General features: G+C 26.8%; 7 protein-coding genes and 1 pseudogene across 8 annotated transcripts; 3 read left to right on the forward strand and 5 right to left on the reverse strand.

Annotated features, from left to right (window-relative positions):
- Window positions 1–420: 420 nt before the first annotated feature.
- On the reverse strand, window positions 421–4,273 carry LOC132925149 (uncharacterized). Its single transcript, XM_060989570.1, is given in 5 exon segments — window positions 421–954; window positions 956–1,313; window positions 3,901–3,973; window positions 4,124–4,199; window positions 4,265–4,273. Coding segments are annotated over 5 exon segments (1,050 nt in total).
- Window positions 4,274–5,435: 1,162 nt separating this feature from the next.
- Window positions 5,436–5,930, forward strand: LOC132925150 (uncharacterized). Its single transcript, XM_060989571.1, has one exon. It carries the CDS (start codon window positions 5,436–5,438, stop codon window positions 5,928–5,930), a length of 495 nt encoding a protein of 164 aa, XP_060845554.1.
- Window positions 5,931–6,229: 299 nt separating this feature from the next.
- LOC132923969 (putative nuclease HARBI1) lies at window positions 6,230–7,940 on the forward strand (annotated as a pseudogene).
- Window positions 7,941–11,124: 3,184 nt separating this feature from the next.
- On the reverse strand, window positions 11,125–38,167 carry LOC132926752 (uncharacterized). The gene is made up of 9 exons (XM_060991142.1): window positions 37,982–38,167; window positions 31,550–31,736; window positions 16,121–16,328; window positions 15,315–15,492; window positions 15,122–15,200; window positions 14,722–14,785; window positions 14,532–14,645; window positions 14,337–14,468; window positions 11,125–13,595 (listed from the first exon to the last, which is right to left on the reverse strand). The coding sequence occupies exons 3-9, from the start codon at window positions 16,250–16,252 to the stop codon at window positions 13,515–13,517; spliced, it is 780 nt and encodes a 259-aa protein (XP_060847125.1). The 5' UTR covers window positions 16,253–16,328; window positions 31,550–31,736; window positions 37,982–38,167; the 3' UTR covers window positions 11,125–13,514.
- A 19,542-nt stretch (window positions 38,168–57,709) lies between these two features.
- On the reverse strand, window positions 57,710–62,728 carry LOC132925152 (myosin-11-like). Its single transcript, XM_060989572.1, has 4 exons — window positions 62,270–62,728; window positions 60,600–60,779; window positions 59,413–59,727; window positions 57,710–57,964 (listed from the first exon to the last, which is right to left on the reverse strand). The coding sequence occupies exons 1-4, from the start codon at window positions 62,726–62,728 to the stop codon at window positions 57,710–57,712; spliced, it is 1,209 nt and encodes a 402-aa protein (XP_060845555.1).
- Window positions 62,729–65,349: 2,621 nt separating this feature from the next.
- LOC132925153 (uncharacterized) lies at window positions 65,350–65,860 on the reverse strand. Its single transcript, XM_060989573.1, has 2 exons — window positions 65,657–65,860; window positions 65,350–65,478 (listed from the first exon to the last, which is right to left on the reverse strand). Exons 1-2 carry the CDS (start codon window positions 65,858–65,860, stop codon window positions 65,350–65,352), a joined length of 333 nt encoding a protein of 110 aa, XP_060845556.1.
- A 16,654-nt stretch (window positions 65,861–82,514) lies between these two features.
- Window positions 82,515–91,838, forward strand: LOC132923805 (uncharacterized). The gene is made up of 6 exons (XM_060987778.1): window positions 82,515–82,982; window positions 84,702–84,802; window positions 84,895–84,998; window positions 86,757–87,671; window positions 90,817–91,051; window positions 91,563–91,838. The coding sequence occupies exons 2-6, from the start codon at window positions 84,743–84,745 to the stop codon at window positions 91,635–91,637; spliced, it is 1,389 nt and encodes a 462-aa protein (XP_060843761.1). The 5' UTR covers window positions 82,515–82,982; window positions 84,702–84,742; the 3' UTR covers window positions 91,638–91,838.
- A 3,925-nt stretch (window positions 91,839–95,763) lies between these two features.
- Window positions 95,764–115,161, reverse strand: LOC132923804 (rho-associated protein kinase 2). 2 transcript variants are annotated; one of them, XM_060987776.1, is made up of 28 exons: window positions 114,521–115,161; window positions 113,982–114,091; window positions 106,388–106,469; window positions 105,528–105,628; window positions 104,273–104,332; window positions 104,007–104,142; window positions 103,809–103,926; window positions 103,659–103,743; window positions 103,291–103,589; window positions 103,128–103,219; window positions 102,906–103,065; window positions 102,772–102,817; window positions 101,570–101,761; window positions 101,298–101,456; window positions 101,001–101,238; window positions 99,846–100,082; window positions 99,365–99,388; window positions 99,130–99,290; window positions 98,811–99,065; window positions 98,470–98,739; window positions 98,320–98,413; window positions 98,007–98,212; window positions 97,040–97,262; window positions 96,795–96,954; window positions 96,646–96,724; window positions 96,250–96,475; window positions 95,961–96,177; window positions 95,764–95,877 (listed from the first exon to the last, which is right to left on the reverse strand). In XM_060987776.1, the coding sequence occupies exons 2-28, from the start codon at window positions 114,087–114,089 to the stop codon at window positions 95,790–95,792; spliced, it is 4,116 nt and encodes a 1,371-aa protein (XP_060843759.1). In that variant the 5' UTR covers window positions 114,090–114,091; window positions 114,521–115,161; the 3' UTR covers window positions 95,764–95,789. The 2 variants fall into 2 exon arrangements, with proteins under 2 accessions (XP_060843759.1, XP_060843760.1); XM_060987777.1 differs by lacking the exon at window positions 99,365–99,388 and having other exon boundaries at window positions 114,521–115,160.
- Between the last annotated feature and the right edge of the window lie 27,793 nt (window positions 115,162–142,954).

Here is a 142,954-nt window from a genome sequence, read left to right on the forward strand (position 1 = left end):
AAGTTTATTTTAGTATTTTACATAGATGTTCCACAAATTATTACCAACCTGCGTATTGCATGCGTTCTTGCCTTATTTATTAATGCGTATTTTATTACTATATTTAACTACAACAACTAAAATAAAAAATAATTTACATGAATAAATTATTTATATTTATAATATTTTACATCGTATGGCACTTATTATAATGATAAATAATTAAAATATATTGGACATTTAATTAATTATATATACCCAATACATAACGAATATTGAGTAGGTAATTCAAATATTTAGTAATAATAATAAATTAGTACTTACTACTTAAGTATTCAAAATTGTAAATTATACGTAAAAATAAATAATAAAAGTAATAATGAACAACCAACATTAAAATAAATTGTATGTAAATAAAAATACCAACTATATTGTACTACATTAAAGAACACGATTTTGAAATGGTACGGCACCTTCATTTACAAAATATTCTGCAAAGGCTTCTCTTACTTCAATTCCATTGGTCCGAGAACCCGTTCCTATTACCTCGATGTCATCTAAGTGGCATTCACTTTCCATATCTTCATAATTATATCCATCTCTTTTTCGGACAAAGTTATGTAAAACACAGCAGGATTTAATTATATCGTCGACAAATTCGGGACTTACTAAAATAGTAGTATGAAATATTCGCCATTTGTTAGCAAGTACTCCAAAAGCACATTCTACCGTACGTCTAGCTCTGGACAAACGATAATTAAATATTGTTCGTTTGTCGTTAAGCCCTCGTTGTGGATACGGTCTTAATAGATTTGCGTGAAGAGCAAATGCCTCATCACCAACAAAAACATAAGGTTGTGGTGAACCTTGAGAACTAGGAAAACTTTTACGATCAGGAATATTTAAGGCATTCGAATACAACTTTTTCCCAAAAGAACTTTGCTTGAAAATATTAGAATCTGATTCTTTGCCGTAACAAACCGTAACGTGATCCTACATCGATGTAAACAAAACTCAAATTGGCATCAACTACTGCCATTAAAATTATCGAAAAATATTTTTTGTAGTTAAAAAACAGTGAATCTGTGTTTTTTGGATTTTGAATACGAATGTGTTTCCCATCTACAGCACCAAGACAGTTGGGAAAGTTGGTTTTTGAATAAAATTTATTTGATATTTCCAACCAATGTTCAGTAGTGGGTTCAGGCATTTCTTCGTTTCGCAACACGTTCCATATTACTACACAAGTTTCACGTACTATTTCACCGACGGTACTTTTGCCTATTTTAAATTCAAAATGTAACGCAGTAAACGTCATACCAGTTGATAGATACCTAGTATAAAAACAATTAAATTACATATAGTTATTAGTTTATTACAATTATATAATATAATAGATTTATTATTATAGTATTGTATTATATTAAATAATTTAACAAATAACATAATAAAATGGCTAGTTAATTCATTGTTGAAATATCTAATTTCGTCCAAATTTGAACCTGAAATACCTATCTATGAAAAATCCAATTTCGAAAAAATGTTATCCCAAAACGCTCATAAAAAATAAATGTATGACTTTATAGTTTAAAATAGAAAAACTTATAAGGAATACTAATTTAATCTTAATATTAGATATAGAATAAATTTTATGAATTTCTAATCATAGTTTTCAAAATGTTGGTAAATTTCGAAAAAATATTTCGTTTGGGCGTCGTTCATAACCGCACACTTTATTTATACTTAAATCCCGCATATTTTCCCCAAAATCACTCCGTTCAATACCGCACACACAAGGGCGCCCACAGGGGGGGGGGCAAAGGGGCCATTGCCGCTACTGGGAATTTTTTAAAACTATTGTTAATTTAATGCCACACATATTAATCATAACATAATATTATTGAGATTCATTTATGAAGTATGACAAAATGTTGTTTTTTTCTATGTAGGTTATGCTATTTTAGTATGAAGACACTAGAAATATTTTAAAATTTAAAATAACCTTTTTAATTTGGTTTTAGAATTTTTATCTTGCCCTGGGTGGGATTTTATCCTACGCTCGCGCTTGCGCACACATTGATATATTAATATCGTCCCTATATACATTTATCTAAAATAACATTATCGTTTAGTACCGTACACCATATCAATCAAAATCATGAAAATAAAACTTTCGGGACTATACAAAAAAATCAGTTTTATTCCATTACCAAAAAATAATTACAATAATAAAAATTTACAATCTGGATTATAGTTAATATTTTTTTTTCGGTTTGCCTTATTTACTATCACATTTGAATCCTAAGGCGTTTTTGTGATTTTTAACTATACTTGTCCAGATGAATACAATTTTATGATTTTGCTGTTTAATTTTTAACTGTGAATCAAATTATTTTGTATTTAAACAAATATGATATTTTTTCAAAGTTTGCCTTGTTTCTTATTTCAAATGTTCACTCATAAATAAGATACATAGATAAAATATTATAATACTGAAAAACAAATAAAACTTGCATGTTTTGATATCTTTAATCACAACCATTTAACAGTAATTGTTATAATTTTGTCACTTGTTCATAACAGCCCGATCACGGACGTAGAACTTAGAACAATATGAATAATGACCGCCAATAAACATTTCCGTACCCAATACAAGTATTAAACGAGTTTGTTCTCAAAAACAAACTAACAAAATAAAAAACAACAAAAATCGGCAGAGCGCTATAGTAGCGAATTTCTTCACTCGTTTTCAGTTTAAAATAGGGAAAACAGAATCATATCGATATTCAATGTTGGATATAAATATATAATAGTATTTTATTGATTCATTTGATTCCCGAATTGAACTGTGGTAAATACGTTCAGTGATCATACAAATTATATCAATGAATAGGTTTTGAATAATGTCATGGTTACATTTAAGATTTAGAAATAAATTAGTTATTACTAACTACGTATTATATTAGCTATAATGTAATAACTAGAGCACGGAATTTAAAACAATAAAAGTAAACTAAAGAAAAGCACTAAAAAAATGCAATAAAGAAGTCTAAATCTTTCAAAAAAGCATTAAAAATTAAAAAAGGGTTTTAAAAAAATATTTATCACAAAAAAGTATTAAAATTATTTATTAGTTCATTAAATTATTTGAAAAAAAGGTATTATAATACAATAAATTTATAACAACTTTGTTAATAACAAGCCTGCTTTCTCGAGTTTTAAATATTTTCCCAGGGTTGTTTACTTATAATGTACGAATAATAACATTGGCTACATATTGCCCCTCAACGCCAGTAGTCTCATCTATTGAGTATTGACACCCATACATTTTTGTTTCTGACGTAATCTCTAATTTTAATAATCGTATTTGTATAGCATTGATCGATATAGTTTTTTCGAAGAGTAGATTTGTCAGGAATAATTTGTTCTATATGTCTATGCAGAAAATCGCGAAATATTGGTATATTTAATTTAGCGAGAAGGATATTTGCGGACAAAAAAACATTACGTAATTCTTCGTTGAATGATGACTTCATTGACATACCTGTGACTATAGAAGCTGAGATTTTAGTTTTTCTTGTCGATTTTTAAGATTAAGCTGCTGGATATGACGGATATGTTTACCTCTAGCGATATGTTGTTGACCATTATATTTTTCCGGTAGAAACTTAAACACCACATTCTTTGCAAAAAATTACAACATTGTCACAAGAAAAAATGTCTTCACTCTTCACCAAATTATTTTACAAAATTGCGAAGACGAGCACTACAATTAATAATTTTCAGAATTTTGTAAGTGACAATTGGTAAGAATAACGAACTATACAACGAAAACTTAACTGTAATTCTGAGTAGATAATTTCTAGAGCAAGACCATATTTTTGTGTTTCGCGATTTTGCCATACGCTTATACAAACCTACCTCTGACGTATAATCTGTTCTTTATATTTTTGAGCTGTACACATGTACCCATAAACGTCATAAACAGAAATTACTAATTTATGCAAATACGTACATTATAAAATCATACCAAAAATGGCCGAGTATACCTACTGTCAATTATTAAAATTCACGCAGTAAAGGTTTTCGTAAAAGTATGAGACGGCCCTATTCTTGGAAGTTGATAATGAATCTTGTATCTTACTTGGTAACGAAAAATCTGGATCAACGTCTGTATCATCTTGATTAGAAAATTCAGAAGAATCTTCTAAAAGATTCTTCTAAATATTTGCGCACTTATTCGATATTATTACGTGACATCTCGCACACGATACCAACAACATACGATGTTCATAATCGAACTGAATATTTGTATGGAGAACAATGCGTATCTATTATGGACTATGATTCAAATTTCAAATACATGGCGTAGACATGATATACAATTATGTATATAATGTTGTAATATTATTAAGTAATAATGATATAGCCAAATTATAAGTAATAATAATGATATCGAATTAGGGTTCATGAAAATACCCAAGAAAAAAGAACCACAAATAAAGCTAAAAATTTTTTAGTAAAAATAACATAAATACAGTATGCCCAATGTTCTGAAGTGTTGCAGTGGGACATTAAAACATGCTCTTTTATACGAAACCAATGAAATTATTACTTCTATTGCAGTCTTGTGTTTATTTTAACGGTTTATATTCTGCTGTTATAGCAGTACTGCAGTAGTAATATAATATGTACATCAAATTTAGTGGGATAATTGACACTGAATTTCTGTACACGGTTTATTCAAATCTGGCGTGTAGTCTGTAGTTTTCAGCTTCAAACAAGCATCAATGCTTCTAAGTTTATTTTTCATATTTGAAAATGTTCGCTCAATGTAAGTAGATCCAAAAATGGTCAAAATTCTATAACCGATCATTTTTAATTGGTTTCTATTATTTAAAACTTTCGGGAGTGTAAAATAAATACATTCATCACTACACTAATCTAATACAAAATCAAGTACAATCTTATGAAAATATAATACCTTCAAATTACACAAATTCCTATGTATTTATTTAAAATATTTTTATTTTATCACGATTTGTGTCGATAACACATATATTTACCTTATACAATTATATATAGCCAAATAATATTATTGCCAATATCGATAAGTGGCGAATTGCCGTGAGACCAAATTACAGCAAAGAAATTACGGTACACACATATGGCTATAATATTATTATATGATATTATCCTGTAAAGATTATGCATTGAAAGAGTAAATTTAAGAATAATTGTGATATTGTTTTTAGAGACAAAAAAATAATAAATTTATGAAAAATATTGTTGTTTAAAAAGAAAAATAATATTTATGTAGTTGGCTGTTCGCCGTTCCAAATGGCGCTATAACAACCGCGTAATGATAATGAATAATAATAAATAAGTTTTAAATACAATACACACCCTAGGTCGAACAAATATTAAATTATTAAATAAATTTTTAACAATAAACGATGAACAAATTATCTAACAAATTATCTAATGAGAAACTGGTTTTGAGTGACAAGAAGAAGTCTAAAAACGGAAAAGGAACCGCTCCTAAGAAAGTCTATCGAAAAATCGTCAAAAAACAAACAGAAGTGGTTGGCGAATTGTCGACGACTGTTGAAAACGTCCATCCAGTGCAAGTGAAACCAAAAGTGCAACATAAAGAATTGAGTGCTACTAAAGGGACCGTTAAAAAATCAATTAGACAATCGGCTGTGAAGAAATCGTTAGCACAAAAAGTGTTGGCTTTGACCACCGAACAAACACCAATCAATCATCCAAAATCTCGGCCTATCAAAATACGCCCAAAAGAACCGAATTCCTCGACCATCAATAAGACAGAGCCAAAGAGGTCAAAACTGGTGAAACGCATTCTGAAAGCGACTCCTACGACATCAAAAACAACAACGACTATCGTGATGCCGATAGTCTCAGCGGGGGCATCACACAAACTAGGATAAGGTAGCTTAACGACAATTTTCGATTCGTTAAGCTTACGAAAAGCGATTCTGTACTACAAAATTCGTTAGCTTAACAACTATTTTCGTTTAAACTGTCGATAATGAAAATAAAATATCGTTAATCTGATACACCCATCAAGACCCTTCAATAATACTATTACCGGAGATGGATAAGAGGAAAAACGTCATATTTCGTGTTATCGTTGATTTATTATCGTAACTACCAATTTACTATTTTCAAATTTTCAACTTTGATCTTGTGAAGTATTTATTACTAAGTACGATTTCCTCAGATAGACATGGCCTCAAAATTTTTAAGGTGGGAACTTATGCTATTGAAATAAAAAGTTGGACTACTAAAGGCGTATTGAAGAAGGATTTTGACTTTTGAGAGATTAACAAAATCCTTTTTATCTCCCTTTCGAAGAATTTATATTCATGTTCCGCATAAATCCTAAACTAGTATTCGATGTAATAAATATTATTATACTTTTATTGTAAGATCAACGTTCTTCAGGGTTATCTCCAAAAGTGCAAGTATGTTAATTTATTTGCAATGATTTGAGTTGATTAAATTGGGGAATTTGATTTAATCTAATATTTTATTTCAGTTCCTAGTTACTGTTCATTTCTACGCTCAAGGTAATTATCCTTATAAGTTTGGGTGGTAATTCTATCCTCAACATAAGTCAGCCATCTGAAGTCGATCTATTAGTAGCATCACAAATGCTGTGTTGTCTCTTTAGACAGTTGAAAAAATTTCCAATTACAGCTGTTGAAAGACAAAAAATTTGAAGCAGCACCATGACCTTTTGAACGAATTTTAGGATCAATTGACTGCACTCACATCAATATTCTTGCTCCAGCTGTCCAGAAAGAGTCATATGTCAATCACCATGGTAATCATTCGCTTAATGTTCAATCAGTAAGTATTAAAATTATCTACACCCCGTTGTGTCTAAAATAAATATTGTTTATTATTTATGAAATAGAAAAACTCATATTATAAATTTTAATTATTAAATTATATTTATAAGATGGTTGATCCAGATTTGAAAATTTTGAATATGAATGCAAGGTATCCAGGATCTCGCAATGATGCATATAAATATATAATACGTATATTAAGTATATATATACGTATCTGCTGTTCGACGGGTCCACTTTAACCATGGTGAACGTTGTACATGGTTAGCTGGTATTTTGGTAAGTCATTCAGTTTCTTATATAAACAACCAAATAAAATTATAAATAACAATTAAAATTTTATCTTCATAAAATTTTGTCTAATCACTTGTTAAATAGTTTTAAAATTCTCCAAGTAGTTTAATACCATACATTTTTTTAAATGAATTATTAATAATGTATATTCAAAACAAAAATTTAAAAAAATGATGTTACATCTATAATTTATAAGAGACTAGATATATGATATGCTATAACTATATATTATATATTAATTATTTATGATCTACTATTTTATGTAATTGGGCTTCACTGTATTTATAAAAAAATAAATAATATACATATTGTTTTTCAATTTAAATTTCCCAGACTTAAATGTTTATCTAAGTAATTGTTTTTTCAGGGGGATGCTGGATACCCATTAGAACCATGACATATGACACCATTACCACAATATTCGGAGAAGGCACGCCAATAATTTAAATACACCAAAAATCTATGAAAGGCAATAAATGTGGTGGAAAGTGTTTTTAGTGTATTTAAAAGTGTTTGGAGATGTCTTTCATATTAAAGAGTATTAATGTATGTTCCCGATAAAGGTGGTAGAATAGTAAATACTTGTCACACTTTACAACATATGAATTCATTATAAATTACACAATCATGAAGATTTAGGTGTTGAACAAATTGGTCAAAATATGGATGAGAATCTAGAAATACCTTGCATTGATCAGCAAGGTGGTCCAAGAGCAGTAGCTAAGCGTACCTATACAAAAATAAATTCTAAATAAGTTTGGTCATTTAAGCGATGGAGAAGATGATTAAAACAATTAAAGAACACACATAACACCAAAACATGCACAATGTGCACAATATTATGTTGCGAATAAAATAAATATTAATTAACAAACTCAGTCTTTTAATTTTAAAACTTAACATTTCTTGAAAGATTAAAAAAAATATTTTTATTAATATTTATATGATAACGGTCATAGTAACTTGAGCTATTTTTTTTCAAGTATTATTTCATACATTATTAACATCTTTCTTTCATTCTCTGTTCTTTTTATATCATTATAATTGTTCATTATTTTTCCCAAGATCCTCAAAGCGCATCTCTTGTATTCATTTTCATAAATTTTCCAGATGCTACATTTGGGTGTTGAACTATTGAATCCAATAATCCACTAGATACTCTATTTGATTGTATAATTTGTAAGAATTAAATAGGACCTATAAACATTTAACTGATACGTGATAATTGTATTAATTTTAAATATGTACAGTGTACACAGTTTGTACTGTGCGTCTGTGCTAGTTGTATGTTTAATTGGTTAACGGTATTTTTCCCGAATCGAAATTTCCGAATGATTAATTTTTGATATTCCTAATATGTTTTTCCATTAGCTGGCAATTTAGAACACACGTAAATAAAACCACCATTAATTAATTTTGTTTCACTTAAAATTTTAATTTCAGCCATGATGGTAAAGTAAAATAAATTAAAATAGTTTTGCAATGTTCTATGTATATAATTTACCTACAATAAAATGCACTAATATTAAAAATATTTGAAAATGGAAGTATAACGACGACCAATAACACTCGAATAACGAGACTCTACGATTACAACGATTACAGCGATTTACGTATATACAGCGATAATAATATCAAAAATATCGGTGTAAAATTCAAATCCAGTTAAATGTTTATTATGTAGCGAAGATAGTAATAACTAATAGTACATTTATTGTTTTATTTTTATTTAACGCCTGCATCTCTTTGAATAATTAATGATTAAATGTGAGACCCACACCCTATTATAAATAATAGACGTATTTTAGTCAATTTTTTCACACACTGACACATATTTGTTACACTATTAAAGTATTAAGTGTGATCAATATTGAAACAGATTACATATTTAAGTATTTCATAAGTTTAAGAAATCGTGTTTAAGTATTCATATTAACAAATTAGTTAAAAATAGTCGCTTTTGTGTGAATAACCTTATAAAATATAAGTGCTATTCTTTAAAAAATTATATTAATATAGGTACTAATTGTTTATAACACTCGTAAATCGTAATATTTAAATTTATTAGCTACGAGTAATATTACCTATAGGCTATATGTATATTATTTATGTTTAACATGATTGACCAATTTAGCTTGCAGAGTTTTGATTCATGCCAGCGGTTAATATCTAGTTTAATTAAATAATAAATCATAATATAGGTATTTACTATCTTGATATATTTATTGCATTATTAAATGTAACAATTTTTAAACAAATTAATAGAAAATAATGATAAGCCAGATAAGCTCATAAGTCATAATGGTAGCTTTTGTATGAATAACCTTATAAAATATAACTGCAAAATTTTAAGAAGTTACCTATACATTTTATAATTTTATTAACACAAACTAACAAAAAACACATACATTATATTTATAATAATATTTAAAAAATAAAAAAAATATAGGTGCAGAATATTGCTAAATTGTATCACTTTTCATTAAAATAAAAATGTATCATCAAACATAACAAAATCAATAAGGACAATAAAATTTAATGAAAAAAATTATGTTACATTTGCAGTTTTAGGTACCCTATAATGACTTTTAAAGTAATTAAACATTTGCTTTATTTTAATTAGTTATCATATAATCCAAAAAGCTTTTAACTTAAACTGATTAAAAATGAAAATGAATCATATATTCATATCCAATAACAGTTTTAATTTAAATCAATGGGCTAAAAAAATTAAATAAATGTAGAATACATATTAAATTTGAAGTTTTAGATAGGTACAAATGTACAATGACTTTTATACATATATAAAATACCTTTTAAGTGTAAATAGATAAACGTATTACGTATCATATTATAGAAATTACGTCTTCTGATGACAGTACAAATACAAACATTCCCAAACGATAACAACCAGTTGACAAAAATTCAAATACACAAATTACAACGACTTAAAAAATATGTTGAACTCTTTAAAAATGGTCTATATCGAATGTTACAAAACTGCTGCGAGGACGCTACGCCCGCTATTTAAGGGCAACTATAATGGTATTTTTAAGATTAATTACTATTTTTAATATTTTAAATATTTAAATACTAATCTAAAGTAATTTAAAAGTGGTCACATAACAGCCAATAATTGCTGTTAGTTTACAATGAACAAAAATAAATATATATTATTCTTCATTCATATTATATGGATAATTTGTATATTATTCTTGTTAATAACATGTTGTTTAAGAACTAAAGATTAAACAACAAAAGCATATTTTTTGACAAATTTTCGAGTGCAGAAAGAAAAAAATTTTGAAATACATTTAAAGAAAATATGGCATATACTTAAAACATTATTTACCAATATACACCTCAACATTTAGATTTCTTGAAATTGTCACAAATGAAGGTTCAGTGGTAAGTAGACTAAAATGGAAGGTTAGATGGTTATTGAAAAACTTATAAAACATAGTAAAGTTTTAATAATCTTTAGAGGACGTCTCACCCGCATGTGTTGTCTCCGTCTTAAACACGTACGGCATGGTAAATTTTCGTTCACCAGTTTCAATAGTGTGCTTTTAGTTTTAAAATTAGAGTGAATTGACCTATTATGAAATTTACAGTTAAGAACATTATCTAGGGCATCTCACGAACGTTTTATTATATTTTTATTTTAAAGCGAGTTATGAGTTTTTTAGGCTGTATAAACAATTTACAATTTTAAAATCAAATATTGTCAATTATATTGACGAGTTAGATTGACACCCGCGTCAATGTACTTCAATTAGCTCGTCAAACACAGCCATCAATACTCATTCGAAATTAATATTTTTTAGCTACTTTACCTAGACAGTTGATTCTTTACTTCTTCTACAACAGTACAACATGTATATATGTTACTGTCGCCTGTCAATGTTATAAGTTTAGACATAATATCATATTAAATATCTACGAAATAGATACATATAAAAATAAGTACATATTCTTTTTAGCTTGTATTGGATGATTTAAATATGTTTTTATTTATTATTAATAATACAAATATACATCTTTGGCAAATAACATTGATATACTAAGACTAATGTATATATATTTTTAGAGTATAGCCATAGCGCAATATACATAATATTGCTTACAGTTTTAAGAATATTATAGTAAACAAAAAAAAAATACACTTTACCCTTTCAAGTTTAGAGGGTGTAAATTTTAAAAACTACTTAAAAGGTAGCTGACAAGTATTTTACTTTTTAATTATTAACATAAATACTAACTATTACATTTAATGCTAAAAAAAGTTAAATTTCCAGTCAATAAAAATTGTTTTCAATTACAAAAAACCAAATACATCATATCAAATATACATTTTCAAGATCAATTTATAATTTGTTTTAATTTAATGTTATTTAATTGTGTAAAATGTAAATATGTGTGTTAAGTCCTCTTGAAGTGATAAACTTAAACTTAAATTATGTGTTGTAAACAAAAACATCTAATATTGTGAACTACAGAATCATATGTAACATAATTCATAATCGTAAGAAAATACAATGTCCAAAACCTATTACAAAAATGTATTTTTAAATCATAATTCTTAAATGACAATATTGACAAAACGCATATTTCTTCTATCTCATTAGTTTTAAAACATAATTTAAAGTAATTTAAACAGAATTACAAAAGTTATAGTTATGATAAGTGAATTTCATTGATATATATATATATAAATATTTAACACTGATTCACATTTTACTGCTATAAATTGTAGGTACATTACTTTTATAATTTTGAGAATAAGCATTAGAAAAAAATGAAAAATTACTATAATGTACAAACTAAAAAAAAAACACACACATTTAATACACTACTAAGCCTAGTACATTTTAATGAGCACCTACAAGGTCTCCATCAAACAACCAATGTCAGATAATAATATCTTAAATAATATACTTTTTGAATTTGTTAATATTCTATTAATAACATTGTTTTACACAATCTACTGACAGTGTAATTATAATTTCAAGTCAATAATATATATTTGTTTTGTAAGTTTGTAACACAATAGTTATATTAATATCAATCAAAGTATCACCATTAGTTTAATGTTATATAACATAGTATAAAAACTAACAAAACGTTATAGGCAAATTCATTTTGTATTAAAATATTATTTTCTGGTATGAATTGTCTGACTTAACATTATACCTCACATGAACTCTAATTATTGAATTCATTAATTACATTCAAACGAAAAATCAAATCTTACCCAAGTGTTAAATATATGCTATTCATATAATTTAGGCACCCAAACTAACAGCTAGACAAGTGACTATTATTCCACAGTATTATATGACAAATTTAATTGGCATACATTGACAATTAATTACATACATAATTTGCTTATCAATTAACTTACATATAAACAAAACAAAAAGATTTAAGACTAGTAAAAGCTCAACAAAAAAGTAGGAGTTTTTTTCAAAAGAAGTTTAATATATAAATATGGGCAGAGATTTCTTTGATTTAAAAATATTACATTTCATATTATGATTTCATCAATGAATTTTAACAATTAAAATTACATATAATGTTTTTGTTCTCAATGTTTAAATAAGATATAAATCTAATAGAAAAAAAAATTACATCCATAAAATAATTCTCAAAACAATAACTTATAATAATTTGACATTGTACAAAAAAAATCAATGTTGGTATTTAAAAAAAAACTGTATAATATAACGACAATAAAAAATTAAAAAAGAAGAATGCTCAATTTTAGTTGAGCGCATTGATCAACGACTAAAATTATGTACCTTTCGAGTGATATTTAACAATAAAATCAGATTTTTTTTTTGTGACAGTAAAATAGACATAGTTTTGTTTATTAATACAAAATCATTATGTAATTAGGCTTATACTATTAGCATTAATAAAATCATTTATTGATGCATTAGTTTCTGTTGTTGTAAGTATACATATAGGTATATTATACATTATTTTAGCCGCAATTCAAACGTATACCTGAATTTTTTTCGAAATTTACTAAAATCAAGAGCATTTTCAACTATTCATAAATTTGAGACCCATTTACAAAACAACAAACTTCTACGCACTACTATTGTGCAGTAGCTCCATATATATTACACTACATTAAAACCTACCACATAGATATTTATTTTATAAGTAAAAAAAATAATAGATATTTTGTACATACATCTGCACTTAAAAACTTATGTTGTAAAAGCTCGTGAAAAAGATTTATAACCGTTATTGTCGGTAAAAACAGTCGCTTAATAGTAATATTATAATATAACAAGGTCACAGTGACAATTACGGTGTATATATACATGATGAATTTGATACCATCAATACTTATTATATGTAAATAAAATTTTCGTATTCGTTCGTTGAAGCTTCTTCTTCTTGATGGTGGTGTTCGGTCCAAATCGTTTGCACCTAAAAACAAAGAAAAAACCATTAGTTTAGCTATAGAAAAATTAAAATCGTTAAATATTTTTCACTGGAATGACAACCGTGAGCACTGAGCAGTCAATGCAAAAGCAAAATATGGTTCGTTGCCCGTTGGCTTAGGTAGCGTTTATTTATTTATTTTTATTTAAAGGGATGCAACACTGACAATGTTTTCTACAAAAATAGACCTATCTTATTATGCCAATTATACTGACTATCCTAGTTTATCCGATTAATATGTTAATTAATACAATTGGTGAAATATTGATAGGCACTATAATAAATAATAATAATATTCTATGAGTTCATTATTGAAATGTGTGTGCGGAAGCACTAATATTTCTTTTAGTCATATTCGGGTAGTGGTAAGCTCTTCCTATAGTCGATTATATGGTCAAAAGTTGGGTTATTTATCTAAGTACTTATTGTACTATATTAATCAAATTTTTCAACAAAATTAGGAATTTAAAATTGTAATCTACTGGAACTGATAGTGAATTTTATATAGTTGACATTTTTAAAATTTTTATATAATTAATAATAATACTAATTATCTAATTATTAATAATATACAAACGAAGTTATTACAGACCAGGAAAACCCGACACTGATCAGCTATGCGAGTAAATAGTACGATTATATACCGATTAGTTATCCATTATTATACCTAATACGATATTCAATACAAGCATAATACACAATAACCAAATTCATATCTAAACTCACTTGTTTCGACTTATAATTTGGATTCCTTTTGATGATGAAAATGTAATCACTATTGAGCGGCCAACAACATTGCACGTTCAATGGTATATCATCGTGGTGGAGTTTGCGTTGGTATTCTTCGGATTTCGATAACTAGTTAAAAATAATGAAGTTTAATATTTGTCGTTAAATCTTAATGTCGTAATTACTATTTACCTCGTACAAAGAAAACTGTTCGACTTGCTCTTTGCTATTATAACAGTTGAGCAATATTCTGATCAACTCGTCGACGGTCGTACGTTCAGAAATCAATAGGCTTTTATACTTAGACTAATAGAAATATATACATATTATTAATAGGGATAAGGTAAAAGTTTCGATGCAATAAAATAACTGCCAAACTTACCCCAGGCATCAATTCACCGTCATAGACCTTCACAAGGCCACCTTTTTTGGATTGCAAGCAAAACCTGAAACGAATAATAAAACGTTCACGTTAAATTGAGTTAATGATAAATAAAAATAAATTTAACAAAAAATAATGTGTGGAATTACTAAACCAATATTAATAACAATAATGATAGATTGAGTTTGAAATGTTAAGAAGTTAATAGATGTTAATGTGCAAACAGAATGCAGCACATATTTTAACGAAAATGTCGAATAAAAAAAACTGTGTAGATTTCGTGCGATAATAAAACAGTTTTATGAAGAGGCGTAACAGTTATCAAGGCATATCGAGAATATCAAAACTAGAATAATGATGATACATATATAAATTAATTAATAATAATATCATAACACACCTCGATTCTCCTCTGGGGTGGCATGACTGCAACACAGCAGGACATGATTCGTTATCCAGGACGAATACAGTTCTGAGTCCTGAATAAAAATAATAAAAATACGATCATTGCATATGATATTGTACGTAAATAATTTAATAATTCAAACGTGAATCGTAATTTTCAGTCACAATTTACGGTCGTATTAACGTACCGATTTTCCTTAGATTTATTTCCATAGTCATGAAAAACAAATTTGGGTCTCTGTGACGCATTCGGTATTTATTGAGCAGAATGGATATCACTTCACTGCAAGTCGTCGTATAAGCCAGTCCAAGTGTTTTGTACTCGAGGTCGGAACGCAAACACTTTGTGTACACTTTGATTGTGTCCTGTAAGTATGATATTGTATTATTATCGTATTAATATAACTCCATAAATAAGCGTTATGAAAAAACAATTTAGCCCGAGTAAATATATTATTAATTAGTTACCTAACTATATTATTTATCTTTTATCGGTTTACGCGAGACTAATCATTTTCATGTTTAAAAAAAAAATATTGAATAAAAATACAAGACAGACATTGTGATGAATGCGTATAAAACATGACTATTATAGGATTTAAAATTGTCTTTAAAAAAGAGTGAAATTTTAAGAATATAAAATGAAACATAAATAAATAAATAATAAGTAATAACAATATATTATATAATAATGATTAATCGATCATGCTTGTCTCAATTTTTTTTTTTTTTGATAATGAATTTATTCAAATACTAGTTTTGAGAACTTTTAAGTACACTTAAAAATCATTATCTATTTAAATAGTTTTTATTAAATATTGTTAAAATGATTTCCTTTTGAAAACGTTGATGTGAATACATTGAAATTCGAACAAATAGTTTCTGAATAATTAAACTTAAATTTTATAATTGTATTTAACGTTGAATTTAAATTTTCAAATATAGCAATCATAAGTATATTTTTTCAAATTTAAAAAAACGTCCAACAACTTACAACTGGATTTGAAATGTTCAACGACGATACACTTGAACATCTACTAGACATTGGCTCATGGTTAAAAGAACTTGCTGTAGACACAATGCTAAGTGTGTCGGCACATTTTGCTCGGTGCACGTGTTTCAACATGACTGTTTTTTTTGGATCCTTTTATCTTTTCTCACCGTCCGACATAAACCAACTCGAATGACAAATCGTTTAAAACCTGAAAAAACAAAATTCTCAATTTATAACCGACAATTAATTAACTAAAATTATTTTCATAAAGTTTTACGGTACAAAATAGAAAAACTATATTATAAATCAAACCGGTATATACACATCGCATCCGCAGTTACAATTTATGATTAAATTGTAAACAAATAAGTCCAAGTTAAAAATTCTAATTAAAACTAAGAATACACACCGATGAATTTATGATAGTAATGGATTTTTTTTTCAACAAATGTCCTGTTTTATAAATTATATTGATTATTTGGTTTAGAATATTAAAAGTAATGTCATATCAATAATAATAATATGTATTATGTACCAACAAGGCAAAAATTATTAATAAACAGTCACAATTAGGTGATTTTATAACAATTTCAAGACATGTTGGTTTTCGAATGTGCAAAATTACTTTTATTAAACAAAAACAAAAACGCTTAGAATTTACATTTAGAGCAGCGCATTCTGTATACCATCATAATTTTGTTTGTCTGAGTCGTTTAAGGAGTTTTACATATGCAATAAAATATCATACATTTAGCTGCCTATACCGTATGTGTCTTCGCATCATCTTCATTTACCATTAGATTAGATAACGATTTTTATAAAAAAAAATATATATATATATATATATATATATATTAAATAATAACAATATTCATTAACGAAGAACCACAAAATGTAACAAAATATAATTATATAGTACCTATTTCCGTAATCCCGTGATGTTACCGCTTTTGATTGATGCGTTATTATCGGATAATGCGTGGGTAAATATGTAGTCGTAAATATTATAGTTACGAAACAAAATATTTAAATGAGATAGATGAAACATTTTTCTGGGCGATCAGCGTGCTACTTTTTTTGTCACCAACGCATTGCATATTAACACTAATTTAATCGATTTGATGACATTATGTGATTTCGCATAAAAAAAATAATGTTTCTATTGCACATATAGACAACAAATTTCGTTACTTCACCACCTACAACAATTTAACTTATTTTTACGGTGAAATTAACTCTCATCTAAAGTTACTTTTCAATCTATTTTCGCACACGATATTTATTATTAGGGTTCGACTTTTGCATTTGTATATTTTTTTTTATAGTGGTTGTAATTAATAACTATTCTAGGTAATACATACATTTTTTATGTGAAATTCTGAAATCAAATACAAAATTTGACCGCATATTTTCGCATAATTCGTTATATTTTATGAAAAGTGCATAATAGAAAATTTGTAACATAATAGTGAATTTTTATATTATATAATACATGTAATATTATCGGCCAATATCGTGCTTAGATAACGTTTTGGGAAAAATAATTCCTAAAATAAATTATCTTTACTAAAGAAGTCTCTTTGACGATCAATAAATCACATTGCTATCGACAAACATACAATTACAAACTTAATGATGTCTAGATTCTATTACGACTGAAGAATTTAAAAATCAGTACGTGGTCGGCATCGTATAATTAGAAACAATGAACTACCAGCTATTCATCAACATACATTTTTCTTTACTTCGTTGTTTTATTATATTTTGACTAAATTTTCAAATAATAGTCGTATTAATCCATACATATTCGAGTTAGGTTATTTTAAACAATTATTAATAATTTATAAATTATCATTCAATATACATTTATTTTTAAATATTTTTTTTTATATTATGTGTTACCTATGTTTTTTTCAAATAAATACCATTTTATTTGCATATTTTAAAATTTTTTAGTGCATTAAGTTCTGAACTTAATATATTATATATTTATACACCTACCAATAAATAATTATGATGAAACATTAATGTAAAAAAAGAACCTGTTTGCGCACATAATATTTTAGTCACTCGTCAAAGGATTTTTGTTCGTTTCTCTAAAAAAAACGTGCGTTACTGTGTTAGTCATCAGCCTTCGAAAATCGAAATTTACTATATTTAATATTTATTGTTCTCATTCAAAAGCCTCGGTTTACCTCAACGCATTTCAAAAACATTTGATATATCAACACAATAGATTATTATACTGATAATTGCACTTTTGTTTATGCTATTTTCGAAACGAATTGAATTGATTTATCTACAGGACAAGTCTTGGTTTGAGAATTTGAGATATGAATACGTTGTCGTCAGTTCGTTAAATGTGTTGTATGGCCGACAGACGATACGCATTTTTTGATAGTGATATACATAATAGTATAATACAGATAACATTTAACGATGACAAACGACAATAAACAACGACCTGTGTACACATAAGTGGGTACTCATTGGCAACGTGTAATGGGAAATTAGTATTTTGTGCAAATGAGTAATAAAAACGAAGAGTAAGTATTTTCATAATATATATATATATATATTCGATATATGAGTAAGAGATTAGTCAAGTAAAAAATGTGAAATGTGCGCGAAGGAGAATTGAGCCACCATGTGGTTGATTAGCCTATAAAAAGATAACGAACAAAAAACCTATTAATTTACTAATATTTATAAAATTTGAGTGTTTTTGACAGGCTATTTACTATTTAGGTACGCAGAAAATACAATATTATTGAATTATTTGTTTACGCTAGCAAAATTATAGATAATGATGTGAAATAAAAAAATAAAATTATTTCATGAGTAGTCACTCTAATTGAAAAAAAAAACAGCACATCATTATTTATTCTCAAGTATGACGATGTAAAAATAATAATATATTTATTTAATTTGTTTAGATTCTCAATACAGTATTCATATCTTTCAATTAATATAATAATGTACATTATGTCATTATATTTTATATAATATTAATAATTCTCTATTGAATATCAAAACAAATTTAATTTATTTGATACTCCCGAAGTGAAATTATTAGTGATTTTATACATTTTAAAATGTATCAACAATTTACATAAAATCATACCTGATGTATTTTACGTGAAAAAGACGAATGTATAACCGTGACATTTGTTTCGAAAATAATGATTATCTAAAAACTGAAACTTTCTCGGACCATAATATTATACTAACATATTATCTAAACAACCGACAAGGTCACAAGTATATTACAATACTATGTGAGAATGTGGACTATACGAGCACTGTTCATCGATGTTTTATAAAGAAACAATTATAACAAAATTGTACGAATGATTCAAATAAAAAAAATTAAAATATATTTAATACCCATTCTAAGTAGTCAACTAATGGTCCCACGACGTCCCTACTGTTCTGCGTAAGCACATAATTATACTTACGAATTTATAGAGAATAAAATGCATACATATATTGTTACAGAACAGTAGTTGCTGCATCTAAAGTGGGATTTTAGAGCTTAATCACTTTATATTAAAATGAAAGATAAAAATATTTTTCATGGCATTTTTATTGCATTTCCTAATACAAATTCGTATATATATTTTTTTTAAACAAATAAAACTTTTTCTATAAATAATATTTCAAAATAAAGAAAATATGAGGCGTTTGCAAATAGTGTTATCTTTAAAATTATCATAACAAGTGTCTTATTTATATAATTTCTCCCAGTAGTAGAATAACTATGGGGATGATAGATATAGGGGTCACTTATGCCCGGTATATATTTTTAAAAATAAGAAAAATTAAACAGCATTAAACATTTTATATTATTATACGTACCTAACTGGTATGAGTCAAAAATATTTATTTTTTATTAGAATAATATATGAATTTACTGGGAATATAATAGTATTGCGTATCATATAAAATAATATTTGGGAAAATACCTGGACTTAGGGCACGGATATCTTAAGATACGTATGTTACAAGTAGCGCGGAAAATAGAAAATTTCCGTTTTAGTAGTTCCAATTTTGTATTGTAAGCTTTAATACCTATTAGGCTAATAATAATACAATATTTTAATTTTTAGATTAAGACTAACATGACTTATAAGCATTTTTAAATATAAATATTTTACAAACTCAGTCGTTATACTATTGATTATAGAATAGTCTATTCTAATTCTATAACCAATGGTTATACGGAGACAACATGTGTGGGTACGTCGTTCTGCCTAGATTTCTTCGAAAGCAATATTAGTGTAGTTGATTTGATTTTCTTGGTGATTTTAGGTATCGAAAATTGACGGCGAGACGTCCCGTCCTCGTCCTAACATTCTGAGAATCGCTATATTAGTACCCATGACTCCGGGAGTAGTGCGGTGGATACATAAATATTATAATATAATGATCGTATTGGACCCCAACTAGTGACTACTGATTTTTAATTTATTGAAATGTTTACCAGAAATCAGAATATGCGAAGAATGGCGATCGATGGAGTGTAATAAAATGGTGCGAGGGGCAGGACACGCGGACGTCGTATTACCACAATATCGCACACACCGGCTGCAGCTGCTCCCTTTCGTGAGCGACCATAATGGCAATATGCATTGCAGATGAACGCGACGTGTTGTTTTGGAGAAAAAAGAAATCCGTGTGCGCGACCATATTATAACCACACCGCGGTGCAAGGATCAGCGCAGGACCTCTAAACAGTCTTAAACGCTGCAGGTGTGTGAGCGGTGTCTGTAAGCCGTCCAAGTCTATATTTATACACGTTCACGTGTCGTACATGATGAATGGTATACTTCCGATACAAATGCATTGGTTAAGTCGTTTCATATATTTTTATTTACGTCCACCACAAGAAAAAAAATAAACGAACGAAATAATAATAATAATAATAATAATAATAGCATGAAAAACGAAAACAATTAATGCAGAATACTCGGGTAATATCATTATACCTACACTATTATTATACAGGTATGTAAAAAACATGCACGCGTGGCAATCGTGAATAATAACGAAATGCAATAAAATGCTATAGCAATTTTTTATTTTTCATTTTTCTTGTAATGCGATTTTTTTAAATAGTTTTTAAAACACTAAGCCATCTAAAAACAAATTATTATTATTAAAACACATACGAGCGAATGTATATATAAATACACAATTTACGCATAAATAGATATTTCCGGCGTTTAAAAGAAAAGTCCAAACAAATATATTAGTAATTACGCGTATCATTATAATATTGTTATTATTATTATTATCATCATCATTTATTAAAACCATACATGTGCGTGTAACGTGTGTACAAATACTACAGTATAAACGTAACTACAGTATTTTATATTGTAAGAAACGTGTGGTCAGGATTAATATTTTTTTTATAAACATTACATATTATTTTAATATCTCAGTTCGATAAACTAATTCGTTTTTATTTTATATAATTACACAAAGATGATTAAGGGTTATTCACGGTAGGAAAAAAAAGAATTAAAAATAAATTCCGACGCTGGCTACTAATGTGTTCCTCTTCTTTCTATACACCGTCACGAGGTAAATACAAAAAATAACTCTCACGCGCTATAATAATAACAATAATGTCAGTATAATGGTCGAGAAATAACTCATTACCTACGAGCGGTAGTCGTACGAAAAGGGTCGGATGAAAAGGTGACGCGCGGACGGGAAGATCGTGATTTACCGACCAGGAGAAGCGTCGGAGGCTGATGGGATAACGCAGATTTCGACAGTTTATAGGTACACATAATAAAATACACACAATGTTACAGCTAGAATATATTATTCTCTTATCGTTTTTGAGTGTATAATTTATTATAGTCTTCATGTGACACACAATATCTTGCACAAGAAGGGTTGTATACGCGGCGCTCGAGGATTTATATACAGAGTGATTCAAGTACCTATGCCTACAAATATTTTTTCCTTTAAAATTAATTTATTAATAGTTTGACTTCTAGAATTTTTAAATATACCAAAGGTCTTAATTTTCATTTCTTGAGATTTTTGTAGGTACCACTTAATAAAGATGAGTGTCTGTCCGCGGGGGTCAAAATAAAAATTCGAACGAGTTATTTTTGAGTTATTTAATGCTTTGTGACAATAGGTCCACATGATAATGAATTTAGAAGATATGTGTTTTGAATAATTCAGTAATTAATATCATTATAATGTGTAAAAATGGCCCTAATATAAATACTAAATCGTTTAAATTCAATATTATATTAGCTATTTGATATATCTGTAAAATCATTTTAAATTTTCATTCGAATTTTGAATTAAGTACAATTGAGTACAATTATCCACTAAATAATTTACAGTTAAGGGGAAAGGATTCTTGTATGAAAATTAAATAGAAATTTTTATCACCAACCAAATTTTAGTATTACAAGAAATCTCAAGCATTTTTAAATATGATCTTTAGTTATATTAATAATTCAAAAATCAGAATTTGAATAAATTCATTATTAGAAGAAAAATGAAGGCGAGAATGTTAGATGAATCATTCTGTATACATTACTATAAAATGACTCTCTCCACGGCTCTATACCCTTTGGCTGGCTGTATGTAAATAATACATGGAGTGGTAGTGTTTCAGGTATTACTATAGAAGTCGATGTAAAGATACGCGATACACCCCCCGACTACTAAATACGTACAAACACTTTATTATTTTTTTCATATTATTAAATTAAACGTCGACAAGACAAACGCAAGCAGCAATCAGTATATTATACAGTATTCCGGACCAGTGTTTTTTTCGACTCGTCCCGAAAACTGTTCACGACGTTTTTTTTGACACACACACATACACGCGAGCGCGCACACACTTATTATATTACGATGATAATAATTATAATATTATGTGCGGCGTATAAAAAAACAGTGGACGTCGGAGAAATGCGATTTTGTCGTATAGGCGTATTTTTTTTCAACAATAAGATGACCACCATTGTCCTGTCCTAGCTATATTAAAATAACGCATATTTATTTCGCTGTCATTTCAATATTCATCATTAATACGATGATCGGATTCTAACAATATTCTGTTGTAACGGCCAAACAAACAACACAATTCGATTATACGAATCTTAAAACCACAATCCAATACGCAATAAACAAAATAAAATACGTACGAAAACGTAGTATGTATACTATGATATAATATATTTATTTTATTGTGTGCGGGATGCATCCTCATATTATATTATGGTCATCGATGCCTATAGCTGTTCGTTTTGAAACGTGTGCGTACGATTAAAAGTAAAATCACGTTATACTAGAATCTGTTTGATAATTCAATACACCGTTGATCATGTATTGTACACAGTCTTGTACTGTACATGTATTCTGGTTATAAAACGCAAAATTTTAAGATATTTGGCCAATTAGAAATGACATAAACATAACGCACATGATAATTAATAATACATCATAATAGAAATACGACCAGTTACTGACTACTGTTTTATATTTAAAAAAAATACAATATTTTCAAATTATCTAAGCACATTTTTTTTTAATAACAATTTCTAAATTAAATATAATGTTTACATTTTAATCGTTTTTGTATGTTTTTTTATTACCTACGTATTTATGCACGAAAATCAAAATATTATTTCAACAATATTTTCACCGTCATGGTCTGATTTAAATGTATTTATATAAATGTAATACTTTTTAGTTTTTATTTATAGTATTCTCTTTATTCATAAATGTCTATACATAGAAAATACATAACATTAGAAAATATTTTACAGTTTATTATCAGTATACATTAGCATTTCTCTAATGGACGAGTTTTATCTACATAAATCCACATACTTTGGACTTGGATTAGGAATTCGTTCTCTTGTCTACACTGTCACACAGACGATTACATTACACAGAATATTGGTCATATTCTGTTTATCGAATAGAGGATTACTTTATCAGAGCGTGACACATCAACGTTATGTCGTATAGGAATGAAGTGGGCTTATGTTATTCATCCGTTGCGATAGAATAATATTCTCGAAAACGATTTCAAGCTACGAATCGGAAATATAATATAAGAAGTGCAACATTTTAATGGAGCTGATATATGCATTTTATATATAAGACGTATTGAACGTTCGTAAGTCGTAAGTACGTTATCGACAATCGACAAACCATTTATAGAAATATGTATCTATATTCTATTTAGTTATATAGTATATACCAATACGAATAGATTATAATGAACGCTAATCTGTTTGCTTTCAACGTTTTAATTAAGCTTTGTCGTTTCGAAATCTTTTTTGTCACGTGTCATCAACGTTTGTGTTATATTTTTCATCGCACGTTTATAAGTATTGTACTATTCGAGTTTTTTCTTCATATTTAAAAAAAATATTATGCATGTTCATCTGTATGTTACGAGGCATAAGTGCATTTATTTGTTTACAGGCATGATGACATGTAAATAACTTTGATGAAAAATCCTGTATCTAAAAGGTCATGACTTTTAAGTTTGAGAGCTAAGAAATTCTTGGATGAATGTGTACTCCGATAACTCACAATGTGTACTACCAGGAATGACTGAAGTACAACAATTTAATTTAATTAGCAGCATAGTATTTAAAATATCTAAATTGGTTTTTTTAAACATAAAATTAAAATAATGTTAAAACAATAAAATATGCTTCAATCGACCACTAATTGATCTATAAATTTTCTAATTGAAATATTTTTCAACGCATATATTTACATATTTATATTTGTATATACTATATATACTACGTGAAATAGTTTCACAATTCTATCCCCATAATAAATATACATAGCGCCACTACGGGATAATACAATTTATTGGTCGCACCTATGTATAATGTATACGGGGTGTTTTAAGAATGTTTGAAACTGATACATCAGACGGTTCCAGATTTTTTGAAAATCTTGAGTATACACATTGCGGTCTACCACGCCGTCGTCGGCCGACCTTCACATACTCTCTACAGATAGATTCCTGCAGCCCCGGCTGAGCAACGGTATCACACACAGTGTTATTATTATTATTATTATTCAAGAAAATATTTTAACGCAATAATAACGCATATATATATATTAGTATATCCAAACCTTGAGATAGTTTATACACATGTCTTGTCGCGACTGTCCGGCACACAACAATATAATTTTATGTTATAATATAGGTATCTGGTATACGCACCTCGATGCTGTTGCGGTTTTGGGCGGGTATATAATATTATACGTATACACACATTATGCGGTGTACACACGCTATTCCTATTACGCCAACGCCATCCCAGTGGCCAACATTATACATTTATACATAGGTATACGCATTACGAGCCATATAATATGTATAATAATAATTACTATTATTTGTCGTTATACATTATTATTATGATCACACGATCATCATATCCATCCATCGTCGCGGCGACTCGTACAAAATTCTACACCCAACCGCAAATATGTCTTTGCGTGTAACGCAGTACCCGTGTAAGTACAACAATAATAATAATAACAACGCATCGATGAATGGAAATACACTAGCCGTAGCCCATATAGGTAAAAAAAAAAATCGGATAAAGGAACTTGTTACGTATTGAAAACCGATGCTCCTGAGATATTTCGTCACACTCACCGAATTCTTTTTCCGTCTATTTATTAATATAGTATATAGGCACAAATATAACAGCGACAATGCACAACACAACATAACATAATGTAATAATAATATCACATCCTTTCGTTTTTCTCGGTCGACACGGCCGCGCCTAAACGTATATAATAATAGTATGTATTGGTACAGCGTGTATACTTATAGCGTACTTTGAGTCGAATTGCCGCTAGCGGGCGGAAAGCCGACGCGCTTTATCACACGACAACGACGACCGCGACGCCGACGATAATGTAATATTATCATTTTATTTTCCCACCGATGACGGAGGAGTCGTTTAGTTATTTCTATTGTTTTGGTAAAAAAAAAATATAACTCCGCTCACGCGTGTACAAAATGCTATTATTATAGGCGTGTTATATTGCACGTGGTATTTCAGACTTTTTACAAACTTTGAGAATAATGTTTTCGTGAAAGCAAGAGGAAAACCAAAAAACCAGCTATATTGTTTTTATCAAAAAAAGGACTATGAAGGAAAGACTTATACGATTTCAGCCAATATATCTTTAGTTATAAATTCATTGTAAATTATTGCAAAATAACATCAGTAACGCAAATACAAGAAACCCTCAGTTATACATATATTATGTGCCTGAAAATTAATCTCATGACTGAATTATGAAAGAAAACAAAACATTAAAATAAAATAAACAATTATTTTGTTATAAGACGTATAGAACCTAAATAGTCTTAAAAGTACAACAAACGGAAAATAAGTTTTCTTTTTCACTTCACCGACATAAGATCACATAATAATATAATATTATACTAAAATGTGTATACTTATAGGGAAAACATTAAAATTACCTATTTAAATACATTACAAATCAAAATATTATCATTAAAAAGTTTCGATTTCGAACTTGGACTACGTGAATGTCCTTCGCGAGTAGACGAGTAGTAAAACGCATATTTACACGACATATTTACGTATAACATATTATGATATTGGTACTTGTTTCGATTTTCGTTTTAAACTGGTTTTGCTGCAGTCGACAATGTTGATATACTATAAATTATAATACATACATGTTTATATACGTATATACGTATATAAGTATTTACTGAAACGTAACATTGCACGTACCTATTTATGCCAACAAAACGGGGTTATTATTTTATAACTATACCTATTCTCAGTATACCAACGTCTATGCAATCGAGTTAAGGCGAATATTTTTACGTCACATGGCCATGCGCTGACAAATAATCATATTTCCTTTCCGTGAACGCGATCATTAGCTACCTATATGCATATTATATTCCTTAATCGAAATACCTACTGCATTACGCACGATCATCATTTCTAAGCTAATTGATGCCTAATAACCGCGTTATTATTGAAATAATAAGTATAATGTATACATTACATTTAAATATTATTGCTAATACCTAATACTCCACCAAACACGTCTTGCAAGTGTTAGCTGAACCGGAGAAAATAGTTTGACGAGACAATAGATTTATAGGTGAGTTCTGGTTTTTTTTTTTTTTTGTATAGGGGCAAGCATTAGTAAAGTGATGGCCCTATCCAAAGCCATTGCACATCGGGGAAAGTGTAAACTGGGGTTGAGGAAAAATACTGTTTAATAGTTGTTCTACGTATTGTATATACTCGGCCCCAATTTTTTTCAGATTGATATGTTAACTCTCCTTGAAAAAAAAGGCCCTGATATTCTCATATCGAATTTAATATTAACTTATAATATTTTTGAGATTCATAATCATTTGTCCATTTAACATTACCCAGAGGACTCCCAAGATGGACATTTTCATTATCCTTCATGAATTATCTTATAAAATTAACAATAGGTAAACGTGACAGTTAAGTAAACAAAAAATATAATTATTTTTAAATATAAGTTTACATAATAAATTAATAACCAATATGTATATAATTTATGTAAGACATGAAAAGTTTAAGTATATATTATTAAAACGAAATGTAGTCATATAAAGTATAATTTAGGCTGTAAAATAATATCATCATTATACACTTAAAACATTTTAAAATATTATTTTAAAGTTAAGAAATAAGGGATGGAACAGTTGAGGGGAGGTAATAGTATTTCAAGGAGCTAAAGCATTCGCACAAATGTCCATAATGACACTATATAGTGCTTATTATACTTACGTAATATTGTTATTGTATAATATATATATATATATTACAACAGGCATAGTGGTATTAATTCTAGTTAATAAATTTAAGCCAAGTTCAGAATTATCCCACGTGATATTCAAGTATAATTGGTTTATAATATTATTCACATTTGTAGGTGTGTAACACACTCAAAGTAATCCTATTATAATAGGTAAAAACGCCAAAAACGTTTAAAATTGTTGTTTAGAAACGTAGAATATATATACTTGTATTATAATTCGACCACCGAAACTTTGCAAGGAAAAGTGTATCACATATTATTATTGTTAATATTCTACTGCTGCGCGGCTAATGTTTTGTTTCGTGTGAAATGTGAATAGCACACAGATTTCATTTTTAAGACGTTTTTGAATTAAATATTTAGATCGTACGTTTTTCTTTTGGAGGAAGGACGAACCGGATGTTGCACTTATATTTGCATGTACTTTGCACGCGTAAGTACCTACTAATATTTAATACCTATGTCAAATCGACAAACATATATTGTATTATATTATTTCATATAATATAGTGTAAACTGTAAAGTGTTACGAAACGCCAAATTGTCATTGCATACATTTTTTTCCTTACGATATTCACGCCTTAAATGCAAATTTCACTATTGTGCGGTTTCTAAATAGTACAATATGTAAGTACAACATTTTTACTAATTCCTAAAGACTGATATCCAATAATCGAATGTACAGAAAACTTATGTGGTTGCGTAATTATTGTATTGTACGGCTTTTTTTGTGTCTGACTAACATCGAGTTTAAACAAAGAAATTAATAATGAAATTGTACAATTATTAATAAACTATAACAAATATATATAGACTATTTAACACAATTCGATTTAAAGGTACAAAAATTTTGTCTGAAATAAACAGAAAATTGGTTATTTCCCTAAATTGAATTACATCAATATTATGATTTATGTGAATGTAATTTTATTAAGCATATGTTCTAATAGCATAAAAACGTTATAAAAACGAATGAAACGTAAAAACAATAATATATGTTAAATTAATACAAATATACATTTTCTTTAGTTTTATCAAATAATTAAATATTGACATTTGTAGGTTCAATAAATATTTATCATATTTGATATTATGCACATAATATAAAAAAAAATGGATTTGATTATATTATCACGATGGCGTCGGCATATTATTGTAGGTTGCAAATTTAATGGTATACATTTGACATTTGACCATAAGTTTTAACACATAATATTATTGGACTAGTCAGTCATACAACATATTTTTTATTTGGCTGATTTCGCGTTTATTTTAATATAAAATAGGTATTTAAGTATTAATATTAATAAAATGTGCCTCAGAGTTGTTTAATTAGTCAAAATAAATTATAATAACTAAGTTTGACAACAAATCAGATAAGCTCAGGCGTGAAAATAATTTCCATTTATAAAACATTAATACGAATACTTAATTAATGAATTAATTACAATACAAAAAACAAATATAGGTATATCTATATAGTTATATATAACAATATTGATATATTATTTATATCGTGCCCATAAAGCATACGATATCTGTATAGTTTTTATAAATAACAATATTATACGATGAATACAATTTACACCAAATGGACATAGGTATCAAAGTATAAACAAATATCAATAAGACATTATATTATTTATAAATTATAAAACGTTTCAATATTTTAACAAAAGACGACAATTTCGAGTAATGTTTTATATGTTTATATTATACATAATTTACCAATAAAATATGATGTAGACGTATAGTAGATGGCAGATGTGCCAAAAATCAATAGTAAAAAGTGCTGCTCGTGAATAAAATAAAATAACAATTCTTCAATTAAGTACTAGTGTCACTACCTATGCCAAGAAAAACAAATTTTAATTTGTAATTTCTAGTCGGATGATTTTAATTGATAGTTTATCTTTATAATATCATTATATATAAAAATATTTGTAGTTTTTAAAGATAGTTATAGTTAGTTTATTCATATTTCGTATTTTGTTATTTCTCTAAAAAGGATCGGTGATCGATATTCAATTTATAATTTTACATAGCAACTAGTAACCATCGAATACGAATATTCGTAATACCAAGGTCGTTATACAACTATACCAGAGGTGATTACTACATTACAATTTACAATATTTGTATAAATTATATTTGTACATAACTATATACTTGGAATTTTTCAGTGATTCAGAGAAAATTTTAAAAGCTAATAATATGCATAATTTAATATATAATATATTTACTAAAACTTAACATACTTGTACTACTTAATAGAGTCGTTTTAAACTATTAAGGGTTAAAATTTAAAAAACTTTCTTGATTGAAAATTGGTCATACCTATAAGATTGTAAATAAATTAAGTAGTTTGTTACACTAACCATTAAACAAATATGGTAATATATTATACAATACACCTATTATTATACGTGTAGTAGCAGATAGCTGTCATAAGACAAAACACGGCATAATGAGTAACAAAAATATATTTTGATATATAATAACCTAATTGTAATTCATAAACATTAAGCTAATGATATCATAAAATATATTAGGTTTAATGTACTGTATAATGTTACAAGTAAATTATTCTAATGAAAAAAATGTAGTTATGTCATAAAATTGTACAGAAAAAATTACACATACGCTAAATATTATATAACAACGCATATAGATATATGAAAATAATAATTGATATAAAATTATATTTTAATAATATGAAATTTTAATACAAACAAATGTCAAATGACGTCAACAATTTTGTATCAAATTCGTGAGTACCTACAAATTATGAGTAGATTGCACAGAAATATATATAAATATATATATAATATGGCATATAATATATTAGCCAAACCTAACCTATTTTTTTTAAACTACGCAAACGTAACTTCATTAAATTGTCTAAGTATCTACATCATAGTTAATTGTATCCGCTGAAATAACAAATAAACAATCATATAAAATTATACCGTTTACCTGCTATAATCATACATTATTTGGATTGCTATTGCATCAATATATATAATATACTATATTAGAAGAAAATAAATATAATTCGATATAGCTGCAACCAACCCACAAACACTAAATACATTCTATATCTATCTATACATTCTAAAATAAAACACAACTTTTTAGAACTTTTCAAATAAATGATAAAACAGTCTCAGTCCCTAACTATGATGTACCTCAAAGTTTGATGTGTTAAATATTTGATGAAACTTCTGACTCTGTTTATTGTAACTATCCTCTGAAGGATACACTATACCATATACCACAATATATGATACCAGTGATACAGTTTTCTATTTACTATATAGGTACGTATACTGTATAGTGTATAATATATAATTACAGTAAATAGTAAATACTGATCATTTAAATAATATAATACTATTAAATTTATGCGAATGGAATGCGTTTAAATAAAAATTGTATATTATTATTATTATTAGCACTATAGTTATATTGACTATTGAGTATTAATATTTGTCTAAAGATTAATACAATATCATTTTGCAAACAGTAACTTATTAGTTTTACCTGTATGAAGACGGAGTCTTGATCATCACGATTTTACGACTGTAACAGTAGGAACACAGTCTAGGCGCAAGTGTATAAGTGTATTGTTCTGGCGTTCAGCAATCCAAATTCATGGGCATGACCTCAACCTCACAATACAAATGGAGATTATTGCACGCACCAGTGTACACAGCGATACCAAAATACACTACAAAACACAAAAAATAATTATTTTTTTTAAAACTACCTATTTGTCAACAAATTGTGCGCAAAACACAATGGGCGTTATAAGTACTTAAATGACTAAATTTTACTTTTGAAAATACAATGCAACTTTCGTTTTATATTTTTGCAACAATGACTTTACGGGGAAAACGCCGGCTAGGCTGTACTGCAGGAGTGCTGAACATGTATTATTTTTTTTCCTAAGTATATAATATTCGTCGAGTGATTTTTTTTGGTGACGAATTTTAGACGCATGTAACAAACAAGCCTTCGAACAGTTATTTTATTCACCCGGACGTTATTTATTACCCCAGTATTGTGTGCAAATGTTTATAAATCAATAATATTGTTCTTTGTTGAATACTAATACGCATGGTGCATATATTATTATCAAGTTGTTATCAAAAACTATAAAATCGCGTCGACAACAATATGTGATAATATCACGTACCCAATATACTTACAGTTTTATTACAAGTGAAAACATTTGTACGTTTATACCGATACATAATATATTATTATGCCGAACGCAATAAATCTAGTGGTACTTACTTGACAGTTTCGATCCGTGTTGAACAATTATAATATATGCAGTATACTAGCTATATCATTACTCGTACAAGGTGAAGTAAAACGAGAGTTCAAAGACATGGTTTTTACCAGCCAATATTAAAAATATGTTGTTTTACTTTCTATTAAGAATAAAATAGGGAATTAGCTGAAATGTAATGCCGCAAAAAAAAAAGGAGGAAACGATATTGTCATATCATATAATATAAAATCCTTTAGGGTTGGCCGAATACATAATGTAATTTAACGGGTGTAGATTAAACATTTCCGCCTTGCCCATAAATTTCCAGGTCTCCAGGACATCTGATAGACATTTTTTCATCACTGTTGACAATTAATATGAATAGTTAAACAGTTGTAAGTACCACCGGTAGGTATCACATACTATACACTATAGTATATACATTGTATATAGGAGTAATAGGTAAAATAATAATAATACTGTTATATATGCCACCCGCGATACACCAAGGACAGCCTCTGTACTGAACCGGATCACGCAATCATTTTAAAACATTGCTCTTGTCCTTTTGTGTGTTTATAAATATAAAATAAAAACAAGGGATACATATATATATAGATGCACGAGTACTGCAACATTATATTGTATATTATATATACATACGCCCATTACGATATCCGGTATTTTATAATTTTAGTTTCGAGTTGTGCACACATTTTTTACACACTAATGGGTGCACGGTGCACTTCCCCTTTACGGACACGCACCACTGATTAAACCGAATCGGAAGTAATGTAGGGGTTTCAAAACACAAACGCTCTTAATTGGTCATATTATACCCGTGTTAAATGACGTGCGGACATTAGATACGGATTTATACTAAATACGGACAACTATCAATAACAAATCCAACCACAGCTGGTGGTGGTTTCACGGTCATGTGCGAAAATATTAAACACTGCACGTATCCTGCATACATTATATAATTTTATATTGATATACCTGTAAAAGATATATTGAACAAACGTTTCAATAAAAAAATAATTGATATTGTTAAAATAAATAAATATACATATCAAAATCGTGATAAACGTGAATTATAATTATTTAGCTACTACAAATGCAAAGCCAGAAAATAAAGTTTTATAGGTACTTATTTTTGATAAATAAATATTTATCAAAGTTCACAATGCAGTTATTAGCATTTTTTAAGTATTATTTTTAACATAGAAGCAGTCAAATTAAAAAGAATCAATACATTCATGTAATTCGTAAATCATAAAATATCGACATTAAAGAGGTCATTTTTTTAAACCCCCGAAAGGAATACATACTAATGTTATTTAACCATAATATACCTAACTATTAGGTAATTTTTATTATAATATCAATAATAAATTACAATAAAAATAGAAACATTATACTTCAAACTGTATAATACTAATACATTTTATAAGAACTTGAGATTGTCAAATTCGCTTAAATCTTGTCAATACTATTAATATGCATTTTTGTAATTGGTCATATTAAAAACAGAAATTATTTAAATTGATTCGATTGATAATGAATAAAAAAAATAGCCACATTTATTTTCGTAAAGTAATAGATATTATTACTTACCTATTATTCTATGATTGCAATTTAAAACTGTTAAATATTATTTTTATAATGAACTCATGTAAATAAAAAAAATCTATATTTATGTATAAAACTTCTACTAATATCACACGTCTTTAATATTTTTTATCTAAATATTTTATACGTTACAAAGTGCAGCGTGTAAACATTCATTGGTATGTAAATATTAAAAGATATTATGTACCTATTTAGGTATGTAAACTAGATGAATAAAATGTTTAAAACGTTGTTAACTCTTGTCAGTGTTGAATGTTGATATTATCATTATAAGTTATAAAAAAATAAAAAATATATATATTATTAATATTAGTGTACATATTATTAAAAGATCAAAGAAAATACATCAAAGCTAAAACATACAAAATATTATGATATCATTATTGAATACAATGGTTTGAATGTTTGATTATCACATTTATCTGAGTAATAATTCACGTTTTAGGTTAGGACAGTTAGGTTAGGCTTGCAGTTGTATGTAGAACACACAGAAACAATTAAAATATAAATATAGTAGTAATATAGTAGTCAAATATAGTCGTAATCGTTGACCCTTGTCATGATAGAACATATTTTTTTTATTATTACAACATGATTAGCCAAATACCGTCTTTAATGGATAATTCAATATTAAAAAATTAATATGCAGTTAAGCATGAAAAATACCAGACAAGTTGTTTTCATTTAAATTTTAATAACGAGAACACGTGTGGATATAAAAAAAATCTCGTACTTAAACCTTAAACACACTTTACACTCGACAGTTGAGATGTTTGACAAGCGTTTACCGAAAACAACAAACAAATATGTACCCATCTAAATACGTTTTTTTCCAGAAACACTAAAAACAAAAAAAAAAATAAAAGTTATTTCTAAACAATCAACAATCGTGCACCTAGTTTAAATAAATGACAACCAGCGGGGAGTAATAAGGATTTTCCGGTTACACAGACCAGCAGCCGGAACACAACGCCCTTGTGTTTCAGCTTCAATAAAGATCCCGGTACCAAAACACCAGCTGCTGCAGCGGCTTCAATTAATACAACCAGCGATCTAACATCGTACTTGTATACAGGGTGTCCAACAAATATTTATAAATTAATAACGGTGATGGGATGATGAAACTGTAAAATACCATCAAGCGTAGGTACCAGATTCTATAGTGAATCACTGTAGGACATCCTGTACATACACCCCATGTTAAATCTAACGGTTTAATGCTATTAAAATATTATAGATAATAATAACTCAAGACGTTTAATGTGTATATTATATAAAAATTACTCTACATCATGAATTATGAATTATACTACCTACAGTATGATGTTTTAAATTTGAAAATTAAATAAAAGAAAAACAGGCCGGTTGTAAATATTGTTATCGTTTATTATTCACGAGATTATTTATTTACAGTTTTATTGTAACAATAATATTATTAAATAAATTGTAACCTAACATATACTATAATTTATGTATTATATAATATTATATATACATAAGATTATTATTTATAAATGCAAATATTTATAGTATAATATTATATACCTTTTAAAGCGTAACGTTTGTTAATGTTTAAATATATACATGATACATCACAAGCGTATTAGACGAGGTATTAGACTATAATAATTCGGAACAAAATGTGCGAACATCATACATGTGATTTTACACATTTTGAACTCGCCGACTTTAACGAGATCAGTTCTAATAAAATATTCCAATTTAATATAATTAAAAAAAACTTCTTAATCAACACTTATTATAATATACATGAGAAATAGGTTAAGACAAATAACAATTATAATAGCTCACTTTCATACTAATTTAAATGTTGTTTTCGCAAACTAATTGATTATGGAACCATTTTTAAACCAAAACTAAATTGTTTATATAAAATAATTTTTAAGGAACTATTACTACGAAATTTTAAAATAAACGCTGCTATAGCTATATACTATATACATGTTATTGAAATATAATTGTACGACCTAATATTTCTGAAATAGTTACATAATTGATTAAAATACCTAATTATTGCGAACAGTTTTATTACGATTATTACATTAGTATTTTGACAAGAAAATATATATCAATACTGGAGAAAAGTGGGTGTATTAATAATCAGGTATTACATCCCACGAACTAGAAGCCAATAGGCTCGCCAATAGGTAAACGTGGGCAGCAAATGTCTATAAAACGTATGTGTATTGGATATTTGGCCCCAATAAACAAATATTTTTAATGACTTAAGGATACAGACAATAATTATTATGATAGAAATTATTTTTTATGTTAAGTAATTTTTTATAAGCCTAAGAAAATGTATGGAGCAACAATAACGTTAAAATGTTAACGATATTACAAAATTATATCGTCAAGAAATATTTATATACTCGTGTATATATTTATTTAAAAATGAAAAATACAAAATAAATATTGTTTCAATTATGAATACTTCTTAGTTCTTATAAAGTAAATGTAAAAATTAATTTAGTTAGAATGATAAATAAATTACATTTTCTTATTTAAATTCCAGAAATATTATTATTTTTTAAATTAGGTACATTAACTAAACGAAGAATATTTTTTGTAAAAAATAATATGACATGTTACCTATAAAATGCATAGATTTTCCAAATTGTTAGTACAATAGTACCTACTTGATAATTGAATTTTAGAAAAAAAATAACATAATGTAATAATCGCACTGTTTTGTTACGTATAATAATTATATTATATTAATAGAGTAAATATTATACTCTTAAAGCTATTGGTAATTGAACATGTGTAAGCAAATGTAAAAATTGTAAAAAAAATAAATAATAATATAATAAAATTAACACAGTTTCGACTGAAATTATGACGTAATGGATATTTGAAATCATTTTTAATGAACAACAAAGATATCCTGGTTTGAGAGCAACAGATGTTTCGTTAATTTCTAGTTAATTAAAACCACGAGCACAGTGAAGTACATAATATTAATATGACGTACTGCCCACACAACAATCAAACGTGCGTAGTTATTCATCGAACCAATTCGTAAAAGCAATGAAGCATAATATTATATTATATTGCGGTACAATTTTCAGCGACTGCCGACTGGTAATGATAATAGACAATATTAATACCTATAAATGTCTATAAATAAATATCTATTATATCGTATTATTAACTTTCATCATAATAATAGAATGATATAATATAATAATTATTATATACTCCACGTGTATATATATATTGTATATAATAGTACGATGTGTACCCGTGTAGATGGAATGAAAATACTCCAAACACAATTGCTCACATTCTTCACAAGGCCGAAGGTATACAGCACTAATACGAAAAAAATTACCCAGGAATCCGACGTAAAAAACTAGCTGACCATATGGGGGGTTTTCACGGCCCGGTGATCCCGAAAAGATTTTTCACTGTTATTTAGTGTAACAACGTTTATTTATTTTTTTTTTGACGTGTCATACACTCGACATGGAATGTGGGAAAATAGATTTTTTGATTTTTTTTTTTTTTATCACACCGGAATATGTACTGACGCAAACGCGGCAGCGGTGAAATTTATACTTGATGAATCTTTTGTCGAAATACTCATTTTTTCCAGCATTTTTAAAATGGAAACATACATTTTTAATTTCCCATAGCAAGCAGAACATTTTCTAGAATACATCAGAGTATAAGAATTTTGAACGAGTTGTTTATGAATGATAAGTATTTTAAATTACAGCCTACAGATCCCTTACTAATCTATAATTAACTACTCGTCCGAATTTTAATTTGTTTACATCGTAATATACCAAATAGTATTCTGTTTCGGACAAATGAAAAATAATGGCCAAATTTTATTTGATAAAAAAAAAATAAATGTTTTGAAAAAATGAGTGTTCGATAAAAGTATCGGTCTTTTACAATTATTAAATAATAATATAATATGTACAGTAAGGTGCTGCAGTATAGACGTTCGAAAAAAAATGCATTTACGTCTCATTATGCGAGAATATCTTCTGAAAATGAAATCCACAACAATGACAATATCGGTAGGTTACCTGCAGGGCTGGTGACGGATTTCGGTCGTACACTATGAGATGTTGCTGCTGTCGAAACGTGTAAGTACTCAGTAAGCGCCGGGGGCGGTGACGGCGGAGACAGCGGCGGCGGAGACGACGAAACCGCAACGACGACGACGACGACGATCGCGGACGGACGACGGACGGGTAATGAATCACTGAAATATCCACGCGCACGCACACCATCCGGTTTCGAGCAAACGCACATGTCGACCGGAGAGGAGCCGCCGCCAGCGCCGCCCCAGTGCGGCCACGCCGAACGCCCGAAACACGACATATTTTCGTATTGTCATGATGTTGACTCGTTTTTGTTTTTCGTCAATTTCGTGTTTGCAATATTTCGCTTTATTATGTCTGGTCCAGAAAAACATTGAGCGGTTTTTAGCGGCAAACTAAAAATTCGATAAATATTTTTGTACGTTTTCTATAGATATTGTAACGTGTTTATGTAATTCAGTTTGTTTCAATGTAACAAAATCAACTGGCGATACTTGTCAACATTTGAGCAACTACTTTTTACTTAGGTGTGTGGTCCAAGCTTTATATTTAAAAAATGCAATTTTAAAACGCGTTCTTGAAATTTCCATTAGGAAAACACGAAAAAAATCTGTTTTAACATTCGAGTACGACACGCCGAATATATCAGACACCGGGATGACGGGAATTTGTTATTTGTCGTATTTGGTGCTCTGATAAAAATAGCGAACTATATAAACTGTTGTAGACAAAACACGTCGATCCGATCGGTGAAAAATAATTGTTGTTGTAACTCAAATAACCAAGACGTAAACCCGTAATTCAATCTTATCGGTTAGATATCAATAAATATTAGTATAACAAAAATAAAGAAAGAATAACGTTTGCTCTCTAATGACTATTATTGTAAAATACTAAAATACACTAATATCCGTGTTTACTGTTTTGGTTTAATAATAATTGTAATTTATAACATAAGTCATAAGCAATAACTATTTAACATTATAATACTTAGGGACTAAGGTGTCAGATGGTAAATGAAAGATGAAAATGAAATAAATAAATAATAAAATTACAAAATTCGACAACAATTTTAATTAAAAAACGATTAGATACAAACGTTAAGTAAAATGGTAAAATATGCATTTAAAAACCTTAAATCACAAGATTGTTATGTAAAATATAATGTATTCATACATACATACGGATATTATTTATTATTCTACCAAACAAAAATTGTTATTTATAGTAAGTATTTCATGGTAACTAATAAAAATATGTGCTTAATTTATTTATAATATTATATTTTAAACCCACTATAATAAAGTCTAAAATACTATTTATTATTATAATTTATAAGAGAGTACTTATGTCGTTGTACACTAACAGTTTTTAATTTATCGGGTTGCGATAAGGCACTCCGTTGAGCGTGTTTAGTGTCTGGCGTCTGCTGACTGCTGCAAAGGCAACGATTCAAATTGGTTGCACTCTGACGACTGATTTTATTATACTTTATAGTTTATACCTATATTATACATCATACATAAAACATACAACACGTTGTACTGCAGTCTGCAGGACCCACAGCTGCTGTATAATATTATAAAATATTATAGTTCCGCCCGCTACTAATGATTTTATTGTGATTTCGTAAAATCGTTGAATCGATCGACATAATGATTCATTGCAGGCAATTTGCAACCCGTAAATGTATAGCAAACTTAATACACAAAACACGCATGCAACGCACATTGCATACTTGCATACAGTCCAATAATCTGCTGCATAGTACTACAGTAGTAAATAAACTTTCGTATTGTGATTCATGGCAAACGGACCATTTATATTGAGAATTGAGATCAATATAATGTAGAGATCGTTTTCAGTGTTGAGGAGGTGACATTTGCAGTACGTTAATTTATTGAAAAAATAAAACATAATATATATAATGTAAACAACTTTACATTATATTACTATATTTTGTAAATTAAAATAATATACATTTATAACTTACTATTAATATTATAGTAGTGTGATAGTATAAGAAAACGAAACACTTAAACTTACTCATTAAATAATATTTTATAAAAATTATATGACATGTTGACATTACCTTGAATATAATATAAATATATTTTATTATAATCTTAAAAGTTTAAAGGTTATTTAAGTGTTTAAATACTTAATAACGATAATAAATAACTCCAATATTGAACTATATGCTACAATTTAGATTTTGCAAGGAAGAATTATTCTATTATGCCAAATTAGATAGACGAAGTCACGAAGACAACTGACAAGTGACTCGTTCTTATCAATCTTATCATGCTTGATTCGAAAAGCAAAAATATTCAAGTTTTTATAATTATGTGTATATACACTGTAGTGTATAGTAACTCCTCTTAAATATAAAATGAATATTATATGTAGACTTCTTTACTTATTTATAATATCTATACCTTTGCTTACACGTTGCAATGAATTTATTATTATATTTTTAATAATATTATTATATAGGCAGTCGAGGACAGGTACACCTTATTCATAAATGTAACTTCGATCGTGCGTGTACATAACGTACACATTTAAAATTAAAATTAGAATTGATCGTGCTATTCTATTTTCTATAATATACTTCATTTATGTGAATCGTCCAGTCATGTCATCAACGGTTATTTGTGTATTATGAAAGAAAAAATAAACGACAATTTGTGGAAAAATGTTTAAAACGAAGATAGCCGGTAGGCATCGGTATACCAACTGAAATTATTATTAGGTAGTAATAAATAATAATTGCATACTCGCGTTGCCGCCGCTGATTATAATATAATATCATTTATTAACACTTGATAATAATTGACAATGTATCATTATGAGTGTCTACTGAGTTAATAATAGATACGGTTACCGAATGTTGCACTGGACGCCTGTGATTAGTCACCACACAATAAAATATTATAATTTATCATTTTTTCTAACCATATATATCAATTTATCTCCATACCTATAAAGGTACTAGATACTAACTATCTTAAAAAAAATAAACTTCTAGTATGATAAAGTAATTAACTAATATCTAACAATATTATTGAAAATTATCTAGAGTCTAGAACTCATCAGATGTGGCTGCTTAGTGCTTACAAATTGTTCGTTAAAACTTACAGCAGAAACATAAAAACTAAAAAGTATATAGCATAGACGCATAGTAATATAATAAATATCATCATCCACCACAAAACATATTGCGTTGCGGACGTAACACATATGGACATTAGGTCGAGATTTTACAACATCCATGTGTTGGGTATTATTTGGACGTCAAAGAAAAACGGTGTGATTTTTCGGGTGTTTTTGTTGAATTGGTTGTTAAGCGGGTCTGTCGTTAACATTACCAAATTGAATTTACTATACTACCATATTGTTCACATCACACGTGGCTACACAATAAACTGCGGTGTTTTCAATATATTTGTCGTCATTATTCGGAATATAATTTATAACTCAAATACCATAAAAACATGTGGTCAAGTTCTATATAATAATATATATGTCATATACTCCTATAACACATAGGGTAGGCGTTCATTTACTTTTAACAAATAAGCGAAATTACATGTAGTTAAACATAGTATACATGTATAATATACTATTAATACTATAATTTATATATAATTATTATTTACTATGTTGAAGTATTCACTATAAATTCTGAAACTTTAAATTCTTACAAAAAAAAAATTAACAATTTTTACGTGGATAAATACTACGCAATGATCTTTAATAAAAAAGAATTAATAGAAATACAGTAATAATTAATGAAATAAAAGTGTAATTCATAATTAATTATGATAATATTTTAACAATTATTATGACTTATATTATAAAATAAAATACAAATTAACGATACATGTAATTTACATGATCGTAGTGGTCAATGTAATTCTCGAATAATCTAATTAGAACATTTTTATAAATATGAATAAAAGTACATATAATTTATTTTACTATATCAATAAACTAAATTAACTTTTATATATAAAATACAATTCAACAATAGTATATTTTTCTAATTTATAATATCAAAATATGCTAGGCGCTAGCTCCTTTTCAATGTTTCTATTAAAAAATAGTGCTCAGAGAAAAGAAACATAATAATATACAATTTTAAAACATATCTATTTACATGTTTATACTATAAAAAAATGTATAAACACATTCGTGATGTTGTTTGCTCGTTAACGGGTTAACGTGTAACACAAACCAGAAGGCTGATTAACAACCGTTTGTATTTTGTTAGTATTTTTATTTTATTTGTAAAATGAAAGTCAGCAAAAAGTCATGATTTTAAATTGTGTATAAAAATAAATAAAATGTTGACATATATTTGACAGTTAGATATAACTCGATTAAAATATTAAGTAATGTTAATAAGAGAAATTGTTATGCATTTTTAGTTTTTACTTATTATTATACTTAAATGAGTAGGTGACATGTGTAATATTTTGAGTGCCATAAGTGTTGATTTGTCCGAAACTATACCAGTTTCGAATATAGCGTCCCTGCAGTTTCCTAATTAAGTATTTTTAGGCAACCAATTGTTCCAGAATTAAACTTCAATAATTATTATTGACTATTATACTAACATTTTGTCTTTTATTAAGCATTTCTAGTAGAAAAACAATATTGTTTATAAAATAATCTGGAAAAACAGTATTTGTGATTCGTCGTGGAGAAATAGGTACATTTTTCCCATAAAAATATACAGAAAAATGTTTGTCCCGATTGAAGTAAAATAAAATATGGTCATTCTGCATCAACCCTCTAAAATAGGGATGAGTTTCAAACATTCCCAGAGGTATTAAAATTCTAAATACAGCTCTGTGTGAACTAGGTAAGTACTAATTATGAACGATGATATAGTAACATTAGTTACTAACTAATTACTAGTACATAATGCCTAAACAGTACAGCCAGTACATTGTACATGAGTACATGACTAATTTCTAATATGATACTTTAGCAATTTAATATGTTAACAAGTTAAAGTAGTATATTAGTATGAGTAGTATGACATAAGCTATTTAACTGCAATGTTATGACATTGACATATATTTAAAATATAGTATATATAATATATATACTATTTTATATTTTGTATTTGTATCAGTATTCTATACCTAGAATCTAGGTACTTAAGATTCAAATATTTTACTATGTTAGTTTAAAAAAAATTCACTAAATGTGAATTTTTCAGTGGTCAGGTGGATAATACCCATTACCTATTTTTTACTAAACCGATATTTTTATTTTATTAAACTATGATTTATCAAAAAATTATAACGATTATTATCTACTAATCATATTTTAATTATTAATTTTGGTTGACAATTATTTCATATAGTAAGTATAAAATTATATTCGAAAATTGATATAAAAAGGATTGTATTTTAAAGTATGTAGGTATTATTTGTTTTACTTAAATTAAATAACTCTTTATTTTTAATATATTAAATATTTATGAAGAAAATAGTCTGTTTTGTTAAATTTCTGTAATTTCTTGATATCTGTAAATAGATACTTTCTAAAAAATGTACACCTACCCGCATCGAGGTACTTTTTAAGGTAAATAAGTATCTCACTCTATCTGTGTCTGTATCTAGATACTAATTGATAGTATCTAATTACAGCACTGAATAAGATTATATTAGTTTCATTAACTAACTTTTAAAATAATAATATTAAACTTACATACTTAATACTTACCTATTTATAGAAAAAAAATATATATTATGAATACATGATATACCTATATAATTTGGTATTCATAATTAAACGTTCAACTTTAATTTGTCTTACTCAGGGTAAGATTTTAAATTTCCTCTATACATAAAATTTAAAAAATGTGGGGCCTAAACGGCTCAAACGTACATTTTGAAGCTAATTTATTATTATGTAATCTCTCTATTTGTTACAAAGTACAAACTACAACCGGAATTATATTTATTAAAATGTTGTACAAATTTCAAAGGGAATAGTTTTCAAATATAAAAATAAATAATAATACCTAACATTAGTACATCATTAATCATTGTCACTCTTTCGTTCATCCTATAAGTGTACATAATATATTAATATATATACCTAACTTATAGATAGATATAATCATATAATACTAGATAGTCCACCATGTTAGTGAATTGCTGTTAACTTTAAAGCTGGACCGGATTGGACCGACGAGCTACTAAATAAATCTCGGAGGACCACTCATAATATGCGCCGGTTATGAGTGTCTTGTAATTTTATTTTTTTATAATAATAAATTATTACAAACATTAGTAGAAAATATAATTGAATCGAATTATTAATCTGTACAATAGCTGTAGCTTCAAGCGTTAGAAATCCTAAAACTCGGTAAGCCGATACCTTACCTATCCGGCGTGGCTTTTAACTTTTAAGTAGCTTTTTTTTACCTCTATAAATAAAATATAATATATACATTATACATTATGTATTTATGTACATAATATTATATTGTTTTTCCAGTGTTATCTTAGCAGTGTCGTCCTGCTGGTTGATTCGATAATACTGAGTATAGACTATAGATACTAGTTATATAACAGGTATATTATATTGATGTGTAAAGTGTACTTATACAAAGGCTGCCCGTGTAGAATTGACATAATAATGTATTATCGCTTACTACAGTAGTACAGTCGACTCGGTACTAATGAACTGGAACTGAGGTGGGAAGGGTGTGTAGTGCACAATAAATTTGGAATTTGTATAGGACCACTGAATCGCCATAATAACTAAAAACTAAAACTAAAATCAGCAAATTCAACAAATTATTATTATTTGGTTATTTGGTGACATTGGATTATTTACCGAAATATTTTTATAATCTTGTGAACTATTGTGACATGGCTTATAAACAGTAGGTGCAGGGATATTCCTAACTCAATGCCACAGTATACACACCTGTAGCCGTTGGTCTACTAAATGGCACGCGTATTATATGTTGAATAAATAATATTAATTATCGATCTGTTTTTGTGTGAAATATTTGTAAAAAATAAAAATATATTTTTTTATTGGTATATTTGGATAATTTTGCAAAAAGTTTAAAGTGGGTATTTTAAAAGAAATAGGTAAAGCAGTTAGTAGAGGCAGACTTCATTCGCATGTATACATGCAAGAAAAGTCACTCTTTAATTGTAAAATAATATACACAACATTTTCTAAAATACAATAATTTTGGTTTAAATTTTTTTTAAAACCCAACAAAAATGTTAACAAATATTGTAGACTAGAGTATATTCATACAATTACTAATGTAAAATTAAAAATACGTGAAAAATAACTAAAGAACCCGCAGAATAAAATCTCGCTCGAGACCTTGCATATTATGCCAAATGACCGAAGACTGAAACTATAATAAATCAGATTTACTAAAATGCGTCTGGTACTCTGGTGAAAGTTTTGTCTTATTGGTATAATGACATAGGTACCTACCGTATACATAAACGAGTAAAAGTTTTTAATTTTAATAATTAGTATAATAATAACAAATAATTATTGTAAATAAAAAATGTATCTATTCATTACTATATTTACAAGTCTATAAATGTAGTATTCTATTACACTTAACTTAAATTCTACAATGTATATTTATTTATATTTTTACAATATAATAAAACTAACGATGTACATAATATTATAACTAATATATTAAATAAATAATAGTTAGTAATATGCTTTAATAGAGATAAATTAATATACTCTAGTAAGTTGTAACTATACTATTATGTAATAGCATCATAACAATTAGGCTCGTTTACTACAAACTACACGGACTGCACTAACAATTACTACATTCTAAATTACCTATTCCAAATACAGTTAATACACGAATAATAATTTTACAAGACAGAACAAGCTAAGTACAATTTAATGTTTTTAACTAAAAGTTTAATGTTGATTGTACCTATAACTATGTAGGATTAGCATGCGTGTACAATAAAATATATAACCACACTTACAAATATATAGGTGTACATAATATAACATTATAATTATACATATTATATAAATGCATCGTATTCGTATGTAAGTTTTATGCATGTTTTGATTGATGTCATGTACACGGTTTTACCAAGCACTGATTCACTTATACGACATAAGGTAGACGGTAGACAGTAAACATCAGTAGGGCTAATGATTAATGAATCAGGTTATGTAATAATGAAAAACTACAATTATGTTAACAAGAGAACACAATTTAATATATAATTAGAATAATTTGATAATTTTACGATGTAAGTATATGAACAATATCACATTAGCATGTCGAATTAACTGAATATAAGTGCATATAAGTAAATATTATCATAATATTAAACCTTAACGTCCAGAAAAACATTAAATAAAAATTCTTGTACCTACATATTGACTTTTGAGTTTTGACTAATTTAAAGACAATGTAAAATATTATAATATGTTTAAATTTGTATGTAAAAAATATACATTTTTAGATAAGTGTTGAGTATAGGCTCCGATTAGTGTACTAAGTGTATTTGGTGCATTAATTGATCGCTCGATGATTTATAGCAAATAATTGAATCAATTTAAATAACTGGTTAGGTTTAAAAAACAATGATTTATCTTTTAATTTAGATATATCTTTAATAAGTAGTGAACAGCTTTCAAAATATTTATAGCCTTTCTACTCAAATATGAAATTACGCCTATGCCCTATGGTTGCGGCAATATTATCGTTAAGGAAAGGTGTACACGTACAGTATGAAAAAAATATTATAATTTATACAATACTGTGTATTGAACGTATTAGACTTATTAATAATATAATAAGTTATTGTATAAAAATTATTTGTCTAAATTGGTTTAATTTTCGAAAATTTATGGATGCTTTGGTGAATCTGTAAACAAAAATTTGGATGTGTGGATTAGGAAAATTTAGAAAGTAGTAAAATACTGGAAAAATAATATATGAATTTTACAATGGTTGTGTTTTAGATTATGAGCGGAGTGATAAATGTATTGATTTTACAATGACATACGAAGTATGGTTTTGAACTTTGGTAGCAAATTGGATCTAATATTGATACTTTTGAGAGGTAAAAATTAAAAATTATCTATAATTATAATTTAAAATATTTGTAAAAAAAAACACAAACATTTGATAACATTTGAATATTATTTTTAAATAATATTACGTTTGTAACAAAAAATTAGACAGTCTTTGCTCAGAATCGTTTTTCATCTTATATCTATGATTTATCATTGAATTAAAATTAATTTATCTATTATTATGGCACCTACTTAATAACGATAGGTAAACTCAACTTCTATATGTACTATATTATAAGACCAGTAATGACCAATTGGTCAATTAACTAGTATATATTAGTATATTATTGTGAGTATATACTAAATAGACTAATCACTAATCAGCAGTAATATACATGTAGGTAGACACCATCTCTAGAATATATTATAAAATGTTTAATCTGTGTTCTGTGTAGGGCCTAACTATTTAAAACAATGATGTGCAAACAGCTACTTCTATAGTTCTATACGACATAACTAATAAATAATAATACAACATGTCTGTATTTTATACTTTCAGATCTTTCATCGCGGATATCCGCCAACGCCTCTTGAATCAAATACACATTGTAGGTGGTCGTTGAATGCAATTGTGTAATCACGAGCCCTGCATGGCTGCATGATTTGGTAGATAGGGTGTCACGACCGGATATGCGGGCCGAAATATTATGGCGCCAACTTTAATAAACTGTCGAGACATATTATCACTAAAGTATCGGAATTCTAAATAGTGGAGACAAGCACGTGCATTAAAGATGAATCGAGATTTGTGTCTATATTACGAGTTATGACTGGTCTATGGCTCAGATTTATATGCACTAAAAATCACGAAAGATGCTATTAAAAATACGCGTTTATGTATCAAAAATGACTAAAATTACTTGTGATAATGAATACCTCCTACTCAAGCTACATAATATAGTAGTGTTGAATTTTGGCTAATATTTTGGACGGTTACCACTAGGTAGTCAATCTTTTCAAGCTTCCATGCCTTGTACATATGTATACAATATAGGCTATATGTATCATATACTTATTGTCACTATATAATATTACTGATTGTATATTATTTCAAATAAAAATTATTTATAAAAAAATGTTGCGTAATATTATTTTTGACATTTTTTTTCCATTAGAAAAACTTATGAAAAACACGTATTAAAATTGTCAAGCCTTAATTATTATTAAAATTAAAAATCGTATACATAAACGATAAACATTTTTTTAAATATCAAAATAAGTCGTAAATTAAAATTTTAATTCCTTACAAAAAAAATATATATATAATCATGTATTTTTGATATTTTTTAATTTTTATAAGACAATGATTTACGAAAAACATTTTTTTAAATTTTCATTTAAAAGCTTAAAATAAACATTTATACCACAATTCATATTTCATAGGAAAAAATCTAAAATTTCTAATGCATATCGCATATCATAAATAGCATAAAATGATATCACAAATATTTTGAAAATCTCATTGTGTTTAGAAAATATAATTAAAGTAATTGTGAAATGATTTAATTTTTTCTTACTATAAATATTTTTTTAATTACAACAAAATTACAAAAATAATTTTAAGAAAAATCATCTATTGTATACAATAGTGTCAAAGTTTAAGATTCGGTTGCTAAAAAAATGCAGTATATGACTTATTATGTTAATTTTATTTTAATTTCTAACAAAAAAAACTTATCAAAAATTTCAAACTTTAAATATCAAAATTAAGATTTTTATAAATTTTAAAACCTAAATAATTTGTATATTTTCGAAATTTTGTCGAATATTGTACAAATTTTAATATTAAACAATTTTAAAAAAAGAATTGTGTTCGCTATGTTGCATTTTCTTTAGAAAAATTGATAAGAAACCTCATACCAAATGTTCAAGGCTTTTTTTTAAACTAACAACAATGTTATAACATAATATATAATATGAATATAAAAACAAAAAAAGTCAATAATATTAAAATATCAAATGTCTATAAATATAGCTCAAAATGGTCTAACATTTTTTTTAAATGCTAAAAAGTATAAAAAAAAAATAGTAGGTAACTATACAAAACAAAAATGATATCGATATAATCGAAAATACCATTTTTGCGTTAATTCCCAATTATCATTATTTTTTTTTTTTCAGTTTATTTTGAAAATTATTAAAATTTTTAACTTTTTTGTAGCCCCTTACATCACCATCAAAATATATCCAATTTTCAATAGAAATTGTTCTCAATATTGAAAATTGAAGCATTTTTCTATTAAAAAAAATCTTATTCAGATAAAAAAAAACGCACATGTTACGCATCATTGTAAAAGCAATACTACTAGTCAGAAACGACAAAAATTCAAAATAATATCGTCCTAAAAGTAAAAATGTATTATAAGATAATAATATATGTTTAGGTATAGACTTTAAACTTATCTTTTTTGCTTCTTCTAAACTAGAATTGACAATATTTATTAAAGCGTATATTTTTAGAAATGTATGTAAGTTTTTAAGTTTTTATCGCATTATGAGCGAACAAACACCTTTCAGTAAACATTTATAATAGAATGTTTAAATCTATATTGTTAAAAAATAAAAATGACCAAATGCCAAATCGCCCAAATATGACCTTAAAATTGTAAAGTGTGTTCGTTAATAATTCGTATTTTTAATCATACCTCCATGAAACATAATATTTTGTACTTACTTAGCATATAATACGATCAACCAGTATAGAAATATGCAAATTCATAAAAATCTGATCCTTAGTTATGACCTTTTATGATATTTTGTAGTACATATAGAATATAGATAGGTAGTATATGAATAATAATTTATTAATATTTATTATTTATTATTGACCAACAGGCTACCAAGAAAAGAAAATAGTATATCTATACTACATGTACGTACGAACTGATTGGATTTTTTATTCAATACATCATTCAATTATTAGTTTTCTTTTCGTTTATTGCTTTTCAATCTTTAAATATACGTCCGGAGTGGCGGAGTAGAGGGAAGGACTTTAAACACTTCATAGCACTTGTACGCGTCCCAAAATGCAGAGTAATCGAGTGATATATATAACCTACTATGTCTTAAATAATATAATATATGTCACAAAGGTCAAAGACTTAACATTTCTCAACAATGGCAATAGGTATTATAGTAGGCTACATCTATTATTATAATTGCATAACATTAAAATAAACTCTTATTCTAATACATTATTTTGCAACACTATTTATGAATATATTATATATATACCTCCAATATTATCTTTTAACTTTTAATAATTCGTGGATAAAAATAGTTGTTAAAATTATTATTATTATTATTGCTGTTAATAAATCAAACCGAGTTGTTAATTTATTTTCATAATTATAATGGATATTACATCATTGTATATACGTCTAATCATTATCAATATGATTTGTTTCTTCGCGTGTTCATTTAATAGTAGGTAATAAAAATGTCATATTACGTACGTAAGACTTCTCATAGGTACCGTATGGTTTTCTTAAAACCTACACTGTATTTAATATTTTATAAACGTAAAAAATAAATAAATTTACTTACTGCTTATATGGTGTGTTTCAATAATATAATTAATAGGTAGGTAATAATATAAAGAAATATGTCGCTGATTACGGCGTTATTCAAAAACATCTTATCTGCCTACTTACTACTTAGGTCTTAATTTTTTTATTTATCCCGGATTTTCTAATTGATATTTGTGTACATTTAATTGTATGGTATAAATGTATACTATTTATTGTTAATAAATAATACGGTGTTTATGTAATATTCAAAAACAATTAGTTACAGATGCAGTCTATAATTATTAAAATTGTTAATGACCAAATACAAGTCGATTTTAGAACAAATTAAGTGCTTTTTTTCCAAATCCACAGTGTAAAAAGCTATTATTATTTTATTATTTTTATATAATTGCTCTATTATAATATTGATTCTGGACGTTCTGATCACATCAACTTTTGAACTATATACCAGGTAACTGTCGTTTATTAGTAGAAACTGGTCAACACCAGCTGTGTTTAATCAGTAAATAATAATACTTAATAGTATTATGATATCATCTGTAATGTATACTGGCGGCATTAATATTTATCACTTATCAGTTTTAAAACCTAATATATTCTAAGAAATAATTTAATATTGAAATTATATTATAATTTATGTTTATGGATATGATTTTTCAAAAAGATATGGAAATTAAAAATAATATTAATACCATTTTATCAGTACATACGGCCTTGTCCAGATTTGCATCATGAATCCATTTTTAATAATTTTCGATATAATTTTTGATATTTTATATAATTTTAAAAATGTTCTAGGTTTTGAGCGTTGGGCTATATCGCACTGATGATGGTCTGTAAGTAAAAACTGAAAATTACTAAAAAAAATATGGATAATGACGACGTCTTAAGATACTTGTGAAAAATGAACGATATATTAAAACTAAGTAATTACATTTTTTTTAAAAATATTTAAATAGGTGTGTATATAAAAAATATTGTATTTTTCATAGAAATAATAAGATATTAAATGAATTTAGAAAAATAAAAGCCTACATAAAAATATATTTTTACAGCATTGGTATTACTGTTATTTACTTATTTTATTAGTTGTGAGTCAATTCCGTTTGTATTTTTATGTAGGTAATGGAATGTTTTTGTTTCGTATTTCTTTTTAACATTTAATGGAATTTTTGATGTTTGGTATACTTTTTAACGTCATTATTTAATATATTTTTCCAAGGTCATATATATACAATTTTTATAAATATTTTTGAAAATGATCTAAGGGCTGAGCGGACATATTCAATAATTAAATCAAATTCAATGTTACTAGTTATATAATTGTCTTATGATCACAATGATTAATCATTGTATTTGCTTTAAAATTAACATTCTCAGATTTTTGAGATTGTAGATTTTATTATAGCAACTTAAGAACTCTGTGAACAAAGAAAATCTCAGGACATTAATAACTGCGCCATATTAATGATTGTTTTAACTTTACACTTTTTAACATAGACTATTGCTAAAATCCACATTTGGTATGGTAATTCCGTCCACTTTATTTTATCAAAGTATTTTGTAATTACAGCAAACGGAATTTTCTATATAATAACTATTGTAGTATAGGTACATGACATTATGACGGTAGGTCGTATGAGGTATATAACCTTAAAATATAAACTTTATGTCCTATAAATAATTATTTTTTTACAGAAAAAAAATTATTATATTTTATTATATATTTTTGTTTTTTTAACTTTTATTATACACCCACTCATTACAGATAATTGCCCGGCATAAAAAAAAAACATCGGAATGCTTCTGGACAATATTATTTTATTCTAAAGATACGCATACTCAGGTCAATATGCTGTAACGATTTAATATTTATCTGTGTACAGACATTTTGACTGTTCGCGGTAAACAGCGACGGCGATCACGGTTTATTTCAAAGACAGCTATAAAAATATTTTTCTCGGCGTCTTCTAGAGCACACCATGTGCATTATGCAGTGTATACATGTGAAAAAAAATATGGCTGGCGAATTAATAAACTATTTCACTGTAATTCATCCGTGGCGTGTCTGAGAAAATTTGCGTATCAAATGTACAAAAAAAAAATTCAAAATATGACGACGGCAGTGCCCTTTACTTATTTGCTTTCATATTATTCGAAGTTTGATTAAATTATATAGGTACCTCTTCTCTGGATGGAAACAATACAATACGTTCTTTGTCTATAGTTCGTCATTTTTACGGCATACAAATGTACAATTACCATAATTTTTATACTCGCCTATTAATACGCGGCGGCTGGCAGGCGGGCTTCGTGTCATGCGTACCTCGGAACCGTGTAGTTATTAATTAGTTGTAATTATTACTAATAAGTTTTGAATGGTGTAATAATATAGAATTAACCGTAAATGCAAAATAAAACGTTAATACTGCCGAATTCCAATAAACCTAATACTAATTTTCATTTAAACTACCATACAAATGTAGGTACCTAGAACTAATGAAAATAAAATAGTCGGACGTAAATGCGTAAGCTATTGAAGAATGACATCATAAGTCTTTATCAGACGCGTGTGACGAACTAAGGTAATTTCAATATAACAACGGAAATGAAAAACATTTTTAAAAGAAATAACCAACCAAATAATACATGTTTTATGATCTAATATTATTATTAGCCTAATAATGTACATTGCAAAAATATTATACACACAGGGCATAGGCTAAGAACAACAATTGAAATTAAATTATTGAATAATAATATAAATTTGATTTGAGCAGAATCTGTTTATTTTAAAACATTTTACACTTTGGTATAACTCATAATAATTATAAAAATAATAATTTAGTATAAATATTTAAAATAATGATTATTATTATTCTTTTAAGTTAATAATATATAAATAGTCATCATGCAAATGTTTAACTGGTAAGTTACATCTTCTCTATAATAAGTAATGACTAATGACTAATGATGATACATCTATTAAGCTATTTTAGATTTGACTATTATGCATAGTGATTAATATTGTACCGTTAGGTTGATAGAAGTTGACCTATCCTGTATGGTTTTAAAAAGAAAAACCAAGTTTACCAATGCCATTTATTATCAGAATAGTGATTTAACAAAGGAAATGACCATATTGACTATACACACAATAATAAAACTATTGTTATAGCTGTTCGTTAGATTTAAATACAAGGTGATTTACCGATCACCAAGCACATTCACTGCAGCTCACCAACTTACCCCTTTTATACAAGCACATGAAATTAGTTAAGAATTTTGAAAATTTCATTGTAAATAGAAACTGATAAATTAAGCAACACATTATTAGGTATTTCAAGTTAAAATATAACGATAATCATTTTCATTTATTTCAATATCCGATGTCGTTAAAATTAAAATTTTAATCACATAAAGAAAATTATAACTGTAATTAATCGAAAATTTACGCATACAACGATACGAACCTAGTTATGATAAATGATTATTTTTGCTTCTGATTCTTTGATTTTTTTTTGCCTTTTATAACTAATGCAAATGATTAAGTTATGTTATAGAATTTTTTTTTTAAATTCTGAATTTTTTTTACAAGTGTATGCGATAAGGGTAAAAAAGGAATATTATAATAACCGTGGTTAATTAATCAATAATAATTAAAAATCAAACAGTTGTATAGGTTACTTATAATAATAATAAAAAAATGTATTTTAAATAATTTTTTTTATCAGAAGTTTTTTTACCGTATTTTATAAATTACTATTCCTAAAAGCGAGACACAAAAAAAACATTCATTGTAAAATCTATACAATAGGTATTCATCGTTTCACGTTGAATATAATAAAGCTATCAATAAAATTAGGTAAAATACTAAAATGTAGTACCTAATTAATTATATTACCAGCAATGCTTATAATATAAATAATATTATTTATATACCTGATTGGCGAATATTTATAATCTGTGTAGTGTGTATGTTATTTACAGCAATCGACTATATATAATAATAATAATCAGTTATATTCACCATATTATTATTGACGAAAAATAATAATAATCTATTGTGTACTTATTTTTTAGTCAAACGGAATCAATATACGTAGGTAATAATTATAGTTTCTGTATGCACTTATCAAATTCAAAAGATGTTGTTCGTAATTTTTATAAAAATATGTGAACTTTGTTTTGGGATGACTATACAAATAATAATAATAATAATGTGTAGCATAATATTCCCATCTATGTTTCGACCACGTGAAATTACTCTGAACAATAAATCGATCCAGTTCGTCCAGAACAACAAAATAATATTATGTTATACTAGCGACAGATGTTCGTCGGTCATCGTCGAATGCTGTGCATTTTACGAGTAAACCTCTATCGATACGACGCACATGCAGATAATATTATTATAATACGATAAACGCGCGGAGTAACATTTTCGAATAAAAAGATTGAAAATAATATATTACACACAATTAAATGCAGCAGGAACATCTGGCGGCGTCGGCTACCCGGTTTTGCTCCTTATATTATTATAACAATAGGCCGAGACGCTCGGAAAAACGTAGTCGTTCCTAAGCTATAACACGCCTATTATATTATTATACGAACGCGGATTGTACAATAAACACTAATTTATAGGATTAAAAAAACGGGACGAAAAATGATCCGAAACCGACTCGGCTGCTGCAGTATATGTACGAAATATAAATAAATATAATGCAATAAAAAAGACGGGAATGGTCTCGTGAAAATAACAGGTAGACAGGCAATGATTGCATTATTATTAAATTCTGCAGGTATATTATGAGGAGAATAAGAGAGTCCAGTCACTATTGTCTTAATAATAATAATAATAATGTGAAGTATAAACACGACGTGAACAACGGGTTTCGGCGTTCGACAAATATTTGCACGCGTGCCCGAGTTCTAATGTTCTACGAGTATGTCGTATACTCACTCGTATCTGTACCTGTCGTACGTGTATATTATTCCAAACTCGGCAGAACAGAATATTATTATTATATTATTATTGTCTTTGTCTTTCAATTATCCAACCGCAATGAATACGGAAAAAAATAAAATGCTCTGAACACCACACACGTCACTATAAATTATAATATTATGTTTTATTAATTAATAAAATATATTTTTTTTAAATGCAATCGTAGTATTAAACCATAAAAATAATTATAGTGTAGTGATAATCTGCAGAATCATGAAATTATTGTACTTTTTATCATAGTTGTTTTGTTGACGCGTCTGCAATCATCAGATGAGTGAAATTATGCAAAGATGTCAACATTGGTCAGTGGTCAATATGAACTGGATCTGTGATGTAGGGTTTTTATTTGACTGGTAGCTCAACTCGGTCTTTTTAAATAACTAAACAAAGCTTTTTTAAAATAAAAAAGTTCTATAGAACTTAAAAACTAATAAATTGTCATAATTTAAAAGTTATAAAACATCAAGGACTCTAAATGAACTCTGACAATTTGAATATTATGCTATAAACCTAATTAGTTTAGAGTTACGTTTTCACAATTCAACGAAACTTTTAAGAGTATTAAAATATCTAATAAATAGCAGTGAAACTCCTAAAAATTCATTTTAAAACCCTTAAAAAGCCATTTAATAACTATATATATATTTTAAATAATAAGTATGGTTTACAACTATTACAGCTTACAGGTAATAGTTGTTTAAGAAATTAAACGTTTTAAGATTTGTACGTAGTGGTAGTATATATAAAGACACCAAAAATAAAAAAATAAATTGATTTTATCGTAAACTGATGTTTTGTAAATAATTCTAATATTTTTTTTGTCAATTTTTCCCAGTTATAAACAAAATATATTAACTATTGATTCTCTCAAAGTGCTAACTAAATAAAATTTATTACTAAAAATTACTTTCAATGTTGAAAATTGGAGCAAATTGTCGTTTTTAAAATAGTAGAATATGATATAAACTAAAAATCCCATTGTAAATTATATGAATATAATAATAATAATATAATTACGGCCATTAAATCGAACATAACGAATTAAAAATAAATACTGACCTTTCAGTCAAATTCAAATACGTACACGCTTTACAAAAAGCTACTATATTAAAAACAAAAAAAATCTACTCAAATGTCATAAAGAGATCCCCTGAAAAAATTAAAAAATAGCTGAAAAAACAATTGTTTATTTTATGTAGTATACATAAAACTGAATTATATATATTATCTGAATATTTTCTAACGTATTCTATTGCTTTCTCTCTCTGTGAAATGACTGAAGCTAGCTAAGAAACAACGTTATACCTATTTAATAAATTCACCCTCTACTCACTATCAACAAAATAGATTCACATCAAAACAATGTCCCAAAAATATTGTTAGAAAACTGTACACTTGAAACACATTTGTAGGCTTGTCAAGTATTCAAAAAAAAAAAATCAAATGCATTTAGGATTTTATTTTATTTTTTTGCGAGAGGAGGGGGTGTTTAAATAATTATGAATACAAATTTTAATTTTTTTAAATGATTGATATACAAAACCTATTATTTCAAAAAAAGAGGTTTGGAAGTACAGACACCATGGACCCCCCCTGGATACGTGCCTGAATGCATTAAAATCCAAGCCCTGCTGTAGTTATCCAGCGTTCATCTTTATTATTGTATTGTATAATAGTAAATTATTTTTGGACAAGCGACCTCAGTTGTATTTTCTAGTTTAAAATTGTCGATAGTCATTTGCTGAATTTATAAAATTCACAAATAACCACACATAAGATATACATGGGAAGAACATATCCTTTTATCTTACCATTCATTTAGACAGCATAAAATTAATTATATTATTTATTTTACGGTAAAAAGTGTAACAGAAGGCACTGAATTTTGATATGAATATATAACTAAATATATCTATATGTAATAACTTTTGTTCCAATTAATTTTTTTTTGTACATGTTTAATAATTTAATTAAAATTTGTTTTTTTGAAATATTGATTAGAATAAAAGTTATAATATAGTTCATTAATTTAATCAGCTTCAGTTATTCCTCACACTCTGTAATTGTTCGATCTATGTTCAATTCTACGTCATAATCGTATGTCTGTATGTACGCTGTCTTGCAAGTAGAAAAATGTCTGACTGCGCCTCTGTTCAATAACCATTCAAAGTTCGTCTGGTCATACGACGTTGGTTGTTCTTCATCGGTTATGTATTGATTTGCTTTATTTGCGATTGTTCTAATTTCGTCAAACATTTCTTTTAAATAACTGCACTTCCAATCTTGTGATTCTTTTTCCTAGGTAAAATAACACTAATAATAATAATAAAGAATCGTATCACTTATATACAACAGTGGTATTGTGGTAACACTATATACTAGTAGGTAATGCTTCACATAAATTGATTACTGGGAATTGGATATAGGCAATGACAAAGTTGATTCAATATAGCTTTATGAAGCAATAACTCACCTACATGGAAACATCTAAAACCATATAGGTATGCAGTATGCACACTACCTTACCATGACACAATTAAAAATTGTACCATGGATATTGAAACCAGGTTGAATATTATGATATTAATGTAACTAATAACAAAATATACCCTAGTTACCGGTGTGCTATGTTCCTTAACTTATTATCTACCCTTTTTTGATTTTGAGCAGTGATGATGAATGTATTGGTTTTATAATAATACGTGTTTTTTATCGATAATCGTTGATAAAAAATAACGATTTTTGTGATTTTGTTGTTATTTACAAATACGAATACGTAGTTAGTTCTTATAACTCATTACAAAATAACAAAGCTTTAAAATATATATGCAATGTAAAACAGGGAGAAAACACCGGTGTAATGAATAATATGTAATATGTAATATGTAAAGATTTAATTGTCCAAATTTATGTCCCAATCCGTCCCTGAATTAAAATAAATTTAATTTTATGATAGTTAAGCTGGATTAGATAAATATGATGTAAATGTATGCTAATGAGCCTAGTAGGTAAAACCTTTACTCCTAAAAATAAAACTGATTACTAGGGCTGGGATTTATTTGTAATAAAAAACCAAAAATATGTGCATATATATGTACTTAAAATAGCCAAAATATGTAGTATAAAATAAAAAATATGTAATAACAAAAATTTAAAAATATCAATAAAAAAATTCAATTTTAAATAATTTTTGAACAATACGATTCATTGTTTTTAATTTCTAATCAATTTAATTTAAAAAATATAAAATATAAAGATATTTTCACAACTGTACACAAACGCAAGTACTGATACTGTTGTAAATTTGTAAATATATTTTATCAAATAATTTTTAAACATAAAGTATAATTTAAGATCATTGAGGCATGAGTTATCGAACATAAACAGAAACAGATAAACTAAGATCAAGTTATTAATATTTAACTGATACTTTCACATACTAATTTCCTATATGCATTATACACTTACAATTTTTACGAGTACTATTATCGAAGTATAAATGTATAATACTACTAAACCACCGAAATTGTCAAAATCTACGGAATATGTAAAAAAAAAATTCAGGTATTTTACAAATAATGTAAAAGTATGTATAAATAAAACATATTTTATTGCAAATCACGTGAAATTAATTTATCATTTGCAATAGGTACTTAATTTATCATGTTTTATTAAAATATGTATTTACATACAAATCCCAGCTCTACTGATTATTATGAATAAATAATAATCAATATGACGCTTACTGTTATGACCTGTTGTGTGGTGTTTTCTATTAGTTTTCTTTTTAGTTGAATAACGTCTCTAAGGCGTTCCAACTCCGCAGACAGTTCATCTTCATGCTTTGAATTTTCTTTTTGCATATCAATTTTACTACTGCTTTGTTTTTGAAGATCTACGGTTTTCTCCGGCACGAAATTTTTTTTTTTCAACATTTCGGCCCTCTTCTTTGCTTGAATTATCTCCAGTTCTACTATTATTTTGATTTTTTGTTCGTATAGTTTGTCCAATTCCTGATATTTACTAGGTGGTATATAGTTTCTTCTGTATTCGTTGAATCGCTACGCAGATACAATCATTTTAATTAACGCAATCAGGACAGCGAGGGAAAAACATAAAATTAAAAAAAATCTTATGGTGCTCTATTATTAGGACAGTAAATGATTGGTGGATCCTGTTTTGCTTATACATTTAGCGACATAATATTGTGTATCGTGACAGTACATATTTAAATATTTATTTAAAAAAAAATATATATGTTTTAATGAACACAGTTTAATCTATCGTGATAATAATTAAAAATTAAGTATGCATTTTGCAAGTCCATAATCGATGAAATTAAAAGCTATTTAAATTCTATTATATTTATATTTTATCCATTACAATGATTTCAATGAATATCAATGTTTACTCAACGCATACTGTATAGCGAAGTCGTAATCTACTTGACGTATTTTTTTTATTAATGATTAAAAAATTAAAATTAGGATCGATGTATATGACATTAAATTATATATATATATATTTTAAATTACAATTATACTCTATTAAAACAAATGACTACTGTCTACTGATGTTGATTTCAATTGTTTATAAAATAATATATTTTCACAAGGAACTATTTTGTGATTTATGGCACTCGGTATATTTGCACTTATATATAGTATATTTGATTAACGATACTTTTGTTATAAATAACATCTGTCATGGATCAATCAAGGGTTTTACCCTCAATGATTTATACCTCATAGATTTAACAAAACGTATATGATATAAGGGCCAAAATAAAATAATGCTTTTAAACTTTTTCTAAATACGATTTGTAAAGTCTAGCTTTATTTAGTGATCAGGCTTTATTGGTAACCTACCTATTTATAGATCCAAATTATTTTATTATTTATTGTTTCGAATCATATTACGCGTGCGTACATACCTCAAAAACACTATAGTATTCCTTTATGTTTTGTATTAATTGCTGATTGCGTATATCGGATCTGCCAAGTAAGATTGTTTCAAAGTATTTCCCGATATATTTCTCTAATTCCTCGGTGTATTCGTACATTGAGCACACCAATATCTGTCTGTTGGCGTACATACCTTCTTGTTGTTTTTGCTACAAAAACGTAGTACAAAAATACAATATTATAGTTTATAATAATACTATCATTTTTTAAAAATACACCAGAGGCCACATGCGCAAACTTCATTAGCTGGGTATATAATACAAAAAAATGGACATTAAAAATAATAAATTAAAGCCTTCCCTCAAGAAAAAAAATGCAGCAATATAATCACTATATTTACTGTTGATAAAACATAAAATAATATAAGTGACCTTTTTTGATTTCACCAAAATATTCATTGGCTAAAGCTTATAATAGTCACCTATTTACTAGTACAAGAGTTTTGATCTCGTCTATTACTTATAAGTTTTTTTATTAATATTTTATTTTCAAAACTATTTTTTTTAAATGAAAGTCTAATTATTTTAATATTGAATTCTCAAAGAAAAAAAACCTATTAAGAGGATATAAATGGATTTTTTCTTATTATCATACAATACTATATAAGCAAGTAAGAAGTAATATTTTACTCGCTTAAAAATTAAAATGTTGTGAAAGGTTGACGAAAGACCTATAGAAGAATATAGATAATTTTCTTACATTTAAGTTTTATAATAAATCGATTCACTCTAATATTTAAGCTATATATACAACACAAAATTGGAACTGTTAAGTCTAAATATTGGTATCGTATAATACGTTAGTGAAACGGAGACAATACATATGGGTAAGTATAACGTCCTCTTAATAATAATTGTATTCAAATTTTAAATTTTTGAGATTTTTAAGTATACTTAGGTAGTTAATATAATTACTTAACTACTGAAGGATCATAGACATTTATATAACTTAGGGAGTATCTTGAATTTCTGACTTCCTGAAACGATTCTAACTTATTTTTTTTCAAATATGAACCCTCCCCCCCTTTTCTTGTAAATTATGATGATTGTTTTCAAATATTTTAGATTAACCTATATTCTAAATTCGAACGAGTATATTCTGAGTTATTAATATGTATTTACTAATACTTAAAGCATAGAAGTGCGCACGAGGTTACAGGGTATGAAACTGCACCCACAGTGAGTTTAGCTTAGTTTATTGTTAAGATACCGAGTTAATTAATATTTCACGAATTAAAAAAATGTTAAATCTATTTTTTAGTATTGTGATTTGAAACTCAAATGCTATTATATTATATTTTACTATTTGAGAACATACTATGGCAACCAAATAGATTTTTGCTTTATCCAAATAATACAATTTTTTCACTGCTATTGTAACTACGATATTCTTATGGAACGCCAAAAGAATTAATTGAAATTTTAAAACGCTTATTTTAATATTAAAAAAATTGTTGTGTTCGTTTCTATGTTTTGACAATGTATAATACCTAACATTTTTTGGAGCATAAAATATATTTTAAAAGCGCATATTATGTTAACGTTTTTTTAGTGTTATATTGGCTATTTAATACCAAACCCATTACGATGGTTATAACTTTAACTGTTACAACCAACTCGTCGTGTTGCATTGCACCTACCTTAAGGTTGCTCGTATTCTCCAACGCCCGAGTGATCTTGTCCATCATGGCAGCCCTTTGCTCGATCCTCTGGGTGGCGGCCTCGTACCTGGTTCTGACGAAGTCTGTGTCCCCTTTCAGGCGCGTCAACATCTGATCGTATTGGACCTGCCTGCGTTCGAACAGCGCGTCTAAGTGGGTCCAATAACTGTTCACCTCGGCCTCTAGCCGCTGTTTTTCGTCCATCAGCCTGTCCACGGACTGCTGGCGTTCCGTAATCAGGCGGCCATTCTCACCGAGCACCATCTCACGCCGTTCCTTGGTACTGATGTACTCGGCCTCGCCCGTGTCCAGGGCATCACTGGCCTGGCGGTGCTCGGCTCTGGCTGCGGCCAATCGCCTGTTCAACTGCACTAACTTCTCATCGTAGTCTTCCCTGGTTAGGTCCTTTACCGACTCCTGCACCTCGACTGTCTCCATCGAATTTATATCTAACCTTTCGATTTTTGGTTAAAAACTTTAAAACTTTTGGCTGTTTGCTAAAATGGAATATATTATAATAAAAACATATGTAATACTAAACTTCGGTCTCTACGCAAAATCACAAGTTCGCCTGCAAGTGTGTCCCGTGTTTTTGTTCCAATGTTTTAAACCGCAGCTCCGTAATTGCATAAATGTTTTAAAGGATTCTGATTATTTTATAATGATATTTATTTTTACTTAGATTTTGTTCATTTATTCGATTTAATATAAAACATTTTTCACAGTTCATTTTTATTTATTTATTTTATTCATTTAGTTGTATATTTAATATTTTTATGAGAAAATGTCCAATTATAAAGGAACAAAACTATATTTTATTTTTATATAACTATGTATATATATATATATATATATATATATATATACTTACCAAACAACGCGATTTCCCCGTTAAAAACATAAGTAAATATATAATATACTATGTTATGTATAGGTGTATTATTGTTTTAGTGTAAACTGTAAGTATCTCAGTTCATGGCCCATTTTCTGTATTAATTTTTCTGAGATCAGCTATCCATCTGTAGCGGATTCGATACACAGCACTTGGTATACTATAATAAGACTTTTAATGCAGTATTTGCAATTTATAGGGAAATAAACACTAATCATAAATAGATAAAAAAAAAATCGTTATACATAAATCGAAAAAGTTGACATTTACAAATGACTTAAATAGCAGATAAATATTTAAAAAATATCAATAGGTACAAATATTTGGAAATATGTATACAATTTTTCAATTGTCAATGTCAAAAGATTAAATTAGTGTCAATCGTGTAATTAACTTATCAACTAATACTGACAACGAGTCTTTTATAAATTTGCAAGAGATGTATTTTCTTATATATTAGAAATGTTAAAGCCATCGAACTTTCTAGATGGACGTAACAATTTTACAACAAACTATGCGATCTAATAGATAAAACATCTAGCACACGTTTATGTGTATATACAATATACATAACAATATGTAAATTAGCACAAAACATCTATCAGCAAAATTGAAAAAAAAATAAACTGTGATTGTATAGGCAAGTACCTGCTCATTAAATTTTCACGTAAAATATGTAATTTAAAACGCAACATTTTTCTGTACCAACCTCGCATCACTCACTGAGGCGCTGAGGCTGAGTTGAATATATAATGTGGTATATTATATTATTATTTATTATTAAAAATATAAGTGAATTTAACGGTTTGCTTATTTTACGAGTTTGTTTTATTGTCGTTTTAAAACATTGTTGTGCAAAACAAGAAAATATCGTGACCAACAGTTTTAGAAATGTATTTTAGACTTAAAATGTCAAGTCTTAAAAACAAAAATATTATCAAAATAACAATCTAAAAATAAATATTAATAATATATTATAATAATTATATCATCACAATTCGTGAATTTACTATTAGGTTATAGGTACTTTCTAAAGTTTAAATAAAATAGTATAGAGGTACCTATATTTAATCAATGCCATGGAATACACGACAGTTATACAACTGTTAATTGTTATTGTACATTAATAAAATATTAGCAACTTATTAAGTATATAAAAATAACATAACAATAAATTAAATCATATATACGAAGGTATGGTATGATTATGGTGTTAAGTTATACTCAGTTATAGAACCATGTAGTGTTACAACAACTAATATTTCAAATTTTCTAATGTAATTCGAAAATCTCTTCGTTGCTATATTTTGGTACGTATATCATATATTACATGTATTATAAATTATAACTATTATAAGTATCTTTTTAGTTTTTACATATTTATATCAGATCATATATCCGTATAACAAACGGTCGAAATTAAAATAATATATTTAAATATTGTACAGCGGAAAGTGTCGAGAAGTAGAATTCGGCATTGAAGTTCAATAAAACTTGGCTTTTATACTCAGGTCTTTTTTAAAAAAAAAACCCATATTTTAACGCTTCAAATAGGTAAATAGTAATTTAGCCTACAGTGGTTTTAAATTTTAAAAGTTATGTGTACAATTATAATAATAAATTAATAAATAATAAAATTATAATCTATATTAATGTGTGGTGAGTGTACGCGATTTCCAGCCTAGTTTATCTTACTCATGATTTTGACATTTGGTATACGAGTATATAGGTAATATATATACCCGAGTATGTGCACCCCGAAGCTTATATTAAAATAAATAAAGATATAATAAATTTGGTGCTTAGCTTACATAGGTAGTAAGTCTGATACTCTGATCTCGTCTGTTTTGAGAAATTGTATGATTTTTGATTCTTATCGGGATCGAATGCTTCTATATATGAGCACAGTGATGATGCTTGTTCGAGCGTGTTGGAAAGTGGAACATTCTAGGAAGATGAGTTTCATAGAGAGTATTGTATGCAAAGACGTTTAGACATGTTTCACATAATATGGGTTCGAGTCAACTGTTATATAGTGTGATATGACTGATAGAGAATATAAGTTGTGTGTGTCCAATGCGCTCTCTTGTTTGGGGAAAATAATAAATATTATGTATTTCAATTAAATAGTAACACTGCAGACTATAATTTCGGCCGAATGACTTAATTAAAATAGGTGTGTGTATGCGTTATAACCACCTCCAGTGCCTAATCTTGCATTTCTCTCCATAGTGAAAGCCTTACGGGATTTTGTTTTTTCAGACTCCCAAAATTTTTTCAAATTCTTAATTTCTCTCTTTATTAATTATAATAGGTACATTAATATTTTTTTTTTTTAAATAATTATTAATTAATGTACTAATACTATCTACATACTACATTTAAAGTAAATATACACATTCATAATAGAATAATCTATAAAGGAAATACCTTTTATACAATTACATATTTTGAAAGCAATGTTTAGTAATTACCTTTTTAACATTAGAATGAGCATTAAACTTATTCATTAGACATAACCAAGTTTGATTTTTTTTGCTGTTGGTATTAAAATCTTTTTTTGGATCTTCTAATACTTTGGCCACATTTTCGTAACAATGAAAAAATATTGTTTTTTCATCTTCTTCCCAATTTGGACCTCTTTCACGTTTTAAAATTTTATTTGATTTTGAATCCATTTTGGATACTTGACTACTTGAGGTACTTCGGAGTTCAGAAATCAAAATCAGATTGATTATAAACTGTTTATAAGTATCAAACTGATAACACCGATAATTATCATAAACATTATTGATAAGCATGGAATAATAAATTAATTTTTACGAAAAATAATTATAATAATAAATAATTATAATATTTAAGTATTACCTAGCTACGGGTTACTTAAATGTCAACTATGCAATCAAAAATTACGTGTCAGCTCCGTATCACTTAGGTGTCCCGTAGTTAAGTATTACCTAAGCAATTTACGATGCCCTTAAAGTGTTGGACTGTGCATACGGGTGATAGTTTTTTAATGTTAAGTGTTAACACATATTATTGTTACCGAATTCAAAAAATCTTTTTCTTATAAAGTTATAAGTGACTTTGATTTAACTTTTTTTCTATCTCAAAAATTAGTGTATCACAATAATTTTAAGTTATGGTTGAGGGGAGAGGTAGCTATCTTATACATGCAGTAAACTCATCGGTATAGAGATATCTGACTTTGATTTATGTAAGAAAATTTTTTATTAAAAATAATGAAATAATATAAAAATATTAAAGCGTGTTTTTTTTTTTTTAAATTCATCAGTTATTTGAAAAAAATTGGGCCATTTTAATTTTGTTTGTAATAATAATAATAATTAGTGTTTAATTTTAAAATAATTTTAGTTGTATTGAGTAAATTTAAATGAGCTATTTAAAAATTAATCCAGAATGCGTACAATGCCAGTACTTATATTGATTAGGTATGCTCAATCTTCCGCGAAAATTCTCATTTCAATCTAAGGTCATCATCCGACTGAAACGTTTCGTGCTATTATGAAACACACTACAGTATATACAACATTCGCATGACAAACTTGTACAGTTGTACCGTTAAATACAAAAATAAAATATACTTGGTAATAATTATTAATCACGAGTATAAAAATAATATTATTCAACATAAGCAGTGGCTACTGAGTCATTAATGACACTACACGCAGGACTGACTGGACTGAGTGGACTGCCGGAATCCAGAAGTGAAAGTAAATATTATTAGTTATTATATTATATTGAGCATCGCGACTGGGATTTTCCTGTAACGCGAAATCATTTAAAGGCCGACTGCAATATTATTGGCATTGCCAATAATTTATCAATATTAAGTATTGCGAATTGACCAACATACGGTCTGTAATAATTTTACGTTTACAAGAAATTAAAGCAGGAAATATTGTGTACTTACGCATGTCCAAAATCGTTAAGAGCGTTTTGTCAAAATAATGTTTGAGCGAACTATTAAAATATTTAATGCCATTTAATTCACAACCATAGGCATATACGATATATATTATAAAATTCGATTTACATTAAATATTTAATCCGTATACGTACATATGTATTATCTATGTATTAATATATTATATAACATACTGGTTAAACGGCATTGTATCGATTAGAAATTTATTAATAAGGCTCATTGCCCAACGGGTACCTAACCGAATCACCAAACACATCTAAACTGGTGATTCCAATCCAGTTTGAGAGAATTCGTGGTTTATTTGGTATACACTCGAACTTATCGATTCAGTAGGTAATAGTTTTATTTTCACAATTGTTTATATCCAATTAATATAATCGGTTCGAAAAAAAAATAAAGAACATTAATAATTTAATCTAAAATGTTTTAAGTATTTGATATTTATTTGTTAATCCAACTATTGGGTAAATACCCTATGTTGGATATAAATTAGGTATACCTTATATTTACTGTTTGAAAACAAAATATTAATTATAAACAACCTTTCTTGATAATTTGTTGACTGTTTATCAATAAATTTGATATCGTGTGTTATCAAATTATTCAAAAACGATATTGATATCGTGTCGAAGTATCAAAATCCTTGGAAATCGCTATTATATTGAAGTAAAATATTTGAATATGAGTCATATATGACATTTGTGTGAAGGCAACGCGTTAATAACATGTTCACTGTTCTGATATGATGTAACTCAAGTAATACCATAAATTGTGTTTGGAATTCTGAACCAATAACAAATTATGTAATTTGCTTGTTTGCCAAATGTACATTGAATATACCAGGACAGTAGCACTGGAGGTCTGAATTCAAAAAAGAATTGTAATAAGAAGTTCAAGTTCATATGTTGTAACAATATATTATAATTATTATATTATATCCATTCGATAAGGATATGCCAAAAGAAATATAGACGGGTACGCGAAACTGAAACAACTTACACCAGCGACATTTGCAAGGGGTTAAAACACCCCCCCCACCCACCACCATAGTGCACTATTGACAACATTATTTCTTTTTTTTTCTCGTGTCATATTATCAGTTATCAATAGTCGTCGAAAATACGTAAATTAGTAAATAAATATGAATAATATGACATGTTAATTTTAATATTTACTACTATAACATAATCATTACCAATACATATAATATAGCATATTATAGGTATGACGTTAATAAGATTTATTAACAACTCTTATATTAATCTTACTTATCACGGCCTTCAATGTTTTTGATGTTGTTGTCACGGCAGTAACACGGTGACGTAGTTTTGTTTTTCCACACCTACGTTTCATGGATAATGGAAATTCCCATAATTTTGGTTCAATATTTTTGTCTCATTGCTTATGTGCATAATTCGTAAACCACTTAGTGTACACTTCTATAGTTCTATTATCATTTCACGATGTCAGAAAAAAAAACAAAAGTTATATATAAAATATAATTCATATTTCATAATGTATTATATTATACATTTTTTTTTATAATTATGTGACGATTGCGTTGATTCTAGTCTACTCTAAAGAATATTTTATAATATATAATATACATGTATTTAAATACATTTTGATTGGAGTATCTCAAACCAATTGATGAGTTGGACTAATAAATCGGTAAATAAAGTTGTAACTACATAAAAAATATAAATCAGAGGTACAAAATTTATCAATATTGACTAAAGCTTAGCAAGTATTACAATTATTATCAAATAATATAGAAGATTTATTTTTTCGCGATAAATACTTCAACCCGGCGCGCGTATTATACTAATAAACAAATAAATTGCAACAGGCGACTTAGCTGAATCTGCATCACCGCTGTTACCGCCACGACTTCCATCCGAGGGAACCGGCGAGCCACGTCGATGTCCAACATCCGGCATATCCGTGGCGCTGTCCAATCCTCGCGTCCGTCGCACTGACGACTGAAGCCGTAACCAATACTAGCCGAACTGTCCCTTTAGAAATGTCTGCAAATGCACCGCAACCGATGTCCGCCACAACATGTCCGTCTAAAAAACACAACCGCGGAAAACGTGATATATATACTTATATAATACAGTGTCGTAATTTCAATTTTTTTTTTTAATACGCATGACCTGCACTTTATAAGCGCAAGCCACTATCAATTTATTATAAATATTTATAAAGTAGGACAAATTACTACAATATATTGGATTTTAAATACGCAAATGTACCTATACCCTGCGCAGTCCAAATGACGCCACTCATATAATTTATAATATATATATCGTCTTGCACAATTGTACACAGTACACAGTATAGCTAAATATCCTCCAGAACAATGGCCAAGAAGAATATATTTTTCAAGCTTGATTTCTGATCTCCATTTTTCAATAGCGTTTACAAATTGATGTTCCACTTGTTCAAGGTTTTTACTAAATTTTGGCCTAGAACTACGACCGAAGCCCAATAGATCCATGGCATATATTAGGTCTACGGTTATTTGATATTTTATACTAGCAACAAAACCAATTTTACGTTTTCCTGTTTAGCTTCTAATGTCCATATTTTATCTTCTACAATACAACATCAGACTTTCGGCTTTTGACTTTAGCCAGGTATCGATTTGCGCCGGTGAGGACTGATGGCTAGACACACGATTACTATTCACTGCTGAATTTCTGGTGAAACGATTTTTGCTCGAACACCTCCAAAGCGGCTTCTACACAGGTAGCTATTAATAATAACAATAATAGATACATTAAATAATAACTAATTAAATAACATAACAAAAAATTTATACTTGGTTCACATGTCACATCAAACACAATTTTCAGTAGCTGTCTTAATTCTTAAAATAAGTATATAAATAAAAAACAATTTTAGCGTCATGACAAATATTTGTATACTCAATATTATAATACCTTGTGAATATGTTAAATAAACATGTTTATCCGAAATATTTTGACTTTTTTTTTTTTCATTGTATTTAAATTTTAAAATACTTTTATTTTTATATAGATACCACTCTGTTTTAAACAAATAATACATTGAAACTTTGAAACATCATAATATACATAATTAATATATTATTTACAATTTTAAGCGAAAAGAACAGTTTAGACTTTAAAGTTGACTTATTTGAGTAAATACGGAAATGACTAATGAGTATATGATATTTATTTTATACATAGATATTAAAATTAAATTTTGATCAAATTCTAAAAATAAACTATTTTTATAAATTATTGGATATTACTATTTTCATAAATAAAATAATTAAATATCATTACAATCAGTATAATGTTTGTTATATTTATAGACATAATTTCAAAATGTTTTTTTATATATATAGGGTGATTCTTTTATCATAAAAAACTCATTATTTCAAAGAGTATTCATGTTTTTGAAACTATTTAAAAAAATGTTTTCAAAAACATGAATACTTTTTGAAATAATGAGTGTTTTATGATAAAATAATCACCCTGTATATAGAACGATGATTCTAAAAAATGCATTCAGTGTAGTATTTAAAATAATAAATATTCAACGTTTACTGTTTAAAACTAGGAAAATAATATAACTTGTACAGTTGTACTTAAATTCTAAGTACTAGATTATCTGATTATGTATTACATTATTTATTATACATTTTTCTAAAACCATATTAACTATTATTATTTTTAATAACTCAGAAACTATACTGGCTGATAGTTTGAATTTTTATTTGAAAAAGTAAATCAACATTTTCAAAAAAATAATTTATCTAATAATATGGCAACATGCAGTAAAAAGGTTGGTTTTTTCTGAAAAATTGAAATTACTGTTGCCAACTATAAAATACTACTAAAATAATATATAATTTAATATCTATTTAAGAGGAGGTTTTACTCGTCAATGTTGTATTCGTCTTATTAATCACTACCTAATACATAAAACTATAAAGAAAATGGACAATTTAACGTTCAGAAGAATCTGTTTTACTCTGTTTTTGTTATTTTTTGGTATTAGAATTTAGAGTAATTTAATGAAATGACCATTACCAAATTTAAATATAAGAATATATTTAAGAGGCACCTTTCAAGGTTTTTTTGTATATTTAAATTTTGAAAAATGTTATTAAGTGTTAAAATGCTATCTGAAAGTATAATGTATTCAAGTATACTTAAAAATTTCAGGGTTCAGAATTTGAAAAAAAAAACATTGAAAGAAAATACGAGGTGAGCACGATTGGAATCACTCTGTATATAATTTATAAATGGTGAATAACATACAAAATGCGTAGGTAGGTATAATATGTCGTCAAATATTATTATCTTGTAATTGCTTTTTGTTTTTTATTTTCGTATACGAACATTTTATAAAATGGGCATCTATAGATACCAAATCTAACATCTATTATTCCACATTTGTTTTGTTGTGCGAGTGCGTGTCACTTATAATAATGTACATATAGTACATGGTTCTTGCGTCACAACTATAATATTATTATTATTATCGTCTTTATAGTAGACTCACTAGACTACTCGAACAACGCCGCAGCAAAACGGTACAAATAAAATATTAATATAATAAACATTGCAGCTGCTAAGCACAAGCCCGCATTCATCTTGGTTGCGGACACTTAAAACGAGCGCGTGTCTGAATTATTATTTTAGTTTTTGACCGAATAAAAACATAATACGAACCTTGTTTAAAACGGTTCCCTTTTGTACGACGCCAATAATAAGCATAAATTAATAATATAATATATTAATATGCACAATAATATTATTGTGTCATAATGGTTGAAACTGCAGAAAATTTAAAACATAATATTAATTATAATATTATATAATAATAAGTTAACTTTGAATTCACCTTAATTAATTTTTTTAGATATATAAACATTTAAATATGTTAACATAATATGTCTCTTCAGCCGTGTGATGGCCCTATTTCAATTTTTAAAATACCTTTGATCCTTTCATTGCACTTACATAATATAATATGTGTATTACCTAATGTACAATAATGAATAAACGTGGCATACCAATGGTAGTTTAGTTTTTGATACATATAACATATTATAATATTTTTATGACAGGAAAAAAAATCAAAATGTATTTAACTTTTTATTAATTAGATTTCATTATTGACGAGATGGATCATAAATTAGAACTATCGAATACAAAAAAAAAAAAAATAGTAAAATATAGAATCCAATTTATAAATAATTTTAATGAAATAGCAAACCGTTCTAATCGATTATTACAAGCTGTAAAATAATAATAATAGTTAAATGTTTCTACATTTAATATATTTTCTGCAGGTCTTTTTTTAAGAGGGATATAACAATTATTACAATAAGTATTATGAAAAAATATATTATATACGAGTATAACCGCATTCATTATTAGGTATAGGTAGGTACTCTAAAGATTTACTGTTAACATTTTACAAGTGCCTTAATACGGTCTGTTTAGATTACCAAAGCTGCTATAGGCAGTGGTGTAACTTCGAAATCTGAGTTCGGGATTGAAATTTTGAAAGTACTCTTCTCTCATCTAGACAGATATCCAAAAGATCTTAGGGAAATTATTTTATATACAATATACATAATATGGTATTTTAAGTAAAACAGTTACAGAACTCAAGATTTAAAATATGTGTCCACGTTTGCTATTTGCTAAATACGCTAATACGCATAAACGCTTCCCAGTTTTTATTAAACATTTAAAATTTCCAGTAAATACTCCCCACTACCCGGTACATATAAATTGTACGTTATTAGGTAATACATTATTCATACTTGTTGTTATATGCTTATAAAATTAAAATTAAATTAAATAATGTTTTGTTGCATTAAAATAAATTTAAAACAGTATGATTTATTAAGAGAGGAAAACATACTTTAGGCCCCCTAGCATCCGGCCCGTGTGCTACCCTACTTTCTGATCTCTCTTGGGTAACCATTGATAATTTAAATGCAATGCAATATTATTATTATATTATTATATTATTTAGTCTATGCTATTATATTTAATCTAAGTAACGTGGACATTTTTGTTTGGGGCGAGTGGGAATTTTATTTAGATAATATTAACTATTAAAATATTCAAATCATTATAAACTTAAAACTATATATCTTTAAACATATATTATCTTTAGTTCATAAAGTTAATTAATGGAAAAAAAAACTCCCCGATTGAATTTTGATTTATAAAAATTTAAATTTAAAATAAATTATTTGTGTTTATCCAACAATTTATAGTAAAAAAACCGGCAAAGTCACCTTGCTAAACAGTAGATTTCCCATGTACCTAATTATATCTATTACTAAATTACCGTCATATTATGTTGATACAAACTATGAATTCAATGATAAGTATACTACAAACAATTCTGAAAGGAAATTATGTGTCAGCTTCTCGTATTTCTAATCATATTTTATAATTTTTTTACATAACTATTAGTAATAATATGGTATTTTGAATTAGTTTTTAATAAAAACATCACACATCACACATTTCATATATGTATATTATAGTATATACATATATCATAATATATTATTGGTATATTAACTTATAGCCATACTGACGCATTGTGGAATATAGGTTAATGATATTAATAATTTAAAAAGAGTCAAAATATTTTGAAAATTATTCCTTGTAGGTACGTAGCAAACAATATATACGTATAATGTATATCAGATAAATTTTATAATATTATCTATTGTTATTCATTTATGTACAAGAACTTCAAGAAAAAAAACAAAATGCATTATTGAAACCTGATATATTTCCATTTTATCCGAATATTTTTAAAAGAACTTTTTGTCTTCAACTTAAATTTTAATCTTTCAAAGTACCAATATTAGATCCTATTATAATTTTTAATGGTTAACTATTAATTGTAGTTTTATTGCTTAAAAAAGTGATGACAGCAGATAGACACAAAATAAAAAATTAAAAAACACATAAAAACGGCACATAAAACCAACAAATCCTTCATCGCTCCGTTTGAATCTAAATTAGTTGAACTGTCTGCGGGGAATTATCCTGCGTATATATTAATAAATGTTATTGTATTACTAAATAATAGATAACTAATAAGTACCTATACAAGTTTAATTTTGTAGGGTTGGGGATAGGATATGAGTTATTTGTCATATCACGTTTTATTTTACGAAATATAGTTTATTACATTTGTCCTTTGGTGTAAGTTTAAACTGCTTTTAGACATAGAAACATTATGTAGTTATGTTTATATTTATAAAATATACTCGAATAAGTATAAGTGCCTAAGTTAAATACTATTATATTATTATACTACAATAAATGTTTATACATTGCACTAGTGCACTACAGTATACTAACTTATAGATGTTACCCTCGCCATACTTATTATAAAAATATATATAATAAGACTATATCTTACAATGTTCAATAATTATCGTCTAAAAAAAATTAGGATATTTATAAGTTGACGAAGATGTACTTATTATAGGATAATATTCTGGGAATGTATATTTTAATTTTTTTAGACATAATATTAACTTACATGAACTGTGATAATTTTTTGTCATCTGAGGTAAAACCTATTTACAGACATACAGTGACCACCAGCATTTAAGATTTGAGTAAATATATTAGAAGGAACTTAATGAATATTGAAGTCGAATAACGAGCCGAACCAATTAACATTATCAGTTCTCACCACTATAGGTATATTTATTTTATAGTTTTCTAAACCGTTCTACCGCCACCACCTATATTAAATATGTACCATTGTACCAACATAGTCAAATAAACGCCACAAGATCCTTGTATCCCTATACTATTTAAAATGATACTTATAGTTAACTGGAGCTTTATGATTACTAAATTGTTTTAAGAAGAACTGTAATAAATAAAAATTATTTACATCTCACAGTAAATTATAAACTTCTATTATGATCACATCATTAGGATTAGGTCGTCATAATAAATAATAATAATAATACAAATATATTATACATTGTGAATTAGTGCATACCTATGCATATTGTATTTATAGAATAAATTATAAATAAATATACAACGGCGGGCACTACGGCCAAAAAAAAAAAAAAGAGAAGAAAAGCATTTTAAAATTAACCAAATTATTCATGGTTAATGATTTATCATTTATGAATTCAAGATAAAATCATAATCATCAACCAATATGCATATTGTTATTGCCTAGCAAAGTTCAATGCGTTCAAATTTAGGAATACATAATGAGTAATGACTACATTGCAAAAAGAAAAAAAAATGTAAATAAGCGTCTAAACAACGAATCATAAATATCGACTGAAGTATGAAATATTAGGTACATATACGTCGTACGTACATCGAGTACACTGTACTCAATATAGGACATAGGTTATATAAAGTGCTGCATTGTAGTTGCACGGACGAGTAGAGAAATAATTAATCAATTTAATGTCGATTAGATTATAATATTAATATTCCTAATATTATAGTATTACTTATAAGTATATTAAATTATATTTTTCTTGCCAATTTAAGCACATTGGATACCGCCGTAAGAATATTAGAATATCTACTACCTAATATTTAATCATAGCTGATTAGTGGTTAGGAATCGGTTTAGTTATAAATACGTTTAACTGTATAAATTATCGATTCTAATTTAGTACCTATCTAGCTATTATAATTACAATTTAAGAGGACACCATCACATGTAAAGCGAAACGTATTCAATGTCCGTAGTAATTGAACTACTTTTACCACACATTTTACACTTGAATATAAACACTGATTTATAATATCCTCTTCTACGTTCCGACTGAAATTGCATATCGATAAAAGTACACTCAAACGCTGAATCGTGAACAGTGGTTTTAATTTGCTCGAATAAGTGAGATATGTCCACTTTTCTTTTGCCTTCTGGCGCACAGTAAATTAATTACACGATAATAATATATGCATTTTATTGTGATAAAAAATAATGTTGTATAATTTTAAATCATGGACATTTCTGGTTTCAGTGTAGAAAGATATTTTACTTGACGGTGCTAGCCGCTTCTGCTCAGCATTCATTTTTTAATAAATAATTAATCAAATATGAACAAATTTTAAAGGTACCTATTATAAGTGGTAAACAATACACTCTGATGACCGATTGAAACTAAAGTGATTAGGTACTGAAATCTAAATAAGCCATAAGATGTAATCTGATAATGGTCAATTATTGTTCGCGAACCCCGCATAATAACCACAGATCCGAAACCAAAATAATTATATAGTTATTATTTTACGAAATACGATCCAATACGGAATCATGGAAGTCGACGTTATCGCAACTATATTCCAGCAGTTTCTATTTTGTATTTTGGTATCCAGTTTACGGGCTAACGAATCATAAGCTTTTTTTGAAAACCCTTATAAGTATTTAAAATGCTACGAAATCAATAATGATCGCAGACTAATAAAACATATACTGTTAGAAAGGTTATACATTTTGCTATGTTTGTTGAAAATCGATTTCTGAAAATTGTATTAACAAGCGACCATTATGGCATAACAAAAGATATTTTTATAAATACTAATTAACTTGTGTTTCAGAAAATAAATTACAATTTCAAATATCTGATTCCAACAAAACATAGTAAAAATATCACATTTCAAACAGTGTATTACTTATGATGGGTCTACGACCGTTACTGACTTCGTATAGCATTTGAAATACGAATGCACTATTTTTTATACAAAAAGGCGTTCGCCGCCTATGTCTTCTTAACATATTAATTTTTTCAATATGTCTCGTTATTGCGCTAAATTCGAGACATAAAAATATTTTTTATATTTGCAGCTTCACATGCCCTTTAAATCAATCAACTTGTTGAAAAATATATTTGTAAAAAAATAAGAAACCTTTTTGTTATTATACAATGTTAATGACCAAAATAATGATTATATTATTTTAAATAAATACTCAATAAATCGTAATAAAAAAACTTATATTATAATAATTAAGACTATTTATAGTTTAAAATGAATAATTAAAAATATGTATTAAATTATTAAGATGACATCTCATTGGTTTTTAAGGGGTTAGATATAGGCAATTTTAAAACATTTTTGAAAAAACTTAAAAATAAATATTTAAATCCCAATTGAAAAATGAAAATAAGTGGCAAGAAGTCCCAAGCACACATATTTACAAAATACAAAAAGGAAAGTCAACAATATTTCCGAGGAAATCACTTTTAGGTTTTATACATTTTTACTACGTTTATATATTTTGTAACAAGCATATAATTTTCTCGATATTATTATTTAATAGTATATTTTTTTCTCCTTTTTATTTAAATAATTTTTATAAAAAACATAAAAATGTACAGCATAAAAAAGTATGTGTTTATGTGTTTTATCTATAATTACTCTAAGAACAACTATAAAAACTATAAAGATGCTATAATATAGCACCGATTTCGTCAATTATCAATTTTTAACTGTGATCATTCTAATTAGTCCTTAACCTTAATATTTAATTAAAATATTTAAAAATAAATTACAATTTAATATAGTTATTATTTAAATATACATTAACACATTATCATGTACATACTACACAATAATACAATATTACATTATTACTCCAAAATTATATTATTTAAATAAAGGTAATATTTTAATTACGAGATTATTCCTCGATTTATATTTTTTAAGGAATTTCTATTAATTCTATTAATTTGCTAAATTTTCTTTTTAGTTGATTTGAAAAAAAATATGATCTATATAAATATAATTACACTATACCAGATGATTTTACTAATGTAAACACTCATTAATCATTTTTTTAAACATGCATTTTAAATTTCTTATTCCAAGGCAGAATAATTTTTGGAACCTATATAAACATATACATATATATAAAATAACATTTCCTGACTCGGCTGACTCATTAATTTATCATCACCTAGCCGGAACTACTGAAATTATAAGTATAAAATTCGGTCCATAGTTTCGTAGTTTCGCTATATGTTGTAGAGACTCCCTAAGAAAGGATTTTTCAAAACTTCTAAAGAGGTAAAAAAAATTAAAAGGGTTAATAATGTAAAATGTTAAACATTTCTTTTAATTTTAGCATACACCCTTTATTGTGATAATATGATATAATTAATAATAAAATATATTTTACTTGTTTAAGGAGGGCTAAATCCACAGACGTCATTTATAATAATTGGTCACAGGCAACGCCGTGAAAGATTAGCTGGAATTTGATAACTAAATTTTTGATGAGTAGTTATGAGTTTTTTCTTGAACTGAGCGGAGTAATGCAGGAATTTCCGTGGAATGGTCGTTCACTACTTCGCTCAAATATATTTTTAATTCATATGATTTTTAATAAGCGACTTGTCCGAAATTTGATTTATTTAGATTGAAATACTCCAAAACATATTCTGCTTCGTAATATGAAATTAAGAATATACGTTTTCATTTTAAAGAATAAAAATAACGACTTAAAATTATGTAAAAGAAATATTTTTAAAAACATTTTTAGTGTTTTCTGAAATAATAAGTGTCTTGCAATGAATAGATCACCCATCATATTATATTATTAATAGCTTTAATAATGCAAATTTAAAAACGTTTGGTGAAATTAGTCCAAGGCTGGGCAAGTTAATGATATTTTTTAACTCAGTTAAGTTAAGTTCAATTAAAATCTAAATTAACTTAATAGTTAAAAGTTAATTCAGAATTTTCTATCAATTGAACTAAGTTAAGAGTTAACCAAAATTTAATATTAACTTTTTAACTCAAGTAAAGTTAGTTAAAAAAAAAGGATTTTGTTTTCACATAGGTAAAGTTAAAATAATCGGTACCTAAAATTGTTCATGTTAGACCAAAGAACTATTATTATTGTATATGTTCCAAAAAATAACAGTACAAATTTTGTTAGCACACTTATATAACTTATAAAATGTATGCCAGCAATTTGTATACTTACAAGAGCTCACACAATTTTATTGAAATTAACTTAACTTGTTTAAATGAAAATTAACTCAAATTAATTAAAAATGTATTCGAAAACTCCTAAAGTTAATAATTAAGTTAATAATCATAAAAAAATTAACTTAGTTAAATTAAATTAACTTTAACTTAATATAATGACGCGTTAAGTTAAGTTAGTTGTAAATTTTTTTGGTATAAAAATAGTAGTTTTATCTCGAGTATCTAAATTTATGATTTCAAATTGATGAAGCCTATGAAATCCCCGCATAATATAATATACAGCTACAATTACCGCAGTGTATGTGAGTTTGTCAGTGTACGTTGTACAACCCGTTAGGGCACAAGAACTCGCCGCACAGAAAAAAACAAAAATTGTGAATAGTAGTATTTTTTGAATGATGAATGATGATCTTTCCATAGGGATTTTTTAATAATACACATATAATTGATAATAATTATTGTTTTATTATACTATATTATAATGATATTATACTGAACTCAGATCTCAGTATTTTTAACATCAATTAGTTATTATTAGTTATCTAAAATTTAATTCTTTAAAATTTAAATACTAGTCATTATAATGCACGACGGTATAAAGATATTTCTTGACAAATAAATAAATAACAACGTTTACATTTTTACAAAATATAAATTTGTTACTCATATAATAAATGTTCTTGTAATAATGTCATTGTATATCTTTACATAAAAATACATATGGATAATGTTTATCTATACCGAGATGGTTTCGTAGCTTAAAATTTATACGTCAATGTTTATTACAGAACAATAGAAAATATAATATCTACATTAGTAGTTCTATATACCTACTTGGCTACTTATAACGTAGGTATAGCTATTGCAATTTTCTCTTCGTTAAACTCTTAAATAAAATCAATTTTTTTATTTATATAATATTACATACATTTCTGATCTTTCTAGTCTTAGCAAAATATTGTACACTTAATTATTATTTACCATCCATCACCCTTACAATTTTGATGGAATAGCGGCTCATTGATGAAAACATAATTGTACCTAAACTCGCGCTACTCTTCACTGGACTGGTCTAGTCGCTTTATTATGTAAATGCGCGTCCCAAAACTCGAGGGAAAAAACGTACGATGAACAATATTTGTATACACTAAACATCGGTGGCATGTACCTAAAAAAACTGAGCTCCATTGTTGACTATATTATAGCTTTTGCCTTTCAAAATAATATTATGTGTCCCGTGTATCGGGGCGATTGAAGCGAAACATGTGCTAACACCCGGTCGCTGTTACCAGCTATAGTCATCCGGTAAGTACGTACCTACCAAACTTTTTTTTACACGTAATGCGCGTTGTTAGTATTATATTATATACCTTTTTTATTACCATGGACATCGTGTCTGGGTGGGCCAACTAAACAATAATATAATGCTCGAGTCGTTCTGGGGTCGGTCTCGGTATAGATTCCACCGTTTCCATCCCCGCAGACGCCATCACTGTTTACAATACTTAATAAATAATACTATACCATATTATATATTATAAGTTCAGTTTCAGACAATGGTTAATGTTTACATTATACGTATATTATAATGCGTTTACAAAAAATAAACACAGACGAGTAAAAACATATTACACATTTACACAGTGTTGTTGGATTTTAAACGAGTAAACGACGATAATTTTTATCTTATATGATATTTTAAATATTGTCGGAAATTTGGGGAGGGAGAGATGTTTGTTCAGTCCAACAGTCCCCTTAAAATTCTTTCAAGTATTAAAATAATAATTTTTTCCTTCTTAATCTTTATGAATTAAGTCCATAAAAAGTACTTGGAAATTGGAATACAATATTTACTTGGTTGGTAAATAGTATATTTTATTTGTGTTTTGTTACAAACATTTTTCATTTTCTACTTATGTGAATAACATCAACATCAGTTTGGTATTTCGTAATAATTTTAATATATTTATCGTAATAATAAAAATTGGTGACCAGAATTGGCTTTCAATATTAGGTAGAGTACCTCATCGAAAATTGAATTGGCTCTCTATATAATTTTCATTTTTCAACAAGTAATTCTCAAAAAAAAAAAGTTAAAAAAATACGCGACTTTAATATTTTTAAAGACACAGTGACGGATAACTGCTTGAAATGATCTAATCGTTAATCCGATATCGCATTAAACGGTCACAACTATCTTCGTATTTATACAATTTAACTACATATATATAAGAGATTTCGCAATCCGTCGCAGTTCATTACAATTTGTCGCAAACTCGCAATTCGTACCTACATAGTTAAATATAAAATTAATTCGGTCGAAAAAAATAGTACCTAATGAAAAGGGAGAATTCATTTTAATAGTAAATAAGTTTAAATTTAGCTTTTTAAATTTAAACATTTAAACCGCGATTCAATTATACTAAACGAAGATGCAAAGCTTATTTGAGAATTTGTAACAATGAAAATGACTATAAAATGTAATATCTATGTCCTATACTAATATTTGTATTTTAAATTATTTTAATATTTTACCAATTCAACAGCTTCGTAAAAACTAGACGTTCATACAAAAAATAATATACCTTACACTTTTATTGAAAAAAAAACATTTGAAAAATGAGTACTCATGTCGTTATTCAAGTCTTATAAATTATATTTATTAGTCATTAATACAATAATACTATTTATAATACGACGACATACACAATTATCATTACCTATACAGTACGCTTGTATTCGTGCCGCATATACCTATAATGTCACGAAAACTTCTATAGAATAACCTTCATTTTCTTCTCCTACCCATAGAGTGATGGATATTTCATATAATTGTAACAAGTTATAAGGAATAAGACAAGTAAACACATACGACATACACCTCATAATTTATAATAATTCATACATTATATTTATTTTTTATTTTTTTAATAATATTTTTAGTTTTCCTAACCAGTTAATACAGTATGTAAAAAGAGGCTGGAGGTGATAAGACACCCATTCTTCCCTTAGTTACGCCACTGTGTTTATTTCGTTGATTCAACTTTATAAATTTACACGTATACATTTTTTTTAAAGTTATTTGTTGATATGGCGGAAGTAGGGAGTCTATTACAATTTATTTATTATTATATTTAAATAGCATATTCTCATATATATATATATATATATATATGCATGTACCTATACTTATAATCGTGCAGTTTTTAATAATAATAAAAACATTAAAAACCAATAAAATTAAATAAATAAATTTAAAGTGCTTTTCACACGGAAAAAATGCGTAGTTAGAATGCGCTGTCGTAGAGTATCAACAAAATAATGTACTTTGCATTGAAATCTGTGTCTTGATCAATTAACAGTCCGCCGTCGTCGGTGGTGCGTTATCGGTCAGCAAATTATTTAATCTACTGACTGTGCGTCCGACTGTCGGTCGTCATAACAATTTATTTTACAGAACTTATATTTAGTACCTACACGCAAATCGCACACAACAACGATAATTCAATTTATATCATATACGGGGCGATAAGCCAATAAACGATTATTATACTGATTGGTCACTACATACAAGTCGATCGGCGTTATTTTTTTTTTTCGGCATTTCGGTCGCTTAACCTACAACAGTGTAATCGCAGATTATACTGAAATTATTACCTATAGATACACTGACACGTATACGTATATGTGTTGGTTCGCTCGGCTTTGAAATTGTACTTACATCACGTGAGCGTAGATTTTTGACGGTGTTTTATCCACTCTTAAAAACGATCGGTCGAAAGTGGAACACACGCCGACGGAGATAGATCCTGCCGTTGCGCGGTTATAGCTGCAATAAACCAGGTGAGTACCTATACGAACAAGAATGATCATCTATTTAATATTTTAAGAAGACGCCGAAACCGCACGTGTTGTCTCCGTTGTCTCACAAACGTACAACCAATTTTGTGTTGTTTTAGTTTTGATATTGGAGTGAATTATCAGATTTAAGAGCATTTCATATACTTTTATTGATAGGTATTTTAACTTTCAAATTCAAAGTGTGTTAAAAGTACACGAGTACAATATAGAATCTTGTAAAATGTTTCAATTTTAAAATTTAATTAAAACATAAATAAAAGCTCATGAGGCGCCTAAATAATCCGATAAAATCAATAAGTTTGATAATATTTCAATTCGCTCTAATGGTATAAAGTTAACAGTATTCAACACACTGTTGACTCAACACTCAACAGTACACAATTTGTTGTAGGTAAGTTGTTTGTAAGACGACGGTCGACGATATCGCATGAAACCTGATATTTCCTAACATATTACAATAATAATTATAAATTATTATTGTTGTTACTAGTGTTATTACAATATTATTGGCGTCGTCAACCGCTGTAATATATAAAGTAAAAATCCCAATACATATTGACATATCCGTTTTCGAGGCCTTCTGGGAACATTTTTTTTTTTTGTAATTTATAACAATACTTTGTGTGTGATATTATTGAAGTGTAATATATATATATATTTAAGTAGGTACATTATAAAGTATATTATACATTAATTTAATTACAAATTTAGCCTAAATTCTAACCGAAAAGATAAAAAAAATTAAAATATTGCTTGTGAATTATTTTGATTGTATAATACTGTAATCTATACATCGAAATATTATATTATATTTCATTGAAAAAAATTATGATACAATTTTATGGTTTTTTTTTTTTTTTAAACGTTTATGTATAAAATTAAAATATATTAAATCAATTAAACAATTTGTTTAAAAAACATTTCAACCTTATTTTCCGATAGTGTGGTATGACAGATTTTTAATTTTAGTATAAATACGTATATTTTAATATATGACTGAGTTTTGGCCTCTAAAGTGAAGACATTCAGAAGACAGGCCTCCTGTGTTGCACAACATAACTACTATAATTATCTCCAAACTATTATTAAGTGAAACAGAAGTATCTCATAATAAAAAAAAAATTAACGAGTTACTTTTTATCTAAACCGTCATTTTTGATTTACTTTTAAATAAAATATCAAATGCATTTATAATACATTTTTCATTTATTAATTTTTTAAAAAAAAGACAAAATCACTGATTATATATTAAATTGAAACTATATAATATGCATGACTAAGCATATAGCCTTTTCGCTGCTTTAATTCTAATATACCTACCATAAAATCTGTATTTTTCGTGTTTATATTTTTAATATAATATGCAAAATAAAAAATAGATCATTTGAATCAGCGTATAAGATGGATTCGTGCATATTGCTAACCCAACTTGTAAATTGACTCTGCAAAAAAAAAAACTTACTAATGCATTTAAATCATATACCTATACTTATTAGTTATTGGTAATTAGTTATTCATAATAATTAAACTATTATTATACGTTATACGATTTCAACGCATCATGAGAACATGATACATGGTGTAAAATAACACTAGAATTTTTGTGTGCACGTACTTACTATGGTTGCATTGTTATATTCTGAACATTTTGTCATAAATTAAAAAAAAAAATGTATTTTATTCATAAATTATATTTTACAGTCGAGAACGTGCTGTAATTTAAAATCGTGAACACGTCCAAGATGTCCAAACAACTGTGTCCCATTGTATTCGGGCCAATCGATGCCAATTCAATTCATACCGTAAGATACAACGATAGATTCGGAAGAAATCAATAGACTTATTTTATATTAATTGTATCTATGGTCGTTTATATACAAGGATTTTTGTTTAGACCAACAACAAAAGGAAGAAATTGAGTTTGTCGAAGGAACTGTTAAGAGAAATCACGCAATTTAAACGTATGCTCATCACAAGGAAGGAAAATTACGAAATCAAGTAAACATCGATCGAAAATAATATGATATTATTTGGCTTCTTTAAATTAGTAATATTGGAACTAAAGATATGTCGTTGCACGTTTGTCATCGCCCACAGTTTTTTTTGTCTACTTTAGGATTTAATGGATTTATATAAATTAATAATTACCCAATTAACTAAATGAATATTACTGTTCTATACAATATACACATTATTTTCGTATTAATCTATCGTTTAAATTGTAAATTATTTAAATTAGTCTGAAAGCTGCGATTAGTTTAAAATAAATATCAATTGGGGGAGCTGTATTTGGAATTTAAAATTTGAATGTCTACAAAAAATTTATATTTATTTGTACATCCACTCGGCACTATTTTCAACCAACTATTTACTCTTAAACAATTTTTTTTTTACAAGGAAAAACGCGTAATTTATGTATTTAAGTATGGTATGCTTTATAGTTAACTAAGCTATTACATTATTATTTATTAATTATAAAATAACATTTTCTTTCCCCAATTTGTAGTTATTTTATTATTTTATTCATAGTAAAATTATAGTGATATAATAAAAAGAGGGGAAGTATAAATGTAATCACTCTGCCGTATAGAAGGTGTCGAGTGTACTCGTCCTTTAGAAAGTCACTTAGTCGCTGTAATATACGAGTAGGTATATATTAATATTAAATTTGAATAATGATAAATCAATAATCATTGTATATGAATAACGATTTTGAGCGAAGACGGTCTAATACCGGTCTATATTGATATTAAAGTATTTTATTTTATTATTATTTATTAGTAATACAGTAGGATGAATAATTTTTTCCGAAAACATTAAATTTAAAAATGTAATTTTGTAAATAAATATAATATATGATATACGTTAAAAATTTCAAGTCACTACAAATAATATTTTTTAACAAAAATATGATAAAATTGTTTTTTTTTTTTTGTTTAAATATCTAATTTAGTCTAAGTGTGAACTTAAAATGTCTATATTAAAAAAGTATCAATTATTTATGAGGAACCTTATATTATTTTTTTTAGCTTTTTGACCTAGTAAAAATTATTGTATCATATATAGCCATATAAGAAATGTTAATTTAAACATATTTTGATGAAAATTTCGATTTTTCTTAGTTATTTTAAAAAGAACTAGGAATTTTTTACTTTTGATTCACCAAATTTCTAGACTTCTAGTTAGATCCAATTTACTACTAGAAACAACTTCGGACTCCCAAAGTTGAACATTTTACCATTTTTATTGTCCTAAAAAAGGTGATGAGTGATGACAAACAAAAAAATAAAAATATACATCATTATAAAATCAATACATCAATATATCGCTCTGCTCAGAATCTACAAAAACGAATATTTGTTAAAATTTTAATATTATTAAAATAGTAAATAAATTTGTTGGAAAATATCTTGGATACCAAAAAGTTGGATCGTCTACATTCAAAATCGTTTTTATCGAATTTATCGCTGAATTAAAATTTAACAACTATTACAGTGAACCGTTCATTATTAATTAATGTCGAGATAAACTCGATAGTTATTCGATTTCGTCTTTTAAATTGCAGCTATATGAAATTATTTTATAAGAATTAAAATAGTTTTGAATGATCGGAGTTCAATTATTAACTTTTTTTAACCAAATGCAATTCGAACATTACTTTTTTCTGTCCCAAGTGCATTATATTTGACATATAATCACATATCAATTATAAGTGCAATTCGACTTGATCATTGAGTTGGTTCCCGTGTTTTTCAGTTTTCTCGATCCCGTCAACGGCGAACAGCTGAAACTCATGTGCACCGACACCGTGTGCACCGGGCGGGTGTTGCACTCGGGCGTGCGGACGCTGCAAAAAGCCATCGCCCGGGAACGGTCGCACCGATGGGAATACGTGGACGGCTTGACGCGTTACATGCGCGAGCTAGACCAGCTGGACGGAGCTAAGGGGGAGCTGCTGGACGGCCTGGAGCGGATGCGGGCCGGCGTGGACGACACCGTGAACGCGCTCCGCGTGGACGTGGAACGGGCCCACGACGAGTATGAGGAGCGCAAGAGGCGGTTCTTCCGGTTCTCGGATAGCGCGGAAGGCGTCGGGCCACAAGAGCCGGCCGCCAAGGTCGCGGCCGATCGGTTTCGGTCGTTGTGCGAGGACACGGCCACCGGCGCCGTCTCGCTACACGGCCGTAGTGGCTGCTGCAGCTGGCCAGACGACATCGACGACGACGATTGCTGTGACGGACGAGACGACGACGACGACGACGCCGCCGCCGCCGCCCTAACGATCTTTCGGCGGCTCCGGAGGGACGCCGTGGCACGCGGCGGCGACGGTTGTCGTTCGCGAACTGACGAACTGCTGACGCTCTGGCGCGCCGTCAAGTCCGTGTCCGAGTACAACCGGACGCTGGAGACGGCGGCGCGTGCGCTCGAAGAACAGACGGGAACGCTGCAGACCAGCCTGTGCGACGCGGTGGCCGTGTGCACGGCGCTGGACGCGGACCAGTCGGTCAGCAAGTGCCGGTCGGTGGTGCTGGACGACTTCTGCGCGGTCGCCGAACAGATAACGGCGCAGCAGATTAGGAACTTGGAGTTCGGCCGCATGTTGGCCGTCGACGAACGGCAAATCGGCGAGGAACTGCACAAGATCGGACAGCTGAAGGCAAAGATTTCCAAGTAGGTGCACTTGCTCGTATAACTGTTTTTAAGAGTGGCGTATCCCGGTGCCCGACCGGTTTAGTAAAATCATAGTACCCGCGGGTATGATTTTAGTGAAACGGTTTAGGCATTTTTGTTTTTCGCTTATTCTGAGGTGGAAATAGTAGTAGGGCTATTATTTGCAAAAAATAAATACGTTGTCGCGTAAGGCCCTGGAACAAGTTATATAGTCTTGTTTTATACAATTTTCAAATCAAGTCCGGAAAATTTAAATAAGCATAGAAAAGTATTAAGATAGTAAGTAAAAACATTCGATTTATTCTTTAAAAATCACCAAAAACCGAAAAATATATACAAAACCTATAATTTGATGTTCTTTGTACGATACACGGTTATATAATTATTGTTTCATTGATTTATTTGAATTCATAAGAAAAATCGCCTGATTATTGATGACAATATTTAGTATCTAGGAATACATATTGATTTGATCAGAAAAAAATCAGATTTGTTTTCAAGTCACTCAGGTAAAATCGGTAGGTACTATAATTGAAAAAATAAAAATAAAACGAGATAAAATGGTTGGAAAAAATTTAAAAAAAAATCCAGAAACAGAAACTTTAAAACGAGAAACTAGTTTTTGACAAAATTGATATCTTTGTATTGATATTATTTAAAAACGTATAATCATAAATACTTGAAATTTTCACAAAGTGTTTATATTATAATTTTTTTATTCATGGCATAATTTTCAAAATATTTTGACTCTTTTCGTAAATTTTAACTTAAAATCATTCGTTATGTCAAAATTGTTTTAAAATTTAATACAATATCACATGTAAGGTGTTTTTATATCTGTATAGAACTACTTATAGAAATATTAAAAATATAGAGGCACTATTTTTTTTTATACGAATATTTGAAGTTCAAATATTTATAAAATTTGTCACAATCACATCAATTTACAAATTACAAGTATTCTGCAGTAAACAGTTTATAAAATCTTTAATTTTTATAGCTAAGGTTTGAAAATTTTATACACGTTCATCACAAGTATTTCATAATGAAACGAAAAAAAAAAATCAAAAAAAATCTAAAAAGTATAAAAACACAATTATTTTTTATAGACGTTTAAGTTCAAATTTTGACAAAATTGTTTATTTAATGATGAATGATGTTAATAATTTTGTTATAATTCAAAAAAGTTTTCGTAGTCACTTGAAACGTTTACGTACCTATATAATGAATTCTACTAGGTATACTGTTTAAACCTACGTAATTATGTTTTCAAAACATGTTATATGTAGATCACTGATCAATTAAGAATTAAGATACTACATATTATATATCATGAACTCATTCACACTGTTTTCGGTAATTTAATAACAAAACTATAATATGATATAAATTTATAATAATTATGTTAATCAAATATTAATAATATAATAAATGCAATGTTTTAGTAATATCATGTAGGCTGATTGCATGACCAGGGGTCGGGAACCTTTTCGTAGGAAAGAGTTATTTTTTCAAAAAAAATACAAAATCATGATGTCCAGGAAGCCACGGTTTTTTTTCTAGTTATAGTTGTTAGTATAGATTATAGAATATTAGAATAAAGATAGTATTATTATTTCATTGAGAAATTGGTAGACATTAAAAACATAATAATACGTTTTAAATTTAAAAAGTATAGAAAAACCTTATTTCATCAATTCATTATCATTATTATTGTTCATAAATATAATATTATTTAATTCAGAAATATTATCACTATAATCACTATATTATAATTTATATTTTAGGTCTCGATTTTTAATTACAAACCATCAACAACTATATTAATAATGATGTACAAAAATTATAATTTCCTTATTACTTTTATATTACATACCTTAGTGAATGAATTTATGTTTTTTTTACTTATATTTCATAAATATAAATTAAAGTAATTGTGTTTAGTAATGAACAGATGAATTTGTTTGACTCAACTTTAATGCAATGATTTGGGATGTATTTGTTTGTTTATTTCATCCAGTAATTAGTAAGTACTCAATAATAAATAAAGGATTTTTTTTTATTTTACAAATTTCAATTATTGAAATTGTAGTAAATTTTTTCCTTATTACTTATTAGACAATACTAGTAAGTTAATCCATAATAAAAAGACCAAATATGTTATTTGTTCAAACTTCATTAATTAAATTATTATAATTTATAATAAATTAAATTTATTCCTCAATTGATGTTTTATGACTTTATTATATCGTATATATTTTTCTGTAGGGCTAAACTGTTTTCTGGGGGAGGACTAGAGCCCCACCTTGCCCACCCTTGACATTGTGCCTGTATTTTAAATCGACAAACAATTCACAGTTTAACATATCTGTAGTGTTGCATCTAATCAAACTACACACAACACACAAGTACCTATAAGCATTAGACTATGTTATAGTAATAATTACTAATTACTTATACTATATTACTACTATTATTACTAATAAATATATGTTAATATCGGTGCTAATAAAATGAGTGTATAATTTAATCCACCTCAATCTCAAATAAGTTGAATCTAATTAAAACAAACAATAAAAAAATAAATAAATAAATTATGCATTAGCATAATAAATAATAATTATAGTGCTTATTAATTGTAAATGCAAATTTTGGCAATCATTCAATTATTTCATTTATTTTTATCATTAATTAATTTATCCTTTACAGAAAAATAGCTATTTTTCTTAACTTTAGTACCTATGCTTCTTTGTCTTGAATATGTTGATTTCACATTGGACTTATTTTTAAATTAATACAATAAATTATTTGAGCAATGGAAAAAAATTCTGAATTAAATTTTCTATCAAATGATTTGCAACAGTAAGTAGTTTAATCTGAAGTAGATGAAAATTCTTTCATTAGAAAATCAATTAATAGATATAAATAATATTATTTCTTTTTCAAAGCTATCTTGAGCAACATCGGTCCATAATGTCAATTGGTTATTGGATCAAATCCCTTTAAACAAAATTATTAATTTATATTATTTTAAACTCTCTAAAATACATTTAAAAATATAATGTAAATACCTTGCACCTGCTCAAATGTTTTACAATATTAGGTATATATAAAAAGGTATTAAATGTTAGAAATTTTGTTTTAGGAAAAAAGAGAAAAAACAAAGGCTTCTCAAGCAAACAGACAGTGTGAAAAATCAATTGGAAGCATACAAAAATCGTTACGAAGACTTAAAGAGGAAAAGAGCTTTTCTTGACGACAATTTAAATGCTATGAAACGTTCGCCTAGCAAATTAGCAAATCAATTTGAACAACAAGGTTTCAGTCAAAGAGTGAAACATTTGGAACTACTCAAACACCAATACAACCAATTGACTAATGTAAATTCGTTATATATTTGATAATTTTTTTCCCATATTATATTATTGTAGCCAATGACATGCATTGTTTTTTGATATCCAAAAGTAGAAAATGTTGACAAATGGTGACTAACAAACCATTCATTGTAATGTTGTATTAATTATATTTTATTGTTTAATTCAAATTTATTGTCAAAAAGCTTTATATAGCCTACCTATAAATTTATTTATTGCACAACAATGTCAACTCTCATAAGTTAATATTTATACAAAAGGACTTTTGTCATTTATCACACCATTAGATAATTAATTATTAAATATTTTGCTAAATTATACTAACTAATATTATTATAATTTATAATCAATTATAGATTGATATTGAAAAATGTTTTTTTTCCTCGATTCTTAAGCTCATGTGTTAAAACGACAACTGTTCTAATCTCCCACACATTTAATAAATATTAATTTGTTTACACAATACCCAATGCAGTTGTAATTATAACATTAATATGATATTGACATGATTTTTCAGAAAAGAGAAGCATTAAAATTGAAAATTCAAAGTCAACAACAGGTGGTCAAGACACCTCGTCGAATAAATGAATAAATACATTTTACGATCCTTAGTGTCACACTATTTATACAGTTTGTTTGATTAATGTACTGATTTCAAAAATATTCTTTTAAGTTTAGGCGTCTCAAAAACTTTATTTTCTTCTAAAACTAGGCTAAAAGTTTAATTAGAATTTTTACACTTTAACTTAATATAATTTTACCTTTTATTTTTTATTTAAATTATAACATTCTATTTAATTTACTGTCCAAAATGATAATTTTACTACTATTTTTAAATTAATTAACTTTAGATTATAATATGAGCATAATGGTTTTATAAAAGAATTATACATCGGTTGAAGCAAAAATGTTTATTTTAAGTTTATCTCGATAATAATACTATTACATAAACATAAACGTTTGCTTTTTGTTCCATTGTCCATAAACTATTGTTATTATCATGATTATTTTATAATTATTATTATTAATATATATATATTATGCGCAAGCACATTACATATGCTACATATGCTTATTATTATTACATAATGTATAATAGTTTAATTTTACAATTACAATAAATGTTAAACATATAATATATGTAGTTAACATAATCTGTAAGCACAACAAATGATGATCTTATAATACTTATAAATATTACTAAAAGCGCATCAAGCGCAGCGTATGTAAATAACAGTATTATAAACAAACAATGTTATGTTAAAATGTTGTTTTAATCATCATAATACAATATAAGTCTTCCACTTAAAATGCTAAGATTTAAACACTATGAAAAAAAAAGTTACATAATAAAATTTAGACTAAAAAAAAAAAAAAAAAAAAAAAAAATGAAGTAAAACGTTTAATAAAACAATCACAGAGTAAACAATGTATTCCATAGCCATTGGTACACATTCTTTTATGGGGGTACTTAAAAATTATCTTAAGAATGCCTCCGTTTCATTATAATATGTTATATTCCAATGTTATTCTGCTAAATGCATATCAGGTTTAACAATTGCAATATTAATAATATAACTACTATATAAATGAAAATGTAGGTATAATATATAAATATTTTATTCGACAATTATAATATGACAAAGTTAAATATTAATAAATTTATGTTGTACACATATAATAAGTTATTTTGTTACTGTTTCAATGTAAGCAATAATCTCAAAGTTATATGTATACTAAATTAAAACAAATCAACCAATTGGTAAAATTATTTCAATTTCACACGCACCAAAAAATAAAGATAAATAAATAATCAAAATGCATGGTTTTTTTTTTATTTTAGGTAAAAAGTCTGCATCAATAGCATTAACTTTTATCATTTGTAATAATAATAATAAATAATAATTATAAACATAAATGCTTATATACTAAAATAATAACTTATAAAAATTTGTTTTTAATTGCTTTCTTACTAATATTTTTAAGCTAATGATAAAAATATTTGTTGAGCTTATTGTAATAACAGTTGATATATTATACCACTAGATTTTAGAAGAATAACACTAATTTTCCAATTTTATCAAAAGTATAGCAATGCTAAATACATTATGAGGACATTTGCTCCCAGTAACAGTTATTTTAAACTTATTTTGTATTTAGTTATAATACATAATATGATATATACTTATAATTATTTAATTTGGATCCTTATTAGTAGTTGTTTGTTTAATTTAATGATAATTGCCAATTCAATTTAACATAGTATATATAAATTTAATTAACATTTTTTGGGTGCAGGGATTAGTAGGTGGGTAAGAAGAGGTAAAATGTTTTATCATGGGTTATTGGATGAGAGCAAAAAGTCCTAAATTTAGATAATCCTTATTATTTTTGTTAAATATGATTAAGTTGATACACTAAAAAAATTGAGTATTAAAAAATAAAGCTCTATGATTTTGTGTTTTGTACTATGTATAGAATAGTTTAGGCAGATCCGTGCCGTGGGGGGGGGGGCTAGGGGCATGTGCCCGGGTCGCATGGTTTAAAGGGGCGCCAAAAAAAATTGAAATGCATAATGATAAATAAAATAGGGGGCAAATATTTTTAATTTTGCCCTGGGCGCTAAATTTTAACGGCACGGCTCTGAGTTTAGGAACAGTGAGCAATATATTAGCTATTAGGATTCACTTAATAAATGGAAATAATATTGTTTTCAGACTTTTTGAAAGAATATTAGTTTTACTTATAACTGATTTTTAATCAAACACTTTATATATCACAACATTAAAACGTTAAGTTGAATTATAGCAAGTGGTGCAATAAAACATTATACAAATGGTTTGTAAAAAATAAAAAAATAAGCAAACAATTTTTCTTGTGTGTATTATGATCCCTATCTAAGGAGTTTATCACAACTCTTTGGATCAATATAATATAATTTCAAATTACATCAATAATTTAGTGAAGTATTTGAGTATTTGATTGAGCAATTAATTTTCCATTTCGTTGTTTAATATAAATACAAAAAAAATATACATTCAAATTTAAAACGTGTTTGTTACATTACATTGTTAAAATAATTTATTGCTTTGAATTACTTATGTTCCAATTATGAAAGACAAGCCAACTAATACAACATTTTAGAAAAAGTACAATGAAATAATAAGTGTTAAAATATTAATTCGGGATATCAACCTGATGATTTTAGAAGTACAATAGTTTCAAGTGATACAATTATATAAACATAATTCTTTGGTCAGAAAATTACATTTGAAATAATTAAATAGACAAAACTGACAAAATTAATATATTTAAAATTCTTAAACATTTTATTTTATAACTAATTTTTTGATTTACCTAATAGCAAATATTAGGTAGGGAGGTATAATAGAGTAGGACTAACATGAAAGTGGATCTGTAATTTTTATCAGTTTCCCTATTATAGAAATTACCATGACCCACAAATCTGTATAACATAATACTTTGTATTGTTGGATTTTGACTGATCGTTTTGATATTTCATTTTTATTATTTCAGTATAAATATTATTTATTAAAATACACAATCATTAAAAATAAAATGACAACAAAATAAATATTGTTAAATATGCCAATAAAATAAATTACATAATACACATTACATATAATAATACTTAAGATACTTCACGCAATGGGTAACATATGACATAATAGTGACAAACAACTAAAAGTTTAAGAAAAATATAAGGAATCCCTAAATAAAAACTTTGGCAATCACATACAAACAATGATTTGATTCTGAGAAAATCGATTGTTTGAAATGTTAAAAAAAATTTAAAAAAAACATTTAGCAGTCTGTCATGTGTCTTTGTATTTAAAACAAATTTAAAAAATGAACGCTTATTGCTACATGATACTTAAAAAATGTTTACTTTACTTTATTTTAACGGTTCTATTTTTAGATATACATTGTATGAGAAATACCATTAAAAAATAATAATTAAAGACTAACAAGCACAAAGATTGTTAATATAAAAACTAAAGTACAGAAAGCCAACAATGTAGAAATTTAATTTTATCAATTGAAAAAAAAATAAACTAAAATTCATAATGAATATGCAATAATTATGTATAAGTGTTATTACATAATACAAATTCTGTTTCTTAATAAGTATAACTAAACAACAAATTTTCTCAGCTATCAAAATTATTAAACGTAAAATACAGAGGTTTTTATAAATACATAATCAGTCATTGCGAGTTACACATTGAATATAATAATAAACTTATAACCTACACGAATCAATTAAAAAAAGTTGACGGAAATCAACATTTTAAAAATGATTCTTAAATTGTGAACTAATTGGTGTTCAATAAACCTAACTGTGATTTTATAAAACATTTTCGTTGTAATTATTTATGTTTATATGTATATATATATATATGTACATAATACCTTGTGATCCATTAATCCTCTTTTCTTTTAAATGTACATGTGTGTTTGATTGAAGATTGAATCCTAATACGACAATTTAAATGTTAGTATTCATTAGATAATTAAATATGCATAAATAATATTAGAATGAAATATTATAAATCACCTTTACTAGAAAAAAATGAAATGCATTTTCTTAAATGTAATTCTTTCTGTTATTGTTTAAATAACAGCAACACTAATTGTTAGAAATATAAAAACACTCACTGCTAACTGTTGCATAAACACTTTACCATTTGTAGCTATTTTTTTTTTTTTTTTTTTGGTATGTTTATTTAGAAATGTTGGATGGTAACGTTGCAGATCTCTGATGTACAGAACTTCCAGAATAGAGTTTTAATGTGGATCGAGTTGATTCTCTGTAAAGTAATTAAATATCATTATATAAAATCACTCGTTTTACGATACAAATCATCAAATATGATTAAATAATGAAATTAACCTTGGCGATATTTTGGAACCATCTAGATTAGTATTAGCTTTGTATCCACACTTTTGGATTTTTTTACTTAATCTCTGCACCCACAATTTTTGATCATCACGACTAGGCGCCAAGATCAACAGTTCCTTAGCTGATGTAGGATCATTATGCAGCTTGCATGGTGCAATCGCATCTTCTTTGCGCTCAAGATGTTCTTTGTGAACTTTAATTCTGCAGCCTATCAAAAAAATACAATGAATACATTTACATTGATATTGTTACTGATATATTTTTAAGTAGTTCTACTTACTTCTACACTCTAATGCTGGCGGAGGTCTAAAAACATTTGACAATGGTTTAGGACATACTTCACAATTTGTTGGCATGTGGAACGATATTTGAACAAATTCATGTCCTTTTAATGTAATTGTACCGGGCTTCTCATCCACAGTGCTTGTAACACTTGTACTTCTTGATAGATGTTCTGGCCCAGATTCATTAGGTCTTCTAGCCTCACCTTCACCAGCATACAAAAGCTAAAAAAAAAAAAAATTAAATATACAACTTATAACTTACAAATATTAATAAATTTAATTTAATATAAAGTCACATAATAAGTCAGTGTTAGTTTTCTTTTTTTATGATAATTATTTTCAATAATAAATAGAAAGTTTGAATATAATACATTATATAACATTTAACATACTTGAAATATTCTGGGGATGTCTTTAGCATCTGCTCGAATAACATCACCTTGAGTTACAGATCGTACATGAAACACTTTACTAGAAAATAAAATTTAACAAACAATAAAAACATATACAATACCAAGTTTGTTGAACTGTTATAGCTTACTTCAAATTTATAATTAATATGGGATCAGTATTTTGTTTGTCACTTTCAGAATTGTAGAAAAATATTTTCTTTGACGATACTACAACATATTGTTTTTTCCAACCATGTCGTCTTATGTTTTGTTTGTTTGGAACTGATAACCAGCCTTCTAATCTGGATTCTACAAAAAATTACATTTGTTTAAGATCGAGTAATTTTTTATAAAATGAAAACTTAATAACATTATGTGTAAGTGTAAGTCAAACCTTGAGTGTATATATCAGTGTCATCATTATCAGCACTACTTAGTGATGCTGTCTCACTACCCAAATTGGTTAATTTTCCTTGAAGTTGTTCAATTTCCGAATCTTTTGAATCAAGTTCCATTTGAAGTCTTAGTTTACTAGCGTTCTCGTCTACTACTTGTGATTGAAGTTCTTGAAGTTCTTTCTGCCATTTTGTAACTTCTTGATTGTATTTCTCTCGTTCCTAATAAATATATTTATTTTTTTAAGTACGTAAAATATATTTTATATTATACACACTTATAAATTATACTGAGTATTTATGTTTATGGGAGTAATATAAATATCCAATGTCTATTAATAATGGAATTCATAACATAAGAAATTGAAAATATAGAAATTTGATAAAGATACATAAAAAATGTCAGAACATTTGGTTTACCGACACAAAAAAAATCAATTTTAGAATTCAACAAGTTATTTAATCAGGATAAAATGGATAAATTAATAAATTGCTATCTGAGCCTGTGAAAATGGATTTTGGAGTCTTTTCAGTTTTATAATGAAATAATCATGTAGTGAGTTACTAATTCAAAATCCATATTAAAAAAATATGAGATCTCAGCTAATATTCTTACTCTTAAATTTGGCAATAGGTAAATTGACTCCAATATTAAAACTAACAACATAAAATGTGTTCTGCTGAACGCACATTTTCTATGATGTTCATTTGTAAAACCGAGACAACACATGCTAATATACAATGTTGTCTTAAAGGAATATTCTTACATTCAAAATAAAAGTATTATATTAAAAAATTTTAATTTTACTTGTAACTGTCAGTTTTATATAAATATGTAGTATTTTAATATTTTTTTATTTTTTGTATCTAAATATTATTCAGATTAATTTATGAAATCATCAATATAGCTATATAAAATATAAAATATAAATATTTTTTTATGAATTTCTTCAATTTGTTACATACCTGTGTCAATTCTTGTTGTAATTTACGACATTCTTTCTCCTTTCTACGCAAATCGGCGGACGATACTTTACTCTTTCCTTTGGTTGTGTTATCTTTACGATTCATGATTTCAGCTAGTTTATTAACAGCCTGAGCTTTCAACAGCTGTTCTTGCTTAAGTTGTTTTCTAAGCTTTTCAAGTTCCTCAATAAAATTCTTTTTACTTTCTATGAAATATAATTTTGTACATTGATGTGTTAGTGTTTTATATAAACATGATAAATGATAATAATATATCAACATTAAATACATAACATTTAACAATATATCTTACCTTCTTGAATTATAGTTAACTGGGTTTTCAATTCTTCATTATCTTTAATCAATTGCTCCATCTTTTTCTTTAATTCATTTTCTACTTCTCTCAACTACAAAAAAGTTTATTTTAGTTAATTATAAATTATATATTTTTTTTGTAGCTTACATTATTGAGAGTAAATTCTTTTGATTCCAAGTCATTGCGATGCCGATTTTGACTGTCTCTTAGTTCTAGCTCTCTCATTGTCTTTTCCTTATCAAGATCTATAATAGTTTCTTCAGCTATAGATCTAGCAAGTGCTTCACTATCAGCTCTAGCTAATGCTATTTGTAATTGATGAGCTAGTGAGCCACGTTCTTCTTCTAACTCGGCAGCGCCCTTTCCTCTATCCTCGACTTCTTCACGAAGTTCAGCAGCTTGAGTCTTGTACAAAGTCTATGAAATATTCAACATAATATTGATGTTAGTCAAATTTTATTATTTACTAGATATATATAAAGGTTTACTGAAAAGTATTGTTCTGCTTCTAATTGGTCTTGTAGTTCTTTCATCTGTAAATCAGTCACCGAGTGTTCAGTCTTTAATTTATGCAGTTCTTCTTCAATAGCACGTTTATTTTCTCTTAATAAAGTAACTTCTCGCAATAATTGTGCTTCTCTAGCACGTAATTGTGTCGCTTCAGATATATGCACACCCAATTCAGATTGCAAAGCAGATTTTTTTGTTAATTCTTGATCGATTTGAACATGCAATGCTTTGCTCTACAATGATCAACAAATTATGTAAAAAAAATATAAAAGTTAATTTTTAAATTTAATAGCATACTTTTTCCACTTCTTGTCGATGTTCACCTTCAAGTTTTTGAAGCCTCTGTTGTATTTGACGATAATCAACAGAAAGCATTGATATCTGTCGTTCTTTCTCTTGAGTAAGGGAGTCAGCTTTTTGTCTGGCACTTTTTTCTTCACTTAATTTAGTTTGAAGCGCTGAAAAAATAATATTGATAATATGATTTAAAAATTTTTTAACTTATCAATATATTTACATGAACTATTTTTACCTTTAAATATATAATCCATTTTAACTAAAGCATGAAAACAAAATGAATAGATTTAGCTAATATTAACAATAATTTAAGTATTATTAAAAAAAAAAAACAAAATTATTCACTCTTCTTGGTTTTTTTTAGTTAAAATTGTTTATGAATATTCATGTGTGAAATAAATTTATATGGTTTAAGTGCAAACATAAAACTCAATAGTTAAAATATGTTAATTAACAGATAATACAACTTTTTTATGGTTTCTAATTTATTATTGAGTACTTGCTATAAGTATATAACATTACAGCAATTGTATAATTATTATAATTTAATATTTTTTTCTAGGTAATTTTTAAGAATTTCAAAAATTAACAATCTTAAAAAAAAACACTAATTACTAAATAACCATACGTTACTATATCAATAATGCATTTAGTAGAACTTCATTAAAAAATTTAATTATTTTTATTAAAGTAAATTAAAAAAAATAAACACATACCTTTTACTATTTCAAGATTAGCCTGCTCATTATTCACTAATCGGCTTTTTTCTGTTTCTTCGTGAGCCCTCACTTCTTGTTGATATCTATTTTGAGCAGTTTTTAATTCCAACACTAAAGATGCACATTCTTTTTCCAATATTGATGTTCTTTCTCCAAGTTGTCTATTGTCTTCACTTAATTTTTGTTCTCTCAATTTAGAGCGCACAAGATCAGCTTGACAGGCTTGCAAACGACCTTAAAAAATTATTTGATGAATATTCAAAAACTTAAAACCAATTATATAATTCATATAGATAAATCAAATATTAAATCAGGTAATTTGGCTTAAAATCACGTAATGGTAATGCATAGCAATTTTAACTTGATTAAAATAGCTACTCATACACGCAATTTCCAATTTTCATAAAAAATGAAAAATAAACTCATTTTTTATCACATGGTTAAAACTTAACTAGGAAACATTTTTAAAACTCTTTACAAACATTTAAATAAGTCACTTCCTATATTTCTAAAAACCACCAATTAAATTTTTAACTTACACTACATAATTTTACAAAATACAAGAAATACTAAAACTCCTAATAACGAACACCCATATTTCATAAATGAATAATTTAATGTATTCTTATAAGTTATAACAGTGAAAGATTCTCAAAAGCTATATCAATTGAAAATAAAAATAAAAATTTATTAGAAAGTCTGAACACAATAATTGGCCTTAATTTATAACTAAGTAACTTCACATTCTTAAAAAAAATCTTAAGTACCAAATTAATTGTATAAAGTAATTAAATTATAATCAATTAATTATTATTTAAAATAATACACACTAATTTGCATTTATAGAATATAGGTACAAATGTTACTAACTTCTGAAAATCTAAAATGTTCAGATGTAAATCTATAATAATATGTTTGTAACAAAAAATAGCCACCTATGATACTTAAGGTTATATTTAATAAAAAGTTTTTCTATGCAAGAAGTAGTTAAATACTATTTTTAGTTTATGTCTATTGTAAACGAGTTAAAAAAAATATATATAAAATTAGAATATTATATATTATGAATCTATAACATAAAAACAACAATCGTTATTAATTTCACATTATTTTATATTATCTATAAAGTAAAAGCTGTCTTTAATAGTTTACCTTCAAGTTCCAGTTGTAAATCTCGCAGTGAACTTTTTTCTTGAGACAATTGACCTTGTAATGTTGCTAATTCTTCATGTAATGTGTCTCGATTTAGTTGCAAAGTAGTTAACATTGTTTGCAGTTCAACAGCCATACGTTCATTAGCTGCTTTGGCAACTCCCAATTCAGCTGCTTGTTTACGAAGCTTAGTACAAGTATCTGTTTCCACTTTAAGTTTTTCGTGCAGCTCGGTCATCTAAAAATATAAAAAAGCTATTAAACCAAACAAAACAAAATTAATGATGATAAATTTACCTGTTTTTCGAGGGAATTTATTTTATCATTATGTTGTTGGTTATTGTTCATCTCTTTTGTTCTTTTATTTTGTTCCTCATCTAGTTTTCTTTTCAATTCTTGTAATAATGATTCAGTTTTCCTACGCATTTCACATTCATTGTCAGCTTTTCTTTGTGCCTAAAAATATTATAAAACATAAACAAATTGTTGGTAAAAAAAAATAAGGTAATAGTTAATAGTTTGATTTGTTTGTTAACAAATACTGTTATTTTATTTATAAAAATATTTACATCTCTCAAGTCTTTGTGGAGATTAGAAATAGAAGTATTTAAGGCTGATGATTTTTGTTTGAGAAGTAATTCTCGGTCAGCTCCATCTTGTAATTGTATCAATAGTTTATTATTCTGATCACGTACAACTAACAATTCTTTTCTTTCGTTATCCAATTCTCTTTTAAGAACAACAATATGAGAAGTTTCTTTCTGTAAATATAAAATTTTATAAAATTATTTTAATTTTAATGAATTATCCATATAAATGATAGGTTTATAGTATAGTTGCAAGTTTATTGTGTTTTAGATACTAGAACATAGTTCAGACTTTTATACAAAGCTTAGCTTAAATTTAAAAAATGTAATACCATAAAATAGATTAAATTTATCCAAACATAATTGTTAAAATAAAAATAAATTTACTTACACAATCCACCTTTATATAGCACCGCACATGAAAAATAATAAAATAGAAATGTTAATGTTGAAATCAAGCATTTACAAAAATTATTATAGAATGGTTATACAATATATTTATCTATACCAAAAATAGTGGTTTTGGCAATGATTAGTATTTTCAAATAGTTTTTATTTAATACTTATAGTTAAAATGATAATAATAATAGCTTATAAGTATTTTTAATTTGTTAATATTATCAAAAAAATATTGATAGAAGATAAACATATTATATAGTATTTGTCATAACTCATAAGTTTTAACACAATCTTTTCCACCACCTCAACTGAGATACATCCAATTTTAGCCTCAATAAAATGTACTACAAAACGTGCACTATATTAGTATATAATACTAATGTAGAATAATAAAAAAATAAATTGCAAAACCAATAACTGTTTTCTTAAATATAAACAGTAAAAACTTGAGACCTAAAAAGAACTATTTATACAATAGAAAATTCTGATTTAAAAATAATATGATACACACTAAAAATGTACTTTTTTAAAATATTATTAAGCTATAAAAATGTAATTATTACAACAATAAAAATTAAATAAATTCCGCACAATGGCTATTAGATAAATACTATTATATATATTATATTTTTTTAATAGACTATTATAATTTGTTAAAAAAAGAAAATCATGAAAACGATTAAAAAATGTATTGCAAGTATTGTATCTACAAATATTAATTCAAAAAGGATATTGATAGAAATATACTAAATATTTATTAGTAAATTAGTTTTGCTTAAACTTACAGTATCAGGTAAACATTCTCCATTTGTTACATTGTTTCCCAATAATCTGAAATTAAATTAAGGAAAAAATATAATGAAAGCTAAATAGTCTACAATAGTTTTGAATAAATGTTCTTAGAATAAAATTAACTAACTGATAATCTCTAGAATAAGTGAATCCTACAAATGGTAAATGATTTCCAGCAAATGCTTTAGGAACAGGAAAATTTTCTTCTGGACCATCATCTTTTTCAACATCGTCAAAATTACTTGTGTCATCGTCACCATTTAACTCTGGGACAACAGGAGGTACACCTAAATTTTTAACTAATATTATATACTTTACAACAAACACATTGATTTTAATTATTTCTTACAATCTCTTAAATTGTCAAAACTCCACTGATCATTTTGAAAAAAAGGATGTTCCTTAATTTCACCGATTCCATTTCTTCCGAGACGTTTTTTCCTAAAACATAATATGATAAAGAAATAATATCATACAAAGTTCTAATATTATAAAATGTCTTGATTGTGTACCTATTAGTGAGAAATGCATAGATCAAAGATTTAGCATTTTGGGATATTTCAATATCAGAAGGAAAACTTAGAGAATTTTTATGGTCCATTATTTTACTGTATGTTCCAACAAGTGAATCTGCATAGAATGGGGTATCCCCAATAAGCATTTCATAGACAAAAACACCAACAGACCACCAATCACACTCTCTACCATAAACGCCATGATCTCCTGTTCCAGTTCCGCCTTGAGATTCTAATACTTCTGGTGAAATGTAATCAGGTGTTCCAACAGCTGTGTCAGATCTAACCATCCCATCCTTAATATTTGAAACATAAGTATGAATAACAAAATAAACAAATAAATGCATTTATTGTAAATTAATTACCGATCCCATTCTCATACACGTTCCAAAATCAGCTAATTTTAAATGACCATATTTATCCAATAGCATATTATCGGGTTTAACATCCCTAAAAAAATTTTAATGTATAGTTAATTGATTATTATTTTATTCACTATTATTGACATTGAGTACCTGTGCACGAATCCCATTGAGTGAATTGCATCTAATGCTAACACAACTTCAGCACAATAAAACTTTGCCCATTTTTCAGGAACATCATAATTGGACATTAAATTAACAAGATCACCACCTACAAACAAAAAAATAATAATTTAATTTAAAAAATAATTTTTAATTCATGTATAACAATAAATTATAATAATTTTATACCTGGCATATAATCCATAACCATATATAAATATTTATGATCTTGAAAAGCAAAATGAAGTTGAACAATCCACTCTGAATTTGCATGTGCCATGATATCACGTTCTTCCCAAAAAAATGCTGAATCTGACCGCTTTATCTATATAATAAATACATGTATAAAAAGTATACAACGGTAAATATGTAACATGAACTATTTGTTACATACACATGAAACAAGTTTTATAAAATGAATAATTATAATTTATATCTTTTAAAAAAAAACATACCATTTCAAATTTACTTAACAATTTCATGGCATACACTTTGTTATTTGATTTATGACGCACCTATAAAAAAAATATATAAATACATTTATTTTAATTGGTATGGTATAAATTAAATTTGTTATTTTAATAGATGTTAAAAATTCAAATCGAGCCATAACAGTATTTTATTTATTTATTTGTGAATAATTTTAACATTATTAGTAGTATATTACAAACTAGTATCAATGATTAATATGCTCACTAAGATATAAATAGTAAGTTTATTACAAAAATAAAATAAAATATACACAGAAAATCATTTAATTGTATTATTTTAATAGTGTAGGTTTAAGTTTAATTAAACGGTTTTCATTTTTTGAAAGGATCATCCAAGGAGTAATCAAAATCCAATTAATTAATTAGAAATGTAGATTACATTTTTCATACTAAGAGGAGACACTCACTGTCCTTGTTATATTCTTGTCTAGTACATAACTAATCATAATAAATCTTTACTACAGTTTAATTATAGTTAATATTAGATTAAATTTGTAGAAGAGAATATAAAATATACTAGAGCAGTTTTTTAAAAAAAATAAAAACATATAAATAGGTGCAAATTTTTACAAGTTAAGATACACCATTTTCAGACTTTTTTTTTTTTTTGCTCATAAAACAAATCTCTTCCTAAAGACCTAAATTCTCCTAGATGTCGACCACCTGGGACTAAAAATTTCAAATGTAGCTCACTTGTTTGAAAAGGTTGGCGACCCCTGGTTTAGAGGATACAAACTGTGTAATTGAGTGAAATGTATTTTTCAAATATTAAAACAAATTTAATGTAGTTGTTTGATATAATATGTACTTCATTAAATATGTTTAAAATAACCTATTACCTATATAATTCAAATTATATACTTACTAGTTATAATACTGGTAAAATATGACAAGGTTTAAGGAACAATGACATATGATGAAACTAGAATAGAATTTCTGGAACTGGAAAAAGTTGTATTGGATTTGACGGCTAGAATGAAAGGATATTAAGAGATTTTTGAATTTTGCAATGACTTGAATTTTAAAATAGTATATAATAAGTAGTAGTATATAATAATCTGTAATAGGAAAAAATGGTTAAATCTAGAATTTTTTTAATAATTATTTTTAGAAGAAAAAGTGGTAAAATAGGGCTTTTATTGATTGTTATTTGTATTATACAACATCTACATACATTGTCGTAAGAATCAACAATTAAATGATTCACCATGATACTTACCAATTGAACTTCACCAAAAGCTCCTCTTCCAATAACTTTAATAAGATTGAAGTCATCAGGTTTCATACGTAATTGACAAATATCAGAGGCAAATTTATCATCTATAAAAAAACATAGAATATATTTATAAATTATAAATATGTATTAAATATTGAAAAATAATAGAGCATATAATTTTTGAAATAATTTTTACCGATTAGTTTAAATAGTTTTTTGGTACTTACATTTTATACGGGAGGATAAAGATTTTAATTAATAAGTAATATTTGTGTGATAATGAAAAAAATTATTATATAACTTATACTAATATACTTTTATATACAATACTAATTTGTAACTAGTTTAAGCTTAAATTATGTTTTAAATATACATATACAAATATAAGTTTTAATTAATTTTTGATGGAACAATAAAATATCAAAATTTGATCACGAAAAAAAGCATTTTTTTAAATTGTATGTATACTAGCTTTTATAAATAAAAAAAAAATCTAATAATTTCACTTTAAAAAGTACCTTTTAATATAACATTTTAGTTACAGTAAAATTTAACATAACAAGAATAAGCTATTAATACATACAATAAAAAATTATTTTTTTAAACACTCAGGATAATATTAGTACTTACTAACTGTTTATTTACAAATAAAGATATCTATTGTATCTTCATTAAAATCTTTCACAAACTTATATTTTATATAAATAATTCTATATAATAAACTTAGGTATTTTGAAATTGAATTTATTTTTAATGAAATTTTAATAGTTAACATACATGTACATTGTACTTCAATATACAAATAATTATACTATTAAAATATAGCATTGATACAACATTTTGTATTTAATTTCACTACTTACATCTTTGCATAAATGCTTCGACATTTTTCATTCGTTTAACTGCAGGGTTTTCACAATCAGCCACTAATGCTTGTACAGTGTCCTGTAATAAAAATAAAAAATAATAAGTTATACAATAAGTTATTCAATTGAATATAATTTTAATTATTAATATATAAATATATGTATAATATATAAACTGAGTCGTGACGACAATATTCAAATTAATATAAAAAATAAATAATACGTCTAAAACCGAGTGAATAATAAACCTGTAAAGACATGTTTAACATTTGAAGACTACATGTTATCACAGAACCTAGCATGTTAACTTTACATTATATATATTTATATTGTTATTTATTAATTTGTAATTATTAGAAAGTATTGTTCAATAAAAATAAATAAATAACCATTAACTATAAATTATGAACTACAGAGAAACTTTTCCTAATGGACAATTTTAAATAACAGGTGTTTTTTGAAAATAAAACTTATTACAAACTGAACCCTGTAAAAAAAATTTTCAGAGTTCAAAAATGTCAAAAATCTAGAAGTTTCTTTGTATTTAAATTATGTTGAATATTAACAAATAATTTTTTATCAACAAAAACATTGAACTTGGATTCAGTAGCACTGATGTCATATCTGAAATATCTAAGACAAATTTTTATATAGTAATACCACTCACCCTAACTCACCAAAGGTTCATTAATACCTTTTTTATAAGAAAATTTTCAAGATTCTATTCTTACTCCCTGACCCACATAAATTGGTAATTTACCGTGTGTTCAAACCTCATGTGTATGAAAGATTGTTGTGCAAAAAGTCGTATGTTTGGAATTATCAATAAATTAAAACAAATATAAAATAATAAAAATATCAAAATGTCACAAAACTAAAAACTTAAGTTTTATGATATTCCTCATATTATAAACTCAATAATATTGAAATCTGAATTTTTTAGTTAAAGAACTAAATTTTTAATCCGTAGCTCCTGTTCTTCATTGCATGTTTTTCTTTTCTTATTATTCTTATTTGTTTGGTGTTGAATGATTTGCTTCACAGAGTTTCCAGTTACATTCTAATATTTTTTGAAACTGTCTCATCAATTTGCAATATTTTTTTATCAAACATGAACTTATAATTATTTATAAGTAACATGTCTTTGTAGTGCATACTTTTAAATGTATTTAAACTAGCCATTTAAAAAAGAACAAATTATTTACGCAAATTTTATAAAATATTATTTAAAAAGAATAATTGAAAAAAAATTGTGTTTGATACTTTTGGAATGATGTATCAAAACCATATTAATATATGACAAACAAAAAAATGTTCAATAATATCTATAATATAATGCTTTTACCTAATGAAATTAATAAAGATAAGATTAAGTAAAATCCAATATTATGAAAAGGTGATTATTATTTCTGTTACTTATTAGAAGTAACTTAAAAGTGGTCCCATTAGTAGTAGTTACATAATTACCCCACCATAAAGTAAACAATTTAATAAGAGAATAAATCAAGAAACCAAATTTTAAACTGTAAAAAGAGAAAACATTGAATATTAATTTTTCTATATCACTTTTACAAAAGAATAATTGAAGTTTTTTTACAAAAAAATCACAAATTTTCCAACTTAAATAACTTATTTTTCAACAGTGACATTAAAAAAAGGAATATCATATAGCAGATAGGAAATTAGATTCCTAAAGGAGATAGTATGTGGCCTGTTTATTTCTTTAAAATATGCCTAACAAGAAAAATAATCTCACATCTCAAAATAATCCAATTTCGAGGTATTTTTAATCTGAAAGAGAAAGAGGATATATTTGACTTCAATCATCAACATTTTATTTCCAAACATCTAAACCATATAATATAATATAAATTATATGATCAATTCTAACAAGTTATTGTTTAATTTTATAATTATATTGTCTAAAACAACATAATTTATGAACCAGAGTTCAATTTGTCATGTAAAAAATATCCAATTTCCAAAAAAAAAAAAAATGATATCATACGACTATGACACATAAGTTTTTCCTATGCTATGTTTTGAACAAAAAATCACCTTTATCACTATTATTCAGTAGTGCTGTTGTTGATAATATTATGTTATTGCTGACAGTGCATATGTAGATAACTTGGTGTCCATATACAACCGCACTCTCTAATTATCATTTACAATATTACGATTTATGACTAACCCAAAGCTCAAAGATCATGAACAGCTGCAGTGACAAGATCACGTATTGTCCAGTGGTGTATTGGAGGGTATACGGAGGTATACGGCGTATACTTACTTCTCAATTTTTTGTTTAGCGTACACTCTCTAAATAAACGACGATACGTGGGTATACGGTCGTATGGCCCCGTATACCTGTTAGAATTTTCAAAAATGAATAAAATGCATTAAAAATACTACAAAAATGACCTTAAAGCATAAAATTCCCTAAAAATACAAAATAAAAACTGTACTATTAAATTCTATATTTGATGAATTAAATTTCTGTAAAGACGAGCTTCGAATGTAATCGTTAGAAAAAAAGATGCAAATGCATCAAGTTCCGGGCCCTAGCAATCATGATTAGTGCACTAATCACTAAGTTATTGGTAGTTAGTAACCATTCTAATTTCTTAGACTGTACTATTTTTTTTAAGTTAATCTTTGGTCAAAGTGATAGGTACTGATAATTAGAATAAAGATTGTTAGTGAATTTGAGCGAAGCGAGAAAAAATTTTTTTTGATTCAATGTTATAGGTATATCATTGACACCTAAGATCTAAAAGGCGTATAGCCACGAATATTTTTAGCAATACACCACTGGTATTGTCTAAATATTACTTCTTAGTAAAAGACATAAGCAGGAATCTTAAAGTAGATTTAATCCATCTGAATTTTCAATCAAAATGGATCTATCTTATGATAATTGTACTAATTAATAATTATACTATTTATTGATTAACATTTCTGAAAACATATTGAATGGAGTTAACTTAAAAATAAGCTTAAAAACTACTTTTTATAATTTAAATTCAAACCCCTTCAAAATAAGATTTTTAATCGAATTAATTAATTTTTTTATAATTAGCTCTCAGTAAATAATTTTTAAATATGAATTAAATATCCCAGATAAAATACCTATATTCTAAAACTTAGGTACAATTAAGTTTGTTGAACAACAAAAATACTTTAAAGTTTCCAAACTTTTATGGTTCATACATCAACAAAAATAAAAATATTCTAATCGCGCCTTGAATAAATGAAACAACATTTATTATTATATAGTCTGTGTAGTACTATAGTATATAGTGTATATTATACACAATATCAATATTTACCTCATGTCTTATCTGTGCCTCACAGTTTGGGAACTGCTGCTTTAAAGTAATATTTTTAGCAATTGTACAAATGTGATAAAATGAAATGAAATGAATTTAATCCACGTTGAACAAATTTCAACATTTTAAAATCTATTATTTGAAGAAAAACATTGAGATATTTCTAATGCATATAAGGCATATAAGGCATAATATTGTGTTAAGTTTTCAAATGAAACTAGTTCTTTGTAGCTGTTTTGGTTCTTAAGCAGGTGTACAGTTATAATGATATATAATATTTTTTACAATATTTTTAATCTCAACTTAAAAAAAAGGTGGGCAAGTGGGTATCGCTCTGCTGTATAGTAGAGATAGAGAGTAGGTCACTGGTCATTATAATGGATGTGTTAAATTTGAATGCATTGACAGGTATCATTGTTCACGAAAAACGATTCTGGACGGAGATGATTTGTCAGTCAATGATAATTAGTAGGATATATTATATTATCACCTATATATAAATTGTAATATACCGTTATTTTACGCGATTTCGTAAAAAATTTAATTCATACGCTCATACAATTTTTTATATATTGACGCGGGAATTTTTTTTTACAGTTACTTGAAGGAAAACTTATGGATAACCTTATATTTTTACCTTTAGGTATAAATCACAAAAATGTTATGAATTTTCAACTTCAAAATTCCTTGCAAATTTTCGCTATTTTGATATATTCCGTAAACATTTGAACTTTAAATGCTTATAAACAAAAATTGTGACTGACGATTTTTTATTTTTTTTTTACTACAATAAGAACAACGTATAATAAACATTGTATTAAATTTTAAAGATTTTTTGGAAAACCAAATTTTTTTTATCAGCAATTCAAGAAAAAAAATTTAGAAAAATCGAAAATTTCAATAGTTTATAAATAGTTTAAAAAAATTCTGAGCATTTTGAAAGTTTAATCGTAAATAGATAACGGTAATATAAACATTTGGTGAAAATTTCAAGTATTTGCAATGATTCGTTTTTGAGTTACAGCAAAATCAAAAAATTGATTTTGTCGAACAGTGGTTATGCGTAAAAAATTCCCGTTTTTCCGTTATTTTTTCAGGGTTTTTCCTGACGCTTTTGAAATCTACTGAAAAATTTTTACTTTTGACCCCCCAAGTACCAACTAGATAAATTTTCCTTATCAATGAGGGGCTGAAGTCAAAAATCAAAGCATTATTACTACTCCAAAACGTGATGGCAGACACAAAAATAAAAAAATTATAAAAAAAAACCACACATTGTAGAATCAATATATTCATCACTCCGTTCAGAATCTAAAATCAAAAATTTAGGTAGAGGTATTTCTATATTTATTAGCTATATATTTGATATTAATTTATACCTATAATTTATATTTCATTTCACACTAACACTTAATTTTAATCTTAGTAAATTCCATTAATGTCATAGGTGAGAAGATATCAATATAATATAAATTTGTGTGATGAATAACTGGCTGAAAAGTCATTATGCTTAGTGACTTAATTCCTTGTTTAATTCTAATCCAAGAACTGATATATGAGGTCAATGCTACACAATTAAATGCATACTAATATGAATAAATCTTTTGTTTCTATTTTAATTAGATTACCTAATTCCACATGCTACCAAAAAGTATATTTTATTAATTAATTTACTTAATATGACTTTTAGAAATTTTATAAAATAGTGATTTAGATTAAGCAATATTTTGATACGTACAATTGTGTATTTAAATGTATCATATTATGATAAATGAATAAAAAGAAAAAAATATGATTAAAGAAGAATATATTATACATAAATAATTCATATGCATTAATTAAAATACTAAAATAAAATATGCAGGTAAAATAAATAGAACATAAAAAATTAGAAATATTTTATGATAAAAATTAATTTTGATTAAATAAATACTGCTCCGAATTCCAAATAGTTATTTGTTAAAAGTAAATGTTTGATATAGCTACCTAATAAAGAAATATATTATATTAGTAATAAAATAAAGTAACTAAATAAAATAAAAAATTAGGTATCATTTTTGTTAAAAAATACATAGAATTTATTATTAGCTTTTGTAATAAATATAAAATCCTCAAAAAATGTAAATGTTAAAAAGTGCACAGATAATTTTTTTAATCAAACAAACATTGGTATCTTATATTGGTTTCTAAAAAATTTGATTTTAAATGCATAATTTTTGTATGTATCTACATGAAATGTTTTATTAATATTATAAAAAACTTCTTTACATTTATAAATTGTACATACAACTTTAATTGTTTCTTTGTGTTTTAAACATATTTTTGTCCATGGTACAATCATAAATTAATAACAATTGTTAATAAATAAATTATGATATAACATATTATGTAGTCATTTTCAAGATTTTGATCAAAGTAATGAATATATTGATTTTACAATGATTTTTGCTTTATTTTCATCTGTCATTATCTATAGAAGAAGTAAAAATACTTCAATCTTTAACATTTTTGGTAAGAAGTGAATTTTTTTGGCACTTAGAGGGGAGGATCAAAATTAAATATTCCAAGTAGTTTTTTTAATAACTGGGAAAAGCGAGATTTTTTTATCAACAAAGAAAATGTTGTTATTTTGTTATAAATAATTTAAAAATAAATTACTTCAAATAATTGAAATTTTGACTATTATATATTAATATACTATTTTACTATTACTATTTTATATTATTATTATTATCTAAATGCATAATAGCTTAAAAATTGAATACAAGATTTTCTCATAAGTTGTAATTAATGAAATTAAAAATTAAGTTAAGCATAAATTTATATGAATGTTTTAAGTTTGAATTGTTACCTGAATATTAACACATAAAATTATAATTTCAGTTCTCTGAATGTAACTCAATGAGTATTAACCATAGAGACTTGAAAGAATTCACTGTAACTTAATTATCATTTTATGTATTAAAATTGTTTTCAAAATATTTAGACTAATTTTAAGTTATTCATAGGCATTTGAAATTTGAAATTTTTTTTGATGATAACACATTTTTTTTTAAGATTTACTTAAAAGATTGAACATTTAATACAAAATTCTACATAAATTATTGATCTTATAGTAATTAATTTTTGTTTTATAAGAATTTGAAATTCAAATTATAACAAGATTGTCACTCATTAAAATATACAAATCATTTTATAGTTAAAATTTATTAAATATTTTTAATCAAAGCTTGACAATTGAATACAAGATTTGTTTACTATAATTTATCACTCAATTAAATTGAACACAATCCATTACAGTAACCTATTCAATGACAAGGTACACCATACACTCAATACCTACAACTATATATAGCAGAGTGGTATTTATTTACCCACCTTTTGTATTTCAGCTTTTATGAATTATTGCCTAAAATATCATTATTATTAAAATCATAATGTTTAATGTGTAAATAAGTACTTTTCCTATAGAATTAGATATTTTCTACATATGTACTTTTTAAATATTTCAAAAACTTGATAAAAATAATAAATATTAATCTATCACAGAAATAAAATAAAGTAAAATAGATCAAAATAATAAGAAAGAATAAATGAGTATCTATAATAATTTATTTATATATTTAACATACCTAATAAAATAACAGTTCAATAACTCTAAAATGCTTACAATTAAAAACTATTGGTAGTTAAATATTTAAAATAATAATAATCAAAATAAGACATTAGACCGAACATTTGACTATATAATAATAATTATAGGTACCTAAATATTAATTACGTTATCAAAATACATAAATCAAATAAAAAATATGTCATAATATGAGAGGACTTTGTACTATTATTTTTTTGTGCATACTTTTTCTTTTGATAGTTTTAAATCCTAATTATTATCAAATTATTTTTTTTTTACTTTTTAGCATATTATAGATATATATTATTAACTTGAATAGTACCAAGGTACTTACATTTAACTTTTTTATTGAGAAACATAAATAATTGACAATCCATGATTATAGATTCATATTACCATTCAACTATTTATAATTTTGTATAATAAAATTGTTACACTTTATGATAAAGCTACTTGCTTAATTCTAATTTATTAAATACCTTAAAAAGCTTAAATAATACTGAATATTTTAGTACAGGAAGTACCATCTATAATATGATTTTTATATTTAAATGATAAATATGGGTAGGTAGGCACTTGAAAATTAATTTTTTGTTATGTAAAATCAAAACATTATGGATATTCTTACCAACAAAGAATCAACATTTGAAACATTTCTTGGATCTCGTATCTTTTTCTCGAGGATTTGCAATCGCCGCAACCTATCTTCTTCTTTGATAACCTCCATCTCTTTCATTCCTAGATGGATTAAAAAAAACATTAATATACATTTTTATGAATGAACATTATCCTAATAACAACTAATACTCAATATGTTTTGATCGATGGATGATAGAAATAAAACATTTAGAACTATCACTTTAAATTTGAGTATTGACAGGTGTCATAAGGTATATAGTGTCAGTTAATATGATATCTTATGTATAAAAATACTTTTGTTAATCTTAATTAATAGCATGTAATTGGTTTATTTTAAACATCAAAAACAAAATAAAGGATATGTATATGTCTTTAAAATGTAAAACAAATAAGTGCTTAAAAATAGGTGTAATAACTAATTGAGTTGGAAAAAATTAAAGTGACTTGTCATACAAAATTAGATACATTAGATGTATGTGATGGTTATCACCACAAAGGACTAACAAAATAAATGTATTTTATGCTCACCTTTAGCGTGACCGTCTTCGAAGCTGATCGACTCTGGACCCACTCGAGTAATGTCGATACAATTGGTCGCCGTTCGACACAATATCAAAAGCAAAAGTCAGCTGTGCGGCACGTACGTTTTGTGGAACGCATCATAATGTTTCCTTTTCAGACGCAATCGAGATTTTTCGAACACCATATATGGCATCTCACTGTGTCAGGTCCACGGCAGAAGAACACCGTCCGCGTTGCCATGTACTACTGCGCGTGATGTCGGACATTGGAATTTCACGGTGCGGACCAGAAGACAAGAAACGGACTACCTACTCGAACGGCGACAACGACGAGCGTATTAGGTGTATATGTATATTGATGCGAAGACGACGCGGGAGACGGAGACGGTATGGTAATTATATTAAAAATAACCGCGATTGTCGACTGAAACGAATGTCCAAAATCGCAATACGCGGCGGCGACGACGACGACGACGGCGACAGCGATCAACACGAACGAGCGTTTGTAATCGCCCAAAGGGACAACTGCGAGCCGAATCGAAATGACGAAAAGTCGAAAGCGGTGTGATAAGGACTGATGCCGTGATAAGGACCGTGCGGGCAATACGCGCTTACCACCTCCGGTGGTTGGGTTTTGTCCGGCGAATGGTCGGGAATGGGAAAGAATCAAAGAATGCATGCACGCACGCACTCTCAGCCGCGCGCCACGATCACAAACACAAGTGCGCGCGCACGCGCAATCGCTTAAACAAGGACGCCGATATACCGCGACTGCATCGGCGGCGGCGACGGTGTCTACGGCGACGGCGACGGCGTAGACGGCTATTCCGGCAAACGGTAGCACTATTAGATATTTATTATTATTTTTGTTATGATGAAACGATCGCTTAGCCGTTCGATCGGCCGCTAGATGTCGGGGCCGTCGACTTGCGTGGATCCGCGGTTCGATATTTTTACGTATGTTGTACCGCTATAATAGCCTACTAGCCTGTGATCTTTACGTTTTATGTTGATCGATTGGTACCTAAACCGCCTACCTATTTTATTGGCTTTAATCTATAATCATTTGTTAACCTGGTATGAGGTAAGCGTAATAAGCTGTATTCGGTATAGGTAATTAATATTTTCTCAATAAAGCCCAAAGAAGTGTAAAGGTGTGTGTGTGTGTGTGTGGTCGTAATGGTAGTTTTATTTTGGAAATCACAACTACAAATATTTATACTATTTTGATATTTTGTAAAATACCGTACTAAATGTTCTAACAACACCAATTGACGCAACCAGAATGAAAAGACACTCCTTATCTGTAAATTAACACTACACAAAAAACATAATTAGGTAAATTTATACATTTTATTTATAGTAATTTAGAATTCTTAAATAATTATAATCTTAACAATTTTGTGATAATTGTAATAATCCTTTTTAACTTTTATATGGCCATTTGCCAATTAATGCTGTATGTGAAAGGTCGTTTGTAAATCGTTTAAAATGCTATTTTTATAGTAATTTATTTGGAATACTTGGTATTATTACTTATTAGGTTTTCTTCGTGATAAAGTAAACGAATTCCTTAAGAAGTGTGTATATATTTATATTTATTGCCAACTACAGTTACCAATATGGATTAGGCACATAGTACATAAACCTGACTACCCGTCATTCGAATATCTCAAGCATCCTCATACAGTCTATACCTGCAAAGTGCAAAGGCCTAGTTGCTCTAATTAACATTATTATTTTTAAATCGTGATTTATGATTGTTATGCATTATACGAGTTATTATTCTATTCATATCCATTCTATATCTGTTCTATAACTGTTGAGTCAACTGCACTTTTGGTATTTCCTACTGTTCATTATATAATATTAGACCTGACCGCCAGGGTGTACGGTCATAAATTCATAATATCCTATTACAATAATACCTTTTATTAAATTGCATGGGTACAGAAATCATTATATGACACGAATCATATCTATAATATTATACCTAATAATATAAGTACGCGTTCACACAATATAAGCAGTTGCAAATAGCAACACAAACACGTCGCGCGTCGGTCGTCTATAGACTAATGTCTGAGTGTCCAAAGGCCAAAGTTCCATCTAATTCTGACTATATACCTAGGTATTTATAGTTAGAAAGAATAAGAAGCATTTAGAGTATTCAGGCTATATTATGTAAATAAGTAGCGTATTGTACGATTTTACTACAAATGTAGTATAATAGGTCCTTAAATAGGCATACGAATTTATTTGAACAATTACTCAACGTATGATAAAATAACTGTCATAACACTCATAACAGGTGGGCGGGACCGTTGTACAAATACCACAGTGTCTAATGACTATGTTAATGAATTGATGTCGATTTATTACGATTATCATTAATTACAACCGGGACATCTTGGTGCAGAATGACAGATAATTTATTTAATAAATAGTGTTATTGCATTTCACTAATTACCCAAAGTATTGTAAAAGCATTTGAAATCGTGACGAAATATTTAAGTTTGAGACACAAAGAACAATACATATCGAAAGACACGAGATATATTTTATTTGATCAATACTCGTATCAAAGTTGTATGATTAGGTACATAGTATAGACAGTATAATTACAAGTTTATAACTTGCACTGAACATCACAAAACCGATGATATATGTAATATATATGCCATTTTAATTTATTTGTTCTTAGGTATTATTTTTTATTTTTTTAGACTTTGGTAATACAATAATGTCAACAATATCAAATGTCAATATTATCTTAATTTTACGGCGAATTTATTATCAGTGACCTATACGAAGACACGAAGTATAAATTTAATCGAATGAAAGTCCACGGAACACTACTAGTTTTATATAAAAACTAAAAATATAATATATTAGTATTTTAATTAAAATATTAGTTAACCTTAACTCCTTTCAGTATTAAAAAAAATTATATGGGTTTCTAAATAATTGTTATTCGTTAGCATAATATGTACTAATATATATTATCATGTAGAAATAGACAATAATACGAAGTATATATTGTAAAATTAATGAAAGCTTAATTCTATGTGATAGACTGATAGGTATTATAAAATGGTAATTTATACCAGTCAATGGCATTAAAGTTGCATACTATATATGTATACTATTTACAAATACGTAGGCGTCTGCACTTTTGATATTATATTATAAATTAAACTGGGAAAGTTACTCAAAACTTTAGTACACAGTTTTGTTACAAAAAATAAACAGTCATTACTTTTATTATTTAAAGAACAAATTTATTTAATAACATTAATATTATAGGTAGATCACACATTTGACACATGCGATTCTATATATAATTATATATCGTACCTATACATAAGAAATTCGTGTATTTTTAGAAAAAAAATCATGAAAATATAAATAAAAATATATAAAAATTTGTTTTGTAGGTAATATTAAAAAAAAATTGTGCAATTTTACAAAGACGGCATACAAAGTTGTATGAGTTATTTTTGTTTTACTAACGTACCTATATAACAGCAAATTTGCTTTTAGTAGAACCAATTTTGTGTTGTTACCTTTATATATTATAGAGCGAATTGATTTTATTATCAAACTTAAAGGTAATACAATTATTTAAATTATTTATTATCTATATAGGTTTTTACAATATTTTAATTTTTAAGCAAATATAGTGAGTATGTAGGTACCTACTATAATATAAAAATATAAAAATGGTGATAATCGTTTTGTCAAAAATTAATACATATTTAACCACCAGTAATACTCTTATAGAAAAATAAATATATTATATTATAGAATATAAAATTCTCTAGAAATCATTTTTCGTATACAATTAATTATTATTACAATTATGTATTTATGTCCATTACACTATTACAGTGACCTACTATATGGTGAACTTCACCAGGTGAAGTGCACTCGAAACCTGCTATAAACCTACATCTATATGTATAGCAGAGCGAGTTAATGTGGTTTTAAACAATATATAAAAAAGTGATACTTTTATAAATTTACAATAACAAGACTATTATTGGTATACTACTGGTAAGCTACTGTAAACTATATCATAGTATCGATTGTTTAGTATTCGTTGTAAGCGAATATAATAATTAATAACCAATAGCCATAAATCATAATTAACCACTATAATAAGAGGTAGATATATCAAATAATACAATTTTTGTTGTACCAGGGCAGACCTAACACTCGGAGAGGCTAACTTAAGCGCTCAACTTAGGTATTTTGTTAAACTCATGAATTACATTTGTATTTATATGTATATACATTTACTAACAAAATTCGATGAACCGTAAAGCCGGTTTTCACTTCACCGTTTCTTATTTTGTTCTTTTGTTCCATTTTCCGTTTATCCATAATCACTATACTAATTAGGTAAAAATATTTTGGTAATACACCAACACATTACCAATAAGTTGAATTATAATTTATATTTAAATCACAACTACTCAGTATTATAGAGTGATCTCAACATTAGAAGCCATAACACAAAAATGTATTTTCTCTGTTTGTTATATGTGTAATATACTAATTTAGCAACAAAAATATTCTGTGCTTCTACCATTATGATTCTATGGTTTAGTTTAGGGAAAAATCACCTAATATACATTTTATAAAGAAGAATATTTCCTGTATATTGGCTAGTATTTAAATATTTTAATTTTTTAAAAGTTATTTATTGTTAAAAATAATTGAAATAAGTTCAATAAAAAAGGAGGAAGTAAATAACCGCCCTGTTGTACCTTGTACATTTGTATGTCGAATAAACTTTGTTATCGAGGAGTAAATCACTGTAAACTGTAAAGTATGTGTTAAATTTGAATACAATGAAAAATTATTGGCTACGAAAAACAATTATGAGCGAAAACGGTCGTCAACCTATATTAATATACAATAAGTATATATTTTATGATTTATTTATATTGGTATTAAATTAATGTTTTAATTTTTTAATTTTATATGTTTATTGTATACGTATAATATAAGACAAATATTTAACGAGGCGAACATGTTTATATTATGTTATAATAAAATGTGTGATATTTATTTTATATTATATTGATTTTATTTAATTAATTTATAGAATTAGACACAGAAAAAACAACTTTACGTATACTAAAGTAGTATGGTACAAGTGACAACTAACAAGTGAACAACTATTTAAAGGACGTTATACACGCAAGTGTTGTCACCACGTATTATTAGCGCACATGATGATGGCAAATTATACGTTGAAATAGCGGTTTTACTATGTTACTTTTAATAATATTAGAGCAATTTAACCTTATAAAACCTTACATTAATCAAATTCAAAGGTGAGAGTTATGTCAAGGGTACCTTGAAAGTTTAGATTTAATATTTTAATTTTGGAGGAAGTAATGATCATTTAAAAATTTTAAATTGTTTATTACTTACTATTAAAATATCAAAATCAAACAAAATCCTATCAAGGGGCTTTAGATAAAATTCTTAATTTAAAATTTGATAATAGGCTAATTTACTCTAATAGTCTAATATTAAAAACAACTAGCTGTATAAAACGGATTCTTCAATGTAAAATTTACCTTGTTATTCGTTAGTCAAACGCAGTGACAACATGTATTACGTTCTTTAAGGATGTCTGCATAACGTTTGTTTTTTTTTATTTGGCTAACGCATGACATAACCAAAATACATTCACGCTAAATCATTTTATTTATGCTTTTTATAATCTTATTAGAATAAAATTAACCATTACAAAAATTATAGAGAATAATATTTTTAAGGGTATGAATGTATGATATATCGATTTTTTTAAATATTGTCTCAAAATAATTTAATATCTATTTTTTTAAATAAAATTAATGTCAAATAATAATTAAATAAGGGGTCGATATAGACCACTTTGGGGAACTCTGAATTAAACAAAAGGATGCAAAACTTGGATTTAATACCTAATAGGTAACATATTATAACATACTACAGTCCGCAATATAATTCACTAAATATATGTTAATTATGTTATTGAAAAATTATAAGTTCTGCAACACCCGTTTTTTTCTAAAACTCAGAATTCAAAACTATATAACAATAAAATATTGATATTTAATAATTTTATTTTGCATTTACAGTTTAGCTTATTGAGTATCAACTATGTTTTATGTTTTGTTTTTTTCAATTGGAAAATCTGGATTCGGTAGTATGATAATAACTGAGGTCTGGGAAGTAACTTCTAACTAAAAACAGATTAAGTTATTTAGAATTCTGTGATGTTTTTATATTAATGCTTATAAATTATAAACAAAATTAAATTGTTTAAAGGTACGGTTTCCCTGCAGCGTCAAAGAGTGGAACAGCACGGCGTCATGACGCCGCGTCTAGACGCTTACCTATGTCCAGACCGGTAGTTGACGCTAGACGCCGCGTCTGGACGCTGCAGGGAAACCGCACCTTAATATGATATATAAATATATAATATTATATGAATCACTATACTTCTAAAAAATAAATACATTATTATTGATATAAGATATTTATTTATGATAAAGATTTTATTTTCATTATGAACCAAATGTAAATAATTTACTACCTGCATATTCTGCAGTATTTATCACGCTTTTAATATTATATATTTTATACTTTATAGAATAATATGTACAGATTTTGGGTTCACATTTTCACAAGTATATCACGACACTGGACTCTTGTATTTATTGTTTTATATTTGATTACCATACTGTGTCTGTGTGGCTGCAAGTACATTAATCTTTGATTATATAAAACAATTAAAATATTAGATATTTTTCAATACATTTATAAATATCATAAATAATAATGTACGCGGGTAGCGTGTTACTGTGACAAAATAAATAATAATGATATTTTTTGTAAAAATAGCTTGAACATTAGATCATTATACTATGAACTTGATTAATATTGATATTTTTAATATTTTTAGTATAATATACTTATTGCATACTATATAGAATTTAGATAAAATAAGAAAATACTTTAACTGTATAAACTATAGGATAACAGAATAGGCAGAATAATAAGATAATATAACTTGTTGTCTCTATTTATTACACATTCATTGTAGCAAATGATGATGGGTGTCTAATACCTATATGGTTATATCGCACATTCGCACTACACCAATAATAATATATAAAGCTATGAAACATTAAGTATACTGTAGTATCCCGACTCCCGAGGTAAATGGTGAAGAAAAAATCATCTGTTCAATAGAAGTCTATTAAATATTAATTATTAATTACATGTTGAAAAAACATTAAATCATTATTTGGATTAAAATTGCATTATACTTTGTCGTTGTTAAATGTTAAGTCATTATTTATAGTATTATCAGTTATCAATATCATCAGTATCATGTTCATTGTCCATAGTTTATATTGTTTAGAATTTACCTATTATTAGTGACCAGTAAGGGTGTTAAAATTTAAATTTAACGATAAATCATAGGTACTTATAAAAACAATTTAAGCGTGAAGACGGAGTGTAATTTATTTATATTTATTATTATTCTCTATTAGTTTAAAAATTTATAATTTATATATATACGAGTTTGTTTTATCGTATACTTTAGTTTTACTCGCTTTAATACATAAAATAATGTTATATGCACGTCGACATAATTTAATTGACGGAGAGAGAGGTTATTGTTTAGTAAATAGATAATCGTAAAAACCCTTTTCATTTCGCGTTCAGTCGGGTAGATATACAAATACAATATTGTATACTCGTCGTATTTTATTTATATTTCATTATATTGATACGTACATCTTCAAAATATATAATACATATTATTATATCTACATGCTATACATACTAGTCATACTTCTAAGATATATCTATCAATGGTTAAAATCAACCGGGGAAAAAATACAAACAGCCCTAACAGGGTTTTTAAGTGAAAAAAACCATAATCATAAATATAATCGTTAAAGACTTTCATACCCATGTAAGCCGCTAAGCAGGTATACCTCCCCAAAACAAGGAAAAAACACGAAGATGAACGTAACTATATAATGTATATAGATAAAATATAAGTATATAACACGGCAAGTGTATATTGTATACCTGACTAAACGCACTCTTAGTACTTCGTTTTTTGACTTTAAGTTTGTATAAGTTGTATTTATAAAAAACATTTGACATTTTTTAATTTATATTGAAATTTAATAGATAGTTCTGGACAAAGATTCACTCAAATAGTGGAGAAAACTAGAAACTATTACTTTTGTTAATCAATGTATAATACATTATACTATAATTATTGTTCATGAAATTAAGATCACGAAATTTTTAATAACAATTAAATGTCTGAGTTAATACTACATTTATCATTTATATACAATAAAATTCAAAACAATTGTGGGTATAAATGTCGTGATAATACGTTTAGAGTTATTGGCGTTATTGCACCTCGATATTGTCAATATAGGCAAATTATATTACGAATAGGAAAAATCGTAAATTTGATTACTAATGCTAAAATAAAAATCGAGGAACTCACTTTACTGTTACAAGTCTCAAGGTACCTCATCACTGAATACTTGGTATATTACTGTAATAGATTAATACAAAAAAATTCAATCATAAATCATAATTTCAAGATATACAAAGAATAATTCTGAGCTGAGTCGAAGACTAGTTCTAAGGGCATTTTATAATATATATTTTTATATTTTTATAATATTAATAATTATTATTTTTCTGATTTTTTATAAAAAAAAAACATGGTATCTCAATATTATATTATTAGTTATTATAATATAATATTAAAATATAATTCAATAATATTGTATTATAAAATAGTTAATAGGTTTGAGGTATAATATCGGTAATATCGGTTTACGGAAAAAAACTAACGAAATAAAAACCAAAATGATAATACAGCAAAATCACGTTATAACGAACTTCAGGGGACCGAATTTTTTTTTGTTATAACGGAAATTTTGTTGTAACGAAAATTCAAATAAGCTCTTTATAAGCCCTGATTTTCGGCAGAGGACTTCTATGACTTTCGTTATAACGTGATTTTTCGTTGTATTGGTATTCGTTATAACGAGAATTTACTGTATAATGAATAATGATTTATCAATATTATAAAATATATAGATAACTAATATAATTGTAGTGGGATCAAACATGATTTTAAAACATTTTAGTATGATTTATTTTTTGTCAACATTTAGAGTATCTACGTCTACATGTACCAATTTATTGCTATAATGAATACATTTATTTATATGATTTTCAAAAAATAAAGCTGAGCAAGTAGGTTCCGCCCAACTATATATTAGGTGTTAAGTAGATCACTGTAAATTGCTATTAAAGTAATTTATTTTATAATCTTACCATTAGTAATATAGTGGTTTAAATTAATTTTTGGCAAAACATTGCATTTTAAAATATCATTGTGTATTAAATTTGTGTGTATAAAATATTATAATATAGTGTATAGGAATATGCTCCACTTTCTTTCTGGATCTACTATATATATTTTATATTTAATTAAAATATGAATCAATACGTAAATGTAGAAATAATAATATAATTATTGATGATAAAAAAAATGTATGTATAATGAATAAAATAAATAAATATCTTTATAATAAATTGTTAAATTAATTGATTTAAGCTAATTAATTTAAAATACGTAGGACGGTAAGTGCTAACCATGTTACAGTTTTTAATTCGTAGTTTTTTCCTTTGGTTTTTATTTTTTTTTCGGGATTCGGAACATCTTATTATTTATTAGTCTAAGTATTTATAAATTGTCATTGCGTCATTTGTGTACATGGGAAATAACTATTAATAGAATGGCAAAAAATCTCAAGTACTTAATCTCTACGACCACTATTTTTTAAATTACAAAATTAAATTAGCAAAAACCGTTGGATGAAACATTATTATTATTTTTCGTTTAAATATCTAATTTCGGAAAATTATCACTTCATTTGTCTATAAAAAAATTGAAATGATAGTTAACTATATATACGATGTATTTTTTTATACTTTTTGACTGCTGAATGAATAACTTATACTGAACCTTGTCTTAAATTTTAAAGTTTTTCGAAGAAGATAGAATATTTTATCATCATAAAACGCAAAAAATTAAAAAAGAGTTGTCATTTTCATATGACCATAAATATCTATCATAAAACACTCAATATATTTTAAAAATTATATCATGTTTAGAAAATACTAATTTAAGTATTTAATAAGAATGTAAAATTCTTACAATGCTTCAATATCTTTTTTAATAAATGAATAAAATTTAGAAAAAACAGGAATTTTTACACCAAATTAGTTTTTGATAAAATCGAAATGTTTATAGATAGTAGGTACCTATAGTTAATAATTTTAATTGAAAAATGAATAATCGTAGACTTAGAATTTTCGCCTAATTAACGTTTACTAGACATCTGACATATAATTTGATTTTTTTAAATATATTGTAACTTTTTGTCCTAGTAATGGTACCTGAAATTGTATAAGTTTTTTTTAAATTATTAAAATTAAAATATTAAAGTAATTACCTTCATTTTTATGAGCATTATAATTTATAATGATGGTATCCACAAACAATATTTGATTAAATATTAGTCGTAGTAACATTTTAATATTACTTAAATTATCTTTTTTTATTCACAATGAGATTCTCAAAATATTTAGATATATTTTAAGTTTTTTAATTTTTTACAGGCATTTGAAAAATTTTATTTTATTTTTTATTTTACGTTTTGGTATTAAATGTTGATGAAAAATTTTAAGATAGTTCAAAAAGCTTGATTATTACAATATATACAATAATATGAATATCTCGCATAAGTTAAACATTGTGTTCAATCAAAAATATCCATGCAATATCCATTACAGTTTCCTACTCAATGTCGAAGCCTGCTTATTTATATGTACTAAGTATACAACTAAGCGAATTATTCGGTTTTTTTTTTATTGTAACTAATCGTCGAGTCAATGGGCTGATACATTTTCGAATTGTTTTTTCTTTTATTTAACCCATTTTAAAGTTTAATTACTGAATCATTTTTTCTATTCCAAAATATGATTATAGACATGTCATAATATATATATATATATAATATACAATATTTCAATAAAAACACATATCATTGAATAAATTATAAAACCAATATATTCATCGCTCCGTGCAGAATCTAAAATTATATGATAATATGATAATATAAATAATAAAAAAAACTTAGTTTTACGCGTAAAGTTAAAAATCTATTGGTATTATTTTTCTAATGACATTACATTTAAAGTCTTTTACGAGTATTTGGCTTTTTAAGTAGTAATTGTTAGAAATTTAATGATTCAACATGTTTATATTATGTTTTATAATTTTCTCTTGTCCGTTCGATGGTATGAATTGATAATATATAGTCCATATAAATGTTATATAATTAATAATAGTAATTAGAAAAAATAAAAATTGTAATGCTTACTCTAGTTGATGTTATGGTAGGTACTTATTATAACCACTAGATAATCAAAATATTATAATTTATAATATATGAGTTGGTATAAACTACAGTAAATATTTTTAGAATTTTTATATAAATGCACCATTTAAGTAGTATCATTGATTATTATCGTTGTACCTAGGTAAATTATTAAAAATGTGTACCATAGTTTTTCATTTTAAAATTATACTAATTATTAGATATAGCATGAGACTAACGTATTTATGACATAACTATATAAAAAAATACATTGTTATTTGTTAATCTGAAACACTTGAGTATGTAGTATATTTTATAATACCACTTCTAGACTTTTGTTTTAGTTGTAGGCAAATTTGTTGTAAGAGATTTTGTTTTTTGATTGTAAAATAAAATTATAATCAGCTCCAATATGGGCTACGAATCATAATAAATATGAAGATCGCCATACTGATATAGTGATATCTACCGGTCATCGTTTGCTCATTATCTGTTTTTATAATATAATATAGAAACAATATAAAGGCTATAAAACTATTAATCTATATATCTAATGAATAATGATATTGTGTTTTTAATTTGTAATTAATTCGACACTATAATTGTTTAACTTGCCGTTGCACTTAACTCCTGCATTAATTGTATACAAAATAAGTGTGTCAAACAATATGTATAAAATTAAATATAAATTGGCTTATTCAATTAAATTTTAAATAATAGTTATAATTATAATACATGTTGGTACTTATTGCGATAAAAATCTATAGGTTGGCTGTGATAATGAGTCATCCGTACACTTCAGTTGTTTTATTTTGTTGTAATATATGGTTATACTTTTAAATAGAAATACTTCTTAGTATTTGAAATATTTGAAAATTGAATATTACTAAATCGTTAAATTTTAAGAGTTTGCTATGACCACATGTGTTGTCTCCGTCTAACAAATGTAAAACGTATAGCAAAAACTGTTTTACGTGGGATAGAACTCTGTAAACTGTATAGTGATATATAGTTGAGAATATTATCTGTGAAATATTGTCATATTGATTTATTCTTTTTTGATATCACTTGTACGAAAAAAATTCTTATTGTTTCAAAATCCATTATTTTTATGTTTTTAAAACTTGAATAATTTTTTTGTAGTTTTGATATCGAAAAAATAAAAACGATATTTCACAGCCAAAGTTCTCCTTTTTATGTAATTAAAATTTTGTTTCTTAGTTATAAGTTTATAACTGTAGCTTTCTCGGTTCTCTCCCGTGATAAACAGTTTTTAAGGCGGAGACAACACATGCGGTTTTTGACGTAGCACACTTTTAAGATTTAGCGCTTTCTTAAGCCGAAAGTCAGTTACCAACTTGTGCTTTTGGGTACTGCTAAACTCTAACAATTCTATTTTTAAATATATCGATGAGCAAACAAACGATGCACGGCCATTGATATGTACAACTAAAGCAACAAAAAAAAAGTCTAAGCCTTCAAAGAATAATTATTTGAGAATATTTCACATTATCCGATTTTTTATTACGCGATCGACCAATAATGGTGAAATTAATTTTTATAAAAATCGACTTATATTCCTGGAAAGATCGATTAGTCGCGATCGACTGGTTGACGAACTCTAGGTTATAATATAACACAATGCAATTGTAATATTTACTTATAATATACAGTCATACTTCAGTGTCTACTTGTATAATATTTTATTTCCAGATTGCACAAACGTCCATTATTAGAATTGAATAGATCCTTGAATAATTATAAGTTATAAAATAAAATAATGACCCAACAATCAAATGTTTATGTAACCTGTTGTCTTATTTCAATAGGTACATAAAATCCTACGCTTCTTAATCCCCTCTCTTAAATCTATAACTTCTTGTCTACTTATGCCATATGTGGTGGAAGTGGAATGACAATTCAAACTATAATAAAATAACATAATAGCATAATAGTTGATAATAAAATGAATATGCTATAAATAATTATAATATTATATAATAGTAATTGATTATCGTTAGAAACTTTTAAAAACTGGTGTGAATAAATTATTAAATTATTAAAAATTATAAATGCACAAACTACATTTTCATTGTCAACGTACAATGCTTACGTATACAAATGATACAACAGCATACTTGCTGGAGACAAAAAAAAATCAGACCGATGTAGGTACTCATAATATTATGGACATACAATTATATACCTAGGTACCTATTGTATATAATATGGGCCTTGTAAAGTTTAAACATAATATATTTTGGTGCGCCGAATTAAAAATATTCAACTATACCTACGCAATATAGTCATATTATATCTACTGTTCACCTGCAGTATACTTGTTATACTTGTTTATGTATATATAATGAATACAATATATATTATGATCTAATGCGCGTGTATGGCGAGTGTGTGATAGGTATATACTACCTATAACGAGACGTATGCGTGAAAACTCACACGGCATGTGTATATATATTATTGTAACGTGGTTAGGTGAACAAATGTTAGTATATATATATATGTTATACAACTTGGTAGGTGGGTACCAATGCATTAATTTTATATATTAACCGCAGCCATGTTTAATATGTATAATATATTATAATATTCAAGTACGGTACAGTCAGTATACCTACCTATAGTTTGAGAAGATGCACTTCATGAACTCGCCACACACGCACACACTTTCTTTCACTCGTTCGTGAGTGGCATATGCTCTAAAACGTTTACGCGCATGAAAGGTGACATAATAATAATAATAATATGTGACTGTTCCTTAGTCAGATTCTTATCTATACGAGAGAACGATACATAGCCACGTAGCCATTGTAGGCATCCGCTTTGCCTATCTCAGGTGCATGGGTGAATGTTTACAGTTTTGGCTTTAAAGGTGAAAGAGATCGTCATTATATTCTTGTTACCCGAGATAACCTATCGAGATTTTTGCTATAGTGCAATAACTGTCATCAAACCATAGGCGTAATGAACTAAACATTATTTTGTTGGGGGGACTTAAGTGGTCCACCATCACTAACAATAGTGTCATTGACATACAAATACTTATTAGTTATTACGTATTGTTTACGTCAATTAAATAATTTACATTAAATTTATTTTATTTTATATATATTATAAGCAATCGAAATACCTAGCTTATCACAACGTAACATATTATCTGTAGTAAAATATTTAAATACTTTAAAATTATTATATCTGAAGACTAATTTCAATTTATTTAGTTTATTACCTAAATGGCTCTAACGGATTTCTAAAGTACCTAATACATGTTAAGTGTATCGGAGCAATTTCAAAGAAGTTATGTATTTACTTGGAATATTATATAAATAATATGTATCTAGTACAAAAATCATAAAATATGCATTTTATTAAAAAAGTATGCAAAAAAATGGCATTAATATTAGAAACGAATTAATAAATAAAAATGATTAACAGTTATTTATTATTATTATTATCTATTATTTTTAATATATTAAATTATAATTATAATAAATATGCTGTAGCTAGCCTATAATAATATGTTGCTTCAAATATTCAAATACGAACGAAGAATGGATTTATATTGACTAAAACTTTTGTTCGTCTCACATGATGTTACTAACGTAATTTGTTTTGGAATTAAAATAATATTCACATTTTTCGTTTCAAAATTACCATTTATTATAATTCAAATTTAAAAAAAATTTGAAATCTATAACTGATATAATTGAGTTACCAATAATTATATTTTAAATAATTATTATTTTTTTGTTGAGATGATTTGTGTATACTTGTTAAAAAGTCAATAATGTTATATTTATTATTAAGTGTGTAAACTATTTTAGACTTTGAAATTCAATTAATGTATTGGTATTATAATGAAGCGTGTTTTTGTGTGTCTGTCATCACGTTGTGAAAAGTGAGTTTTGGTATGAAATGAAAAATAATATTAAGTGGAATCTAATATTATTGGTTATTATTTAAAAGATTCCATCCCGACTATTCTTCGTGTTATTAGAAATAGTAATTTTTACATTTTTATGAAGTTTAAGGCGTGCATTATAAGTAATTTTTTATGATTCGTATCATATATGTGTAAAAACTAGTAGTTATGTGTTACTGCCTGTAGGTTACATTAAGATTACAATTTTACAAACTCACAAACTAGTTTTTACATTAATGCATGTATCGTGTTTTTATTATATTATATTATTAAGTATATAACATACTACTTATGTATTTTGTGTATTATGTACGTTAATATGAATAATTTCAAAAACGTACTCGTATTGCATTTATCTGATTTAGTTAAGTATATTTGTATTAAATATTTATATATCATATTAATCAGCACATTCAGATATTATGAATTTTTTTATTCATAAATTATAATGTACCTAGATTTTCATCATTAAAATTATTATTTTCTACTCTTTCTTCACTATAAATAAAATATAATCTTTTTAAAAATCATTATAAATATAAATATATTAAATATCAATTAGAATTTTCTGAAAATGATAAATTACGTGATCTAAAACAGAATTATCTGAATTTCAAACATTCTTTATTTCATAATTTGAAAAAAAATATTGGTACAACGTTTTAGGAAAATGTATTAGAAAAATTTAAAATATAATTTAATTTTGTTTTGACTAGAAATGCCGATCGTTATATGATAAAAAATTGACAAACAAGGATTACGAATGACTAATTGATTTTGATTGCATGCGTGTTTTATATAAAGGGGTATTTCTACTTACCAATAACCATACATAAACCATTAAAAAAAATGCGTAGTAACAGCACACTTGTCCATATTAAATTCAGATTAATCATTATTATAGATTCTTCAATATTAACATTTTTTTAAAAGACAAGGAGCACTAGAAAGTGAATTTCTGTCATTTTCTGAAGAAGATAAGTTTTAAATTTGAAGAAACAACATCACAATAATAGACACTATTATTTTAGACACCAATTTTTCATGAGGAATTTGCTTAGAAACAGACAGACAAAGTATTGGATTCAGGAAATTCACAAATACAATTAAATTGGTTAAATGTATTTCAAGCAATTTTCACACTGTAGAACTTGTGTAACAATAACGTCCGATTGTAAATAATCCACGTAACTGCAGCTATTTTCTAAGTATCAATTTAATACAAATAATCATGTATTCGCAGCTTTCAACTCAGAAGTCAGACATTCGACTCGAAAATTATTATCTTAAGGTAATTAAGTTAATTATCACTTAGCTTATGGTTAGACAAAATTTTCTTCTTAAATGCTTTCCTATAAATTTTAAATAAACAGAACATACGCGAATAGAAACGGGAAGTATCTATTACTAGGTACTGATATTATAGAAATCCAGCAAAAGTTTCACCTCCATCAAAGCCTTCAAAAGAAACAGTCAAAGGTTAACTGATAACTCGATGGTAAATTTAAATGCAGGATTCAACAATACAGACCACCGTTAAAGTCACCAAAAAAAATTAGTCAATTAGACAGTTAACCACATAACTAAATAAGTCTATTATATAATAAATACATTAATATGAGACAACAACATAAGGAGATAGAACCTGAAGAATAAACGTCAATTCCATAAATATCACATTTTGACTAATTTAGTTTTTATTATTTATAATAATTTTTTTTTATAAATACACGATGTATTTATAAATGTATTATGTCAGTAACTATAATTTTTATTATTTTTATTGTTATCGTGTAAATTGTAGATTATAATTTATGAGTTTTAACTTAAAACAGAAAAACACAGTAATACATATACTTTTGTAGTTGATGTTCTATTCTCATAAAGTGTAAAAATCGTAATAACTATTATAACTACTAAATTTTCTCAATTTCACTTAATCATAGTTTTCTGATAAAAATCCTTGTCATAAATAAAAAGTATTTTATACCTACACTAATTTCTTCCAAGGATCAAGTAATTTAAAAATATATACGAGTTTCCTTCCACGTAGAATTAAACAGTGTCCTAATTATGGGAGGGGTCGTATGGCCGTATGGTCCTATGGGTGTCATATCTCCCAAAACACATTTTTTTATTTTAAATTAGTACGTACTGCAATACAGCATAGGTAATATTTTGTAGTTTTGTGTCTATTTTATTTCATTATAGCATAAAATTGAACATAGCAAAAGTAAAATAATTCATAATTTTCAATATTCATAATCTAATATAATTAAATTGGGAATTTTGGCTATTTAGCTATATTATTTTATTTAAAGATATTATTATAGTATTAAACAGTTATTTTATATAATCTTTGAAATAAATATAGCACCATCGTTTTTGTATATGTGGCACGTAAACGATTTGATCCCAACATTTCGTACTTTCGTAGTGATTGAACAAAATATAATACAGTATATTTAAGATTTTATAGAGATAAAAAAATTGCAATATCTTGTATAAAGAGAAATGTATGTTACAATCTGTATTGTTGTGATTCATATTTTATAATAATTATTAATCACTTCACATTTATAAGTCCTTTTCTTTTGTGTTGGTTTCATAATTTTTTTATGTGTAATATACTTATTACTTTTAAAAATTAAAATTATTTGCAAATTTTCTTGATTTTGACGAATTTTATTAAAATTTGAATTTCTTAATAACCACGAATTAGATATAAAATCTAAAAACGTAAAAATAAATATAATATGATATTTCTAATATTTCGAAATTTAACATTTTAACACTCTTAAAATCAAATCTTTAAATTTTAAATACTATTAAGAATTTTCAAATGTTAATAAAATATTAAACTTATTTTTTTTTTAAAGTCGATTTTAATGATCCAAATAATATCTCTTATAAAATCGAAGTATTTTTATAAATATATATTATTATATTTTTTGGAAACTATTATGACATATTAATATTTTGTTTTAATTTTTTCAAAGATTACTTTACTAATTTTAGTTACGAGCCTTATTACAGAATGAATTACTTATCAATTTGTAAAAGCCTTCTGTTATTTTCTGAAGAGATGTTATTTTAAATTCAACTTTTTACAGGATTAAAATCATTCAATTAAGTCTTACGATCTTATCACCACTAAATTCGTTTTTAACTTTAGAAGACGAAGATAAATTACGTTATACTTACTTATACCTTTTTATATTAGTATTTAATATATTACAATTTATAAGCATATTGGCTATTAATTATGTGCTTGCACATAATTAAATGTTATGGCTTACAAAAATTATGTATAGCTATGCTCAATCACTGCACACTAACTTTGATATACTTTTCACTCATAATGACAATGTTGATAACTTATATTATAAGAAATGTAATGTGCTGCCTATTTAATACTCCTTAGAAAATTATCGAATGAACAACTTTAAAATTTAACATATTTACTATTTGTTTTTAAGGTTCATAACAAAATTTAAATGTTTTAACTTTTTTAAAAGTTATTTTGGTTTTTCCAAAAAGGTTGAGTTTTCTCAAGATGCATCTACATCCCATAGTTATGGTAAGATGAACTACAAAAATAAATTTATAAAAAAACAATTATTCATATTTTATATAGTATGTCTTTAAAAAATATTAGTTATAATTTTTAATGTAATATTATTTCACTATAAATTGTTTCTTATAAGTAGGTATTTATGTAAAAATAATATAATAGACATTATAGAGGCCCATCTTAAATCTTACTCTAAAGTTAGTTCATCTTACTCAGTATATGATAAATAGTTAGCAAACAATTAACTGCATAAGTTTAATCCTCACAAAATGTTTATAATAATAATATATATTCATAATTATTAGAAAATAATTTTCATAGTTTACACAACGACGATTTCTCATAAATTGTACACAAAAATAGGGTAAATTAGTAAAAATGTATTTTTGTGTTACCATAATGTACCTACTATTCGTATTCTTAATATTATACAATATTAATATTAGCTGGTGATCAATATCTGCAGATACTCGTGGCCTCGTGGGTTGGAAAAAGTAAAACATAAGCTACTGATTACGACTTATAATTCTCAATTTGTCATTTCACAGAAGAATTATCATAAACAGGATATATGTTTAAAGTTGTATACGAGTACGATAGTATACTATGCACTCAATTTACCATTAGGCATTAATCATTAATCGTTATACGGACTTTGCTTATAAATTACCTTAATTACCTATAAAAGTTAATAATGATAAAGTATGCCATTAAATATAATAATATATACTATTTAATAGTGATACTCATCATCAATCACGATCGTAATATCTAATTAATTTTTTCGATTTCTTATTCCATTTTAATTGTATAATAGCTTTAGTCGTTTTGAATGGTAGTACAACGAATATACTAGCTTGAACATACAATATGATGAAAATTAATAATAATCTTTAATGGGATAACTATGATAATTGATTTGATCGGTGAAAATACGAGTGACGACGACAACGAGAGATTCACCAATAAGTAATAATAGCCAATTGACACATATTGCTGCGGACTCATACGTCATACTCTGATACTCATACCTATATCGGCTATACAAGAATCTTAGATTATATAGATAATCTTACTAATCTTAGATATTATGATCCAAGAGTTGTAGGATTCATTGATGTTAGGTTAACCTGTTCATTTAAAAGTTAAAAAATGTGTTAATTATTAATTATTACTTATTGATTTGTTTATTAAGGTAAACTGTCGATTGTTTTATTAAAATCGCGTGACATCATTACTTTGCCGTTGTTTATAATTTCAAAATTTTTAAATTTGAAGTTTAAACTTGAAACTATAAAATATACATTATACATGTTGTGTATTGTGTATTGTGTACCTAAAAATATTGTCAAGTTCAATATGTTAGGAGTCCGTCACACTGGTAGATACACATGATATATATAACGGCAGGTACATTATTTTGCGAGCATACTACTTGCGTCCCAAATTATTATCAGTAGGTGATGAGTTGCGTCCCGCAAAATAAGATTCAAAAAAGGTCATACCCTATTGCGTCCCGGTATACCTTTTTTTATAAACTAATTGCGTCCCGTTTATATCGATATCAAAATATTACTAAAAGAACATATTGATGTTTACCTATTTTAATTCAATAGAAGTTTATGTAATAAGTAAATTAGGTATTCAATTGTAAATAATAAAAAAATTCATATGTTTTACATTTTTTCACGATAATGATAATTTTGTCAATTCAATTATAATTCAAAATAATAATTGTAATAATAATAATAATAATATAAAAAATTGTCATGATAATAATAATTTTAGTTTAGCTCAAATATAATTCAAAATAATAATTGCAATAATAATAATAATAATAATATAAAAATGTGGTTTATTATACAATACAGTATATCGATTTTAGTGACATCATAATATAGATTTTAGTGATTATTTAGATGATAATATCGATAATAATTATATAGCCGATTTCCGTCCCCAAAACGAGACGCAAGTTACCGGTTAAATTGACTACCTGAAAAATATACCTTTTTTTGGGACGCAAGTAACACGCATCCATTATTTTTTGTAGTATAGTTTAAAAAAAAATATGATCATTTAACGTTTGACATAATACATAATACATATTATGTAGTGTTCTTTTGAATTTTTCATTCATAAGGTTTTATTTTATAAAAGATTAAACACTTTGTGGTATTACAAAATTGTAAATGTTTTAATTTATTGGATTATTATGTTTGAGGATAAATTTCTAAAACTTGTATGATTAAACTTCATGTAAATCATCGTGTCAAAATATACAATATGTTACGCCGATTATGTGAAATCAGGGACAAAAAAATTAAACGTTAATTTATACATTATATTATAAAATATACGGATTACGGATAAATAATAACCTAATAATCATCATGCTTTAACGAACTATACAATTTTTTTTTTCTAAAAATTTACCAACAAATTACCTATCACGGGTCACTAAATTATGTTTAAAAGGCCATTAGCTCATTATTGATTCATTAAATGTTTAGTGATCATATTTACAACCTGGCATGAGTGATGACGTTAAGTCTACAAACGACATAGTGCATTTTACAAACTGTTATTTTTGGTTTTAATAAAATAATAATTAATAAAGAATTGTATCAGTGAAAATAAAACCAAATTTGCATAACCTGTGTATTTTCCTGTAAAAACCTTAAACCATGTACCTTTACTATCGGTACCAGCTACAATAGTAGACTACAAATATATACTATCTATATCAAGTATACTAAAAGGTATTACGCCATCACGGTTGATGGCCGATTGCAATCGTTGAGGTTGAATCGTGTATAACTACACCGTGTGACTGATTTATTGATGCAGCGCAATAATTTTTTGTATGCAGGTAGTAAAAATAATTCCACTTCCCTTTGAGGGTACTTAACACCTGCACTACTGCAGTGATTGGTGGCGTACTGGCGTTTTGTATTTATCGGTAAGTAGTGAATGAGATCTATATTCATTATATCCTGGCCCTAAATCCAGAATCATAACATACAAGTATATACCACCGCTATGTACAAAATAATATACTAATATTGTATATCTATTATAATAATAATGGAAATATTAGAAAATAACAAAGTAATTATAATCTATAGCTGCATTATACGATATAATATAATATGTTTAAATATTTCTATTTAGAATAACAAAACGAGAAGACTGAAAAAAAATGGTGACCGTTTTATTAATTCCATTATATCACTTCAATATAGGTATATTGAAATATTATTAAGTTTCACCCTTCTAGTAACGACGCCCCGTCGTTATCGATTCAGGTGCCCTATTATGATTGTCAGAATATAGGTAAAGACGGTACAGTCTATAGCATTTTATCAAAATAAATTAAAAACGTAGGTATTTTTCAAAATATTATTTTCAGGGGTCTTAAATCATTTTCAATATCCATATAACTTTGAATAAATCAACATTTATTAACTAGTTAAATTTAAATATATTTAAAAAACAAAATAGAAATAGAAAAAAATAGCAGGTACTAGGTAGGTAGGTATATAATTTACAATAAATACATGCACGAATAATTTATAAATAATAATTACTATAACCTTCAATTTATAGTATTATTTAACAACTAACTTAATCAGAAGACATAATTAACGATTATTATTTATTGTAAAGCTTGATAATTTTAACTTTAGGAATATTTATTTCGACATCGCTTGTATCAATACGAGAAAAACAAAATATAATATTTAAAATGTAATCATACTGTATAAAATAAAATAAATAGTTGATTATCAAGACAACGATGAATTTAATTTAAATAATGATAATAAAAATGTTATTTAATTTAATTTATTTTTAATTGAATTTCAGATGGATTTATGTAATGCTGAACCACATCATCGAAGGATAAAAATATTACGAGTATTAGAGTCGTATAAAATAATTAAGATATTATATAATAAAAACAACTGTATATATACAATATTTTAAAATCTAAAGGTAGATATAGGTACAGGTAACTATAGTCTGGCGCCAGAATGTGCAGTCGGTTTGCCGCACCTGTCAGGGGATTAATTTCAATAGAAACTGATAGTTGTTTAATGGCGGAACGGGTCGGGCGGGCTATTATTTGTACTTGCAACACGATTTAGTGATCCTGTTATAATAAAATAATTAATAAATATATTATATTTAATTAATCAAATAATTATTATGAAAAGTATAACAAATAAAACTAATTAAGTAATTTGAAATACTATTAAAACATACGTTTGTACTTTATTGTGTGGGCAGTATTCAACCACTCTTTACTTATCCATTGTAATATGCTATCTTTATTGTCTCTAAAGCTTCGTTTTCATCTTATTTAAAAAACTATTCAAGTGAATAACCTTTAATTATCCAAAGCTGGAGGAATTTTAATAATTCGAATACTTGGTATGTCGAAACACTGAAGTCTGAAGTGTTTAATTTTAATCAATTTATTAATCACACTTAAATTATTTTTTTATAATTTGAATTATTAAAAAATCTCATTATTTAAACTATAGTATATTATTTAAAACTTCAATGTATTGTTTTTAGGTTTATAAACTTTAATATTTGATGATATACTGATATATATATATATATAATAAAAGCCACTGCAACAGAATTGCGCTCCTAAAAATAGCATGATTGCGCTCCTTATTTTACCTTTTTACTTGAATAAAAAGAACTGTTTTCGACCAAAAACGTACCTTTCCCTTTTCGGCCGATTCACTTTTCAACCAAATTTAAAATAGGTCGATTATCTTTTCGGCCAAAACAAAAATTGATATAATATATGTAAAAAAAATAAAATAACTTATAATTAATAATTTATTTAATAATTTTCTATAAGTATAACATGAATACATGCCACATGGTAATATAATAATAAGTATATAATATTAATTAATATTAATAAAATTAGCCATTATTTTACAACACTAAATAATAATTATACATACCTATTAGTTTATTTTTTTATATATTATACACATTACTATTGTACTAAATAATTATGTCAAAAATTGTATATTATTATTTTATTTTGTTTTTATAAAATCATACAAATTATGGTCGAAAAGTGAATCGGCCGAAAAAGGAAGGGTACGTTTTTGGTCGAAAACGACCATATCCGCATAATTATTTATTTTGTACATAGTATTCAATCCGTAGATTGGTCTACAATAAAATATTCTCTCCGCGATTCTCTCTTGTGCTTTATCTTTGAAGTTTGAATTGTTAGTATGAATTGACTCTTGCATCTTTGATTACTTGACTTATATAACACGTTCTTGGCCTTCCTTTTCCTCGGTTCTCTTCAATCATACCTTCCAATATGGTGCTATGGAGTTCTTTGTTGTGTCTTAACGTATTGACGCAGTACGCAACGGTCGCCGGTACAAAGTTCAGGCACCGCCGCGACCGGTCTACGCCTTATCAATTACCATCACGGGTAACGACGACACGACACCGTCGACGACGTCGCCTAGTCGTAAGACCACGTAAAGCATAATTGTGTATTCTCTTTTATGTCGTCAACACCTGGCATAGTGACATTTGACAACTAGCTATTGTGTACCGTTGTTTATCATCAATAAAAATACATCGTACAAATAGTGAAATTTGCGTTGTTCTTTTATACTGACCGGCTCACCGCGGACTCACCGAGCACCTACTGCCGTAGCCGTGTCAGTATGTCCTACCATATTCCAACGCCTTGATCTTAAATTATTTAGCAATGTTCTTTTCTCTTGACTAAATCTAGTACTTCTTCGACTTCTTCTCACGCACACACTATTACACCGTCTGTGCACACTTAAATTTCCTATAGTGAGTTCCTTAAAAACAATCGGTATCAAATTCACTACAATGGGTATTTCAGGTATTTGGTAAATAATTGATATTAAGAGACAAAAATATATAAAATAATTAATAGTTGTGTGTGTGCGTGCGGGAGCGATTTGATATTTCTTTTATATACTATAATCACGTACTCACGTACGTATACACTTTTATTGTATTATGAATTATGATCATTTTCTATAGACGAAAATTATATATTTGGAAAATTGCCTATATTCAGTGCTGGGTTAACTAATATGCCACCCTTCACAAACCTTGTACTATTCATAAAAAAAAAAAAATATATTTAAATAAAAACAGTGTTAAAATTGTTTAATTCTTAATTCATTGAAATGTAATACACTGAATAGAACAAAAGTTATTGCATATGTCAAATAATGCTGTTCCACCATTTATATTTAATAAACGATAAATAAAAAAAAATTTAATGTAAAAAATAGTATAGAATCGTAGTCAGAATAGTATTATAAATTAGATTATTTACAACTAGTTTTAAAAATCCTTATATAAATATTAATTGCGACCTTATAATGAGTATTTTTCATTATTCATTATTAAATAGTATAAAATATAATACAACATATTTAATTCATTTTTATTATTTAGGAGTACGGAGTTGGTACTTGGTACTAATGTACTATTTTGTATACATTTGTGATTTGTTATTTTGTTTTAATTATAAATGTATTATGTATTATTATGTAGTTAGTTTTTACTTTTTAGAAGAAACTTTGAATTTTATATGTTTGAGAATAGTTTGTTTTATTTTTTCTCAGATTTTTCTAGACATTTAGCGTCACTTAACTTAATTCGCTTTTTGCTCATATTTATTAAAAAAAAAACACTGTTAATAAAAATGTTGTACGTTTTTTTTTCAGTCTATAATCTATATACTATAATATGACTTGACAAGACTGACTACGACCACGGTCTACGAGAATCGAGAGACGAGTAATAAAATAATAGATAGTATAATAAAAATTAAAAACAATTGCTTGGTAGTGTAAAAACAAATTATTTGAAACTATTAATATCGAATTTAATAATTTGTTGGTTATAATACAGACACAAACACGATTATGTGTCAATGTGTTTTGCTGTAAGTCTGTAAACATATTGTATACAAATTAAAATCGAAAATAATACGATAATAAAAACGAAAATAGAAATGCGTTGTCACTTTCATTTTGGTCGTTAAAAAATTGCCGCCGGGGGCAACTGCCCCATTTGCCCCCCTTAACCCGGCACTGCCTATATTGAACTTCTTAAAAATGGTCAGTATTTTTAATTTTTGCTTGTACGTAATATTTTATTGTTGACGAATTACCAATGGAGATTTATTAAGACATTGTTAATTTTAATATATAATAACAAATTATAGACTATTATAAACTTTTTATTTTTCTAAATAAAAACTTATATAATTCATTCATTGTTTGTATATAACAACTAAACAATATAGGTATTACACGTAAAGTGATCAGTGTCAAATTTAATTTTATAATCGCATAAACGATAGAGTCGATATACATACAAACATAAATGTATATAAACATAATTTCGAGAAAACGTATGTCGTATAACACTATTATTGATATGACTGGAAACACCTTTATAATAACAAATAATAATTTACTGAAGTCCGTCGGTTCGTGTGATAAATGTTCACTTTCTCCGTTTGTGACCGTCAAATACACACACGCACACACACACTCACACGCCTGTAGAACTGCAATATCAGTGGGACTCCTTGCATGAAATAGCGGCAATATAATATGTTACTTCAGAATAATATGCTTTACGGGCTCGACCTATGTTAGGCACTTAAATGCTAAGACATCATATATTATACCTATATATATATCACAATATTGTATCCTTATGCAAAATTTATATAATATTATAATGTAAATGACCGAATGCAGACAGTTAAAACTCACAATGACCTTTAACCTTGGTTATCATTTAGAAAAATATGTTTAATAATATCCAACTTAGGACGCAATTCAAGCGACTGGTGTGCTATTCGTGTGTAGGTACCTAGTGTGTGCCTACTGGTGTCGTCGACGAAGACCGCAGGTGTAGGTATGAACAGGTTTCTGTAGGGTGGAACAACAAAAAAGATCATCAGCGGGGAAAACTATTGTTCGTTGGAATGCAGCAGGCCGCTTTCGACCGCTAGCCGCGTACATGGAATTTTTATGACAAGTCGCTGCCCCCCCCCTCTTCCACCGTACGTGCATCAGTGCATCACTATTATTCCGTGTTTCCCGTTGTACCTTTGCAGGCATATCCAAGACCCGGCAATTCGACGAGTTGACGGTGCGGACAATTCAATTTATGCGGTAATAATAGTAATAATAGTCAACCGTCGGATGGCACGAGTATAATATGTTAATATCATAGACGGACGTCAGCCATTGAAACACAACAGAAGTGACGGTCAAACAGCTGATCAATTTGTTTACATTTTGCCGGAGGCTCGGCATGATCGTAGAATATTGTGTTTACATGAAACAAACGGATTTTAAATGACGACGATACGGTTACGACATCACGCCGAGCCTCCGGCAACATTTCAAGGTCTACCACGGCTATTGACAATCATCATGAGGTCAACCGAAATATTCATTAGTGAACGATGGGGGGGGGATTTTGATAGCTTGCTCTGCCGCTTCTATTATGTTCTATCATAATATCGATGTTGTGAACACATTTTTTTTGTTATGTTGGTCACACTTTTAAGAATAACACGTGTTTTTGTAAACGATGTTTGAACTCCGTTCTTATCAATCGTCACTTCGCCTATCCCAAAGGTTATTTCACATGAATTTTTGTTTATTACGGCGTCATCGTAATGGAAAAAAGTTAAGAAGGAACGAATATTGCGTTTCGCCTTTTGCTGTTTCGCCTTTGTGTATAAGCCGAGCTCTAATTTTCAGTGTCAAATATTGTTTCAACATTAAGAATTTCGAGTGAGTATTTTTAGTTTGTATTATTATTTTGTATTTTAGACAAAGACTTAATTTTATTGAATGATTGATACATTAAATAAATTCGGGAAACTGTTATTGTATAAAACACATTTTTATTTTAATCGTGACCGTGTAGTATACGTATACATTTACTAACGGTGTTAGTACATTGGCCGAAATTGATGATATTCTATTCAACCAGCAATACTTCTAATTCAGTATTTTTACCGTAGAAATGTTATCGTTCGGTGTTATAAAAACTTTTTTTTTAATTGACAATATTATATAGGTGAATGTTTTTGGAAGTAATTATTAACGTGATAATTACTCATTTCTCTAAGTATTTAAAGTTTTAAGTTATGTAATTACAATCAGATTGGGCCAGCGAGTTACCAAGAACATCTCTGTGGGCCAATCGAAACATGGGCCAGTTTTATTTATTTGGTCATGATTTTACTTGTTTATTATAATGATAAATTAATACAAACATTATTTTAATATAAAAATTGAATCGAATTATTAAATTGTACAGTATCTGTAACTGTAATCAAATGTTAGA

Source organism: Rhopalosiphum padi, chromosome 3, assembly GCF_020882245.1.
Source record: "Rhopalosiphum padi isolate XX-2018 chromosome 3, ASM2088224v1, whole genome shotgun sequence".
Lineage (NCBI taxonomy): Eukaryota > Metazoa > Arthropoda > Insecta > Hemiptera > Aphididae > Rhopalosiphum > Rhopalosiphum padi.

What these genes read in the sequence shown, in the direction of transcription:
- LOC132925153 (XM_060989573.1), bottom strand. Translation starts at nt 65,860, where the DNA reads ATGGATTCAAAATCAAATAAAATTTTAAAACGTGAAAGAGGTCCAAAT. An exon ending in CTCATTCTAATGTTAAAAAG is followed by an intron (nt 65,479 to 65,656) that starts GTAATTACTAAA and finishes TAATTAATAAAG; the next exon opens with AGAGAAATTAAGAATTTGAA.
- LOC132926752 (XM_060991142.1), bottom strand. Translation starts at nt 16,252, where the DNA reads ATGTTGAAACACGTGCACCGAGCAAAATGTGCCGACACACTTAGCATT. An exon ending in TGAACATTTCAAATCCAGTT is followed by an intron (nt 15,493 to 16,120) that starts GTAAGTTGTTGG and finishes TCATACTTACAG; the next exon opens with GACACAATCAAAGTGTACAC. An exon ending in AATAAATCTAAGGAAAATCG is followed by an intron (nt 15,201 to 15,314) that starts GTACGTTAATAC and finishes ATTTTTATTCAG; the next exon opens with GACTCAGAACTGTATTCGTC.
- LOC132923805 (XM_060987778.1), top strand. Translation starts at nt 84,743, where the DNA reads ATGTCCAAACAACTGTGTCCCATTGTATTCGGGCCAATCGATGCCAAT. An exon ending in AAGGAAAATTACGAAATCAA is followed by an intron (nt 84,999 to 86,756) that starts GTAAACATCGAT and finishes CGTGTTTTTCAG; the next exon opens with TTTTCTCGATCCCGTCAACG. An exon ending in AATACAACCAATTGACTAAT is followed by an intron (nt 91,052 to 91,562) that starts GTAAATTCGTTA and finishes ATGATTTTTCAG; the next exon opens with AAAAGAGAAGCATTAAAATT.
- LOC132925152 (XM_060989572.1), bottom strand. Translation starts at nt 62,728, where the DNA reads ATGGAGACAGTCGAGGTGCAGGAGTCGGTAAAGGACCTAACCAGGGAA. An exon ending in AATACTATAGTGTTTTTGAG is followed by an intron (nt 59,728 to 60,599) that starts GTATGTACGCAC and finishes GTATCTGCGTAG; the next exon opens with CGATTCAACGAATACAGAAG. An exon ending in CCACACAACAGGTCATAACA is followed by an intron (nt 57,965 to 59,412) that starts GTAAGCGTCATA and finishes TATTTTACCTAG; the next exon opens with GAAAAAGAATCACAAGATTG.
- LOC132923804 (XM_060987776.1), bottom strand. Translation starts at nt 114,089, where the DNA reads ATGAAAGAGATGGAGGTTATCAAAGAAGAAGATAGGTTGCGGCGATTG. An exon ending in TATGCATTTCTCACTAATAG is followed by an intron (nt 103,220 to 103,290) that starts GTACACAATCAA and finishes ATTATGTTTTAG; the next exon opens with GAAAAAACGTCTCGGAAGAA. An exon ending in ATATTAATTATAAATTTGAA is followed by an intron (nt 96,725 to 96,794) that starts GTAAGCTATAAC and finishes TTTATTTTCTAG; the next exon opens with TAAAGTGTTTCATGTACGAT.
- LOC132925150 (XM_060989571.1), top strand. Translation starts at nt 5,436, where the DNA reads ATGAACAAATTATCTAACAAATTATCTAATGAGAAACTGGTTTTGAGT.